Source organism: Dipodomys merriami, unplaced genomic scaffold, assembly GCF_024711535.1.
Source record: "Dipodomys merriami isolate MVZ:Mamm:240054 unplaced genomic scaffold, mDipMer1.0.p SCAF_1665, whole genome shotgun sequence".
In the NCBI taxonomy this organism is placed as follows: Eukaryota; Metazoa; Chordata; class Mammalia; order Rodentia; family Heteromyidae; genus Dipodomys; species Dipodomys merriami.
In genome coordinates this window covers 1-118,189 of record NW_027203010.1, presented here as the reverse complement: position 1 = coordinate 118,189, position 118,189 = coordinate 1, and the positions used below count along the sequence as shown (strand labels likewise).

General features: G+C 42.6%; 2 protein-coding genes across 2 annotated transcripts; one reads left to right on the top strand and one right to left on the bottom strand.

Moving 5' to 3' along the window:
• Window positions 1-39,077: 39,077 nt before the first annotated feature.
• On the top strand, window positions 39,078-70,643 carry LOC138828882 (ras-related protein Rab-1A). The gene is made up of 6 exons (XM_070024946.1): window positions 39,078-39,312; window positions 55,525-55,597; window positions 59,634-59,729; window positions 66,408-66,503; window positions 68,555-68,686; window positions 68,911-70,643. Exons 1-6 carry the CDS (start codon window positions 39,290-39,292, stop codon window positions 69,106-69,108), a joined length of 618 nt encoding a protein of 205 aa, XP_069881047.1. The 5' UTR covers window positions 39,078-39,289; the 3' UTR covers window positions 69,109-70,643.
• A 1,087-nt stretch (window positions 70,644-71,730) lies between these two features.
• On the bottom strand, window positions 71,731-98,020 carry LOC138828881 (centrosomal protein of 68 kDa-like). The gene is made up of 7 exons (XM_070024945.1): window positions 97,888-98,020; window positions 87,635-87,990; window positions 84,792-86,294; window positions 82,859-82,981; window positions 80,662-80,758; window positions 74,941-75,114; window positions 71,731-74,146 (listed from the first exon to the last, which is right to left on the bottom strand). The coding sequence occupies exons 2-6, from the start codon at window positions 87,944-87,946 to the stop codon at window positions 74,945-74,947; spliced, it is 2,205 nt and encodes a 734-aa protein (XP_069881046.1). The 5' UTR covers window positions 87,947-87,990; window positions 97,888-98,020; the 3' UTR covers window positions 71,731-74,146; window positions 74,941-74,944.
• Window positions 98,021-118,189: the final 20,169 nt, after the last annotated feature.

Below are 118,189 nucleotides of genomic sequence, written 5' to 3'. Positions count from 1 at the left end.
GCTCTCCACATTTAATAATTTAATAAGTTATGTGCAAATTCAGGCTGAGCTCAAGCTGATTATAGTTAAGTGTGATGATGTATTTTGGTCCTTGTTGAGGGAAAGTCCAAAATCAAATATGGTGCATTGTGAAAATGTGGGTAGTGGGAACAATAACAATTTTTGTTCAGTGAGCTCAATTTCTCCATCTCCTGGCTATTGTCAAAGAGTACTTTGCTCTCCAGGGAAGGTGGTGGGTTTTTGTTTTGTTTTGTTTTGTGCTGCTACTGGCACTGGAACTCAGCTTCATGCTTCACTTTTTTTTTTTTTCTCAATTCTGCACTCTACTATTCGAGCCATAGCTCCACATCTGGGTTTTTTGCTGGTTAATTGGAGATAAGAGTCTCATGGATTTTCCTGTCCAGGCTGACTTTGAACTTCAGATCTTAGCCTCCTGAGTAGCTAAGATTACAAGAGTGAACTTCCAGTGACTGGCTTAGTTCATTTTTGTGTGTGTGTGTGTCAGTTGTGGAGTTTGAACTCAAGGAAAGCTTCAGCTTTTTGGTGATTAACTGGAGATAAGAGTCTCATGGACTTTCCTACCCAAGCTGTCTTTGAGCTGTGATCCTCAGATCTCAGCCTCTGACTATCTAGGATTACAGGCATGAGCCGCCAGCACCTATACTTAGTTCATTCTTTATTCAGCCCTTTAGTGAGCATAAACCTCTGGTATTACGCTGGGGGTCAAGCTCATGGTTATGAAAGAGGCACTGAAATCCAATGCAAGCTGCCTTCCAGGCCAAGTTACCCTAACTGGATACTGCCCCTTCAAGTCTTCCTCTCCCTCATCTGAACCATACTAACATGAATTGAAGATAACATCACTTTCAATGTATGGCTTCTTCAATTCTCAGCATCTCCACTGCCTATGTTCTACCCAGAGAGCTTGTCTTATTCCATTTTCCCATCACTACAACCTTCCCTTCCCCACAGTACATTCCTCTGCTTATAGGGTACTTCTCAAAACATAATAATGCCAGCCACTTGTGGTGGTGCATACCTGTAATCCCAGTACTCAGGAGACAAAGGCAGAATGATCATGAGTTCAAGGCCAGAAGATCAAAGACAAAATAATGTGAAAACTAAAATGAAATGATGATACTGCATAGTCCATTCCCAATCTGATGTTTTCAGATAACTATGAGGGGTTAGGCAGGGTGGTTTACAGGATTGGAAATAGCAAGCAAAGGAGAGGTATGGGCAGCAAGGAAAAGATTCTCTCCTTCCAGTTCATGTTCTCTTAAGGGTGAAGAGGCAAAAATCCTACTATCTGAAGTCCAAATTGTGTTGTTCTTCTTGTTCCTTAAGTGACCTCAGCTGGGTCTTTTTACCCTCTCTGTCCTTATTTCCTTGTCCATGGGTGAAGGAATAGTCATTTCATAAGCTATTATAGAGAGAAATAAAGTAGCTAGCACAGATCAAGCCCTGGAACAGCAGCTGGCACATAACAAACGATTTGTGTTGAGAGGCTTCCCTCACAGTGACTGTCAGGATAGGCCTGTTCATGTCTCTCAGTTTCCCCTTCTGCAGCTCTATTCCTGATGGCTATAGATAGATAGTTCTTGGCTAAAGCACAGCATAAGAGATTACCAGAATTCCTTGTGACAATGGTTTAAGTTCATATGAAACAGGAAAAGGAAGCTTTTGTCCAAGAAACAGACCTGCAGAGGTTTCCTTGGCTTGACTATATAACCTCTGTCCTGACACAGAGTGTTTTCATGTTTCCTTTCCAAACTTCCTGACTTCATACTTGGCCTGGTGCTCCACCCTGCATACCAGAGCGCATTTCAATACTTGCTTTTTTTCCCCCCAACAAGATGCATCCCTTGGCAGCTCTCCTAGAAAGGAAAGCAGCTCATTTAAAAATAGAATCTTTTTTTCTTCAGTCTTGCAACACTTAGTGTATCAAGGGGAAAATAGTATATAGTCAGTTTTGCCTTCTCTCTGCTCCTCCTTCTCCTCTGGGTTTCTATTCTTCCTCTTTTATTCTGTCCCCACTCCCTCCCCCAGCCCCATGTTTTTAAATCTCTCCCTATGACTCAGAGTGGAACTGGTATTATCTTGGACTTGATATTGTTCTGAATCAAGTAGATGGAAATCTGGGAACACTAGTTTCTTTTTTGAACTTGATGCTTGGCTGAAAAATGAGACAAGGGAGATTCTCTGGCAAAGAACTGCAGGTGAAGAGCAAAGCCACTGATTCTGGTGAAGAGTTTCAAGAGACATCCTTGGAACAAATTAGCCCTTTAGTCATCATTCAGAAGCTCCCTACCAGTGGCCAGACCCCAGTTTCTCTGAAATTTAGGATGAAATGCATAATATGGCCCAAACATCTCCTTAGCCTTCAGTCCAGTATCTTTTTTGGGGGGGGTCCGGTCTTGGGGCCTGAACTCTGGGCCTGGGCGCTCTTCAGCTCAAGGCTAGCACTCTACCACTTGAGCCACAGCACCACTTCCGGCTTTTTTTTTCTGCTTATGTGGTACTGAGGAATCGAACCCAGAGCCTCATGCATGCAAGGCAAGCGCTGTACCACTGAGCCACCTTCCCAGCCCTGAGTCCAGTATCTTTTATCTCTGTGTTTCCAGCTCAAGTCAATGTCACTTGTTTTTATTATTTACTCCAGAGTGCTTGCCTAGTCTTAGTCCCACATATGACTTATTTTGTTGGTTGTTATTTTCTCAGTTATGTTCTGATATTCAGGAAGCTCAAGACTGGATGAGATATGCCTGATCACGAAGCAATCTCCAGTAAAAAACTGGTCTTTCAGAATTATACCCAAGGACTGGACACAGAGTGAGAATTTACTCTGAGGTTACAGACAGCCTGCTTATCTCAGTTGTAGAAAAAAGATATTTTAAAATTTTAACCACAGTTTGTGTAAGTAGGTGTGAGTAGCACTGTGTGTGTGTGTGTGTGTGTGTGTGTGTGTGTGTGCATGCGCGTGCACATGCTGGTCCTGGGGCTAGACCTCAGGTCTTTGGTCTGAGTTTTTTACTCAAGATTTGTGCTCTAACACTTGAGCCACAGCTTCACTTCTGTGTGTGTGTGTGTGTGTGTATGTGTGTGTGTGTGTGTGTGAACTGAGGGCCTGGTCACTGTCCCTAGCTTTTTTGCTCAAGACTAGTGCTCTGCCAGTTGAGTCACAACTCTGCTTCTGGCTTTTTTTTTTTTTGGGGGGGGGGGTCCAGTTGTGGGGCCTGAACTTTGGGCCTGGGCGCTGTCCTTCGGCTCTTCAGCTCAAGGCTAGTGTTCTATCACTTGAGTCACAGCACCACTTCCGGCTTTCTTCTTTTTGCTTATGTAGTGCTGAGGAATCGAACCCAGGGCCTCATGGGTGCAAGGCAAGCGCTCTACCATTGAGCCACCTTCCCAGCCCTGCTTCTGGCTTTTTGGTAGTTAATTGGAGATAAGATTCTTAGAGTTTCTGCCCAGGCTGGCTTTGAACTATGATCCTCAGATCTGAGCCTTCTGAGTAGCTAGGATTACAGGACTGTGCCACTGGCTAGCACTTTAAAAAAAAAAAAGGTTAGATTTATGATTTAAAAATTTTAAATTGTTATTTATCTTCTCAATTTATTAAATTAGCCACTGAGTTTTATTGATTGGTTTGAATTAGTTTTGGAAAAGGATTTTAAAAAACAAATTCAAACAGCAACATTATATGTTATATCTTCTTCATCCATTCTGTTTCTAGTGTATTAGGTTGTTCATTTCAAACAATCAAGGAGATTACTTGATCCTTTCACAATTTCCAGTTTTGTTTTGTATTTGCCTAGTATTTTTACACATACTAGGCAAGTACTCTACAACGGAACCACAGCCCAAGTGGTTTAAAGGAGACCAAAGAAAAAAAATAAACAATTTCTTCTACAAGTATAAAAGAAACTTTGAAGTTAGGACACTTGTATGAATATTTTTTCTTTCTCTATATATTTTGTTCAATTTTAGCAATCATAAGAAAACATCCATCAGCTTACCATTATGCTTACTCTATTGCTGTTTCTAGATTCTTCCACTTCCAGAGCTCTCTTCTTGGCCATGGTCACTATGCCCTCTGTCATTTCATGGCTTGCCACTCCATTCTGGAATAAAGAATGCACAAAATGCTTTCAACAAACAAAATAAGAGAAATGTAGAGCTAATATAGTAAAGTGTTAACAGTTGTTAAAAAAACACATACTAAATGCCTGTATATTTCTATATATTTGAAAAGTTCACTTTAGGGCAGGTATAGTGACATACATCTGTAGTCCCATCTCCTTGAGAGGCTGATCTAGTTCGAATAATAGAAGCCTCATAGTTTTGACGCTGTACTTTCTAGCTACTCGATGGGCTAAGAATGGGGGGCGGGGATCATGGTTCTAGGCCAAGCACAGGAAAAGTTTGAGAGTTCTCATTTTAAACAATAAAAAAGGACACAGTGGCATATGCCTGTCATCTCAGCTACACAGGAAGAATTGTAGAAGGACTCATCGGGAACTATGAACTAGGGTTCAGGTTGGCCTGGGCAAAAAGCAATATTGTACTAGAAAAGAAATACAAAATATAATACCCTACTTGAAAAAAGTAACAAAAACAAAAAGGCTAAAGGAATGGCTCAAGTGGTAGAGTACCTGCCTAGCAAGCAAAAGACCAAGAGTTCAAACCCCAGTAACACACACACACACGCACACACACACACACACACACACACACACACACACACACACACACACACACACACACACACACACACACACACACACTCAGAGGAGCCAGGTACCAGTAGCTCATGCTGATAATCCTCGCTACTCAGGAGGCTGAGATCTGAAAATTTCAGTCTGAAGTCATCACAGGCAGGAAAGTCTGTGGGATTCTTATTTCCAATTAAGAAAGCCAAGGGGGCTGTGGCTGAAGTGGTAAAGCACTAGCCTTGAGCACAAAAGCTCAGGGATAGTGCCCAGACCCTGAGAGCAAGCCCCAGGACCAGCACAAGGCAGAAAAGGCAGGGGGAATAGAAATAAATATTATAACTCCCAAATTATGTCTCCTGCCTCAGACCTCTGTCCTGAACTGCTTACCTAACAATCTGAATGTGAATCTCAAAATAATGAATTCCAAACTGAATTTCTCTGACCCCTTCCAAAGCCTGTTTCTTATTGATTCCCTACCTTTGATGATGACAATTCTTGGCCCAAAGCTTCAGTTTGATGATTCCTTTTCTTTTCCAGCCTATGTCTGATTTTCCAGAATATACAGAGACTATGATCACTTCTTATCACTGCCAATGTATTCCCTCATCTGAATCATTGACAACTTGGATCACTACCATAGTTTCCCAACTGTGCCTCTCTTTTTCTGCTTTGTCCTATTCAGTCCATTCTAAACAGATAAGTCAGACTTTGAAAAACCTTTTATTTTTATTTTTGTACATTTTTATTGTAAAAATACTGTACAGATGGGTTACAGTTACAAGAGCAAGGTAATGAGTACATTTCCTAATGAGCCTCCTCCTTTGTTTTTCCCCTATGCAAAACCTTTTATTAAAGGTTAAGTTGCTCAAAAGCAAAGTGGAAGGAGAAATCCTTCAACAGTCCTAGGTGTAGTGAGAGGAATCTCCCTCTAGTTTCCTCCTGCCTTCCTATGTTTCATTCACTCCAGCCTGTTACTGGAGTAAGCTAAGATGTTCCTGCTTTCCTAGGACTCTGTACCAGCTCCTACCTCTTCCTGGAATGTGTGTGTGTGTGTGTGTGTGTGTGTGTGTGTGTGTGTGTGTGTGTGTGTGTGTGTGTGTGTGTGTGTGTGTGTGTGTGTGTGTGTGTGTGTGTGTGTGTGTGTGTGTGTGTGTGTGTATGTACTGAACTCAGGGCCTGGGCGCTGTCCCTGAGCTTTTTTTTTTTTTTTTTTTTTTGCTCAAGGTTAGTACTCTACCACTTGAGCCACAGCTCCACTTCTACCTTTTTTTTTCCTGTCGGTCATGGGGCTTGAACTCTGGGCCTGTGCACTGTCCCTCAGCTTTTCAGCTCAAGGCTAATGCTCTACCACTTGAGCCACAGCGCCACTTCTGGCTTTTTCTATTTATGTGGTGCTGAGGAATCGAACCCAGGGCCTCATGCATGCAAGGCAAGCATTCTACCACTGAGCCACCTTCCCAGCCCTTCACTTCTACCTTTTTGGTGGTCATAGATAGGAGTCTCATGGACTTCCCTGACCTGGGAACTGTGATCCTCAGATCTCAGCCTCCTGGGTAACAAGGATTACAAGTATGAGTCACCAGTGCCTTGCTTCTTCTTGGAATGTTATTTTCCCAAACATTTCCATCTTTTTCAAGTATCTCTACCCCAAGATTTATTTTTATTTTTATTTTTTGGGGGTCTGGTTGTGGGCCTGAACTCTGGGCCTGGGCATGGTCCCTCAGCTCTTCAGCTCAAAGCTAGTGCTCTACCACTTGAGCCACAATGCCACTTCCGGCTTTTTTTTCTGCTTATGTGGTGCTGAGGAATTGAACCCAGGGCCTCATGCATGCAAGGCAAGCGCTCTACCACTGAGCCACCTTCCCATCCCCCCAAGATTTATTTTTGAAAACATTTATTTATTCATCTTTGAGATAGGGTATTGCATATTTCCTAGGATGACCTCTAATTTCTGAGCTCAAATGATCCTCCTGCCTCATCTGGCCTGGCTGCAAATCTTCTCTCAAGCCTATTTCTCAATAAAGCCTCCCTTCTGGATTGTGATTTTCCTCCTGGTACCCAGGGTCATCTAGCCTTGCTCTTACTTCCCAATAGTACTTACCACTTACTAACACACTACCTCATTTCCTCACACTTGAATGTCTGCTTGGTGAGGAACAAGGGTGTTTTGCTTTCTATTATTACTATGTCCCTCCATAGCGGCTAGCGCACCATAGGGTCTGGTAGGCAATCAATATCTGTGGGAAGAATTAACTGAATGGTCACATTTCAGTTGTATTTCTTCAACAAAAGAACCTATCATGGGCTTGGTACTGGTGCTTAAGCCTGTAATCCTAGCTACTCAGGAGGCTAATGCCTTAAAGTTTTTTATTTGAAGCCAGCCTGGGCAGAAAAAAAAGACCTTTATTTCCAATTAGCCAACAAAAATCTGGATTAGCACTGTGGTACAACTGGTAAGCATCAGGCATGAGCAAAAAAAAAAAAAAAAAAAAAGTGAAAGTACAAGGCCCAGTGTTCAAGCCTCCTTAACAGTACACACACACACACACACACACACACACACACACACACACACACACCACACACCACACACACACACACACACACACACACACACACAGAGGAACCTATCATGTGAACTTCAATAGGCTATAAAATTTAACTCAAACTCTTAAAAAGAGACCTCTGAGTTCTTTTCTTTCACTCTAGTTTCTTCCTTATTTTTTACTACAGTGGTACTTGGCAGTCTGTAAATGGCCTCCTTTATGAATGATTTCATTGTTCTCTTTATTCTGTGTGTGGCAAATCCTGAAACTCATCAGTTCAGATGTTTCATTGATTTCCCTTAGCACTTCCTTAAAAATGACTCAATTTATGAGAAACAGTGTGTGTTAAATCCAGTAAAGAATAATCTCAGGAATTGGTGCTATAGCTCCAGTGGTAGAGTGCTCGCCTTGAGCAGAAGAGCTCAGGGACATTGCCCAGGCCCAGAGTTCAAGCCCCATGACTGACAGAAACACACACACACACACACACACACACACACACACACACACACACACACACACATGCACAAAGAATAATCTCCATTTGTGCTAGGAACAGCAGTGTATGTACCAAGCTAGCCCTAGGCAAAAAGCTAACCCTACCTGAAAAATAAGTATAACAAAAATGTATTGGGATGTACTTCAAGTGGTAGAGCACCTGCCTAGCAAGCACAAGGCCATGAATTTAATACCCCCAGGACTGCTAAAAAAAATAACTAAATAAAATAAAAACAGTAATCCCAGCCAGGTGCTAATGGCTTACAACTGTAATCCTAGATACTCAGAAGGCTGAGATTTGAAGAGCCTAGTTCAAAGGCAGACCAGGCAGGAAAGTCAGTGAGATTCTTACCTCCAATTAACTACCAAAAAGTTGGAAGTGGAGCTGTGACTCAAATGGTGAAGTGCCAGCCCTAAGAGACAGCACCCAGTTCTTGAGTTCAATCTCCAGTACTGACAGGAAGAAGGAGAAGGAGGAGGAGGAGGTGGGGGGTGAGGGAAAGGCGAGAGGAGGGGAGGGGAGGGGAAGAGAAGGGAGCCAGAGCAGAGAAGGAAACAGAGGAAGAGGAGAAGGAGGAGGAATAGTCTTTACTTGATTGGCAAAATTTGAACAAGTATCTTGTGGAATATGAAGATGTACTTTTAGGCTGGCAATGTAGCTTAGTGTCCACAAGTCCTTATATTCAATTCCCAGTCCGCCAAACAAACAACCAAACAAAAAATAAAAACCTTTGATATCTACTATTAGTGCACTCATATCTATATATATATATTGCATATATATTCAAATGCAAGCCAACTTCTTCCAAAATATTGATACTCCAGATTTGTATGAAAAACTTAATTTCAATAACAAAATATATTTATCCTAACCTTTCTCGGCTAATTCCTAAATAGCAGGAGGGATATCATTGTGTCCAGGATGAGCTACCTAAAAAATGCCACACCATTCTTTTCTATAGTAATTCTGCTACTAAAAATAGTCTGCTTTAGAAGGCTCCTTTTTTTTCTAGCTTGACCATATTCATAGATATGTCAAATGCTTTCACACTCTCCAGATAAGTCTCATAGATGAAAACCCAATGGTTACTTAGCAGAATTAGTTGATTGGTGAATTCATAGAGAAAAAAACCCAGTTAATATTAAGAGAGTTTTGTTCCATATAGAAGATTTTATGTGTGCATGTGTGCCAGTCCTGAGACTTGAACTGAGGACCTGGATGCTGTCCCTGAGCTTTTGTGCTCAAGGCTAGCACTCTGCCACTTGAGCCATAGTTCTATTATGGGTTTTTGGTGATTAATAGAAGAGTCTCACCCACTTTCCTGCCTGAGCTGGCTTCAAATCATGATCTTCAGATCTTAGCCTCCTGAGAATTAAAGACATGAGTCATTGGTGCCTGGCTTCAAATAGAAGATTTTAAAAAGGTCTGACCCCTGAAAAAATTATAAAAATAGTGTGGCAAAGGGTATCTGAAACTTCTTTGAGTAAGTGTGTGTGTGTTACTGAGGATTAAACCCAGAACTTTATAGTTAATTTTATAGTTACCAAGCTTTATAAGCTACAAGCACTTTACCACTTGAACCTTGCCACCAGCCCTTCTTTGTATAATTTTTGCAGCTTTTCTGTAGGTTTGAAATTATCAGATAAAATTAGGCCCAACATAGTAATTCATGCATGTAATCCCTTTCCTTGGAAGCTAAGACAGGAGGATTCCAAGTTCCAAGCCAGCCTGGGCTTTATAATAAGTTCAAGTAGATAAACAAGGAGACACTGGGCTAAACAAATTAACCAGTTTTTAAAAGTCAGATGTATTTGGGCTAAGTATTGGGGAAAAAAGGTGTTGTCATATATAAAGCATTTAGTAGCTGTTGAGGATACAAACATGAATACCATATAGCTCGTGTCCACATACTGTATAGTTAGTTTATAGTCTAGAAGGAAGATATGGAAATAAATGTCTCAAGATAATAAAGAGTTTCTCAGCATTAACATGTGTGGGGATGTTAACCCCCACCTTGTATAACTGAAACCCAGGCTTCTCCATGTCAAGTTCCATGATGAAACCAGTGACTAGCGATCAGGACACCAAAACAAGTTGAAGCTAACAGTCCCCTCCCTCCATGCAGAACTTACAAAAGGAATTTTAAAAATAACCTGTTTTATAGTTCTTAGACTCATTAATCAGATCAAGAAAAGCTCACCCCCTGAGAGAGGAGAGCTGAAATACTCTTTTCTTAATGTCTTACCGCAGAACACTCCAAGGAGAGAGCTTGGAGAACCTTCACATGCATTACTACGTGTTAGGTTATCTGTAAATGGGAATCATTTTGTCTATTTCTTATCAATACAAATGCCTTCGATTACTTTTTTTTTTTTTTTTTTGCTTAATTGTTCTGGCTCAATCCTCCAGCACAATGTTGACTAGAACTGGTATAACTGGATATCCTTGTCTTCTTCATCTCACAGTGCTCTTTGAGAATGGAGTGTGGGGAGTTGGACATTTGATGTGTAAGCTTTCTTCCCCCTGTGAACCTTACTGGCTAAGATCCCCTGTCGTTGAGATGGATGAGGCATTTACCTGCAAAACTTTTTTTTTTTTTTGCATTATCTTTAGGTTTCTCTGCTCTGCCAGATTCCTTCCCCCATGGTTTCAGCTTTCAAAAATTGTACCACTGTTGTCTCTTCTTCCATTCTTCCTTTCCTTGTAGATTTAACCCTTTAAAAAGATCCCTTTACTTTGTAATACTGTTGTTCTAATGGGCAAAACTATCTGCTGTTTATAGCAGAAATGCTAGGGCTGAGATTAAGAGGTCTTCGTCATTGGTCTTTCTTTATTCTCTTTCAAGGCTAAAATTCTACCACTTGAGCCACAATTCCACTTATAGTTTTTTGGTGGTTAATTGGAGATAAGATAGTCTCACAGACTTTCTTGCCCAGTCTGGCTTTGAACTTCAAACCTCAGAGCTCAGCCTCCTGAGTAGCTAGGATTTCAGGCATTAGCCAACTGCACCAGGCTTCTCATTAGATCTTTCCCTTCCTTCCTTCCTTCCTTCCTTCCTTCCTTCCTTCCTTCCATTCCTTCCTTCCTTCCTTCCTTCCTTCCTTCTTCTCCTCCCTCCCTCCTTCCCTCCCTTCCTCCTCTCCCTCCTCCCCTCCCTCCTCTCCCTCCTCCTCCCTCCTCCTCCTCTTCTTCTTCTTTCTTCTTTCTTTCTTTCTTTCTTCTTTCTTCTTTCTTTCTTTCTTCTTGTCTTTCTTTCTTTCTTTCTTTCTTTCTTTCTTTCTTTCTTTCTTTCCTTCTTTCTTTCTTTCTTTCTTTCTTTCTTTCTTTCTTTCCTCTTCTTTCTTTCTTTCCTTCTTTCTTTCTTTCTTTCTTTCTTCTTTCTTTCTTTCTTTCTTTTCTTTCCTTCTTTCTCTTTTAGTTACTTAGTAACACCATGGGCATTTCCTAACAGCCCTGACTTGTGCTGTGGTGCACGCCTCCCTTCAGGACAATGTAGAGGAGTTTACAAGCTAGTGAATGTCACCAATGTAGTTTCTATCCTCACTATTTCTATGCTCGTTTGCTATTCTTTGTGGTGTATGTGTGTATGTGTATGAGTGTGTATTGGGGCTTGAACTCAGGGCCTAATGTTTTTGCTTACTTGCTTGTTTGCTCAAGGCTGGCACTCAAGGCACAGCTTCACTTCCAACTTTTTAGGGGTTAATTGGAGGTAAGAGTCTCATAAACTTGGGGTTGGGAAGGTGGCTCAGTGGTAGAGCACTTGCCTTGCATGCATGAGGCCCTGGGTTCGATTCCTCAGCACCACATAAGCAAAAAGAAAAGAAGCTGGAAGTGGCACTGTGGCTCAAGTGGTAGAATGCTAGCCTTGAGCTGAAGAGCTGAGGGACAGTGCCCATGCCCAGAGTTCAGGCCCCACGACTGGACCCCCCCCCCAAAAAAAGAGTCTCATAAACTTTCCTGCCTGGTCTGGCTTCAATCTGTGATCCTCAGATCTCAGCCTCCTGAGTACGTAGGATTACAGGTGTGAGCCACAAGTACCTGGATACATTTGATATTCTTTACCACTGAATAAACTGTAATTATAAAAACCACTTGAGAATTGGTGTGTATCACAACAGACAAAAAGTTTTTCTACCCTTCTATTTGGCTGGAAAGCTGAGCCACCAAGAAAACACTTAAAAAATTCTGTTTAGACTAGCCTTCCATGGTAGACTGGCAGGCTCTGATTTCATTGGTCTTAGGGCACAAGTTCCAAATCGTGGATGCTCGTGAAAATTAACTACAGAACTTAAAAACGTAATAACTGATCCCTAACCCTGGCTCTAGACCAATTACTTCACACTATCTGGGGATAGAGCACAGGCCAGCGATATTTTTTAACGCTCCCTGTGGATTTTCAAGTGTACCAGAAGTAAGAGCCATTACTTAGGGGGTGTCTTGGAGGGAAGTACTGTACTTGTCAGATGCTTTAGGGGCCTCCATGGAGCTTGTTAAGATACCTACCTACTCCTCTGGGTGTGGCTGAGCCAATGGGACCAACTCTGTCAGTCTGGAACAAAATGAAGAAACAACTCTATACACTTACTTTCCCTCTGAGAAAAATGTTTCACATATGCAAGTTTTTAAAAAGACTTATCTTCTGAGTGTAGCCAGGAATGTTTGAGAATTCATTGGAAAGCATTCGCACTACACTCAGCAGATATGTAATCGGTCCCTAGTCTGTTTTCCCAACTATAAAGAAAGAGGATAAAAATATCACACTCAAATAACAGCTTCTTACTGAAGTATGGCTCAGTGGCAAACTACTTGCCTAGCATGCGGTAGGTCATGGGTTTGATCCCTAACACTTAAAAAAATAGGAGTAATGATAATGTTACTAATAACTATAATGAAAAGCAGCTCTCTAGACTGTGTGTGTGTGTGTGTGTGTGTGTGTGTGTGTGTGTGTGTGTGTGTGTGTGCGCTGAGGTTCAAAGTCAGGGCCTGGGTGCTGTCCTTTAGCTTTTTCACTTAAAGGGGGCACTCTACCACTCTGGCTTTATGCTGGTTAATTGGAGATAATAGAGTCACAAACTTACCTGCCTAGACTGGCTTCAAATGGTGATCCTCAGCTCTCAGCCTCCCAGGATTATAGATATGACACATTGGTGCCCACAAAAGCTCCCTAGTTTTTAAATAACAAAAATAAAACTAAATAAGAGCCTATACTCAGTACTACTAAGATAAAAATTGCTACAGAAAAGCCAGTGGTATCTGAAAGGAGCGCAGCAAAGAATGGCCTTGAATAACAGTGCTTTATAAATTATAAGGTTCCCATAATTTTCTTTTTTCTTTTTTTTTTTTTTTTTTTTTGTCGGTCGTGGGGCTTGAACTCTGGGCCTGGGCGCTGTCCCTCAGCTCTTCAGCTCAAGGCAAGCGCTCTACCACTTGAGCTACAGCGCCACTTCCGGTTTTCTGGTGGTTTATTGGAGATAGGAGTCTCACGGTCTCTCCTGCCCGGGCTGGCTTTGAACCGCGATCCTCAGATCTCAGCCTCCTGAGTAGCTAGGATTACAGGCGTGAGCCACCAGCGCCCGGCTAGGTTCCCATAATTTTCTAAGTGTTGGGTTAGGGTGCAGATTCTGATGTAGCAGGTCATGCTTAGGCTCTGTATTTCTAATAAGCCCCCGGGAGATGCTAGCATGCCTGGTCCAGAGCAAAGAGCAAGGTATAAGATATGTAAGCCATGGCATCTGCCCTATCTAGCAACCCTGCCTCCTCTTCCTTAGTCTTTTATGCAGGACTTTTGTGATAAGCAGTGTGACAAGGACATCGAGGGGCCCAAAGTGGCTTCTGACCAAGGAGAGCTCATCCATAGGATTCAAACCATCACAGAACTTAAGGAGACTGTGGTCATTAGCAACCCAAGGCATGGTGGCACCCCCCAGCCCCCGCTCTTACCCATGTTTGGAACCCCTTGGTCTACAGTTGCTGCCTGTGGCCTATGCCTCCCCTTCATTTTTTACCACTAGCTGTGGTTTCAGGGTTCTCCTAGGTGTCAGATTCCAAGGACAATCCAGGAGCAAAAAGAACTTTCATCTTTCTCTGTTGTTGACAGTTCTCTCAAGGCCCCTCTTGAAGAACCCATCAAATTGCCTCTAGCTTTGATTAATGAACTCAATGGCTCACCCACCTTGTGGGTACTGGAATCCTTTCTCTCTCTTTCTGTTCATAACTCCTTAGCATTAAATCTCACCCCTTCCCTAGACTTCCTCTCCACATTCTCAGTTATATAATAAAAGCTGCTTTACACATAAATGCATTGATGCTAACTGATGTTGTTCTGGGAGGAAGAGTTCAGGTGCAAGAATGGTCTCTGCACTGTCTACTGTAGCCTTATGTTTTAAGCATTTAGATATTGATAACAATTCATGTCACATATGACAACTATTTTCCAACTTTTAATTAATTTTGGTACTGGGGATTGAATCTGAGGCCTTGCACATCCTAGTCAAGTGGTTTACCTTGAGCTACAATACCAGCCCTTTTAATTGTTTTCTTTAATTTTTGGTACTAGGGTCTGAACTCAGGGCCTTATACTTTCTGGGCAGGTGCTCTTAACAATTTAGCCATTCTGCAAGCTACTTTTTGCATTGGTTATTTTCAAAATAGAGTCATGCTTTCTGCTTGAGTCAGCCTGGACTGAATTCCTTTTCTCTGGGCTTCCCTTTGTCAGTGGGATGACAGGTGCATACCACTGTGCTCAGCCATTGTGCTTCTCCCATAGCTTAAGTTACAGACACACACCACTCCCTATCAGTGGTGAATTGAAATGGAGCTGTATGAATAATTATGCTTGTGCTGGCATGATTCTCTAATCTCTGAGGACCATGATTCTCTAATCTCTGCTTCCCAAACAGCAAAGTTTACAGGTTTGAGTGGCCTCATCTGGCTCCCTTGTTTGTTTGTTTGTTGCTTTTGCCAGTCCAGAGCTTGAACTCAGGGCCTGGGCACTATCCCTGAGGTTCTTTTGCTCAAGGCTAACACTGTACCACTTGAGCCATAGCACCACTTCCAGCTTTTTCTGTTTATGTGGTACTAAGGAATTGAACCCCAGGGCTTCATGCATGCTAGGCAAGCACTCTACCACTAAGCCACATCCTCAGTCCCTCCTTTGTTTTTTTGACATAGAGTCTCTGTATATAGATCTGAAACCCTTCATCCTCTTGCCTCAGATTCCTGAGTGGTGGGATTCATAGGTTTTACTACCACATCCTATGGTTTTTGACTCGTAATTTAACTGTTTAGTATTGAGTATAATTTTATATACAAATACTGTACCAGACACAGTCTTTTTTCTACAACCAACAGAACAAATCAATTCCACATTAATATTTATACATTTATATAATGAGAGTCTCACACAAGAAAGATACTGCTTCTACCTTGCATCCCCGGGGTATGAGAGAAACAACATGAATTTCCAGCTCTTAATGAGCTGAATTGTTTTGGAGGCTAATAAACTGAATTCAAGGTAGAAAATAGTAGAGAGGGCCAGGCCCTTCTCTAAATGTTAGAATAAGCTCCAGTTGGTTCTTGTGGGACCAACTGACCTTAGCAGTAGAATTTTAGGGAAGTGGTTAAATTGTCTGTAATGCTGTCAGTGAAACATCTGGAAAAACACTTCACCAAATTCCAAGGAATAGTGAGTGTGTCCAGGAGAATGATGTTCCCCACCCTCAAGTTCTGGAAATGGAACCTAAAGCCACATACCTGTTAGTCAAGCACTCTACCACTGAGCTACACCTCTAGCCCTGGGTTTGGTGAGATAAGGTTTTACTGTGCTGCTCATACTGGCCTCCAACTGACTATCCTTCTGCCTCTGCCATCAGAGTTCTAGAAGTTAGGTATGTTCACCATACCTGGCTTAAACAAATGGTTTTCAACTGGAGAACTCTCGGAAACATTTGGCCACATTGGGTCACACATTTGGCCATCACAACTAGAGGAGTAAGAGTTGCATTGAGAGTCTCTGCGGCAGGAGGCTGTTACAATGTGTAGGAAAGCTCCACAAGGAAGATGGTTCAAAGGTTAGAGGCATGTTAGCATGCCTAACATGCATGAGTCTCTGGATTCGTATCGCCAGCACTTTTGAAAAAATTGTTCAGTCCAAAATGTCAATAATACTCTAAACCAAATGAACAAATAGAAAAAACAATTGGTGCCAATCCAAAAGAATAGGTATTTGAAAACAGCTTTTGACAATAATGTTATTATTTCCAGGTCATTATAAAATATGCTCAGAAATATTAAATGTTGACAATGGGTCTCTAATAGTTTTTTTTAACTCCCTTCCTCTCCCCTTCTCTCATCCTCCCTTACCTCCATTTCCTTCTCATCCCATCCTCTTCCCTTCTTCTCATCTCATATCTTTTTCCTTCCTTCCTTCCTTCCTTCCTTCCTTCCTTCCTTCCTTGCTTCCTTCCTTCCTTCCTTGCTTCCTTCCTTCCTTCCTTCCTTCCTTCCTTCCTTCCTTCTTTCCTTCCTTCCTTCCTTCCTTCCTTCCGTTCTTTTTGTAGTGACATGAAGGAAATTGCTGTATTCAATTTGAAGAGACTGCATTAATGTGATAAAAACTGTAACAGTGGGAGGGATTTATGACTGAAAGTCAGGCAGCCTGGAACCAGCCTCTGTTACCTTGAAGTGGAGAATATTGACCTTGTGGTCACTGGTGGTTTCTCTAACCCTCCATTTCCTCCACTCACAGGTGGGCAGTGCCAATTTTCCTTGTGCCCTCTGCTCTGCTTTCCTAGGAGCTCACTGCTGATTGGTTTATGCCTCATTTGAAGCAGTAGATGTCCAAGACAAATATGTTATTATTACCACAGGAAGTAGACGTAGTGACTGTACTGTCATTGCAAAGAGTTTGGAAAGCTCATGTACAGTAACTGAAAATACTTCTGAAAAACATAATCAATCATATAAATGCAAGATCCTACGGAATGGGGGAGATGAAAATAATAAGCATGACAACCTTAATTATAAAAATCTAGAATCAGTGTAGTCATATCTGGGTTTAGGGTAAGATAATTTTTTTAATGCTAAGCCTTTGTACTGCCTTGACATTTGAGGGAAACAAAGGCCATTATGGCCTTGAACTTCATCTCAGAGTAGTTCAAATCATTTTTTGGTCACAGATTATGACACATAAGAAAAAAACAATCTTCTAAGTAATTGGGTCATCATGGCTCAGATCCCTGCCAGTTCTTTTGGGACAAGATTTAATCACTTCATAAATTGCATATGTTGATTGTGCCTCAATAATAATTGTCTGCACCTCATTAAGCTTCAGATACATGTTCTTCCATGAAACTCATTCCTTTTCTTGCTATCCTAATTAGACACATTGTCTTTGGAATTCTGCCTTGGGAAACAGGTACACTTTGCTCAGTTTAGGCAGGTGCCAGATGTCTCAAGAGCAGGGAGTTTATATGCTTATCAGTTTTCATAATCATGCAGTAGGTTAACCATGGGTGAGAGGCTTTCACCTTTTTTCTCAAGCCCAAGTGGTGGATATATTTTTAAAAGTTACTGAATAGGAAAAGTAGTAGCTTTCTTTCTGGGCTGCGACAATCTATCTCTCTATATAAAATACATGTTCTGAGTGCTAGAGATGTAGTTCAAGAGGAAAGTAGACAAGACCTTGGGTTCAATCCTCAGCATCAAACCAAACCCAAACCAAGAAAATTATCAAAAACACTTGAAATGCATTCACTTAGAATGAAATAACTGTGTGTGGTGTGTGTGTGTGTGTGTGTGTGTGTGTGTGTGTGTGTGTGTGTGTGTGTGTGTGTGTGTGTGTGTGTGTGTGCGCGCGCGCGCGCGCCAGTCCTAAGGCTTGAACTCAGGACCTGGGCACTGCCCCTGAACTTTCTTTGCTCAAGGATAGCACTTTACCACTTGAGCCACAGTTCCAGTTCTGTTTTTGTTAGTTAACTGGAAATTCCGCTCCCTTTTCCCCCTGTTGCGCCTTCATGGATTTTTCTGACTGGGCTGGCTTCAAAATGCTATCCTCAGATCTCAGCCTCCTGAGTAGCTAGAATTACAGGCAAGAGCCACTGGTGCCTGGTAAGACAACCTAATGTAGCAATGGAAAATAAACCATAGGAGATGAATGGATTTTTTTTAATATTAAAGAGTGTAATTCACAATTCTCACCTTTGGGGAGGAGGGACTAATACTGTACTCAGGTCCTATCCTCCTTATCCTCTTCAGATAGGACTCATTTCCACCCAGTCCTTACACAATATAAAAACATTCTGGGTAAAAGATGCTCGGCCCCTGTGTTTAGAGGGGAGGATCTTCTCTCTCTGAGACCTCCTCCATATTCCCATCTCCCACTGAATGAGTTGGTATGTCATCATCATTCTTGTATCAGAGGCCAATGAGGTTAGCTGAGCCAAAGGTGACTTTCCTTCTCCACTAGCTGCAAAGGAAGCAACACCATCTTAACCTCTTGGCTACTCTCCTGGTCTTTGGACCCTGCCTTACCCTGACCAACATGTGGAAGAGCCTCTCAAGGTTTTAGGGCTCCTCCAGGATGCAGCAGAGATTTAAGGAAGTATGTGTTGGTCAGAGGAAAAATTGAACAATTGCTTTTTTGTTTAATTAAAAAAATCTTGAAGGGGCTGGGAAGGTGGCTCAGTGGTAGAGTGCTTGCCTTGCATGCATGCACAAGGCCCTAGATTCAATTCCTCAGCACCACATAAGCAGAAAGAACTGGAAGTGGTGCTGTGGCTCAAGTGGTAGAGCGCTAGCCTTGAGCTGAAGAGCTGAGGGACAGCACCCAGGCCCAGAGTTCAGGCCCCACGACTGACAAACAAACAAACAAACTTGAAGCTCAGAATCAACAAGTGCTGATTTGATCTCTTCTCACCTGACCCCCAGATAGTTATTTGAATTTAAAGAACTAGCACAGGGGCTGGGAAGGTGGCTCAATGGTAGAGTGCTTGCCTTGCATGCATGAGGCCCTGGGTTCGATTCCTTAGCACCACATAAGCAGAAAAAGCTGAAAGTGGCACTATGGCTCAAGTGGTAGAGCACTAGCCTTGAGCTGAAGAGCTGAGGGACAGCACCCAGGCCTGGAGTTCAGGCCCACGACCGACAAAAAAAAAAAAAAAGAACTAGCACATTAAGTCCTCACTGTTCTCAGATATTTTCCTATATTCTCAGATGTCTTTATTTTCATGAAATTAGCAGGCATACTTGTCTCTGATTTTTGTCCTTATTTCTTCATTTTCACAGGTACTTAGGGTTGGGGGTAGAGTGCTTGTATAGTATTCATGAGACTCTGGGTTTAATCCTCAGAACTATCTCTACTAATGCATGAGGACTCTTGTTTTCCTAACACTAAACAACAACACAAACAAACAATCAAAAAAGCCTTGGAAAGACAAAATGCTTACTTAGCTCTCTATCTCTTCAATAGCAAAGTCACTCTTCCAGTCTCTCAGAAACAACCATTTAAGACTTTGACCCCTCCATCTTCCTCTCCACTCCTTCAGATGGCCAGGTCTTCTCAAAGAAGAGTATTAGCAATCAGATAACTTCTTCATCTTCTTTTTTTTTCTTCTTTTGGTCGGTTGTAGGGCTTGAACTCTGGGCCTGGGCACTGTCCCTGAGCTCTTCAGCTTAAGTCTAGAGCTCTACCACTTGAGCCACAGCACCACTTCCAGTTTCCTGGTGGTTAATTGGAGATAAGAGTACTATTCAATCTTTTTTTTTCTTCTTTTGGTTGGTTGTAGGGCTTGAATTCTGGGCCTGGGCACTGTCCCTGAGCTCTTCAGCTCAAGTCTAGAGCTCTACCACTTGAGCCACAGCGCCACATCCAGTTTTCTGGTGTTAATTGGAGATAAGAGTACTATTCAATCTTTTTTTTTTTTTTTTTTTGGTCGCTCATGGGGCTTGAACTCTGGGTCTGGGCACTATCCTTCAGCTCTTTAGCTCAAGGCGAGCTAAAGAAGTGGTGCCACAGTGCAACTTCTGCTTTTCTGAATGGTTTTTTGGAGATGACTTTCATGGACTTTCCTGCCCGGGCTGGCTTTGAACCATGGTTCTCAGATTTCAGCCTCCTGAGTAGCTAGGATTACAGGCATAAGTCACTGACACCTGGCAAGAGTACTATTCAGTCTTTAAAAATAACATCTCAAGCCGGGCACTGGTGGCTCACGCCTGTAATCCTAGCTACTCAGGAGGCTGAGATCTGAGGATCGAGGTTCAAAGCCAGCCCGGGCAAGAAAGACCGTGAGACTCCTATCTCCAATAAACCACCAGAAAACCGGAAGTGGTGCTGTAGCTCAAGTGGTAGAGCGCTCGCCTTGAGCTGAAGAGCTGAGGGACAGCGCCCAGGCCCAGAGTTCAAGCCCCAGGACCGACCACAAAAAAATAAAATAAAATAACATCTCAATACCACTTTTGCCTTAGTCATCTCTTTGACCCTTCCTTCTCAGCCAAACTTGTCCCCCAGAGCATTTGATACAATGAATCACACCATTTACTTTTTAAAAACCAGCTTTATTGAGGTACAATTCACATAGCACACATTTAGAGTGTATGACTTGGTGGTTGTTAGTGTCTTCACAGGTAGGTGATACTGTCACCACCGTTAATTTTAGATCATTTCCATCACTTCACAAGGAAACCCAATAGCCTTCAATTCTTATCATGTCCCTTTCTCTCATCCTCCTCCACTACTCCTAAGCAATTCTTTTTTTGTTTGTTTGTTTTGTTTTTGTTTTTGTTTTATTTTGTTTTTTGTTTTTGCCGGTCATGGGTCCTAAACTCTGGGCCTGGGCGCTGTCCCTCAGCTCTTCAGCTCAAGGCTAGTGCTCTACCACTGGAGCCACAGCGCCACTTCCGGCTTTTTCTGTTTATGTGGTGCTGAGGAATCGAACCCAGGGCCTGATGCTTGCAAGGCATGCACTCTACCGCTGAGCTACTTTCCCAGCCCCCCTAAGCAATTCTCAGTCTACTTTTAGTCTCTACAGAATAGCCTATTCTGGACTTTCATGACTAGAATCGTACATCATGTGGGCTTTTATGATTGGTTTCCTTCAATTAGCATATGTCCAAATTATAGCATTTATCAGATTTGCTTTTTTCCCTTTCTTTCTTTCTTTCTTTCTTTCTTTCTTTCTTTCTTTCTTTCTTTCTTTCTTTCTTTCTTTCTTTCTTTCTTTCTTTCCTTCCCTCCCTCCCTCCTTCCTTCCTTCCTTCTTTTCTTCCCTCTTTTCTTCCCTCTCCCTCCCTCCCCTCTCTCTTTTCCTTCTTTACTCCCTCCCTCCATCTCTCCTTCCTTCTCTTTCCCTCCCTCCTTTCCTTTATCCTCCCCTTCTCCTATTCTACTTCCTCCTCTTCTGTCTTCTGTTCTTTCTTTTCCTTCTCCTTTGTTGTCTGTTTTTGCAGATAGGGTCTCATTATGTAGCTTATGAACCTTCTGCCTGTGCCTTCTAAGATTATGCTGCGATTACAGGCACACACCACCACACTTGGCTATCTTCTCTTCTGTGCCTGGGAGCCTCACCCCCTCCCAGGCACGTGAGTTCTATCACCCTGCCCCCCCAGCCCTGTGTATACTTGAATAAAATTCAAGTAAATGAATTTACCATGTTTTGTATTAATATTCATCAGTTGATGAGTATTTGAGTTATTTCCATCTTTTGAGTATATTATGTACACGTTTTTTTTGTTTTGTTTTGTTTTGATTTTTGGGTCCGGTCGTGGGGCCTGAACTCTGGGCCTGGGCGCTGTCCCTCAGCTCTTCAGCTCAAGGCTAGTGCTCTACCACTTGAACCACAGCGCCACTTCTGGCTTTTTTCTTTTTGTTTATGTGGTGCTAAGGAATCGAACCCAGGGCCTCAGCCATGCAAGGCAAGCGCTCTACCACTGAGCCACCTTCCCAGCTCTTATGTACAAGTTTTTGTGTGGACATGTTTTCTTTTTTCTTGTCTACTCAGGAGTGCAACATCTGGATCTTATGGTAACTTTATGTTAAATTACTTAAGGAAGTGTCAGATTGTCTTGTAAAACAGCTTTACCAGTTTACTTAGCATCAATGCATGAAGGCCCCCATTTTTCTCAAATTACTGTCAATACATGTAATCATCTGACTTTTTCATTGTAACTATCATGATGTGCATAAAGAATATTTTATTGTAGCCAGGCAGTGGTGCTCATGCCTGTAACCCTACCTACTCAAGAAACTAAGATCTGAGGATTAGTTTGAAGCCAACCCAAGCAGAAAAGTTTATTTTTTGGGGGGGGGGTTCGGTCGTGGGGCCTGAACTCTGGGCCTGGGCGCTGTCCCTCAGCTCTTCAGCTCAAGGCTAGCGCTCTACTACTTGAGCCACAGGGCCACTTCCGGCCTTTTTTCTTTTTGCTTATGTGGTGCTGAGGAATCTAACCCAGGGCCTCATGCATGCAAGGCAAGTGCTCTACCACTGAGCCACCTTCCCAGCCCCAAGTTTATAAGTTTTTTTATCCCCACTTAACTACTGGAAAAAGCTGGAAGTGTAGTTATGGCTCAAGTGGTAAAGTGCTAGCCTTGAGCAAAAGAAGCTCAGGCATAGTGTCCTGTCCCTGAGTTCAAGCCCCAAGACTGGCATGCATGTGTGCACGCACCCACATACACATATGGTAGTGGGATTTGAAATCAGGGCCTCATGCTCTTGTTTGTCCCTACCACCCCCAAGACACAAGGCTGGTGTTTTATTACTTGAGCCGTACCCTGACTTCTGGCTTTTTGCTAGTTAATTGGAGTTAAGAGTCTCATGGATAACACAGCACTGGTGGCTCATGCCTGTAATCCCAGCTACTCAGGAGACTTGCGATCTGAGGAACCTGAGGATGGTGGTTGAAGCTAGCCTGGTTGGAGTCTGTGAGACTTTTATCTCCAATTAACCACCAAAAAGCCAGAGGTGGAGCTAAGTGTGTTAGAGCATGAATCTTTAGTGAATACACTAAGAGAGAGCACCCAGGCTCTAAGTTCAATCCCCATGACTAGCAAAAACAAAACAACAACAACAACAAAAACCAAGATTGTTAGGTGGGACTCGAGACACAAGTTGGTTAATGTGCTGCACGGCAATAAACAGAAACCTCAGGGTTTTTGGGTTTTTTTTGTTGTTGTTTTTTGTCCATCGTGGGGCTTGAACTCTGGGCCTAAGCTCAGTCCCTCAGCTCTTCAGCTCAAGGCTAGTGCTCTACCACTTGAGCTACAGCTCCATTTCCAGTTTTCTGGTGGTTTATTGGAGATAAGAGTTTCACGGACTTTCTTGCCCGGGCCGGCTTTGAACCGCAATCCTCAGATCTCAGCCCCCTGAGTAGCTAGGATTACAGGCATGAGCTACCGGCACCCGGCTTGTTGTTTTGTTTTTTGTGCTGGTACTGAGACTTGAATTTAGGGCCTGGGCACTATTCCTTAGCGTCTCACTTAAAGTTAGTACTCTGCCACTTAAGCCACAACACCACTTCTGGTTTTTGATGGTTAATTAATGATAAGAGTTTCATGGACTTTCCTACCCAGTGTTGGCTTTGAGTCACAATTCTTAGATCTCAGCCTCCTGTGTAGCTAGGGTTACAAGGCATGAGCCATGTGTGCCTGGATCATGCCAGCACTTGAGCACTAGTTGTCAAGTATTCAAGAACTTTGTAAGTCTTTCACTCAGTTTACCAATATATCAATTGATATTATAAAGGAAGAAAAAAAATCAAATCATTGCCATACAGAAAGCAAGCCATTCATTAACAAGGAGATTTATGGAGTCTCAGCTTTAAATAATAAAGAGCAAAGTGATTCAATGGTGCATTCTCCTTGACAACGGAATCATCCTTGATTAGGTCTGCTAAACAGTACTTCTGTATAACTCTGAAAGAACATGCATTCAGTAAGTATACAGTGGCATATGCCTGAACTAGCCAGAGAATTCACTCAGGTGGCTGGGCCTTAGGCTGTGTTGTAAGAGCTTGCCTCAGAAAACCAGGGGCTGGTCAGTTGGCCAGTGGCTCACAGTTATAATCCTAGCTACCCAAGAGTTTGAGATCTGAGTAAAAAAAGCTAAGCAAAGCTCAAGGCCCTGAGTTCAAGCCCCAGTACTGGGATAAAAACAACAAAAAAAAAGGATGCCAATTGTGCAACTACTTAATAATTTAAAAATGGATATAAAAAAGTATGCCAAATGTCAACAAGGAACATTACTTGGCTATAGCTCAATCTAGGCAATAAGCTGGTACTACCCACAAAAACTCTAAGAATGGTGCTGTTAGACCTCTCTGCTTCCTGCTTCATTCTCAGTAGAGGCACCAACAATCTTTTGTCCCGTGATATTTACTCAAGGACAACAGTGTCTCCCTCAAGGGGAAAAGGGAGGCTTGCTTGCTATTCAGTCTAATAAAGATAGTGTTGCACTTCTGGGCAAAGGTTGAATGTTAGATTTGCTTGCTGTCCATTGTACAAAACTGGAGTTTCCTGAGCTTGGAGTTTCTCTCTTGTGATGCACCCTCCCACATGTGAACGCATCACTTGGACCGCAGTGTGCCACCTGAAGAATGGGAGTGGGGAACCACTGTAGGAAAATGGGGCGTCTGGCTACTGCTATTGCTGTAAATGATAGACTGCCCTTTCTCAAGGAGATTCATTCATTGTGGTCAGTTTCCACAAAACTGTCACAGACTAGTGAGCCTGCAAGTCATCTGGATAAAATCTCAAACCTTTCACAGTTCAGTGTTGTTTTTTTTTTTAAATTCAGCACTGGGATTTGAATTCAAGTCTTTGCAGTTGCTAGGCAGAAGCTGTAACATTTGAGCCGTATTGCCAGTCCCCTCTACAGTTCTTGATATAAAGCATTTATTAAATTGTATTTTCAGTGTTTGGCAATTAGGAAGCGAATGTTTTAAGTATTTATCATCCAAATATAATTGGCTGTCATTTATGTATAAGTACCTTACAGTGTTTTAGTTATGAGTTAGAAAACTGATAGAAAATTCATTGGACATTTGTGGGTTTTATGTAATTGATTTTACTACCTCCCTCCCTCACAACACACACCATTTTTTTTTAAGGCACGAAGGATCAAATCCATGACTTTGTACATACTGGGTAAGTGGTCTACCACTGAGCTACGCCCTATATCCTTCACATTAAAATAGCCCCAAGTTTGAGTTTTCACATAAGAGTTTCTACTTTTCAGAAGAGCCTGCCAGATCTATATATTCTATCTGGTCTATTCTTTCTGGTATTTGGTTTTGGAAATACCTTAATTCACTTGCCTAGTGTAAGCTTAACATTATCAACAACCAACCTTCTTCCCAAAGACAAGAGTTATACACCTTTCTCTTTTGTATTCCTCTCATTTTTCCTATAAGGCTTGGCACAAGCTTCTGTTTAAATCTTATCTCGTGTCAGTACTGTAGGTTATACTTTCCAAAGGTTGCAGCAATGATGTCACCCACTTCACATGTAATGAGCAATGAGAACTTGTTACTCATTCAAGACTCCATAAATCCATCCCCCTTAGTTTTAGAAGGCCCTGGTACTACTCTGACCAATGGAATGGCAGAAGCACCATGAGGGAAATCCCAGGCATAACCTATTACTACCTTGCTAGCTTCAGCAACTTTCTTGGAATGCTTGCTCCTAGGCTGATTCCTCTCAGAATTCAGTTCAGGTTAGACAGAGAAGTCACATGTAGGTGTTCCTGTGCTCTTGACCAACACTCATTGTGGACTGCCAGGTAGGTGAGCTTGTCATGTCACACATCTGACCTCGTTGAACCCAGATGGCATAGAAACGCAATTGCAGGGCTGGGAAGGTGGCTCAGTGGTACAGCGCTTGTCTTGCATGCATGAGGCCCTGGGTTCGATTCCTCAGCACCACATAAGCAAAAAGAAAAAAGCCGGAAGTGGCGCTGTGGCTCAAGTGGTAGAGCGCTAGCCTTGAGCTGAAGAGCTGAGGGACAGCACCCAGGCCCAGAGTTCAGGCCCCACGACCAGACCCAAAACAAACAAACAAACCTAAGAAACGCAATTGCATGACAGATACAAAGCAAGAAGTGCTGCTGAATTCAGTCAACCTGAAAAGCCATGAGAAAAAAGAAATTGATCTTTTAAGCTATTTTATTTAGGGGTAGCTTGTTACAAGAATATGGAAAGTCAGAATGAAGAGATCCCTGAGTAAAGAATTTCTCTTGACTATGTAGTATTAAAACATTCTCATATACTTAGAATGCTTAAAGCAGAAGGAATTTTAAAAACAACAATACAAAATAAATTACATGAGGCAGACACTGGTGGCTCACACCTGTAATCCTAGCTATTCAGGAGGCTGAAATCTGAGGTTCAAAGTTAACCAGGGAAGAAAAATGTCTGTAAGACTTGTATGTACAGTTAACCAGCAAAAAAGATGTAAGGGGGGCTCAAGTGATAAAGCTATGGCCTTGAGTAAAAGGGCAAGCAAGTACTCAGGCCCTGAGTTCAAGCCCCAATACTGAAACAATTTTTTTAAGCACATAAATAAGTAAAACTATAATAATTCATTGTTTTAGGCTTAGGTCCTGCACTAGCTTCAACAGTGAGCTTAGCTAAAAAAATCGAAATGGCCCCAATCATGCTAAAGTTCCATCCACCAAAATGAAACTGAACTGTTTACCTGCCTTTTGAGAAATCAAGATTAGACAGCCAATTTCCTGAACAAGCTAGTTTAATTGGCATGTTTATGAAGTTCTCTGTACCTAATCCTTTTTCAAAGCTGTTAATGCTAACCAATTACTTATTTCACTATAGTCACAGTCCATGCCCTTGCCTTATAAGAAAAGTACATTCTTGCTGGGCTCTGGTGGCTTACACCTGTAATCCTACCTACTTAGGAGACTGAGATCAAAGCCAGCCCTGGCAGAAAAGTCCATGAGACTCTTATCTCCAATAAACCAAACCACTCAGAATACCAGAAGTGTCACTGTGGCTCAAGTTGTAGAGTGCTTACCTTGAGCTGAAGAGCTGAGGGACAGTGTTCAGGCCCAGAGTTCAAGCCTCATGACCAACAAAAAAAAATAAATTAATTAAATAAATCTATAAAGCATGACTTAAACCCAACCCAAATTCAGTTTAGGTTTTTGGTTTTTTTGTTTCTTCGCTTTGCTTGAACTCAGGGCTTGGGCACTGTCCCTGAGCTGTTTTAGCTCAAAGATAGTGGTACTCTGCCACTTTGAGCCACAGCTTTACTTCCTTAAACCCAAATTTAAAAAGAAAGTTATTTTACTCACTTCAAACATTGAAAGTAAATCTTTTTTTGTTGTTGTTGTTGTTCATGGGGTTTGAACTCTGGACCTGGGCTCTGTCCCTAAGCTCTTCAGCTCAAAACAATCATGCTACCACTTGAGCCACAGTGCCACTTCTAGTTTTCTGGTGGTTAATTGGAGATAGGAGTCTCATGGACTTTCCTGCCGGGCTGGCTTTGAACCATGATCATCAGATCCTCAGCCTCCTTAATAGCTAGGATTACAGGCATGAGCTACCAGCACCTGGCAATAACTTTTTTTTTTTTTTTTAATCAGTCGTGGGGCTTGAACTCAGCCTGAGCACTGTCCCTGAGCTCTTCAGCTCAAGGGAAACGCTCTACCACTTGAGCCACAGTGCCACTTCCGGCTTTTTCTGTTTATGTGGTGCTGAGGAATCGAACCCAGAGCCTCATTCATGCATGCAAGCCAAGCGCTCTACCACTGAGCCACCTGCCCAGCCCCAGTAACTCTTTTTTCTTAAACTTATCCGCTTTCTTTTCATCCTTTTGGCCACTGTCAGATCTCTAGATCAGACTCCAGAAAACCTGTTTGGCCACAAGTTTGAGCTCATGTAGGAGGATTTTCTGGAACTGGTTTTGCTATTGTTGGGCAACAATTTGAATCTGCTGCTATTAAAGTAGCTCAGCACGAAGGCACATTCTTCACCATCCTTATGGCTATCAATGTTGATCATGATTCTGGGACAAATCTTCTGATATCAAAGCATAAAGTGTTCTTTGTCTCAAAACTAATCACTCTGAAGCATAACAGAGGACAGTAATGCAACCTTCCCCCTATAAGGCTTCTCGTGTGTGTCTTCCCTCTCATTTCCTGTGTACACCCTTGCTCATTTTCCTAGTGCACAAAAATACTATGTTAATTCCTGCCACATTACCTTTGCACATGCTCTTTCATTCCTTCACTACCACCTCTCCATTTCTTCATTGCCAAACATCATTTTGCCTTGGTTCTAATATAGGTTCCTCAAAGATGCTTTTAACTGACCTATAGAACTAGAGGTGACCCAGACATTTTCTCTTATAGCATCTTCTATTTCTCCACAGCATACTTTTGTAATTGTAATTACATATCCTTGGTTGTGTAATTATTTCTTCTAAAGTACACAATTTTCATACAATTATGAGACCGTCTCCATGGCCTAACATATATTTAATATGACTCTATTCTACTACTACTTTCATTAGGATAACTGCTAGTCCAGGAAAATAATCAGGAAGATAAAAATTGTAAATAACTTTAATGGTGATTCCAGAAACTTCCAGGAAGACTCATCAGATGACAAGTTATATTTCAAGATTCTTTGAATACCTTGGTTCAAACTGCTTTATCTACCAATACTAAACTACATGTGATCCCATTCAAATGCTAACCAAGGCTTCTTTCTCTCCTCATTGAAAGACCCCACTTTATGCCAAACTTTTGAAGCTTAATAAATAGCCCAATTTTGCCTGTACCCACTCTGAGATGTGGCAAAATATGTTTAGATAATGTTCTATATTAACACATAAGCAATAAACTTTGTTTTAGCAGCATATTGCTTTGGAGGAGACTTTTTTTTTGCCTCTATCATGGTTTGAACTCATGGCCTCTGACTTGATCACTTTGCTTGCTTAGCTGGCCCTTTACCACTTGACCCATGCCCTCAGTCGGGCTTTATGTTAGTTATTTTTCAAATGGAGTCTGGACTTTCTTGCCCAAGCTGGCTTCTTCAAATTACGGTCCACCATATCTCAACCTTATGAGTAGCTAGGATTACAGGCATGTGTCACAGCTTCCCAGCTGGAAGAATTATTTTTGATGCTAATATCTAATCAATGTATATATTTAATAGTGTAGCATTGCTTTTCTTTCCTTTTTCTGAAAAACTATTATTGAACTCAGGATAGAAATCAATAATGCCTTACATCTGAGAAAATATTCATCACAGATCATTCTGTCTCATGAGAACTAACATTCCCCATGAAGCTATAAACCTGAATGGTGAGTAGATCAATGAATGATAGGGTAAAATTAGACTTTGCTGGAGAACCATACAGAAGTAAGAAGAAGAATGGGCTATTGTCTGAGGTGACCTATATAACGTAGGAGGTTTAGAAGGAGCTAGAAGAGGCTAGGAGGCAGAGACCTTGATATGGATGTGTGTGTCAGGGGCTTCATCATGGTGGGCTAGGATTTATGGCTGCTGTCCAAATAGTAGGTAAGGGGTCCTGCAACTGCCCATACCTGAAGGTCAATCTAAAGGGCTCCTGTTGGGTAGCTGTCCCAGAGAAGTGCCATCCCAAGGTAAGGGGGGGTATGGAGGCTGATTATTTACTGCTTTTGCTAAATGGGCCTAGTGTTGCCTAGGAAAGGAGCAAACTAAGCTATGGAGAGGGGAAGGAGTGTACCAAGCTATGGGAAGGGACTCATTTCGCTAACAATGAATATGCAAGAGACCAAAATGGATTTCATGGAGTATACAATGGCAATTCTTCCCAAAACTTTCTGGCTGAACCTTTTGTGGCAAAGTGAATTGGAAAAAAATCAACCACTTTCTCATCCTTCCACTTATCCAAATTCAGGAAACATCACCCAACTATACTAGATTTGGGGGGGCTTTTTTTGTGATGTTTTTACAATGCAGGGGATAGAATTCAGTGTCTTAGGCATGCTAGGCAAGTGCTCTGTCACTGAGCTGCAATTCCACCTTCTTACCCACACAGGATTTCCTATGGCACTCTCATATGTTCATATAGCTGCTTATCTGCTCCTGGGGCTTGAACTCAGGGTCTGGGCACTTTCCCTGGGAATTTTTTTGCTCAAGGCTAGTGCTCTACTTTTTCTTTTCTTTTCTTTTCTTTATTTTTTTTGTCGGTCGTGGGGCTTGAACTCTGGGCCTGAACACTGTCCCTCAGCTCTTCAGCTCAAGGCTAGTGCTCTCCCACTTGAGCTACAGCGCCCCTTCCAGTTTTCTGTGGTTTATTGGAGATAAGAGTTTTACGGACTTTCCTGCCCGGGCTGACTTTGAACCTCGATCCTCAGATCTCAGCCTCCTGAGTAGCTAGGATTACAGGCATGAGCCACCGGCACCTGGCTCTACTTCTTGAGTCACAGCTCTACTTCCAGCTTTTTGGGATTAATTGGAAATAGTCTCATGGAACTTCCTGACCAGGCTGGCTTCAATGGTGATCTTCAGACCTTAGCCTCCTGAGTAAGAATTACAGGCATGAGCCGCTGGCAACTGGCAGTATGTATGGTTTTGACATGTGGTATAGACCATATCAATGAATCTATGAATCAAATCAAGAGAAATTTCAATAACAAAAGTTTCAATCCCCTTGTGTGTGTTACACTGTTCAGTTGGTGAAAAGAGGCTCTCAGGCCCAAGTTATTGTTAGTTGTGTTTAAAACTGTTGTGTAATCTAAATTTTCTAAAGTATGCTTCTCCCAAAGCAAATGTTGCCCCCAAAGCAATATAGAAGATAATGTGCTTAATTTAAGTGATAAAACACTTTAGGCTTGTTGAAGGATGACAATGTCACTGTGCCCTTGTGGCTTATACATGTAATCCTAGCTACTCAGGAGGCTGAGATCTGAGAATCCTGTTTGGAAGCTTACCAGGGCAGAAAAGTCACTGGCACTCTTATCTCTAATTAACCACAAAAAAGCTGGAAGTAGACCTGTGGCTCAAGTAGTAAAGCACTAGCCCTGAGCCACAAGTGTAAGGACAGCACCCAGGCCTTGAGTTTAAGCCCTAAGGCCAGGAAAAAAAAAAATGATGGCAATGTCTAATGTCTTTAGGGAAGTCAGAGGCATTATGAGAAAATGAATCAATTCAATGAACCAATCAAATGAATTATCAATTAAAATGAATCAATCAAATGAATCAAATCAGTATTATACTAAATACTACGTATTTTGAACCTTCTCTGTTTTTCTTCAACAGCAGTCTCCTTAGAACAATATACCTACAGACTCCAAGGCTCTACAGTGTTGAAATTGAATTGAAAGAGTTCAGAAGACAGTTCAGAAGCCAGGCGCCGGTGGCTCACGCCTATAATTCTAGCTACTCAGGAGGCTGAGATCTGAGGATCGTGGTTCAAAGCTAGCCTGGGCAGGAAAGTTCCTGAGACTCTTATCTCCAATAAACTGCTAGAAAACCGGAAGTGGTGCTGTGGCTCAAGTGGTAGAGCGCTAGCCTTGAGCTAAAGAGCTCAAGGACAGCGCCCAAGCCCAGAGTTCAAGCCCCACAACCAACAACAACAACAACGAAAGACAGCTCAGAAAGATTGTTCTAGGTCAAAGTAGACAGGGAAAGCTTACAGGAAAGGATGCTATTAGAATTGGATCCTTAGTTCTGGGACTGAACACTAAACAGAAGATGACTGAAGCTTCTGGGAATTTTCAGAGCACTGTTGGAGGGGACCAGAAAGTAAATATTGACCAAAGTATTCCTCTTTTGGTTTTTATCTAGTGTGTTAAAAAGATGATTGGGTTTGATAAGGCAATTATCTCTCTTTCTTTCCAGGGGTTTGAGCATAGAATTTTAAAGGCAATGGAATATTGGCGTAGGAGTCAGAATTGATGGTTATTGCTCTTCTCCACAGGGCTTAGTTTTCTAGTCTAAAAAAAAATACCGAGTTCTATAGTCGACATTTTCCAACTCTCCATTCTGTGTGAACATTCTGTGACATTTTAGTGACACAGGTGCTTGCAGCCACCATCATGTTCTGCTCACGATGAGGATTGAGTGGAAAGGATGTAAAAGAGCAAGTCTGAATCCTGCTTTCCCTCCCTCTCTCCCTCGCTTTGGTTTTTGCTAGTTCCTTTAAGAGTCTCTTGGCCTTTGCTGCCCAGACTGGCTTCACACTGTTAACCTCAGCTCTCAGCTTTCTGGGTAACTAGGATTATAGTCATGAGCCACTAGTACTTGGTTGCAGCTGTTCTCCACTTCTGGGCTGCTGGGGCAACTGCTGATTCTGCAATTGCCTCCCGCAGCTACCAGTGTCCCTAGAGCTTACCAGGGACTTTCCTGCAGCATCCCAGAATGACAAAGGTGAGCCTGTCTCCCATAACTTTCTAGCTAAGTGTTAGGTTTTTAAAAAGAGGTAACCGAGTTAGAACAGCACCAGCACGCACGTGGTATTCAGATAAGGGGTAGGTTTATTCAGTAGACCTGCTTGGACCAGGCAAGGGTGGCACTCCATGTGGCTGGGAAAGGCCTGGGAATGAGAGAGAGCTGGGAAGAGAGGAAAGAGAGAGAAAAGAGCAGAGAGAGGGGTAAGAACAGTAGCACTCACGTGGTATTCAGGTAAGGGGTAGATCTGCTGGGACCAGGCAAGGTTGGCACTCCACGTGGCTGGGAAAGAGAGAGAGCAAGAGAGCAAGAAAAGAGCAGCAAGAGCTAGAAACGAACAGAGAGAGAAAAAAAGAGAGAGAGTCTGGGCCTGGGCTAGCCCTTATGTAGGGTATGGGTGGGGAAAGGTGTGGCCACATCAAATTCAGATGTGACATCAGCAGATGCAGATGTGACCTCTTCCAGGTGTCCCAGTTGCCTAGGTAACGCAGGTACTGGGTGGAGACTTTGCTGCGAGGAGGGTGGAGTCTGCTCGCCATCCAGGAGCGGACCTTACACTAAGTGCAACAGACCCACCATGCACACAAAGATTACTGTGTCAAGGGTAAACCCTGGTGCTCCGAGCACAGAACTGGCATGGTGTCAAAATTCTGCAGTTAATAGTGACGTGTGCCTACAAACTCTATCCCTACATACATTTCATTCCTCAACTCCTCAGAGAGCATCTGGGAACTCTGTTCCTTACACTTTAGTCAATAAAATCTTATTTGGATAGTATTGTTTTGCCTTTTGTGATATTATTTTTTAATCCCAAATAGAACAGAGGGGCCCTTGGGTGAGCTGGTGGTATTTAGAGTTGGTAACATTGAGAGCTCATAATACTGAAAGTTAACAATCAGGGCTGAGAGCTGATAACACTAAACTGAGCTTCACTTTGTCTTCCCATGATTTCTATCGAATTGAGCAAAAGAATCTTTCTGTCCGGTTGTCGGGCCTGACCTCTGGGCCTGGGCACTGTCCCTCATCTCTTCAGCTCAAGGCTAGTGCTCTACCACTGGAGCCACAGCACAACTTCTGGCTTTTTTTTTTTTTTTTTTTTTTTTTTGCTTATGTGGTGCTGAGGAATCGAACCCAGGGCCTCAAGCATGCAAGGCAAGCGCTCTACCACTGAGTCACCTTCCCAACCCCGAGCAAAAGAATCTTTTGATGGTAATTGTTTTTTTTTGTTGTTGTTGTTTTTGATTTTTTGGTTGTGGGGCTTGAATTCAGATCCTAAGTATTGTCCCTGAGCTTTTGCACTCAAGGCTAGCACTCTAGTGCTTTGAGCCACAGCACTACTTCCAGTTTTCTGGTGGGTAATTGGATATGAGTCTCATGGACTTTCCTGCTTTGGCTAGCTTAGAACTGTGATCTTCAAATCTCAGCCCCCTCAGTAACTAGGATTACAGGTGTGAGCAACCAGTGCCCAGGTAATTGGTCATTTTATGATTTTTTTGTGGGGGCGGGGAGAGGGAGGTTTCGATTTTGTTGTTATTTTACACAAATAGGGTATCTCTACATTCTGCAGGCAGGGTAAACTCACTATCCTTATGTCTCAGCCTGTCAAGTAGTTGGGATTACAGATGTTTAAGGTTTCTGTCTTGACAAAGACTCTCTCCTTGATCTAAACTGTAGTCAGTCCCTTTAATTTCTCTTCTCAAAGCCTCAAGTTTGATCTCTAAGAGCTGTAAAATCTAAGTACAAATGATTTGTTCCATCAATCTTCTCCCCACAAATGCATACATACCTATGTATAGACATTAACACACTAACTCAAGGATAACCTAGAATTAGGCTCTGATAAAATGCCTTCCCCAGCAAATCCCATATTGTTGGGAGCATTTCCTTCCTTCTAGCCCAAACAGGGTGACGGTCAGTCAGGCCACTCCCAAGCTAAATACACTTTCAAAAGCATGTGATTATGAACCCTTTTTCTTTCCTTTGAGATCTAAATCTCTTGCCTAGTACGTTTTCTTCAAGGACGTGAGAGCCTCTGTTTGAAACACAAACATTTGAAGAGATAATTCTTGCTCTCTCCCTCCCAGACTATTAGGCACCTAACTCTAACTTGCACCACTGGCTGTAGTCACAGAGGAAAAACCTTTGTTCTTCTTCGGGATAAGGAACAAACCCCAGATGGCCTAGTCATGAGAACTAATGCTCCTTAATTCCCCTCAAACCCTTTTCCCAGAACACAAGTCAGCCTTTAAAGTCTTCTGCTTAGCTTCCCTGAAGTTGAGTTCCTCTCACTGGCACCTGTGCCCTATTCAGTTATTCCTGAAGCCAATATATCCTCTTACCATATTAATTAGTGTCTGGCTTTGTTCATTTTTGACAGACTTCTGTTTTTGTTTGTTTAGTTTTATGCTGATTCAGCAAAATGATTTCTGGTTGTCCTTGTATTTTTATTTTTATTTTTTTTACACAAAGAGCAACTCTAACTACGACCTCAATCTACATAAAATGCAGTTTCCTTCTCTACGCCACTCCTTTACTCTTCTTAGATCCTCTCCTCCAGGGCTGGTAAATGGGATATATCTGGGTAATCTCTAGCCCCTCCCTTCCCCTTCAGATTCTATCTCTTTTCGGGAATTTGTCTGCCCATCCATTCTAGATGCAGTTGGCTTAGGTCTGGACACTTCAAGTTTGGCCTAAAGAAATCTAGTTTTTAATCAGTTTCCCTACCTTCAAGGCTCCACATAACTTCAAAGAACAAATAAAACATTGAGCTGACACCCTTAACCTTCCCTCCCTTTACAGGCTTCGGCTCTCCATTGTCTACTGAAAAGTTTTAGCAGGATTTGGGAGCTCCCTAGGCTCTCTCCCTATCTCCTGTCATCTGTGATTACCATCCCTTCAATTTATAAACTCCTTCTCTCTCATTTTTTGCCAATGATTAACATTTTAATCTTTTTCAGGGTCTAACTCAAATACTGCCTCCTTCATGAAAGGAACCCAATTGTTCTGAGTTGAAATTGTTTCCTACCTCTGTACTTTTACTTATTGTTATTTTTCATGTCTGCTTACAATGAAAGTATAATTTATATGCAATTAAGTGTCCCGTGTTATTTTGTATTTTACTTCTTGGTGTTTTGAAATAGCAAAGGCTGGCCTACAATTTCTTACGTAACCCAGGCTAACCTCAAACTTGTGATCCTCCTGCTTCTGTTCCTTAGTGGTGGGGTTAGAGGTATATCCCACCACTCCTGGCTTTAAATTACCTTTTTTTTTTTCTTTTTTGCCCTGGTTCTGGGGCTTGGACTCAGAGCCTTGAGCTCTGGTTTGGCTTTTTCTGCTTGTGGCTGGCACTAAACCACTTGGGCCAAGTTTCCAAATTTCTAGTTCTACATGTTTTCCTGGTTGACTGGGGATAAGTCTTGAGGATTTGTCTACCTGGCTTGACTTCAAATGGTGATCCTTAGATATCAGCCTTCTGAGTAGCTAGGAATACAAGTAAGTGTGAGCCATTAGCATCTGTCTTGTTACCCGTTTTTTGTTGTTTAGTACTGGGAGATTTTTTGTTTTTTCTTTTGGTGCTGCTTGGAATCAAACCCAAGTACTAGTAGTTTTGGCCAGCACTACAATACAGATATGGTATATTTCCACCAAATCAGAAAGTTTCTTTAAGTCTCAACAGACAGTTTTCTCTCATTCCTAGTTCCTAGCAATCACTGATCTGATTTCTGCCATTATACAGCTCATTTCATTTAAATTTATTTTTACATTTTCCCTATAGGTCTTGTCTATGTACTTATCTCTTCCATGCTGGATAGCAATTTCCTTGAAGAAAGAGCTGTAATCATCTTTGAATTGCTCAAAGATACTCAAGCACAAGTCCCAAATACATTTATTACATGACAAGTCATAAATACCTGAAAAAGGGAAAAGAGGAAAGGGGTGTAGGGGTGTGTGTGAAGAAAGCCGAAACAGCCAAACAGTCCTGGAAGAGGTGTGTTTTTCTTATTCTGTTGTTTTGTAGCCTCACATGACAGGGAGACACCCTACCACTAACCTCTCTAGCTCCCTGGAAGGGTTCTGATTCAACATTAGGGCAGCCAGTAGAACACGTGCTCTTTTAATACATCATTCTGAGTTTATTAATCTGAGGTACAAAAATAGCCATTCCTCAGCTGGGCACCTGTGTCTCATGCCTGTAACCTAAGCTACTCAGAAGTCTGTGATATGAGGATCCCAATTTGAAGATAGCCCAGGCTAGAAAGTCTGTCCCTTGAGACTCATATCTGATTAAAACTGAAAGTGAGGTGTGGCTCAAGTGGTAAAGCACTAGCCTTGAGCAAAAAAGCTCACGGACAGTGCTCAGGCTCTGAGTTCAAACCCCAGGACTGGCATTAAAAAAAAAAAAAAGGTAGCTTAGCCAGGCTCTAGCTCATCCCTGTAATCCTAGCTACTCGGGAGGCTGAGATCTGAGGATCATGGTTCAAAGCAAGCCAGGAAGGAAAGGCTGTGAAATTCTTACTCCAATAAACCACCAGAAAACCAGAAGTGGCACTGTGGCTAAAGTAGTACTAGCTTTGAGCTCAAGAGCTGAGGGAAAGCACTCCAGGTCCAGAGTTCAAGCCCCAAGGGCCCCCCCCACCAAAAAAAGTAGGTATTCTTAAATATCTGAACATGAAATATGTTAAAGTTTAAGTCAGCAAAAGTTGTTTAAGTATGATTTTAAGAGTTTAGGTCTGGGAAGGAAGTCTTAATGTAAATGACTCATGAGTTGCAGTAAGGGTAGGAAACATCTTCGCACCACTCCTAAGCTGAGCTGCATATTGCAACACCATAACTAAGATATGGAACTTTCTGTCTTTAGTTCATAGCAGCTACACTTAGCACTTGCAGCTGAGCGAAGGCAGAAAGTAGTTTAACATTTGCCAAGTGCCTCAAAGTCACTGGATGTCTAGTTTACATTGTTTTAATTATCACGATTCCCTCACAGGTTAAGAGTGATTAGTAGGCAATCCTTGTTGGGGAAGGAAAAACTTAAAGGAAGTTGAGAGGTATATGTCAAAGGGAAGGAGAGATTAAAACTTTTGTGGGCTCATGACAAGTTCTTGGGCCTTTTCTTATTTTTTGATGCCAGTTGTGGGGCTTGAACTCAGGGCCTGGACACTATCCTTGAGCTTTTGTGCTCAAGGCTAGTGCTCTACCATTTGAGCCACAGCTCCATTTCTGGCTTTTTGTGTGTGTGTGATTAATTGGAGAGAAAAGTCTTATGGACTTTCCAGGCTGGGCTGGCTGTGAATTGTAATCTTCAGATCTTAGCCTCCTGAGTAATTAGAGTTACAGGTATGAACCATCATGCCTGGCTTTCGTGGGCCCTTTTCTGATTTTTTTTTTAAAATTCTATGAACTTATAAGTAGGAAGTGTCAGGAGTTTTGGAGTTCAGCATATGGAATATTTCTGGTGCTCATTTATTTGTCCAGTCGGGTCCTTCTGGGGTGATGACCATATTCATTTCAGAAGTCAGATCTGTGTACAGTTTGATAAGGTTGTCAACTATGGCTCAAAAAACCAGTTTGGGATTAAGGGTGTAGTGAAAGGGTAGAACTAAGTTTTTTTTTTTTGCATATTTTAGTGTCAGTTATTTTAAGTGATTTTGCAATGTCTGGAGGATCATTTTCTGGGTTCTTAGAACAAGTTGGAAGCTAAACTTTGGACAATGTATTATACAATGCCCTTTGTAACTGAATAACCCAAGATAGTGTATTAAAGTTTAGTAGAGATTCAAATTCCTGAGTTGATTAATCAAGTTAAGACCTTAAGGTTAAAAAATGTTGCTGTCATTCCCAGTTGTGTGGGTGTCGTATTTTATAGTGAATTGCATGTTTTTATCCCTTACTACTTTCCAAATCTTGCAGAACAACTTAGAATTAAGTAATAACTAATCAATAGGGCACAATTTAACTTGAAGGCTACGACCAGGGCAGGAAGACTGCTTTAGGATGACTTCGGGCTGTGTTCTATCTATACACAGAATGTGGAGTCAGGAAACATTGTGGGGTCAGGCTGGATGTTCCTGTTTTAGAAACTTAGATCTGTCCGTGTGTGCAAATGGGCTGGGGTAGAGAAGAGATGGAAGCAGAGTCCATCTGGAGGCCACTGCAATTATTCAGGGTCTGGAAGAGAAATGGTAAGAAATCACCACAAAGGAAAACAGGAGTGTGTATGGCCCCACATCGGACAAGGATCCAACACAGAGGGTTTGGGTGAGAGGAAGAGAACCCAAGGTCAACTTCAGGCTGTCCAGACAGCCCGAGTGTTGGAGCAGAGGCCGCCTGACTCCCGCCGTCCTTCGCGTAGACGTCCTCACAGCAGCGGGAAGGCGCAGGCCGCAGCCCGGCCCAAGCCGCTCGGGAGGCAGGACCTGCCAGGCGAGTCCCCAGACCCCCTCCCTCCCAGCCTCCGCCAGTCCCTCCGGTGTCTGCCCCTCCTTCCTTCGGTCGCAGGGTCTCCCCTCACTCCCACCCTCCGAGGCCGCCGACACCGCCCTCCGCCCATCCCAACCCCCCTCCGATGCCCTCCCCCGCGGGCGCTGACTCGCCCTGCTGCCACGTCTCACTGATGACGTCACCGGGTCCGCTCCGCCTCAGCCAATCCGCCAGGGGGAGTCCGAGCGAAGTCCTAGCCAGCGAGTCAGCCGGGAGGGGAGCAGGGAGGGGCCAAGGGTGGGGAAGTAAGGGAGTAAGGGAATGGGGCGGGCGACAAGTTGTCAAGTACGCATGCGCCTCGGGCGCAGCGCCTGGCGGGAAACTGAGTGCGGACCGCCGCGCCGCACCTGGGTCCTCAGGGCGCACAGCAGCGCTCGCGCCTCTCTTTCCCGGCGTGCCGTGCGGCACGGCCGCCCTTTGGGCTGTGTAAAGGCCCCTTGGTCTGAGGCTTCCCTATTTCCTGGTTCGCCGGCGGCCATCTTGGGTGGAAGCGATAGCTGAGTGGCGGCGGCTGCTGATTGTGTTCTAAGGGGTCGGAGTCGGGAAGACGTTTGCTCTACCGGAACAGCCGATCTCATTCCTTTCTTTCGATTACCCGTGGCGCGGAGAGTCAGGGCGGCGGCTGCGGCAGCAAGGACGGCGGTGGCGGCGGCGGCAGCTGCAGTGACATGTCCAGCATGAATCCCGAATAGTGAGTGCCGGGCAGCCCCGGGCCCGCCGAGGGGCGAGGAGGGCTGGGGCGGCCGGGGGAGCGCGGGAGCGCCGGCACCGCAGAGGCCGGCGGCCGGGGCCCATTGTCTGGCGGCCGAGGGCGGCCGGGGGAGGGGTCGGGCCGGGCCGGGCCGGGCTGGGCGGCGGGGTGAGCCGCCCGGGGTCGGGCCGGGGCGGAGGAACTGTCTGCGGGGAGGGCGGGGGGAGGCCGGAGTCGGGCGGAGGGGCGGCGAGCTCGCCGGGAGGACTTGGCTTTGCCGGGAGGAGGGTGGGTGGGGAGCGCTCTGGCGGAGGGCACCGTCAGACCCTGCGTCCGCGCTCCGGCGAGCCTAGCTGTCAGCAGCGCTGGGTGGATCCGGCCTGGGCCTGTCCATCTCCAGCCGGGTGGACAAGCCCCCGGAGCCCTTGCACCCTGCCTGCCCGCTCTCAGGTAATATGGATGCTTTCGGAAACTGCGTGGGGCTGAGGAGAATGAGTCCATGGTGAGAAGCGATTTAAATGGCTCAGCTTCTTTTTTGAGTGAGAAGCCGTGTAAATGACTTAGTTTTCTTTGAGTGGTCTCCTCGAAGAGTTGTGGAACTCACCGATCCATTGCTTCTCTCCCTCCCCCCCACAACACCCTTGTTTCTGTGAGCTTGCTTTTTTTCTTTTTTAAAGGGCACCTAAGTCATTTGGTCTTCCGTAGGTCAACAGTAGCAACACCGACCACAACTAAGCCCGAGGCATATCTTTCTAATACTGTGAGAATACAGCAAGACTTTGCTGTCAAGTTGATAGAGAAACGAATGGGACCTATGATAGAACAGTAGGTTTTGTATTACCTGCTTGAATGTTTGCAGATAGGGAATGAGGTTCCATGACGTGTCATGAAAAGTTAATGCATTCCTTTTTCTTGCTGACTCAAGAAGTCACCAGAGCAGATGTGACACACCTGGCACTTATAAAAAAAATCGGTTTTGGGGCTTTGAACTCAGGGAGCTCTTTTGCTGTACCACTTTGAGCAACAACTCCACTTCCGGTTTTTAAGTGGTTCATTGGAAATAAGAGTCTCACAGAGACTTTTCTGCCTGGGCTGGCTTTGAACCGTGAGCCTCAGGTCTCAGCCTTCTGAGTGGGTAGGATTACAGGTGTGAGCCATCAGTGCTTAGCTATTACCTGGCACCTTTCATGGGAACTGGTGTTCACTTTACTTGGGAAGACTTTGTTGGGCTCTCTTCACTGTTATTAAAAAAGAATCCTCCTAAAGGTCGCATACATGAACAGTAAGTAATGAACAACCAGAGATGTAATTGATTCAGAAGCCTCTTTAGTGTCAGCTGCTGTTAGAAGGAGAAGGAAATTTTTTAAAAGCAGAAATTGGTGTTTTTCAAACGTTCAGTTTATTTGCTGCTTTGGTTAATGACAGCTAAACATTGTCCCCTAAAAGATCCATCCATCATCATTTTAACTGCCTGTCATGTGTGTGTCACATGGCTCTTGCAAAAATGCATTCTGATTTCAAGTTTTGTAATACTGTGGTTTGATCCTGAAGGGTCTCCTTTCTTTTTCACTAAACAGGAGCCATGACATTTAATAAAAATAGTGTACTTTAAGAAGTTGAGATTAGTGGTCTTAAAATAACATATTTGCTATGTTGGCAGTTAAAAAAATTTTTTTTAATCAAGGCCTCCGAGGACATTTGCACAGTTGAGCAAAGGTGGACAGAGCTACTTTATTGAGATTTGTGAACATTTGCTATTCAGGAGCTTCCCATATTTTCTACATATGTTTAATGCAGTAAAAAGATCTTGATTAACTAGTTGAACAGAAATTAGAAAAGTTATTCAAACTCTGAATTTGTTTCTCCATTTGTAAAATGGAGTATAGTATAGTAGGAGTCTTTCCTGCTAGAAATCATTTTCAAGTAAGTTGTTTTTAGCAGTGCTAGGATTTAGAAATGTGAACCTTAACTTAAAAGGGTTTTTGTTTGTTTGTTTGTTTGCTTGTTTTGTTAAATAGACCAGGTGGCATGTCCTCTTAACTCCTCTCTAGTGCTGATGTACTACCATGTCCCACCCAAGGAGCTTATAAATGTAATATATAGAAAATAAAATTTAAAAATGTGGAATACCAAAGATATAGCTCATTCCAGATGTTTAGCATAGATCAGAGCAATAAGATTTCAGAGGATGTAATGTGTTGTGGTTGGCTGTTGGGTTTTGAAAAGACACTTTTAACAGTTATTAGCAATTAATGTGGAGCAGCAGAAGGATTGAGAATGATTTTTCTTTTTCAAAGTTTTAGCAAAGATTTATGTTTTTCTAACATGATTAAAGTAGGGAGAAATAGAAAAAGAGCAACATTTCCTGCTTTCAGTGTGTGAAATGAAAGTTAAAGACTCTGAGGATAAGTCCAGTGTTTCAAAGCAAGTGTGGGTGGACAGAGAGTTTGTGTGATGTTATCTCTAACCACTAAAAAGCCAGAAGTGGAGCTGTAGCTCTAGCTGTAGTGGTAGAGTGCTAGCCTTCAGAGAAAAAAGCTAAGTCCCTAGACCCTGAGTTCAAGTCTTAGTATTCATTCCCTCTTCCTCCCTCCCTCCCCCCCCCTCTTTAGACAGTCCCTAGACCATGAGTTCAAGTCTTAGTATTCATTCATTCTCTCCCTACCTCCCTCTCTCCTTCCCTCTCTCTCTAACTCTCCCTCTATCCCCCCCTCTCTCTCCCTCCCTCTCCCTCTCTCTTTTCCCCCTCTCCCTCTTCCTCCCTCCCTCCCCTGATAATTTTTGGAGAGGGAGAAGAAAGAGGAATGGCAAGGATAGTGATTTTTAAGACTGCCAAATCATCTTTTTGAGGACTTTAGTGTACTAACTTCAACAGAAATCCAAAATCACTTGTCAGTATTTGGCCTACGATGTTGGCATTCTAGACTGTAATGAAATCTAAGAATTTAGGAAACTTTTGCATAAGTGTTAGTGAAAATTGCTTCAGTAGAGGTGACAGATATTTTTGTAGAGAATATCACAAAGGCAATCAACTTTTTAGAAATTTGCCCATAACAGTTTTTTCTTGTCTTTACTGAAGTTGGTTACCGTTGTAATTAGAGAAAATTTGGAAAATAGAGAATCAATAGAATTTTAGCACTCCAAATCCCATTTTCTTTAACATTCTGTTCTAAACATTAGAATCTTATGCTTTCTCTTAAATTAAAACTTTAAATAGAGACATTCCAGATTCCCAGATGTTTTAATAACTAATGAATAGTGCATATTAATATTTACAAGTAGGCCCCAGATGTTTCTTTACTTTCAAGTATCATTATAATACTAATAACAATACTACTACTGATAATAATGTAGTCTTTAGAGAAACAAGTATAAGTGCTCTAAATTTGGTAATGAAAATGGCATCTTGACAAAAGCTTGATTGTCTAGGATGAATAGGATTATAGCTTTATGTTGGTTGACCTATGATTACCTGTTGGTCAGTTTACTACTGAATACTCTTTATGATCCTTGTTAGCTTTTGGTTTAGCAGTGAGGAGAAAAAAATACATTAAAAAAACTGAACTTTAATTTATTCTTCTGAATGCTTCCTGTATTATTAGGCTGATTTGGGATTATCAGCCTTAAAGATTATCTTTAAGGTAGGATAATTGACTCATTTGTATTTTAGTTCCAGAAATACATTGGAAGTGTAAACTTTTTCAGGTAGTGTGGAGTTTGATCTCAGGGTTCAAACTACTTGAGCCAAGGTCCTAGTAGTATGATCCTAACTGGAAAAACAAGGAAATTGTCAAAGTTTTCATTTTTCTGGAGATCTGAAGTATGATTTAATTTTCTAAGGAGGTAGTAAGGCAGGCAGTGATTAACACAATACTTAAGAAGAAATACTTAACATTATTCTCATACCAGAACATTTTTTTATAAATCTATTTGCTTCTAGTGGATTTTTTTTTTGTTTGGTATCAAGAAAATTATTTTCACTGCTTTTGTCTTTGAACTAAGGATTGTGTTTAAAATGAAACGTAGGTACTTTTGAGTGTACCATTGAGCTACTGTAGAAGGTAATATAGTAGTATATTTGGGTCTTCTATAGTTATTTGGTGCAGAAAGATTTTTAAGTAATTTATGTTGGTTTTTGCTTTTCCTACTCTGTTCTTCCCAGTGCTAATGGCTTATTCCTGTAGAAGATTGAAGTTTGAAAACAACCTGGACAGGAAAATCTGTGAGACTCATCACCAGTATATCCACACACCAAAAAAAAAAAAACCAGAAGTGGAGCTGTGGCTCAAGTAGTAGAGTGCCAGCCTTGAGCAAAAAACCTAAGGGGCAGTGCCCAGGCCCCAGTTAGCAGTGCTAACTAAATAAATATGATTCCACAGTCTCAAAAATTTTTTTTTTTTTTTTTTTGGGGTCCGGTCGTGGGGCCTAGACCCTGGGCCTGATCACTGTCCCTCAGCTCTTCAGCTCAAGGCTAGCCCTCTACAACTTGAGCCACAGCACCACTTCCGGCTTTTTTCTTTTTGCTTATATGGTGCTGAGGAATCGAACCCAGGGTCTCAGGCATGCAAGGCAAGCGCTCTACCACTGAGCCACCTTCCCAGCCCCACAGTCTCAAAATTTTATCAGTCTTTCAAAGTTTGCTTTTCTGTAATGGGGTATTGAAAGAATATATGACCTTTCTCTTTTTGTCAAGTGTTGTTGCTTCAGTTTTTTTTTTTCCCCCCCTTAAAAGTATTAGAAAGTGCACCAGGCTCCAGTGCTCATACCTTTAATCCTAGCTACTCAGGATGCTGAGGATTGCAGTTCAAAGCCACCCTGGGCAGGAAAGTTTGTGAGATCCTTATCTTCAATGAACTACCAAAAAGCTGGAAGTAGAGCTATGGCTCAAGTGGTAGAGTGCTAACCTTGAGCAGAAAAGCTCAGAGATGGTGCCCAGGCCCTGAGTATAAGCATCAGCATGCACGCACATATTAGAAAGCAAGTTAATTAGTTATGTGTCTGTGACAGCATAATTTTATTAATAATACCATTTCTGGCTTTCATACTGTTTTTCTTTGAAATATAATTTTATTGTTATTAAGGTGCTGTACAGAGGAGTTACTGTTTCATAAGTCAGGTAAATGAGTACATTTCTTTTTGTTTGGGTTTTTTTTTTATTAACTGTATTTTTTTTGTCTTTTCTTTTTTGGTACTGGGGATCGAACCCAGGACGTTGCACTTGCTAGTAAAGTGCTTTGCCACTGAGCTACATCCCAGCCCCGTACATTTCTTTTTGAACCATGTCATCCCTTTGCTTTCCTCCTAAGTTTTTAAAATTAATTTTTAATTTTAATTAAAATTTTTTTTATATGTGAGCCACTGGCACTCACCTTAATTTTAATATTTTGAGGTGCTGGGTCAAAGCCAGAGCCAGTACTTGTCAGGAAACAGTGCTCTATCTCTTGAGTTATATACCAACCCCTAGCCTATCAACAGAACTTAAAGGAGAAAAGTGACTAGTAGTGTATACTCTGACTTTTAAAATGTCTTTAGAGCTACAGAAAATTAATATCTGTAGTTCTTCGGGTGATTTAAGTTTCTAGTGGCTGTATAGAATTGCCCATGAAATATATCTGAAGATTTTGTTTGTGTGAAAGTGATAATTGTTATAGGGAAACTTAAAGATAAGAATTGAAAAACAATTGGGGGGGGGGGCTGGATCCAGTGCCTTTCACATGTGTTCTGTCACTTGAGCTATGTCCTTAGACTTTACTATTGTTACCACTTTTTTTTTCTTTTCTTTTTTTTTTTGTCAGTGGTAAGCTTGAACTCAGGGCCTGGGCACTGTCCCTGAGCGCTTTTTTCTTTTTAAATTGTGAAAATACTGTACAGAGGGGTTACAATTACATGGGCAAGATAATGAGTACATTTCTTATCAAGCATTGTAGCCTCCTCCTTTGTTTCCCCTTCCCATCCCTTCCCATCCCCCCCCCCAAATCTCCCCCCCCACACCAAAGTTGTAAAGTTTGTTTTTGACATATCGACTTGTACATCTCATTGTTGCAGTGGGTCCACCTATATCCCTATTTAAGTGATTTGTTTTTTCCCTTCCCCTCCACAAATTATACCAACATCAAATACAGAGAAAAGCAGGGGTTATACTGTGGGGGGGAGGGACATTCAAAGCAACAAAGAAATAATCTTAATGAAAGAAAAAAAACATTTGAATACATATCTTCCCTGAGTGCTTTTTGCTCAAGGCTAGCACTCTACCACTTGAGCCAAAGCGCTACTTCTAGTTTTCTGGTGGTTAATTGAAGATAAAAGTTTCAAGGACTTTTCTGCCCTGACTGGCCTCAAACCATGATCCTCAGCTCTCAGCCTCCTGAGTAGCCAGGTTTAGAGGTATGAGACACCAGCACCTAGCACTTCGTTATATTCACATCCTATTAGCAGTCTTTTGACTGTGTATAAGTTCCTTTATGGGCAGTTTGACTATTTCACTATTTGTAGTTATAATGGTCATTTTGTTTTTTGTAGTAAAGACAATATACTTTTGCTAATATTTACTCTTGCCTCTTCTAATAAATGAAGATGTTTAGAGTAAAAAAGAAGTGCTTAAGTTTTTTTTTTTTTTTTTTTTTTTGTGCTGTTTGTAGGGCTTGAACTCAAGTCCTGTTCTCAAGACTTTCTCTAGTGCTTTCTCACTTGAGCCATAGCTCCATCTCTGGCTTTTTGGTAATTAGTTGGAGATTAAGTGTCTCATGGGCTTTGCAACCACGATCCTCAGATTTCTACCTCTTTAGTAACAAGGATTTCAGGTGTGAGCCATTACTGCCTAGTTAAGGTTTTTAGATTGAAAAAGAAAAAGCTTAAATAGTCAACTTTTAATGTCTCAAGATACAGGAAAATAAAAAAAGGGGGTGTATATCAGTTATTGAGGTATCTTAAATGTGTGGCTTATCAGTATTTTATTCTTTGTCCAAACTTCCCTTTGGAGTTTTAGTAGGAGATAGGGGCAGAACGTGCTCTACCTCCATCTGTTTTTTTCTCTAGAGGGAGAAATGAATAGTCAGACTGTTCTTTTGTTTCCCTTGTAGAGATTGCTCTTTGGTATCTGGAATAGAATTGAAGGGAGAAAAATGTTCATCTTACTCCTGCCCCCACCACTCTGGAAATATTTCTAATTTTTTCTTCCAAAACAAAGTATTTCTGAGAACCTGGAGAAGTTGTTTATTGGCTTGTTGGCTGACTGAAGCATGAAAAACACAGTGCAAGGAAGTAGGAATTTGATGTGATGCCTTGTGGCAGCAGATATCTGTAATTGTGGATATCTGTAATCACTGCATAAACCTTGTGGAGCAAAGTTAGGTAGAACCTGTCTCCAAAATGGTAGGGCTTGGATGTGATTCAGATCTCTTGTCTAGCAAGCCAGAGTTCCTGGGTTCAAACCCAGTTCTGAGAAGAAAAACTAGATTGGAAATGAAGATTTTGTGCGTCCTTTTGTGATTGGTTGGCTCAGATGGCCCACATATCCTGCCTTATTAATCCCAGATTGATAGGCTCCAGTTGTGCATGTATGTTGGCAGACTCTTAATTCTGATAAGTAATTTTGTTTGTGCATGTTTTTGCTCACAAAGGGAAACATCACAGTTTAATAAGAACGGTCACTGGAAAAAAAAGAAAAGAATGGTCACTGTTTGATATGTGTCTGCTATATGTGCCAGCTAGGGCATTTCATGAAGGATATTTTTGCAGTTTGTACTTCAAATTAGCTTTAAAAATAACCAAGTATATAATTGCGTTTTTCAAGAAGTATTATGGACTTAGAGAATATATTTTCCTCTGCCTAACAGTTGTATTTAAGTGGAATTATTCTTTGTCCTTTCTATTCAGTCTATATTTTCCATTTCTTTGATTTAGTACAGTTATTTGTAACCCATTTATAGGCATGTATAATAGGACATCTAAAATATATGCATGAATATGTACATATATACATACAATATATAGTATATTATATATGTATATAATGTACTATAATAGTGTATATACATACACATACATGTGTACATGTGTACATATGTATATATACACACACGTATGTGTATATATATATACATACACACATATATATACACACATATACACACACTATAATATTGAAGTGGTACTTGGACCTTGTGTATCCTAGTTAAGTGTTCTGCCAATGAGCTATCTTTCCATTTGAGTTTTAAAACGTTGGGGTTTTTTTGGGCCTGATTTTATTTTGATTATCTAGTCACCTCTTTCCAAAAAAAAATATATTGCGGGCTGGGAAGGTGGCTCAGTGGTAGAGTGCTTGCCTTGCATGCATGAGGCCCTGGGTTCGATTCCTCAGCACCACATAAGCAGAAAAAGTCGGAAATGGTGCTGTGGCTCAAGTGATAGAGTGCTAGCCTTGAGCTGAAGAGCTGAGGGGACAGTGCCCAGGCCCAGAGTTCAGGCTCCACTATGGACCAAAAAAAAAAAAAAAATTGCTCCATTCAAATATTTTCTATTTTTTTTCTTTTATATAAGTACTTGGGCTTGAACTCAGGGTCATGTACCGCAACTTAGATTTTTCACACAAGGCTGAGGCTTCTACTTGAGCCACAATGCTGCTTCTTTTTGCTGGTAACTTAGAGATAAGATTCTCCTAGATTTTTTTTCTGCCCTGGCTGGCTTCTAACCTGGTCAAATTCAGATCTCAGCCTCCTGAATAATTAAAGCATTAGCCACTAGTGCCTTGCTTCCAAATATTTCCAATTAAATTAAAAATATTTTTATTGCCGGGCGCTGGTGGCTCACGCCTGTAATCCTAGCTACTCAGGAGGCTGAGATCTGAGGATCGCGGTTCAAAGCCAGCCCGGGCAGGAGAGACCGTGAGACTCCTATCTCCAATAAACCACCAGAAAACCGGAAATGGCGCTGTAGCTCAAGTGGTAGAACGCTCGCCTTGAGCTGAAGAGCTGAGGGACAGCGCCCAGGCCCAGAGTTCAAGCCCCACGGCCGACAAAAAAAAAAAAAAAAAAAAAAATTTTATTGTTATTAAGAAGTTGATATACAGTGGGCTTACAGTTTCATAAGTACTATAATGAGTACATTTTTTTTGGACAGTGTCACTTCTTTCTGTTATTCTAGTTTTTCCTTCCTGTCCTCACCCACAAGTTATATATAGTCCATTTTCAACATAATGTCTAGTAAGTACTACTGCTGCATTTGTTTACCCTTTGTCTCTCATTTATATGCCCCCTTGCCCTCCCAAAGACAAACAAAACAACAAAGAAAAAAAATCTTGTTTCCATTTTCTGGAGTTCATTTTGATAAATACTATTTTATATGATCAGAGCACATAGACATTGTGTTTCTCCCCTAATAGTATCCTCCTTGGTCTCACTTTGTGTAAAAGCCTAGAATCCTATATAATTTTAACAAAGAAAAATTTTTACTCCTCTGTACACCACCTTTATTATAATAAAATTATATTTAACCCCCGCATCTTCCTGTGCTTGTGTGTACAAACACACATACACACACACACACACACACACACGACACACACAGAATACTTTACCTAGGATAATGATAGCTAGGCAAGCATTCTACCACTGAGCTATAGCTTCAAACACATTTTTGTTTATTTTGTTATTTTCAGTTATAAAACATGAACTATGCTACAGGTGCTTACAACTTGGAAAATATTGTTTTATGTGTGCTGCTGAAGTGAGCTTGTACAAAGTAGTTAAAATAACAGATACTCTAACATAATAGAACAGTTACTACAAATCAATGTGCTTGATATTAATTTTTGCTATGCACAAGATTGAACCCAGGGCGTTGTTAATACTAGGGAAGTGCTCTCCCACTGTGCTATATCCCTAGGTAACAAGTTAACTCTTGTGTTTTGTTTTGTTTTTTGTCGGTCGTGAGGCTTGAACTCTGGGCCTGGGTGCTGTCCCTCAGCTCTTCAGCTCAAGGCCAGTGCTCTACCACTTGAGCCACAGTGCCACTTCTGGTTTTTCCTGCTTATGTGGTGCTGAGGAATCGAACCCAGGGCCTCATGCATTCAGTGGAAGCACTCTACCTTCCCAGTCTCCCACTTTTTTATTTTTATTTATTTATTTATTTTTTGGGTCTGGTTGTGGGGCCTGAACTCTGGGCCTGGGCGCTGTCCCTCAGCTCTTCAGCTCAAGGCTAGTGCTCTATCACTTGAGCCACAGCACCACTTCCGGCTTTTTTTTCCCTGCTTATGTGGTGCTGGGGAATCAAACCCAGGGCCTCAGGCATGCAAGACAAGCGGTCTACCGCTGAGCCACCTTCCCATGTTAAGAAGGGTTTAAACACATGTTAAGAAGGGGTTTGTGAACTGGACATAGTGGCAGATACCTGTGATCACAGCCTTTTGGGTGGCTTAGGCAGGATTATAAGTTCCAAGGCAGCCTGGGAAATTTAGGGAGACCCTGTGCCCACTCCCCCCCAAAATATTTTAAGTCCTGATAAGGGAGACCCTGTGCCCACTCCCCCCCAAAATATTTTAAGTCCTGATAATTTAAATTCTGAAGGGTTGAAGTAATTTGTATGCATTCTTATTTCTGTCGATTTGACTGCCTTGTATATTTATATTTGGGGCCATGTAATTCATGAATTCTTTCTGTGAATAAAAAGCAAATGAAGGGCTAGGAAGATGGCTCAGTGGTAGAGTGCTTTCCTTGCATGCATGAGGCCCTGGGTTCGATTCCCCAGCACCACATAAGCAAAAGAAAAAAAGCTGGAAGTGGCGCTGTGGCTCAAGTGGTAGAGCGCTAACTTTGAGCTGAAGAGCTGAGGGACAGAGCCCAGGCCCAGAGTTTAAGCCCCACGACCGGACGCCCCCCCCCCCCAAAAAAAAAAAAAAAAAAGCAAATGAAGTAGAGAACTGACTTCTCTTGTAGATGATATGCTTGGAGACCTTGGTACTATTTAGTGTGTTGCCAGGCTTTGGGAGCTATGGCTGGTTTAATTTTTTTTTTGTCAGTCGTGGGGCTTGAACTCTGGGCCTGGGCGCTGTCCCTGTGCTCTTCAGCTCAAGGCCAGCTCTCTATTGCTTGAGCCACAGCGCCACTTCCAGTTTACTAGTGGTTATTGGAGATGAGAGTCTCACAGATTTTCCTGCCTGGGCTGACTTTGCACCACAATCCTCAGATCTCAGCCTCCTGTGTAGCTAGGATTACAGGCACGGCGCCCAGCTGGGCTGGTTTAATTATATACTTGGATCTATTAGAGGCAAATTTGAAACTTTGACTTCAGATAAAATCCTGCTAGCTTTTGTTACTACTCATCCTCTGAACAGAAGCTTTGGGTAATAATGTTTAATTTTTATATCTAAAATAATTTTAGTTTTTAAGTTACCTCTTGCTTCAAAAGGAGGAAGAAGAAGTAATTGCCACAGTGCTCCTTTAATGTACCAGGCACTGTGATAGATGTTTTGGAGAAATCGTCTAATTCTGTTAAACCTAATTAGGTATTAGTCAGTGCAGTCATTTTTTAAAAAAATTGTTATGATAAAGGTGATATACAGAGGGATTACAATTACATAAGTAAGGTAATGACTTTTGGACAATGTCACCCCTTCCCTTGCTCTCTCCCAGTTTTTCCTTCCCATTCCTGCCCACAAGTTATATAGTTCATTTTCAACATAGTGTCTAGTGAATACCACTGCTGCATTTGTTCACCTTTGTCCCTCCATTTCTGGACCCCTTGTTATCTTCCCAGAGACAGATAAACAAGTCAAAAAGAAAGAAAATAAAAACAGCAACAAAATAAAAACCTTGTTTCCAGTTCCTGGAAAATAAAAAAAAAAAAATTTTTTTTTGGTCGACCGTGGGGCTTGAACTCTGGGCTTGGGCGCTGTTCCTCAGCTCTTCAGCTCAAGGCAAGTGCTCTACTGCTTGAGCCACAGCGCCACTTCCAGTTTTCTAGTGGCTTATTGGAGATAAGAGTCTCATGGATGCCCATGTAATTGTAACCCCTGTGAACAGTATTTTCACAATAAAAAAAAAAGAGTCTCATGGACTTAACTGCCCAGACTTTCCTGATGATCCTCAGATCTCAGCCTCCTGAGTAGCTAGGATTACAGGCATGAGCCACTGGTGCCTGGCTTGGAAAATCAAGTTTTTTAGCATACAAATTTTGTTAGCAGGTAGCAACAATAGGAGGCAATTTCTTTGTGCTACACACACGCACACACAAACGCACGCACACACACCCCATTCAAACTCACTTTTGTCACTCAATCTTACTAGTTCAGCCACAGCTCTGCTCCTGGCTGTTTGATGGTCAATTATAGACTTTTGCAGCTGGCTCTGAACCATGGTCCTCACATCTTAGCTTTTTAGCCTCTTGTAGCTTGGATTACAGGTGTGAGCCACTGGTACCCAGCTTGTACAGGTTAGTTTTGAAATGGTTTTTCCCCCCTCCCTGAGCATTTGACTAGACCATGATCTCACTGTTGTGTTTGACTACATCTAGCTTCTTCCTTTAAGACTTGAATCTCAAAGGTTAGCCAGGAACCATGATCCTCTGGATCTCAGCCTGCCACATAACCAGTATGACAAGTTCATATTATCATACTCTATTAGTTGAGAGGGGAGGCTTGTGTATGCCTGGCTTGACTTTGAACTGTAAGTTCCTGTCCATCCTCTCTCCTAGCTAGGATTACAGGTATGAACATGTTTTGTTGTTGTTGTTTTTTCCTCTTCCATTTTCTTAAACATTTAAAAAATATGTATTGTGAACATAACAGTCTCAGGGTTTTAGAATTGAGTGGCAATTCAGAAACAAGTCTATTTATCTCTGCCGCTTCATATTTTAGTTAGTTTAATAATTTAATCATGAAAAGTATTTATTCAAGTAGAATTTTGAAACTGGTAACTTTTTAAAGAGTATTGTTCCATGATCGAATGATAATGACTTTTTTTAAAGGCATTGGAAATGTTAATGCTTACATGTCAAAAAGACATAAGTATACCTATCTATGTACACCAGTGAAGTCAAGATTATATTCAGATAATAATGGCAATAAAACTAAACAGAAACAAGTACTCTCGGATGGCCTTTCATGGATCTGGTATAGAATGTATAATTCATTTTTTTCATATTGGCTGAGTGAAACACCCACAAGTGCAGAATACCTTGTTCTTCAAATTATATCTTTAATGACTTTTTTGGGAGATAAGTTAGTGATCACCCTGACTCAGCCTCTTGGCTCCTAGACGCTATAATGGTTTTGAATAATAAATTATTAGAAATTTATAATGTTCCAAAATAGTATATGTTGCATTTGTAAAAATTTAAAAGTATAGTCACTGGTAAATGATTAAAGAATGAATTTCTTTAGTCATAATATAATTTTTAACACAATTAAGAAACATTTTTTTCCTTATAATTTCCTTATAATTGCTCTGAAATAAAGTAGAGAAGTTGCTCTTTCAGGTAATGATACCTCAGGCATCTTCTGTGGCCCAGTTCACCCCTTTATTGTAATAGGGTCTACTACCTATTCAGAGGATGTTTTTTTGTGTGTAAACCTATAGAATCTCAAACTAGGAAGGATGTTAATTTAGTTCATTTTTAGCTTCAATTGGTCCCCTTTTCCCACTACTGGAGTTTATGTGCTAAGCAAGTACTGTACCACTGAGTCTATATCCCTCTTCTTCCTCTGATTTCCTTGACTACTATTTATTTCATTCTGTGATCTGTTTTGCTGCTGGATAGTATTTAGATATATTTTTATTTTTATTTGTTTTCTGGTACTGGTCTTTGGACTTGAACTTAGGGCCTGGGCACTGTCCCTGAGTTTTTAGACGTAAGGCTGAAGTGCTATACCTCTTTGAGCCACAATGCCATTTCTTGCTTTTTGGTAGTTAATTGGAGATAAAAGTCTCACAGACTTTCCTGCTCAGGCTGGTTGAGATTCTTAGATCTTAGCCTCCTGAGTAGCTAGGAATATAAATGTGAGCCATGGATGCTAGGCTACTATGATAATTTGGTAAAGTATAAAAGATATTTAGTGTACTGCACACTATGTATGTAATCACCTTTTATGAATAAACCTACATAATTTATATTACCAGAAATAATAATTTCTTTATTTTTTTTTGTTGGTCGTGGGGCCTGAACTCTGGGCCTGAGCACTGTCCCTCAGCAATTCTGTTCAAGGCTAGTGTCCTACCACTTGAGCCAAAGCACCACTTCCAGCTTTTTCTGCTTTTGTGGTGCTGAGGAATCGAACCCAGGGCCTCATGCATGCAAGGCAAGCACTCTACCACTGAGCCACCTTCCCAGCCCCCAGAAACTTGTAAGAATTTTATTACTGTGAATTGTATGAAGGAGTTCATTGTTGTATTTCCTTACTTAGATATAATGTACTTTCATAAAAATCACCCTTCTTTTTTTTAATCCTCTGTCCTTTCTCATTCTCCTTCTTTTAATAGTTTGTTTCATTATGTTATTTTTTGTGTCGATTTTGGGGCTTGAACTAAGGGCCTGAGTGCTGTCCCTGTGCTTCTTTGCTCAAGGCTGGTGCTCTGAACTATAGTTCCACTCCCAGCTTTTTGGTAGTTTATTGTTTGGAGTTAGAAATTTCATGGGCTTTCCTGCTCATGCTGGCTTTGAACCATGATCTTCAGCTCTTAGTCTGCTGAGTAGCTAGGATTATAGGCTTGAGCCACTGATGCCCAGCTCATTATGGTAGATTTGTTTTGGTAAGTTTTTTTCTCTGGTCATGGGGCTTGAACTGGGCCTGGGTTCTGTCCCTGAAGTTTTTTTGCCCAAGGCTAGTGCTTTACCATTGAGCTACAGCACTACTTGTGGTTTTTGGGTGGTTAATTGGAGATAAGAGTCTTATATGGACTCTGTTTCTTGCCCAGGCTGGCTTTGAACCTTCACTCAGATCTCAGCCCCCTGAATAGCTAGGATTATAGGATGAGCCACCAGCACCAGGCTCATTATTGTTAGTTTTATACATGTATATAGAATACTTCACTCATTCACTCCTTTCCCTATCACCATGCCCTCCCCTCCCCCATTGTTTCCTACTACTGTACAATCAGAGCATATATCACTATCATCATTACTATCATTATTACTTTTGATTTACATCTTGCTTACATATAATCTAATTGGAATCTAAATTGTAACTTGCATTTGAATTTCAGCTTTAAGTAGATAACACTTGGAAACTAAATCATAAAAGAATTGAAAATCATATATGCCTTCTTAAAAAAACTGCAAATTCTTTTTGCTGTTACTATTATTTTTACTGTGCATTAAAAGAACATACAGAATTGAACAAACTAAGGGAGAATCTTTGAGGGATTTCTCTGGAGACTATGGGCAGATAGTCCATTGTCTTCCGATCCATGAAGAAATTCTTGGAAAAGGTTTTTGGATTAGTCCTGGCAGTTCACCAGGGCCTAGTGCTGAATGTTTTTAGAGAGTACTTTAGTAATACAAGCTTAGAATGGTAATAAGATTTTAGCATTGATTTTAGGTTTGTAATGCATCATATTTATAATCCCAAGCTTCCGGAAATTTAGTTATCTTTTTTTAAGGAGAAAATTGTAGCTGAATGACAAGAAAGGATTGCAAAAGGCTCCTTCAATTGGACGAGTGCTATATGTAAACATTTGTTTTTGAGATTGAAGGAGAGGCTTATAGTATAGGCTGGAACAATAGTATGTGAACTTTCTATATTCTGTGCTATGGAGAACTCATATGTCTCTTGAACTCTTCCAGAATGAGTATCACTTACTTTTCCTTTACTTGGAAGGGGAAGTTCACTCATTTCAGAGATCATAGGTGGCATTGCCTAACTTTTTTTTTTTTTTTAGATCAACAGTAAGTTTATTTGAAAGTCAAAGGAAATAGTGAGGCCTTCAGAGAGGGACCTCAAAGAAGAGTCCAGTGGAGTCCTCTCCTAGGGCATTTTTATAGTTTGGGGGTCCTTATCTCCTCCCCTTGGAGTTGTGCTGATTGCATGATGGCTTTTGCAATCACTGCCTATCAAAAGAGCTTCTGTTGGTTTTAATTTTGCTTCTGTGAAGCCATGCATGAGCTTCTCAGGACCTACAGTCTTCAGAGAGAGCTGTTACTCTTAGCTATGTATTTGTTTTTACAGAACTTAAACTTGGAATATACTTTTTTCTTAATGTGTTTTTCTTTTTCTTTTTACAGTGATTATTTATTCAAGTTACTTCTGATTGGCGACTCTGGGGTTGGAAAGTCTTGCCTCCTTCTTAGGTTTGCAGTAAGTTGAAATTATAATGTTTTCATAATTAATGACATGCTTAATAATACAATCAGTGCTGTATGTTTTCCAGGGAAACAGAAAGCTAAATTTTATTGAGAATAAATTTTCTAGAATATGGGGCTGGGGATGTGGCTTAGTGGGTAGAGTGCTTGCCTAGCATGCATGTAGCCTTGGATTCCATTCCTCAGTACCACATAAAAAAAGTTGGAAGTGGTGCTGTGGTTCAAGTGGTAGAGTGCTAGCCTTGAACAAGAGAGGCTCGAACAGTACTCAGGCCCTGAGTTCAAGCCCCAGTACTGGCTCAAAAAAAAAAAAATCTAGAATATATCCCCAGTGATTTCTTGGAACTATTAGATGTTGTTATTAATAAATTCAGCTGGGCATCAGTGGCTTCATACTTATAATCCTAGCTACTCAGAAGGATGAGATCTGAGGATCATGATTCAAAGTCAGCTTGAGGAAAAGTATGAGCTATGTCATTAACTAGCATAAAGCTAAAAGTTGAGGTGTGGTTCAAATAGTAGAATGCCACCTTTGAATGAAAAAGCCAAGTGAGAGCATGAGGCCCTGAAGACCCAGTACCAGCACAAAAAAAAAAGAAAAGAAAAGAAAAGAAAGAAAAATATTAATCTGGGTGTGGTAGTACATGCTTGTAAGCCCATCGTCTAGAAGATATATCAGGAGGATCTCAAGCTGGAGACCAATATGGGTTACTCAGTGCCACCCTATCTCCTCTCTTCCTCCCCATAAAATATTCACTGAGGTGTAGTTATAAAGTATAATATTCTATAGATGTCAAGTAATAATTCATTCTAAATATTTGTAATGAGGGAGGGGAAGTAGTTGGCCTGTATTGAAAGAGACATGAAACAAATTTTAAGCTAGATTTTGGTAGAATAAAAAGATAGGTCCTGCTGTAGATTTCATTGTACAACCTAGTGTTCTATTTGCTGAAACTGACAGATGACTTGTGGCATAATATAATTCACAATCTCATTAGTCTTCAAATTTGCCATGGTTCCCTTCTCACTGTGTAGGTAGGTCATTGGTTCCAACTATGGATCAGAATCTTGGGGAGTTAACAGTATCCTCTTAGGTGCATTAGGTCAGATCTATTATTCTAATAGTAATGGACATTAGTGATTACAAGTAAATTATTTACTGTGGTGATGAGATGAACGCAGAGCCTTACCTGTTCTGTAACACTGACCACATAACACTGACCACACTCCCAGATCACAAGTAGTTAGGAGTAATATTAAGAAGACATTTTCCTTTTTCATTGTGTTGGTATTTATCTGATAGTACAGATGCAATGATGTCTAAAACTTTCATTGGTATTTTGGAATATCCTTAAGGAATGCTGATATTCAGAGTGCTCACAGTCATGGTGTTCTTCAGATCTGTGCACTCAACCCACACTTTTTTTTTTTTTTTTTTTTTTAAGGATGACCTTCACAAAACAATAAACATTGTTTACTTAAAAACACTTTGAGGGCTCGGGAGGTGGCTCAGTGGTAGAGTGTTTGCCTTGCATGCATGAGGCCCTGGGTTTGATTCTCCAGCACCACATACGCAGAAAAAAAAAGCCGGAAGTGGCCCTGTGGCTCAAGTGGTAGAGCGCTAGCCTTGAGCTGAAGAGCTGAGGGACAGTGCCCAGGCCCAGAGTTCAGGCCCACGACCGGACCCCCCTCCAAAAAAAAAACCCAAAAAAACTTTGATACTTGAGCAGTCTTTAAAAATACTATGTGAAGCACAAATTAACATAGGGAAGAATTTGACTTTATTTGTAATTAAAGGACTTGGGTGTCACTTAATTTTTATTAAATCTGGGTAGGGCCTGAGATATTTTGTGTTTAAAAGGAAATCCTTCTAAGGATACCGATTAATGCAAATCAGAGATTTTCAGTACTAGCTACACAGTAAAACAACCCAGGAAGTATTGTGTGTGTGTGTGTGTGTGTGTGTGTGTGTGTGTGTAGGTGTGTAAAGGTGTGTACAATGAAGATTAAACTCAGAGCTTCTTGATCTTGCTTAGCTTTTTTTTTTTTTTTCCTCTCATGGCTGGCACTCTACCACTTTTTTTTTTTTTTTTTCCCTGGGTCTGGTCCTGGGGCCTGAACTCTGGGCCTGGGTGCTGTCCCTCAGCTCTTCAGCTCAAGGCTAGCGCTCTACCACTTGAGCCACAGCGCCACTTCCGGCTTTTTTTCTTTTTGTTTATGTGGTGCTGAGGAATCGAACCCAGGGCCTCAGGCATGCAAGGCAAGCACTCTACCACTGAGCCACCTCCCCAGCCCCGGCACTCTACCACTTGAGCCACACCTCTTACCTGGCAGAATGCTGATGAATTGGAAATAGTCTTTAGAGCTTTTCCACTTGGTCTGGCTTTGAACCATTATCCTCCTATCTCAGCTTTCTGAGTAGCTGGAATACAGGCGCGAGCCACTGGCACCAAGCCCAGGAAGTTATATTAAAATACGGATGCCAGTACCTCTGATTAGAGTTACTGTGAGCAGAGTGATAATCAAGAATATATTAATAAACTGAACATAGAGAGATGACTCTTCTAACTCTTCAACTAAGGAGTTGAAGTTGCTTGGGTGTTCAATAATGCAACAAATTGCAAAATATCTTCTTACCTAATAAGGGTGAACACTTTTGTCAAACTGCATTCATTGTTTCAAAACTCTGTGTGTGTGTGTGTGTGTGTGTGTGTGTGTGTGTGTAATTTGACTCAGAGATTCTAGATATACATAAATACAAACATATAAGGATTAAGTCAGCATAGTAACCTAGGCACTTGAAGCCCTCCAATCACAAATTGTACAGTTTTTTAAATGATCTTTGTTTTAATCTCATGTATGTGTCATATTCTCCTTTCTCTTCACAAGAGTTTGTAACACAGGTCTCAAACATGTCATTTCCCTGATATATCTGATATGTGCTTCAATATACAGCCCCCCCTTTTTTTGTCAGTCGTGGGGCTTGAACTTTGGGCCTGGGCACTGTCCCTCAGCTCTTCAGCTCAAGGCTAGCACTCTACCACTTGAGCCATAGCACCACTTCTGGCTTTTTTCTGCTTATGTGGTACTGAGGAATCAAACCCAGAGTCTCATGCATGCAAGGCAAGCACTCTACCACTGAGCCACCTTCCCAGCCTTAAAAGTATGAATCTTAATTGCACTATATTCAAGTAGCAAATCATAATGCAGTACAATGGACTTAACAAAACATCTGTGGGAAGAAGGCTTGAGGGCATGCATGGCTCAAGTGATAGAGTTGTGTAGCAAGTATGAGACCTAGGCGCACTTCCCAGTATTGCAAATAGAACAGAACAAAATAATGTAAGCAGAGCAAAAAGAAATTTGTTGAAGAAGAGTGAATTGATCACTGCTTTGGATAGTTGTGAATAAGAATTGCAGTTAGAAAATTTATGTTGGACATAGGGACCACGTTTGAAGTTATAGCGTGCAGGAGGCTGCAGCAAGCAGGAGGATTATTTGAGTCTAGGACTTTGAGATCAGTCTCATATATAAAAAATTCTGTAGCCTTTGAAAACTATAAAAGTTTCTAAATGATAATTTGCGAATTGATATGTATGAAAAGAATAGTGAGGGCTGGGAAGGTGGCTCAATGGTAGAGCGCTTGCCTTGCATGCATGAGGCCCTGAGTTCAATTCCTCAGCACCACATAAACAAAAATAAAAAAGCTGGAAGTGGCACTGTGGCTCAAGTGGTAGAGCGCTAGCCTTGAGCTGAAGAGCTGAGGGACAGTGCCCAGGCCCAGAGTTCAGGCCCCCACGACCTGACAAAAAAAGAAAAGAAAAGAATAGTGATTGGATAAAACTGAAAGAAAGAAAAGTTGTTAACCAGTGCTTTGTAAGCAGAACATGAAGTCCTGAGTGTGACTATGTGATTTATTAACATCTTATAAACAGATTATAGGTAAAAGCAAAAATTCTAAATTTAAGTAAAAAATTTTAGTTGTATTCTTTTGAACATTAATTTTCTTCATTAACTTTTTTCCTCTTCAGGATGATACATATACAGAAAGCTACATCAGCACAATTGGTGTGGATTTCAAAATAAGAACTATAGAGTTAGATGGCAAAACAATCAAGCTTCAAATAGTAAGTAGTTTTTAGTTGGAAATTATTTTTGTAAATTTAGAATGTATTTTACATATATTTAATATGCTAACAGAATAGAATGTTATCGTAAGAATCATGTATATATTGTAGAGGGATATCAGTTGCTTTAGCTAAAAAGAATTTTCTAGCTAATCTTCATTGTAATTAATTCCTTTCTCCTTCCCTTTTGTTATGTTGAGATTGTACCCAGATTGTCTTGAATGCTAAGCATCCATTTTACAGCTGAGCTATACTCCCAACTCTCCATTTAAATTTGTGTTTATAAAACAGTTCATTCTGGCCATGCCTGGTGGCCCATGCCTGTAATCCTAGCTACTCAGTAGGCTGAGATCTCAGGATCACAGTTCAAAGCCAGTCCTGGCAAGGAACATCCGTGACTCATCTCCAATAAACCACTCAGAAAGCCAGAAATGGTCCTGTGGCTCAAGTGGTAGAGCGCTAGCCTTAAGCTGAAGAGCTGAGGGACAGTGCTCACCCAGGCCCAGAGTTCAAACCCCACGACCACAAAACCCAGTTCAGTGGAGGTCTAAGTTCAAGTTTACCTTGTGTTACAAATCAAAGTGCTAATGTGCATTTTGTTTGTCATTTACCCTGCTGAGAGCTATAGAAGATTAAATAAAACCTAGGAGAGGCTCTTTATACGTGGTTTAGTTGAAGGCAAGTATTTACTTAGTTGTGCTGTATGATTTTTTTTTTTTTTTTTTTTTGTGGTGGGGGGAGGTAGGGCCGGTCGTGGGCCTGAACTCTGGGCCTGGGCGCTGTCCCTCAGCTCTTCAGCTCAAGCCTAGCGCTCTACCACTTGAGCCACAGGGCCACTTCTGGCTTTTTTTTCCCCTGCTTATGTGGTGCTGAGGAATCGAACCCAGGGCCTCATGCATGCAAAGCAAGCGCTCTACCACTGAGCCACCTTCCCAGCCCTGTGCTGTATGATTTTTTTGTTGTTTTTGTTTTCTGGTTCTGATGCCTGAACTCAGGGCCCAGATGCTATCTGTAAGCTTTTTTGCTCAAGGTTATCGCTCTACCACTTGAGCCACTACTCACAGCTCTACTTCTGGCTTTTGCTTTGGACTGTGATCCTTAGGTCTCAGACTCCTGAGTAGATAGGATTATAGGCATAACTATTGGCACTAGGCTCTTTTGTTTTTCTTTTTTTCTTTCAGATGATATGTTCCATCTCTAGGAAGAAGAATTTTGTTGGAAGTAAACTTAAGTTTTTTAATTTTTTTTTTTTGGGGGGGTCCGGTCGTGGGGCCTGAACTCTGGGCCTGGGCGCTGTCCCTCAGCTCTTCAGCTCAAGGCTAGTAATCTACCACTTGAGCCACAGCGCCACTTCTGGCTTTTTTTTTCCTGCTTATGTGGTGCTGAGGAATCGAACCCAGGGCCTCAGGCATGTCAGGCAAGCACTCTACCACTGAGCCACCTTCCCAGCCTCAAACCTAAGTTTTTTAATGTGTTCATTTTACTCAGAAAATGGATACTGAGGAATCTTTATTCCCGTATCCTGTATAGGGAGCCGCAAACGTTCTGTTAATTCTGTTACACTAAAATACATTCTTGCTAGAACTTCAAAATAAGGAGAGTGGATGAAGTTTAATGATTTGGATAAGTTACTGATAGATCCAAGTGATATGCACTGTTGGGTTCCTCTGCCATGCTTGCCTTTCTCACCTTTCTTACATTCCCAATGCACAATTAAAGTAGGTTATTCAGGCACTCTGTAACCAACTTGAGTCACACCTTCAGTTCTGAATTGTTGAGTTATATATCTTTAACATGTGTCTAGATATTACCATTGTAGACTTACTTATGGTCTTTAAGAAAATAAGTATTTTTTATTTTTAATTTTTTATTACATGGGCAAGATAATGAGTATATTTCTTATCAAGCATTGTAGCCTCCTCCTTTGTTTCCCCTTCCCATCCCTTCCCATCCTCCCCCCACCCCCAGAAAATAAGTATTTTTTAGAGTAGTCAATTTTATGAGGTAATACAGAAAATTAGAAACTTTTCTTTTTATGAAACTATTAGGGCACTGAGGTGGAAAGGGTCCTGAATTCAGGATGAGGAGAGTTAGATTTATTTTCTTGGTTTTGATAGTTCTTTTTTTAAAAAATATAATTTTGTTATTATTAAAGTATACAGAGGGGTTACCAATTCACAAGTCAGATAATGAGTACAGTTCTTTTTGGATAATGTCAGCTCTTCTGGTATTTACTTTTTAAGAGAATCATGCAGTTTACTTACTTTACCCTTTTCCTTGAGACTCAGCTCCTCTCTAAAATGAATGTGATGATATCTGAACTTAGTGCTTCATAACATAGCTGTGAGAGTTACTTTGCACAGTATGTACAACATTGTATGTGAGAGCTCTTTGTGAACTTTTGGGCAGTATATTGATACCAATGATGTCTAGTTGAATGAATGTTTTTGTTTTTGTTTTTGGTCCGGTCGTGGGGCCTGAATTCTGGGCCTGGGCGCTGTCCCTCAGCTCTTCAGCTCAAGGCTAGCACTCTACCACTTGAGCCACAGCACCACTTCCGGCTTTTTTCTTTTTGCTTGTGTGGTGCTGAGGAATCGAACCCAGGGCCTATTGCATGCAAGGCAAGCGTTCTACCACTGAGCCACCTTCTCAGCCCCTGAGTGAGTGTTTGATAGGGTATTGTTTTTGTTCCTTGAGCACAAAAGTTCAGGGACAGCATCCAGGCCCTGAGTTCAAGCTCCAGGAGTCTCTCAGCGTGCACGTGTGTGTGTGTGTGTGTGTGTGTGTGTGTGTGTGTGTGTGTGTGTGTGTGTGTGTGTGTGTGTGTGTGTGTGTGTGTGTGTGTGTGTGTGTGTGTGTGTGTGTGTGTGTATGTGCACACGGGCGCGCACCGTGTGCACACGGGTGCGTACACCATACACACACAACAAAACTTTCAAGTTTGTTTGCTCCAGTTGCCATAACCAAATACCACTGGATGTATGTCTTGTACAACAGAAATTAAGTTTTCACAAAGAGACTGGAAGTTCAGTATCAAGGTGCTGCCAAAGATGAGTTTTATGCTGAGATTTTTATTTATCTCTTGGCTTGTAGATGGCCACTGTTAGTTTTTTTCTTTTTTTTGTCTAGTATTTAAGGGAGGAAAGATTTATCATGAAGGGTGTGGTAGAGCCAACAGTTCACATCATGCTAGTCAGAAGTTAATTTTTTACGTTGAGCTGAAGCATTTTCTTTCTTTTTTTTTTTTTTTGGTCCGGTTGTGGGCCTGGACCTGGGTGCTGTCCCTCAGTTCTTCAGCACAAGGCTAGCGCTCTACCACTTGAGCCACAGCGCCACTTCTGGCTTTTTTTTCCTGCTTATGTGGTGCAGAGGAATCGAACCCAGGGCCTCAGGCATGTCAGGCAAGCACTCTACCACTGAGCCACCTTCCCAGCCCAGCAGTTTCCTCTTGACTTCTGATATTCTTCTGGTTTTTGGATCTGCTTGAATTGGGTTAATTCTTTCTGTTGCCCTTTGAATCAATTTTTATCAAACCTTTTCTGCATCTCTGAAGTTTGTTAGTTGCTTCTTTCTGGAAGCATGTTTTTAAAAACTTTTTGCAATTTGGTTATTTACATTTTTTTTTTTTTTTTTTTTTTGGTCCGGTCATGGGGCCTGATCTCTGGGCCTGGGCGCTGTCCCTCAGCTCTTCAGCTCAAGGCTAGTGCTCTACCATTTGAGCCACAGCACCACTTCCGGCTTTTTTCTTTTTGCTTATGTGGTGCTGAGGAATCGAACTCAGGGCCTCAGGCATGCAAGGCAAGTGCTCTACCACTGAGCCACCTTCCCAGCCCCTATTTAAATATTTTTTGTAAAATGTTTCTAAAATATATAACACATGAGGTAAGTATAAAATACAGCCTACAAGATAAATCCTCTCTTCATTTGGCTTTGAATTGCTTTCTTTTAAAAATTCTCTCTTTTGGACTTCAGGAATATGCTTCTCAGTGTTGACTGAAAGATAAAAAATCCAAAGTTTGCACTTGCTTTCTTAATAAATAGCCATATTACTTACTAGTTTGAGTCTTATGATTTTGGTTTGCTTGTTAATTTACAAAGGAAGGAGGTTTTACTTTGTACTTCTTTGATGTTTTTAATATTTAAATGAAAAGTTTACTTTTTAACCTTCTTACTCTGCATTCTTCTTAGCTGCATTTATCCCTCCCAAATATTTTAAGTCTTTCACAATCGTGTCTCTTTCAGTTTATATTTTAATTATCTTTTCAAGCTTTCTTGTATCTTTATCAAAGTCTTTCTGTATCTTTATCAAAGTCTTTGATTTAGTATATACTAGGGCAACATAGAGTCTAGCCTCTTTCTGTGATGCGTTATTCATTCCTGAAACATTTGTAAAAATGCCCATATTACACCAAGCATCCAGATAGCCATAGCTATTAACCTCCCCCCCTCCCCTCCCCTCGGTGTGTGTGTGTGTGTGTGTGTGTGTATGTGTATGCGTGTGCACGCACGTGACAGTCCTGGGGCTTGAACTCAGGACCAGGGTTCTTACCCTTAGATTTTTACTCAAGGATAGTTAGTGCTCTAGAGCTACAGCTCTACTTCTGTCCCTCCACCCCCTTTTAATTGAAGATTAGAATATCATGGACTTTCTGTCTGAACTGACTTTGAAGCTCAATCCTCAGATCTCAGCACCTCCTAAGTATCTATGAGGGGTAATTAGAAAATTATATATGAAGTGTAATACAGTTACAAAAGGAGGTATTAGTATTATTGGGATAGTGAGTCAGGAAAGTTTTTAGAATGGCAGAGACATCAGAAATTTTGCTCCTTAACTGCTATTTCTTACTATTGTTGGATACAAGTACATATTAATGTTTAGTCAAAACATTTTTTTCCTGGCTGGGAAGTTGGCTCAGTGGTAAAGCGCTTGCCTTGCATGCCTGAGGCCCTGGGTTTGATTCCTCAGCACCACATAAGCAAAAAGAAAAAAGCCGGAAGTGGCGCTGTGGCTCAAGTGGTAGGGCACTAGCCTTGAGCTGAAGAGCTGAGGGACAGTGCTCAGGCCCAGAGTTCAGGCCCCACAACTGGACCAAAAACAAAAAAAAAAACAAAAAAAACCCATTTTTTTCCTTTTCTTTTGCTCTCTGTGTAAGGGGTCCTTTGGTAGGGAAGAGAAGCAAATTGGTTTTTCATTAAATAACTTTATAGTCCAGGGACATGCTAAGCATTTTATAACATTAGTTAAAAGGTGAAAAATATCTAGGATTTATAGTTGGAACCAAAAAATGAGTACATGGTTCCCTAGTGTTAAGCTCTGGAACAAGAAGCGTACATTTAAGACCCGTTGGAGACTCCGAGATCAAGTTACTCTAAGGATGTCATGAAAGACTTTGAGACTCCTTACTGATGATAGTCTTCTGAAATCTCAGGCAAAACCAGTCTTTGGACAAAACCAGAAATGAAACTTTGCTGATTTGTCTGGTTTTAAAAACTATGTAATGGTTAACCTTTTAGAGTATTTTTTCCACTTTTATTTTTGTTTTTTTGGTGTTGGTCGTGGGGCTTGAACTCTGGGCCTGGGCACTGTCCCTGAGCTCTTCAGCTTAAGCCTAGTGCTCTACCACTTGAGCCACAGTGCCACTTCTGGTTTTTTTCTTTTTGCTTATGTGGTGCTGAGGAATCGAACTCAGGGCCTCATGCATGCAAGGCAAGCACTCTACCACTGAGCCACCTTCCCAGCCCTTTAGGGCTATTTTTTTTTTTTTTTCCAGTCATGGGGCTTGAACTCTGGGCCTGGGCACTGTCCCTCAGCTCTTCAGCTCAAGGCGAGCGCTCTACCACTTGAGCTACAGCGCCACTTCCGGTTTTCTGGTGGTTTATTGGAGATAGGAGTCTCACGGTCTCTCCTGCCCGGGCTGGCTTTGAACCGAGATCCTCAGATCTCAGCCTCCTGAGTAGCTAGGATTACAGGCGTGAGCCACCAGCGCCCAGCTTTTTAGGGCTATTTTTTATAACAGATGCAATTAATGCTCGAACACCAAGGATCTTAATGGTGAAAAAGTAGGTTAGAGGTTTGACTCTAATTATTTGACCCTAATTTATTCTTTGTTCAGACACCTGGTATTGCTATCACACTGCTTGAGCAGTTGGGTCCAGAGATTTTAGAACCCCTCCTCTCCCCATTACTAAATTTTAAGATATTACGTGGGTATCCATCAATTTTAGGATGTGTCCATCCTTGACATGGTTATTTTTCTTTGTAAACACATTTCATTAGGTTCTTAAGGGTAATGTGTTTAAAGCACACAGTCTTTGAATCAAGCTATTCATTAACAGGCTGTTTGTCTCTTAATTCTAGACTGTTTTCCATGCCTCATTTCCCTTGCCTATCCTGTCTCATTTACACTCATGAGAGTAGCATGTTGCTGACATCTATAGGGAACATGAAAAGCATGACTTAGTTTCTCCTCTCAAAGAGCTCATAATTTTGATAGTATCACCAGCTAAATTTTTAGCATTATCTTCCCTGGACTTACTGGTATTTGACAGTTACTATGTAATTTAATAATGTGAACATTAAGAGTTAGTTTCTAATTCCAGTCCTGATAACTATAGAAACTAGACTTTTCTTCCTCAACTCTGTATTTTAATGGAATTGTATGCTTTGTTTTCAAATAGTGGGACACAGCAGGCCAAGAAAGATTTCGAACAATCACTTCCAGCTATTACAGAGGAGCCCATGGCATCATCGTAGTGTATGATGTGACAGATCAGGTAAGTTCTTGTGCATTACAGTGATGAAGCCAGAAGTTACTCTGATAAATTTCAGGTTCTTTTATTTTTATATGAGCCACCACTATTACTTGGCAGAAAAAACATAAAAATTTAGTTTCCAGCTAGGCACCTGATGGTTTATACATGTAATCCTTGATACTTGGGGGGCTGAGATTGCAGTTTGAAGACAGCCTGGGCAGGAAAGTCCATGAGACTCTTACCTCTAGTTAACCACCAAAAAGCCAGAAGTGGCTCTGTGGCTCAAGTCCTAGCCTCAAGCAATAAAGTTCAGGGACAGTGCCCAGGCTGTTGAGTTCAAGCACCATGATGAGCAACAAAATTTTCCTTTCCAGGGGCTGGGAAGGTGGCTCAGTGGTAGAGCGCTTGCCTTGCATGCTCAAGGCCCTGGGTTCGATTCCTCAGCACCACGTAAGCAAAAAGAAAAAGCCGGAAGTGGAGCTGTGGCTCAAGTGGTAGAGCGCTAGCCTTGAGCTGAAGAGCTCAGGGACAGCGCCCAGGCCCAGAGTTCAAGGCTCCATGACCGGACCCAAAAAAAAAAAAAAAAAAAATTTTCCTTTCCTTTAGTAAATAGAAAATTTAGTAATTTTACATTTGTTTTCAAAGACATGGTTGTCATCAATATCAACTAAATAAATAAGCAAAAAGAACAAATAGGAAATGTGGGTTTTCCTGTCCTTTTAAATATGAACAGGAATTTGTCTGGTAATTAGCATCTTCCTCTTGGAATTTCCAAAAGTGATATTAGAGGATTCTGCCAATGGAGAATATATGGTTTAGAAATAAAATTTGTGCAGAATATTCTCTAGAAGAGTATTAGGAAGAGTAAGTGAAGATAAGCTATTGAGAAGAGGTAGGAAAATATATAGAGAATATAGGGTGGAAGAGAATGTGGGCCAAGGGTTTAAAACTGTTTTGTTGGTCAGAAATGTAACAGATTTCAGGCTTCACAGGTTTCAGACATTTAATAGACCTTTTTTAATTTTCAGAAAATTAAATGAAAAATAGAATTTATTTTTCTTGTAGCAAATGTTAAATCTCATATATGAAATCAAAGCTAATTATGAAATACATTTAGATTCAAAATTAGAAGCATTGGGTGGGTGATTTACTACCCTTTTGTTGGGTGTGGGGCCTGAACTCTGGGCCTGGGCACTGTCCTTCAGCTCTTCAGCTCGTGCTCTACCACTTGAGCGACAGCACCACTTCCAGCTTTTTCTGCTTATGTGGTCCTGAGGAATCGAACCCAGGGCCTCATGCATGCAAGGCAAGCACTCTACAACTGAGCCACCTTCCCAGCCCCCTGTGATTTTTAAAGCAGGGAATGATAGCTGGGCATAGTGTCATGTCTGTAGTGCTAGTTACTTGGGAGGCTGAATCAGGAAGACCTCTTCAGCCCAGTTTGATATGAGCCTGAGTAACATTCTCCTTCTCCCAATACAAGTTAACTTTCAGAAAATGTCAACCAATAACCATGAAATTAGATAAAAGAAAATTTTTCTCTTATGTAACTAGAAAAAAAATAAATTTGACGTGTTCAATAATAACACTTAAGCTATATTATTTATAAACCAAAATTCTACCAAGTTTTCTAGGTCTTAAAGTATATTTAAATTGCATATCTTAAAATCAAGACTTTTTTCTTTTTCGTGGCACTGGGGCTTGAAATCAGAGCTGGGTACTATCCTTTTGCTTTTTCATTCAAGGCTGACACTATCTCTTGAGTTACAGCTCCACTTCTGGCTTTTTGGTAGTTAGAGATAAGTCATACAGATGTCTGCCCTGGTTAGCTTTGATCCATGATTCTCCTATTGTAGCCTTCTTAATAGCTATGATTACAGGGGTAAGCCAGCCTCTGACTCTTTGGCATTAATATTAAGCTATTTTCCTCTGATATTACAAAATCAGTTTGTGCTATAATTATTTCGTAGCTGAAGTTGCCTCACTCGCTCTTTGCTTCTGTTTATTACTTGATCCATAGAGCATTTGTGTCCAGAACTGTATTATTATTCTTAAAAATGTCTCCCTTTTAGGAGTCATTCAATAATGTCAAACAGTGGCTTCAAGAAATAGATCGTTATGCCAGTGAGAACGTCAACAAGTTGTTGGTAGGGAACAAGTGTGACCTGACCACTAAGAAAGTAGTAGACTACACAACAGCAAAGGTAGGTTGAAAGTCTGATTTTTCAGTCTGAATTTTGATTAGGGTATGGAGTCATACGATGGCCACAAACTGTCTTTTTAAAATATGTGTACTTGGAAAACTCTTAAAGTTTGTGTAGTGTCTGGATCCAGTGAATTTAGTCCTCCTTCATACCCATTTCAAATGGCAGAAATGGACTAAATGCAAATCATTTCCCAATATTCATTATTTTTACCATTCTCCTAGGAATTTGCTGATTCCCTTGGAATCCCATTTTTGGAAACCAGTGCTAAGAATGCAACGAATGTAGAACAGTCTTTCATGACGATGGCAGCAGAGATTAAAAAGCGAATGGGCCCTGGAGCAACAGCTGGCGGTGCAGAGAAGTCCAATGTTAAAATTCAGAGCACTCCAGTGAAGCAGTCAGGTGGAGGTTGCTGCTAAAATTTGCCTCCATCTTTTTCTCACAGCAATGAATTCACAATCTGAACCCAAGTGAAAAAACAAATTGCCTGAATTGTACTGTATGTAGCTGCACTACAACAGATTCTTACCGTCTCCACAAAGGTCAGAGATTGTAAATGGTCAATACTGACTTTTTTTTTATTCCCTTGACTCAAGACAGCTAACTTCATTTTCAGAACTGTTTTAAACCTTTGTGTGCTGGTTTATAAAATAATGTGTGTAATCCTTGTTGCTTTCCTGATACCAGACTGTTTCCCGTGGTTGGTTAGAATATATTTTGTTTCGATGTTTATATTGGCATGTTTAGATGTCAGGTTTAGTCTTCTGAAGATGAAGTTCAGCCATTTTGTATCAAACAGCACAACCAGTGTCTGTCACTTTCCATGCATAAAGTTTAGTGAGATGTTCTATGTAAGATCTGATTTGCTAGTTCTTCCTTGTAGAGTTATAAATGGAAAGATTACACTATCTGATTAATAGTTTCTTCATACTCTGCATATAATTTGTGGCTGCAGATATTGTAATTTGTTGCACACTATGTAACAAAACAACTGAAGATATGTTTAATAAATATTGTACTTATTGGAAGTATATCAAACTGTATGGTGATAAGTATTGTTTTAATTCTCATGGTTAAAGGGAAATAGAGCCTTGCATTATAATCAAAACAACTATTGTGTGCAACCAAGGCACTGTAGATGTACTGGATGCTGTGCTTTCTAGATAACAGACCTGATAAATAACCCAGGGGGAGCCTTCTGTGCTGTGTAAGGACTTAACCAATTATAGTGGTTCAAGGAGCCCAAGTTGTGTGAAAAACAAGTTTATGGTTACCATCTCTGATCCTCCATTGGCTTCGCTGACCAACATGTCTTTAATTCATCTGCAGTAGAGTTGGAGAGCAGCACACCCTTCCTAACGCAAATGAGCAGGTGAATGTGTGCTGATGTTTGTTCCATGCTCTGAGTCAGATGTCAACTATTTCATCTTTCACAGTTGTGTATAACTCATGTTGGGAGAGTTTAACCATTGAAGTAGAAAGCAGGAAACTTGATTACCCTAAAAATTAACTGAAAACATGATTGCTAGATGGGAATGATGAGAGAAATATATTTACTACAGTGAAATTTTTGCATGTGCAAAAATTCTGTTAAATAGGAACTTCAAATCTAGGGTCTTTATTTTTACTGTGGAAACAGGACATTTTGCCCACATTAGCATTTTAAGGAACAGAGATTAAGGTTTGTTTCCTTAGATATGTAGCAGCCAAAACATTCTTCAATGGGGGCTTAAGATGTGGCTGTTGGCAACACATCTTACTATGGGGTCTTTAGATTAAGTTAAAAAAAAAAAAAGCCAAAAATTACAAGTTTCTTTATTTTTCACGCAACAGGCAACTGAAATACATGGTACAAAAATAAGTGGTAAGATTATTGTAAAATGAAATGGACAGAATATTCAATTTAATTTTCCATCTATGAGAATTTCACAATAAAATCATAGTTTACTTTGTATTATAGACGTGCTTGTTGGATCTATTCATCCTTACATAAAGTAAGTGAAAAATTCCTAAAGATAACAGTTATTTGGGTGAATATCTTTAATGTTTTAAAAGGTTTTGCTATGGTTTTTGTCTTAATACAGTATAATGGAAGAAAGAGCTCAGAACTGTTTTCTAAAATATAGGTAAATGATACAAAAAAATATTAGACAGTGTGATACCATGGACTTTAGTTTTATACAGCAAGAGTTCAACTGGTCTGATCTGCTTTGCTTGATTCTTGCTTTGGTGAGTTACAAAGAAAATACATGAATTTAACATTAATGTATTTACAGGCATTTGGAAAATTCGTGTTCTTTGCTCCATGATAGTCTCAACCACAACTTAGTAACGTTTCACTGTTGGCTTTTTGGAAAAAATATATTCCAGGGGCTGGGAAGGTGGCTCAGTGGTAGAGCACTTGCCTTGCATGCCTGAGGCCCTGGGTTCGATTCCTCAGCACCACATAAGCAAAAAGCAAAAAGCCGGAAGTGGCGCTGTGGCTCGTGGTAGAGCGCTAGCTTTGAGCTGAAGAGCTGAGGGACAGCGCTCAGGCCCAGAGTTCAGGCCCCACGACCGGACCCAAAAAAAAAAAAAAAAAAAAAAAAAAAAAAAATATATATATATATATATATATATATATATATATATATATATTCCAATTTCTAGCACAATTTCCAAGTACAAACATTCCAAGGCTACTTACTAGGGGCTTTTAAATTAACCTTTTCACTTGTCATGTTTTAAGTGGCTAACATAAAGTAACTTTCCTAATGAAGCATTTTCTAAGTGGCAAACTCTGGGAAATCCTTATAGAATGGTAACTGTAATATGGTGTGACCAGCAACATTCTGTGTTTTGGCCTTAGATAAAAATCCTCTTTAGCACATAGATTTGATGTTCCAGCCTATCTTGTACTGTTTTTTTGTCAACCATTTTTTGTTCCCATTTGTAAGTTTCTTTTTTTTTTTTTTTTTTTTTTGAGTCCGGTCGTGGGGCCTGAACTCTGGGCCTGGGCGCTGTCCCTCAGCTCTTCAGCTCAAGGCTAGCGCTCTACCACTTGAGCCACAGCGCCACTTCCGGCTTTTTTCTTTTTGCTTATGTGGTGCTGAGGAATCGAACCCTGGGCCTCTGGCATGCAAGGCAAGCGCTCTACCACTGAGCCACCTTCCCAGCCCCCCCCATTTGTAAGTTTCAAAACTTTTATTACAGTACTATTACTATATTGTAAAAGCAATATTACAGTAGTATTATAGTACTATCACTATAGTTTACTAGTACTGTAAGTCTCTCATGGTTGGAGTAGAGGCCATGAATCCACAAGAACCCAGTCTTGAAACTGCCAACCTAGTCTATTTTTATCACCATGGATACGGAATTTTAAGGGATACTAACAAGCCTGGCTATGTATGCTCATGGAAATACAGCTGGCAACTATCTTCCTGGGTGGAAAAAAATTCAGTTGAGTCGGTACTCCTATATAGCATTCATAGCCAGGTTCAGAGTTAGCAACCTTTGTATTTCAAAGATGAACAAACCCAATAAAGTACCACTTTTTAAAGTTTTAGTAAGGATTTATTTAAACATAACAGGGATAAAGCCAGGAGAAACAAACAAGAAACAAATGGGAGCTGAAGATTTTGCTAGTACCACTTTCTTAGGAAAGCCAGTATTTGAAAATAGTCTGAAAAGTCTTAACAGAAATTTCACTGCTGAAGCTAATTTATCCACCTAATGGGAGCAACACATTCTGCATTCACTTGGCCCGTTTTAAAAATCCTTACATGGACAAATGCAGACTGATTTTTATGTCTGCCACATGTTAGTGTGTATGGGTTTATTTCTGATGGGCTGTGCTTATAAAGTCAACAGGCATGTTCCAATTTTTTTTTTTAATTTTTTTTAAAATTTATTTTTATTTTTTGGGTCCGGTCGTGGGGCCTGATCTCTGGGCCTGGGCGCTGTCTGTCCCTCAGCTCTTGGGCATAAGGATAGCGCTCTAGCACTTGAGCCACAGCACCACTTCTGGCTTTTTTCTTTTTGCTTATGTGGTGCTGAGGAATCGAACCCAGGGCCTCATGCATGCAAGGCAAGCGCTCTACCACTGAGCCACCTTCCCAGCCTGCATGTTCCAGTTTATAGTCACAAAAGGTGAATGTAAATTTTTTTTCCCACTCGTTCCCACTCGTTAAAATGTTTTACATATATTGATGTTTATTTGCTAGCAAAGTGTCTTTCAGAGATGGCAGTCACAAAGTGGTTTAATTCTGATTGTGCCCCTAGACATGGTAAACCTCTCAAGTCACACAGTAACAGCAGGCACATGAAATACTGTATTTTGTGTTGCTGCTATTGAGTAGCTAATTATTAAATAATATAACAGCTATTTTTCTAAAGAAGATAAAGTCTTAAAACTTACAAAAATCTCACTTAATTGGGCTTTAGATCCTATTTTTAATGCACTGTGTTTCTGTCTTTGATATTCAAAGACATCCCTCCCCAAGAACTTTAAAGTGCTTTTTTTTTGCAGTCTTCAATTACTACCAATAACTGCTAGATGTATATATTTTTTAATATCTAATGGATGCTTTAAATGGTTCATCTAATGTGATTTTTTCCCCCTGACTTACGTTAGCTCTTGAGCAACAAAGAATTTCTTTTTTTCTGTCATGAACCTATCTATTCCTTTCTTTAACTTTGGGCAAGTCTTCCAAAGGAGAGTAGGAATGAAGAGATGAATCATCCCAGAGATTCCTTACACTCATTAGCCCCACAGACATACTAAAGCACAGTGGCAGGTCTCTTCCAACTCCCTGACTTTTTTCTTTTTTTTTTTTTTTTTAGATATTATTTAAACACAAAGGTGAAAAACTAAATCCTGAAGATAGCAAAAGATGTTATGCCCCAAATATTCTTTAGGTGTTCTTTCATATGCTCCATCTCTTCTGCAGATTAAAGGTTATGTTCTCTTCTGATTGTTATGCTGTTCTATTCAAAGCAGAATTCACAAACCTGTCTCCCTTTCATAAAGACCTAAGGTTTCACTCTTAGGGCTTCCCTCCTCTCTTGGACTCCCTCCCTTCTATTCATTCCTGAGAATATCTAGTAAGGTGAACTTTCTTAGACCAGCCTTCAGTAAATGCTCTCAGCAAGTGGAATAGTTTAAGAACAATTGTCTCCAATTTTTTACAGAATAGAGGGGAAAGCAAGATCCTGTCTTATTAAATTTTATATATAAAAAAAAATAGCAAAGCCACATGCTTTTGGTAGAGAAGCACCAAAAGGAAAACCTTAGTTTGGGAAAGATTCATTATAAATAAAAATCATTCAATAGCCCTTGCTTCAGAGAAGAGAAAGGGATTTTTAAAGCTGACACATTAGTTTTCCCCTTGCCAATTATTATTGGCTCTTGCAAGGACTTCTTGAATGTTTTCTTCCCAAAGCCAATTTTTGGCTTTTTCACCTGAAAGTTGACACCTGAAAGACAAACATGCATTTGTTGCAGAGGAAGAAATGGCAACAGCAATCAACACCAATTTTAGATCTACTTAAATTGTTTTAATGGAAATACAAGGATTCCTTGGTCTTGACAAACCTACAGTGAACTCTCACCTAGAAAATCTGAGTCAGACATTATAAACATTTTGCTGAAGGAGAAAGTACAGTATTATGGACTGGTGGTGGGCAGTGGCACTTCTATCCCTTAGTCCCTTTCCTGTCTTTCTGTTTGACTTTCTGAGGGTATAAGAAAAAAGCTGTGTGATATGTTAAGTCTCAAAGATGTTATCTGTATTTGTTCCCTGGCTCTTTGGGGAAGGAAGTGGTACAGGAAATGTGCAGAGAAGGGGGGCAGGGAGAGTTGGCATTAACTGCATTTCTGCCATCATTTGTGCTGTCAGACATACAGAGAATAGCCGCCAACAAGCTGGGTGAGGAGAGCCTGACGGACAGGCAACCTGATCACAGCCCCACACATGAAAGTGTGCACATGAAAGCACAAGTAAAGTTTTGCTGCTAATTGTGGGTAGTGGTAGTAGAGGTGAAGAGGATGCAGTAGAAATGGGAGTGTGTGTTTGCAGAGGTAAAACCAAGTAATGAAGGCACCAAAGTGAGTTTTTATAATCAACCTTCCTGGCAATTTTCAGTAGTATGGGCAGACCCTCTCCAGCTTCCCTTGGTTCAACATGCTTCTAAAAAGTAACTTATAGAAATAGAAGGCGCTTTATGCCCTAATCACTGGAAGGCAGATGGTCTTGGGTTTCTCAACTTACCATGTTAAACCCCTTCACATGGCCGTTCCTTTGCTGCCACTGGCTTATTGTCAGGGATGAGAGTACATCCAGCCAGCATGTCCAGAGATGTTAAGATAGAGTCATAAAGGTGATCTGCATGGCTTTCCAGCTCATCAGACTGCTTTGAAATCCTCCCAAGGACATCCTTTAAAACTAAAAAAAGTTACAAAAAGGTACAGCTTTCAGTTCAAAATTATGACTCTAGATTCCAGTATCATTTTTGTTTTAAGAGGCTAAAGTTGCACTAGAAAACCAATGTTACAAACTTCTTTTTTTTCTTTTTCTTTTTTTTTTTTGCTGGTCCTGGAGCTTGAACTCAGGGCCTGGGCACTGTCTTTGAGCCCTCTCTGTTCAAGGCTAGCACTCTACCCCTTGAGCCACAGTGCGACTTCCAACCTTTTCTGTTTATGTGCTACTGAGGAATAGAAGCAGGACTTCATGCATGTTAGGCAAGCACTCTACCACTAAGCCACATTCCTACCCCAAAACTTGTTTTGATGACACTAGGATTTCAACTGATGGCGACTGCTGGAGTCATGCTCCCAGCTCTTTTGCTTGTTACTTTTTTTCCAAGTAGAATCTCAGAACTTTTTGCCTGGGGTCAGCCTTAAGACTGTGGTCCTCATACCTATATTTCCTATGTAGCTAGTTACCAACTTCTGATAAGGCTCTAAGAATAATCCATTGGTTCCACTTTGGGATCACATGAATGATAGTAAGGCCATACCATAGTTGTCAGGTATTATCTGCCAGTATGAGATGAGATAGGGCACACTTAACTCCTACTGTTAGGTGTAAGGCTCAAATTATGCTCAGAATCCCTGCCACCAGGGATTGTAATGTCTGTAGGCTAGGGGAGCTGACATCACACAAGTGGTCTGGACCCCCTTCTGTGGGTTCTATATGCACACTAAAAATGATGTGAGAACAGGCTAAGAACCCTCCTGTAGTACCAGAAAGTTCATGTGAGTTAGAGTGCTCTTAGACAGCAGGCTTGCTTTTTTAAAGACTTTTGTTAAACTAACAAAGGCTGCCTTATTCCTGGTGCCTTTATCAGCTGTTTTAACACACTCTAGTTTCCTGCCACAGCTACAACATCTGCCAACAAAAGAAGGGAAAGGGGAAGCTGTGGATCTGCCGATAATGCTGACTAGATGGGTGCAAGGAGAAGCAACACTGGGTTGTTGAGATCAGCCCCGAGGAAGCCACATCAGCCATCAGGACAAAGTTCTGTCCTGACAGCTCAAGAGAGCTGGCCTGGCAGAAGAATGTAGTCCAAGAACACAGTGAAGCTTTGCCATCCAGGAGGCTTGGCTAGGCTTGGTGTTGTCAGGGGAATTACGTGGACCTTTTTCATTTGGACTTTGGCTATAGGGGCCAAGAGAAGATGGACTTAGGAAGCAGAATGAAATAACAACTGTTCACAATGACTTTTGTGTTTTATATTCAAATATATTCATAGTCATCTGACCCATATAATAAGGATTTATAGTGCAAGACAGAACTGTTAGCCTGTACTGTGGGCCAACTGTGTGCCAAAATGTGAAGAAACGCGGAGAAGGAGTTGGAGGGCAAATAGGCATGTCACGTAGCATAGAACAAAGCAGCTCCGAAGAAGCCTATGGAGTACATACTGGCTCTCCTCTTGTAGGACACTACTCCTGGAGGAACAAAGTGTGAAGTGTCAGGAGGAACTTGTGATTTTTCCAACAACAGCTAAGTGTTCTGATGATTCCAGGCAGAAGACAGGAGAGGCCTCTGTACCTCTGAAAGCCTGTCTGGCCAGCACCCCGCCTCCCTCAATTCCTTTGTGCAGGGCAAAGTGTAATGTTATTACTGGTTAGGCTCTGAAGAGTATTACTGGATTCATTTTAAGGTCAAAATTGTAACTTTGAAGAGGCCTCCTATTATACGTGGCTTCTGAGCAAAGAGGGTTCTTGGATTTGAGCTCTTCCTTCTTGATACCAATAGCAGTGGGGAGCCAAAGGCTATGTGTGACAAATTCCCCACTCAGTGAGAGAAGGGTAATAATAGTTACCTAAGCTGGGCCCTAGTGGCTCAATCTATAATCCTAGCTGCTACTCAGGAGACTGAGATCTGAGGATTGCAGTTTTGTTGTTGGTTGTGGGGCAACTCTGGGCCTGGGCGTTGTCCCTGAGCTCTTTAGCTCAAGGCTGGCACTCTATTGCTTGAGGCACAGTGTCACTTCCAGTTTTCTGAGTGGTTTATTGGAGATACAACTGTCACGGCTCTGGCTTTGAACCGTGATCCTCAGATGTCAGTCTCCTAGTAGCTAGGATTACAGGCTTGTTAAGCCACCAGTATCCCACTGTCCATGAGATTCCTATCTCCAACTAACCACCAGAAAACCGGAGGTGGTGCTGTGGCTCAAGTGATAGTGTTTGCCTTCAGCTGAAGTGCTGAGGGGTAACACTCAGGCCCAGTATTCAAGGCCCACGACCGGCAAAAGAAAAAAGAAAAAGATTATTAATAGTTATCTATTTCACAGAACTAGGATTAATGAAAAAAAAAAAAGGCTGATATGCTAACTTCTTCAGCCAAATGCTAGTGCAGTTAGGAGTTTAGCATACTGAATTTCTTCTTCTTTTTTTTTGGGTCCGGTCGTGGGGCCTAAACTCTGGGCCTGGGCACTGTCCCTCAGCTCTTCAGCTCAAGGCTAGCACTCTACCACTTGAGCCACAGCGCCACTTCCAGCTTTTGTTTTTTTTTTTTTTGCTTATGTGGTGCTGGGGAATCGAACCCAGGGCCTCAGGCATGCAAGGCAAGCGCTCTACCACTGAGCCAACTTCCCAGCCCAGCATACTGAATTTCTGTCCCAACATAAAACTTGAAAATCCTAGTGCAGAGAACATGAGGGGGAAAACAAAGGCCTCTGGAGGGCAGCGGACTGTAAAAGGCATACATAATTCACATGAGACAGTTACTCCCCTGCTAAAAATCCTTCACTGTTGCTTTCAATCAAACTCTTGTATGGCCAGGTGCCAGTAGCTCACTGAACCACTCAAAAGCTGGGAGTGGTGCTATGGCTTAGGTGGTAGACACAGCCCAGGCCCTGAGTTCAAGCCCCACAACTGACCAAAACCCAAAAAACAACCCTGTATAGATATTCACAACATCTTTCAGAGCACAACTGGCAATGTCTAGAAACCCTTCAACCCTTTGGGTTGTCACAACTATGACTGTGGGGATATGAGGGTTTCTTACTGGCATCTAATGGGGCCATGGGTATAATCAAACTGCCATACATTTAACAAGAACTACACATCCTTGTATGGCAGTGGTGGCTGGGCTGAAACACCTTGTTCCTTTTTCTTCTTCCTAGTACTTAACCCATGTACCCATCCATCACTGTTATGGAAAGCGCCTTCTCACTGCCTTTCAAGTCCTCCCCATATCATCACTTAGCAGTGCTTACACTGTTGGACAGCAGCATAATCCCACCTCATTCCATAACTGTGAGGTATAATAGAACCGAGCTCCTTAAGCACTAGCTAAACCAACCTTACAGGACATCAGGGGCTGCTGTTGGGCTGTTAAAGCTGCTGTTAAAGCTGTTCATTGCTTTTGCTTTAACCTTACCTTGTCATAGCATACCTTCCCCAATAGGAACCATGTTGAACATAGTCCTTTGGCACCTGGCACTTTAGTCATAGACTAGTTTGTTATTTTTTTTCTTAAATTGGGAATCCATCCTGCAAAATGGCCTGAGTTTGGTACAGGGTAGCCCTGTCCCCTTCAGTTTTACTTCATCAGGCCTTTTTTGATCAATAGGATGCTTTTCTAAAATTCTGTCCCAAAGTAGAAACACAAAGCAGATAAACATATTTCAACCTGTGCAAAGACAGGGGTCCCCTGAGGGCTGTCCAGTGAGTATCCCAGCCACAAATGAGGACTGCTGTCTTACTGCCAAGATTCCCACCACAACTGTCCAGGAAGAAAACAAGAGTTATTACAGGCATGGCTTGGTGACTAATGATGGGCTTAAATTTTTATGCTTGCAACTGTCCCATAGATTATCCACTGGACTTGAGGGATGGGTTCAGGAGGGGACAATGTGGATTCCTAGTATGCTGCTGAAAGGATTAAGCCCTGGTTAGGTTCAAAACCATAGGTATCCCCAGCTGGGCTGGGGATACACAGAGCTCTGGTAGGGAACGTGCCTAGCATGTACAGACCCCTGGGTTCAACCCCTGACACCCCAGCACATAATATTGGAATAGGAGAAAGAACCCAGAAATCCACACATCTATGGTCAACTGACTTGACAAAGGCAGCATGAACATGCACTGGAGAAAAGAAAACCTGAAATAAATGGGGTTGAGAAAACTGGATCTTCAGTAGAAGAAAATGGGGAATGCTTCAGGACATTGCTCTCAACAAAAATACTTTCCATATGCAACAAAATCAGTAATTGACAAAATGGAAGTACTCAAATTGAAACTCCTGCACAGCAACAGAACAGCAGCAGCAAACGGGGGAAGATATAAACTGTTGATCCAAAAAAGGATTAAATCTGATGATATAGAATAAATCCAAACAATGACAGGAAAAACCCAAAAAAGTCTGAATAAAAAAACAGGCAAATGATTTGAGCAGGTATTTCTCCAAAGAAGATATAAAACTGGCCAAGACATGGAAAAACTATTTAAAATTATTAATCTTGAGGGAAATATGTATCAAAGTCAGACATTTCATTCCAGCTGCATGACTAATATGCAAAACATGAAAAATAAAGTCATAGTGAGGATGCTGAGAAAGGGAAACTCTTACACTGTTGGTGGGAATGTAAACAACTATATGGAAACAGAATGGAGGTTTCTTAAAAAAACTTAGAAATATTATTGCTATTTGACCCAGCATCATTAGTAGATAGCCAAGGAAAGAGAAATGAATATGGTATTTGTACTCCTGTATTTATTGATAGCAAAGATATAGGAGCAATCTAGTCTGATGATAAACAATGAAAATTTGACTGTGAAGTATGGAATCCTGTCATTTGCAACATGGACAGAACTAAAAGACATGTTAAGTAAAATAAGTCAGGCAAAGAAAAACATTCTATGTGTTGTTACACATGGAAGCTAAAAAGTTGATTTGACAGATGTGTGAGGGGTGATGAAAACGGAAGTTAATGGAGGAGTAACTTTTTTGTTTGTTTTTTTTTTGGTGTGGTGCTATGGATCAAACCTAGACCACTGAGTTATACTTAGCTCAACTTTTAATCTACAGCCCAGAAGGATATGATGATGGTAATAATTATTTGTATGTTTCCAAATACTGGTAGAAAGGACTGTGAAGAAGCCAGGTACCTGTGGCTCAGACCTTTAATCCTAGCTACTCAGGAGGCTGAGATCTGAGGATTGCAGTCTGAAGCCAGCCCAGGCAGGAAAGGCTATATGAGACTCTCCAATAAACTACTCAAAAAAAGCCAAAGTGGCACTATGGCTCAAGTGGTAGAGTGCTAGCCTTGAGGACAAAGAGGCTCGGGAACAGTGCTGAGTTCAAGCCCCAGGACCATCAAAATAAAGGACCATGAAGGTTCCCAACACAAAGTTTTTAAGCTAATTACTCTGGTCTGGTCATCACATGCTGTACACATTAAGATGCCACAGTGGACCCCCATACCATGTACAGTTATGTTCCAATCAAAGTATATTAAAAAGCCTGTAGGCATCTCACCTGGGGTGTTATCCAACAGGCACTGAAGAAGAATTTCACCCTTCTGCAAGACATTCTCCGTCAAGGATTGATGTTCATCTACATCTTTTTTAAATTGCTTAAGATGTATCCAGGAAAAGAAAAGAAAACAGCGTCATTACTATTGTTTTGTAAATGTCAAGTAATGTGAAGGTTAGCTTATTCTTATAGAGGATACACATCAGATGATCCGTAGAACTCCTCAAATAGGGTATTGGTTTAACTTTGGCTGCTTTAAGCCTAGTGGAGTTTTTTTGATTGTTGTTCAGTTTGACAACTGCCCTTTTCCCCAGCAGAGGCTGGCTTAGGAGCAGCCCAGCTTGGAGTTGAAAATTCCTTTTTATGCCCCACCTTTGGGGTTGTCCTTTACTCAGAGGTATGGATTGCCAAAATAAATTATACTCTAGTGGAACAGACCTGATAGGTGAAAACCACAAGTAATCTGCTCTTAAGAGTGGCCACAAGGGATGGGCGGACTTCAGTCTCTCATCTGTCCTTAGAAATTCCACCAAGCCCTGTAATATTGATTCTGTTCTTCCCTTTGCTCCTAAGAAGTGAGGGAACAGTGCTCAGTGCTTAACATTTTGAGTTTGATTTTATGATTGGGTTTTACAGTTTTCCTGCATTCAGTCTTATTTTTATTTTCAGGTACTCTAGTTTAGATGCTACTTCAACTCCACTGTTAAGACACTGAGTACGTATATTCGAAAGAAGTTGCAGCTGAATCTGTTAGCTCACACTTGCTTATATCAGGTCTTGACCTAAGCAAGAGTCAGTAGCTCATACATATGCATGAACAGCATACCTCTCTGTGTGGTCACCAACTATGTCAGTGAGGTCTAGGCCTCACTGGATGTGCAGGAGCAACTCCTGTTCAGATGCTAACTCTAGCCACAAAGCAAGATGGCTGATTCTGGATGGCATGTATATTGAGTCACAGAAGAAGGTATAAAGGATGAAATGGAGAATCTGGAGTTAGTTTATTTGCATTTCCTGTGCCAAGAAAAGCCACTGAAAAATCTTAACAGGGCAACTTCTGTTGTGTGGAATTGGCCCTTGGGCATGCAGAGACTGGTCCTGAACAGGGTGCAAGTGCATGTACACACAGGGTTTGCAGAGGACCCCCAACCGTCTTCCTCCCCTTCCTCAGACTCACACTGGGGGAGGAACTCACAGCAACCTCTCCAAAAGGAGCAAACAGCATTCCTACTAGGGAGGAGCAGTTGGTCTTCTGGCCCGAGCCCAAGATTTTTAATTGGTTCCAAAATGGGAAACATAGGCCCTCTTTTCAGGAAGGGTGTAGTCCAGGGAGACTCGGAGTGTGGGGGGGGGGGGGCAGAAAAAGTACTGGCTCATACATATAAATCACACTCTTTTCTGAAGACTGGATCTGGTTACAATGTAGAAATTAAAAAACACTGTCCTAGAAAACCCATTCCAAACTAGCATCAGGCCCAGACTCCAAAAACTCCTCTGCTCCTCAGAAAGAGGTTACAAAGACTTGCCCTGCCAGACTTTGTAGAAATCAGCCAAGGTTAATAACTATTTTCATGGGTGCTAACTGCTTGACTTACTGTCCAATTCAATATACTGAATCTAGGATCAAGTTAACCCAAACCCATAAAAGAGGTGTTTAGAAAAACAATAACAGAATCTTTATTAAAAGGAGGTGAAAAATTCCAAACACAAACCCAAGCCTCTCCCTCACACAACAAAGCAAAATGATGTCAGGTTTTGGTTTAAATGTGCTCCATTGTATACCCTGGGAACAATTTCAGCTCAAATTGTCAAACACCAGCAGTATCCAACAGAACTTTTATTTGTATTGCTCAGTGTTTCAGTGGACAATGGGATAGCAACTCAGCACTGGACTGTAGTTAATACATCTGAAAAGTTCCGATCTTTAATTTTACTTAAGATATTCATAAGTAACTAGTGGCTCTATGATTATAACTCAGGTCTAAAATCATAATTCCTGAGACATTTGAAAAATTATAATGTAAATCACTAGTTTTGATTCACTATATTAATTTAAAAAGGGCCTCTGATCAGATTTCAGGTAAAAACAATTGAACTACAACATTCTAGGAATCTGTTATTTGAGATTTTATTTTCCAGTGATTAATTTAGCCACCATTCTGTGAGTGAACAAACCAAAAACCAGGACCATGTTAATTACCCGGTATAGCTGCAGAGAAGACTTGAGCTCGGTAAGACTGGACCTTGGTGGAGTTTCAAGGTCAGCAACATCTGGGACATTATACAGCCAGCGGATCAGCTCTTCAAGCTGACAGCAAAACATCTGAGGAGACAAATAAGACGTGGTATCACTGACCAAACTGCTGCGCATATTATCAGAAAGCTAAGAATACCAAAAGGATTCCAGCAGATATACTTTTCCAGAGTTTTCCCTTGGGGATACTAGTCTGTCTTACTCCTAACACATAATCCTATAAAGCCAAGCCTCCCCCAACTAGGTTAATGAAAAGCCCCAGGTGGCTCCAACTCCCCTGAGCCCAATGAGGCACCCAAAATGACAAGTTTAGAACATTAGCTCCACGGGTGGAGTGGAGCTGGGAAGGAACACAAGAAACAAACCAGAAGAGGCAGACATGCCATGGAAACCAATTCTTGTATCACCAACATTGCCAACCATCAGGAAACATTAAACACAAAATAAATGACTAAAGCTGGGCACTGGTGGCTCACGCCTGTAATCCGAGCTACTAAGGAGGCTGGGATCTGAGGATCAAGGCTCAAAGCCAGCCCGGGCAGGAAAGACTGTGAAACTATCAGAAAACTGGAAGTGGTGCTGTGGCTCAAGTGGTAGAGCGCTAACCTTGAGCTGAAGAGCTGAGGGACAGTGCTCAGGCCCAGAGTTCAAGCCCCACGACCAACAAACAAAACAAACAAAAAGACTAAATCAAGACTAATTTCAATCAAAGTTGATAACAACTTTACTTCATGGTATTTGTATCTTTTATCATAAAAGAATGGTGTGTAATAATGTTGGTCTTATATACAATGTCACTTTTTTGCCACAGCACCACTTCCGGCTTTTTTCTTTTTGCTTATGTGGTGCTGAGGAATCGAACCCAGGGCCTCATAAATGCAAGGCAAGCGCTCTACCACTGAGCCACCTTCCCAGCCCGACAATGTCACTTCTTAACAAGCCAATGTCCTCTCTGAATGCTAAGATACTTTCTTCAGTAGCATGGGGCCTTCAAGCCATCAGCCAGGCAACAGTGTGAATTCCTGCAGCTCAGAAGGAAGGTAGGGCAATGGGACAGAGGTCAGGCACACTCCTGAACCCTCATTCAGTGTCAGGGATGGTACAAAATCCTGACAACCAACGATTCCAATCTATACAACATCCCTAAGAGGCAGAGCTACACCTTAAATTAACAAATTCAATACATCAAGCCAAAATTCCAGAAGCAAACCCAATCTGGCAACTCAATTCCAGCTAATTTTATCTCTAGATAACTAATAGGTAGCCCACAAAAGATGTTTTGGTGGGTCAGAAAGTCTAGTGTTTTCATGCACACTTTCCAGTTACATCACTGGCAAATGAAGCTCTTGAGAAGTGCTGTAGTGGAGAGAGCCACTTTTAACAGCCCGGTGTTTCCTGAAGGCTTCTACACATACACTACCCTCAGGTGGGCAGTAGCCAGGGCTAGTGGTTAAAGCTCAGGCTCTACAGAATCCACCTGTGCTGACTGATGCTAGCTGAAGTAGTAAGTTACTTACGCTATCTTTTTCCTCCTAACAGACAGGGAATAGCACAGTGCTCGACAGAACAAAAAGTGCTCAGTCAACATCAGCCAGTCACACAGTGCTGAGAGCAGACTGTGGGAAGAAGAGAGGCAAAGTCTCTCCATTCTGAGTCTTTTTTTTGGGTCCAGTCGTGGGGCCTGAACTCTGGGCATGGGCACTGTCCCTCAGCTCTTCAGCTCAAGGCTAGTGCTCTACCACTTGAGCCACAGCGCCACTTGCAGGTTTTTTCTTCTTGCTTATGCGGTGCTGAGGAATCGAACCCAGGGCCTCATGCATGCAAAGCAAGCGCTCTACCACTGAGCCACCTTCCCAGCCCCTCCATTCTGAGTCTTTACCTGCACACACTGCACCAGCGAGGCTTTCTCTTGCTCTTCAGATGTCCTGGGAAGCTGCCCTCCAACATCTGTGTCTGAGAATGGCCACCTGTCTGACATGGCCTGCAATGAGGCATGTGTCTTCAGCAGTCCAGAGGAGACTCTAAGGGCCTGGTTGCTCATTAGACTGCCCCTCCCTGTAGAGTCCTGGTTGTGGACAATGGAGCGCAAGACACCAGGGTTCTGGCACTCAGGGATACCAGACCCTTGGAAGGCAGATCCATAAGGAAGCTGGCTTCGGCTGGAGTCCGATGGGGGAGAAGCAGGCCCACCACTGTCTGATACTTCTAGAGAACTCTGTCTCTTGGCAGCCCCAGTGGGCAGGGTCACCAAGGTGGGAAACGCACTTAAGTAGGAAACCAAACTAGAAACCTGTGTCAGCCTAGCAGGCAAGGCAAGATATTCATCATCACTCTCTACTTCCTCTTCTGACTTCCATCCAGACTCTTTGCAAGCAGGGTGGCGGACACTCTGACTGGCTCTCTTCTCCCTCTCTGGCTTGGATGAGGGCTGCCCTCTGTCTCTTGTGTTCAGCTGGGGAGAGCCCACTTCCAGGTGCTTGTCCACAGGTAGACAGTTCTTTGCACCTCTCAGAGCTGCAGCTCTGCTCTCCCACAGAGCATCCCTATTGCATGGGGTTCTAGGTGTTGATGCAAGCTGGTTCCAAGAAGCCAGGCCCATGCTGTCTTGCTTCTGGGATATTCTAGAGGGCCATTGCTTAAGGCTTGACTCTCTGGGGCCAGAAAATGGCAGAGCAGGTGCCTCTGCTGCTAAGTAATTAGGGGAGGCATTAGTAGGTGACTTGAGGGTGCTTGCTGGGGAGACAGAGAAGCTGTCCAGGTCTACACCTGAGTCTTGTAGCACATGGCTGTCAAGTTGCTTTGGGAGGTGAGGCCCAGGCCTCAGTGGGTAAGTATAGTCCAGCAGGTCTTCGTATTCTTTATTTGGATTCCAAAGTGGGGAGTGGCGGTCAGGAGAAGGAGGCAGGGAATCTGGCAGTACACAGGCCCAGTATTCGGCCTGGAAGGAGAGTTGCCTCCTGCCCTGGCCAACAGCATCATTCCCAGAGGCTACAGGCTGTGACCACTGAAACTGAGATCCTGGCACCACTACAGAGGGGCCTCCCTGGGGCACAACCAGCTCCAGGGAGGCAACCTTGGCAAAGGAGCCACTTTGAGGATCCACCTTGTCTTGGTGACCTTGGAGACTGCTGCCTGTGGAGGAGGCAGAGACACTTCTGCTGGAGAAGTGAGGGGCGCTCGGGCTCGCCATGGACTTCCACCGTGACAGAGGAGGAAAACCTGAGAGGGGAGGCTGCTGGCTAAGGCCCAGCACCCAGGGCAAATCAACTGGGGATGGATCTTCTTCGGTATCAGCATCATGTCCTGAGCAAAGAGCTGTGGTTTGGGGGACATTTACATTCTGAGGTAGCTCCTGAGAGACAGAAAGCTTGGTTTCCTCCACCTGCGATAATGAAAGGGAGAAAAGGAATTCAGGCAACAACATCCAAATCAACATCTCAAAACTTTTCCTAGTGGGCCCCAGTGTAATTCAGGGCAAGTCTCTTAACAAAACGCCTGGATCAGACAATGGCCAGCACTGAGACTCATCATGCCCCTGAAGTCCCCCTCAATGTAAGCCCCAGACTCCAGGACCTTCTTCTACAGATGGTTTATAAGGGCACACAATTCAGGTCTATAACACTGGGACTGAAAATAACCAACTCTCCACTGAGACAGGTAAAACTGTCAGTCACTGTTACTAACAAGAGATCCACCAGGCCCCACCCTGCTTGGCTCACATGCCAGTGCTAACTCAACAGAGGCAAAATGAGTCACCTCAGTCTCTCCATTCTGAATTCTTAATCTATCCGAGACTGGCAGGGCGACAGAGAGATTAAGGAACCAGAGACCTGATGTTCCCTCCCAACTGCCACCCCCTCCAGGCCACATAGAATAGAAACAGCAACAGCACCACTTCTTTAGGACTGCATGATTTACTGAGCTCATCCAGCAAAGCATATTAAGAGCCCAACACCGGAAAACATGATACCAGTGTAAGCACACACACTTTGTTGAGGCAGCCCACTTCTAGGCTGTCTGATTGGCTTCCAGCCTGGCCAAGTCTGACTCAAAGGTGCCAGAGCCCCCCACACCCTTGCTCTCATGCTCAGAGCTTCCACACAGGATGAGTACACAGGAGCCAAGGTCACAGGGACTAAAAGCAAAGTCATCTCTAGGAAAGGCCTTGAAAAACAGAACACGATACAATGGGACAGATCATTCTGGTCATCTACAATTATGAGAGTTGGAAAGATTCAGTGACTTGCCTATAGTCTCAGAACTTGTAGCAATCACTGCCTCATGTGACGCCCACTATGGGGAAGAGACTGCCCTGCACAGTGTATAGTCTAGAAGATCCAGGAAATTCTCCATAGCCAGGGACAGTGCTCTGCTACGGGGCTGCAAGGTCAAGTTTCAGAGTCTTCACAAGCCTACAGCCCCCCTCCTTTCCCAAGTCTCCTCAGAAGTCACCAAAGCCTTTACATCACCAAGTCAGAAGCGGGATGGTGCTCCCCTTGTAGAGAGTCTAGCCTTTTGGACCATGGTCTCCTGAAGAACAGGAGATACCATAGACAGACTCCCTTCCCCCCTCAACCCCAACTGGCCCCAAGGCACAACTTTCTCAATTCCCCACCCCGCATAGTGGCTGGGGAAGGATGTAAGATGGTGAGGAAATGCTAGCACACACACACTCAAAGGATGGCAGTAGTCGACCATAGTCCCAACTCTTGTAGTACCTACCTGGCTTCCCACAGAGGGTAAAAGGTCTCCAGTCCCCATGCTGCCAGGAGGAAGCAGGCTGCCAAGGGCAGGCTTACACCTGTTCACCACTGGCTCTCTGTTGGCCCGTGGCAGGTAAGTTCCAGGGACACTGCCAGCCTCAGCTCCCCATTCAGAGGAGGCAGGCCCTCCACCAGCTTCCAGGTGTGGGGGCCGCTCTGGCTGAGGGCCTTGGGGTGGCAGCTCTCGCTCCCTGCAGCTCAGCCTCCCATGAGACTGGGCCTTCGTGTCCACAGATGCCTCCACCTCTGTGTCTTCTTCACCTAGTGCCATTGGGCTTGTCCTTAGGTCAGGGCTTGCTTGAAACCTTCAGCTCCCTACAGGAGAAGAGAAAAACATAGACTTTTAACATCTGTTTCCAAGTAACCTTAGTGATGAAAGCAAGTATTTATGGCCAAATAAAAATTTAGAAAAGGTGATTATTTGGCCTCCTTAGCCCAAACCCTTCCAAAAGGGGATGTGTGCCATTTTGTCCTCTGCTTTTCCAGTGGCATACCATCCCACGATAGGGTTAGTACAGGTGTGACCTCAAAGGCTTGGTTTACTTGCCACACAATAGAAGCCAATGGGTAGAGAGACAAAGCAGTAGTAGACAACGTCTGAACACCTAGCTGATCAGAAGATGGAGGGCGTCCTAAAGAGCTATCTTGCCAGGCTGACTTGGGGCCCATTTACATAGGAGATGGGTGATCTCAGACTGGTGGGCAACTTACAGATGAACTGATCCTAATCACCAAGTCATGAAACGCTTTTCAGTTCTGTAATCTCAGAACAAATACAAGTATTTCCTCCTGCTCTTCCTGTCGGCCCCCTGCAGCTTCTGACATTACTTAATGGAAAACCCTCATGGCAAGGAAAGAAAGCATATTGCATATTTCATATGGTTACAGTAGAAGGCCAAGGTTAAGTAAGGTAAAATAGGAAGTCAGCTGCCTCAACACTCATCCTTCACAGGTCTAATTCAGAGCCAAGCTTGGGTCCTGCCTAAGATACTTCTTCATGTAGTCCCAGGGACCCAAGCTCAGTAGGGAAGAGATCCATCTGAGTTCTCCCTGTGAGCAGCCCTGTAGTGGTTCTGTTGTCGCAACAGCCTGATGGCAAATGGCTAGAACCTGGCCTCTCTCCTTCCTGCTCTAGAGGACAGCAAGTCAGGACATGCCTGTGCCTCCAACAGGCCTAAGAAGTATTTTTCTCACAATGCTTGAGTCTGCCTGGCAGAGGAGGCAGATCCTTTCAGAACACTGAACCATAAGTAGGCTGTGAACCAGGTGGTCTCATTCCAAGCATGGTTAGTGACTCAAGAGAAATCAGTGCCCTTCTTCGGGCTAGCTTGGCTTATGTTGCCAATGGTAGCTGAGCGAAGCCATGGAAAGGGCTATGGAAAGCCAGGTGGATTTCACAAGAGTGAGTTCATAGGGAAGAAGGGGAGAAAGCTGCACAGGCACAGAGTACAGGGCAAATATGCAAAGAAGGAAAAGAAGAGCTGTATCTGTGAGTAGGAAGAGCTCCAGGACAACAGAGGGAGGCCATCTTCGGCATAATCAGCTAGCCAAGGCTGCTGTAGGCACTGAAGGAAGGAAAGCTAGGCCAAGAAACAGGAGGAAAACCAGCTTAGAGGACTTAGAAGGGAATGTGAGGAGCTGTGAGCACCCAAGATGTCAGCAGCCACCTGCAGTATCGCTGGGCCAACCTCAAAGCTCAGACTTGCACAGAAATAGCTTCATTTCTTCAGAGAACAGAGGAGAGGCATAGAAAAGGAGGCAGTGGGGGAACCTGTCAGGGAGGGGGTGGTATTGCAGGCTTATCCTGCTTCCTGCTCAGCTTTAATTCCAGGAAATGCAATCTGATGGGCTCAGCCTATGCTGAGACCACTCCTTAGCAAATACATGAGTCCTACCCTGCCTGGCCAGGGCACAACCAAAAGTGGCCGGATTCCTAATTTAAAGCACGTACTGTACATGTATCCTCATTTCACTCTCACCATTCTCACAACCACACGTGCAGGAGCTGGTTGGGGGGGGAATACACACACACACACACACACAGACACACACACAGACACACACAGACACACACACACAGACACACAGACACACAGACACAGACACACAGACACACACACACACACACACACACACACACACACACACACACACACACACACACACACACACACACACACACACACACGGGGGTTGGGGGGGGGGGAGTGTGTCGGCTGTGGGGCTTGAATTCTGGGCCTGGGTGCTGTCCCTGAGCATTTCAGCTCAAGGTGAGCGCTCTACCACTTGCGCCACAGTGCTATTTCTGTTTTTCTGGTGTTAATAGATTAGAGTCTCGCAGACTTTCCTGCCCAGGCTATCTTTGAACTGTGATCCTCAGATCTCAGCCTCCCAAGTAGCTAGGATTACAGAAGTGAGCCACTGACACCCGGCCAGAAAATAAGTTTTTGATAGGTAATTCATGGCTCAGGTTTAAAACAAATTTGTAGACTCAAGTCTCCCTCTGCCCTAGTCTCGTTCTTCCATAAAGTAAGCTGGTAGGGGCAGAACACTCCTGACAATGTCTGGCGCTACAGTACCCAGTGCCAGCTGTTAGTGTTGTGGGGGCATTGCCACAATCAGTGTTAACAGGTTATCTTACAAGCATGGAACAAAGAAGCCATATAGAAGGGGAAACAGCAACAAGCTTTTCACATAAATCCGGCAATATATATACTACTAGATACTGCCATAAGCACATGTAAGCAGTATTAGTTTCTGCTTCCCAAGATGAAACATGAGTATCTACTTTTATCTTCTTCTTTTTTTGGGGGGGGGGGTCCAGTCATGGGGCGTGAACTCTGGGCCTGGGCACTGTCCCTCAGCTCTTCAGCTCAAGGCTAGCACTCTACCACCTGAGCCACAGCGCCACTTCCGGCTTTTTTTCTTTTTGCTTATGTGGTGCTGAGGAATCGAACCCAGGGCCTCATGCATGCAAGGCAAGCGCTCTACCACTGAGCCACCTTCCCAGCCCTATCTACTTTTATCTTCTAACCACCTTTTACTTAAAGGTAGCCAAGCAGTGCAGGACATGCTGTTCAAAACCTTTTTATTGTTTTTGGTGGAACTGGGGTCTGAACTCAAGGCCTTGTACTTGCTAGGCAAGCACTCTTATCATTTGAGTCATACCTCTAGGCACTCTCTCCCCAGCCCCCTCCCCGGCTTTTTTTGTCCGTTGTGGGGCTTGAACTTTGAGCCTGGGTGCCATCCCTGAGCTCTTCAGCTCAAGGCGAGCACTCTACCACTTCAGCCACAGTGCCACTTCCAGTTTTCTGGTGGTTAATTGGAGATGAGTCTCCCAGACTTTCCTGTCCAGGCTGGCTTTTTTTTTTTTTTTTTTTTTTTGGTCGGTCGTGGGGCTTGAACTCTGGGCTTGGGCGCTGTCCTTGTGCTCTTCAGCTCAAGGTGAGTGCTTAAGCCACAGCACCACTTCTGGTTTTCTAGCGGTTTATTGGAGATAAGAGTCTCACGAACTTTCCTGCCTAGGCTGGCTTTGAACCGAGATCCTCAGATCTCAGCCTCCTAAGTAGCTAGGATTACAGGCGTGAGTGAGCCACTGATGCCTGGCTTCCAGGCTGGCTTTGAACTGCAAACCTCAGATCTCAGCCTCCTGAATAGCTCGGATTATAGACGCGAGACACTGGCGCTCCACTCTAGCCCTATTTTATATCTAGTCACCTCCTACTTTTTAGAACTCCAGCTTTAGTGTTGTTCCCCCCTCACCACTACCCCCCTCCCCTCCCCCAGCAATGTTGACATGTCTTGTAACACCAGCCTCAGACCATGATCTTCCTGCCTGTGTCTCTAGCATAGCACGGACTATAGTTGTGTGCCCCACATCTGACTAGTGTATTCTTTTTTGTTGCTGCTCAGTGATACAAGGAGGCACTCAGTTTCACTGCACTAATCCTGTGTTAATGGGTATCTGAATTATTTCCAATCTTTTGCAACGACAACTAATGGTATGATTAGTTGCATATGTGTTAGATATCCATAGCATAATCAGCCAGAACTCATGCAGCCAGTGGCCTCTGGATGCTATCAGTGTGCATTTGCACCCCAGAGGCAGGGCCACTTACCCTCGCTTCAGAAGGAAACCCTACGTTGGGTTGATTCCAGCACCCAAGCACCCAACTAGGGACCAAGTGACAATAGAGAGAAAAACACACAAAGTAAAAGAGAAAGAAGACTGAAGAGACAAACAAGATTGACTATGTCCTGCTGACACAGATTTTCATGGAGTCACATCATCACCTAGTGGCCCCTTTAAGAAACTGCACATGGAGACATTTACCGGTGAGCTGTGGGTCCAAGCTGGAGAAACTACCTACCAAGTCCCAATTATGACTTTCTACTCTGCTTCTAAAAACTCAGTAGAGCCAGAGCTGCCCTGTCCTGCTAATCAGTAGATGGCTGGAATAAGATGAAACTGGGCAAGTGGTTGCATGTATGCAAATCATTTAATAAAGCTTTTTTGTTTCTGGACCTCATTTATTCAAAAAGCAGGTATCCATCCACTTATCCAGGTGTAAACTGTTCAGAAGACACTTCCAAGGTCTAATCTGAATGAGATTAACAGTGTATGAAGCTCTGAAGAGTCATGGAAGTGGACTTCTAAAGAGAGAATATGGTAGTTCTCCCAGTCTGGAAAAGGAGGCTTTTGACAATTTTACTTTTAACCTGCTTTATAAACTGTGTTTTACACCCTGCATGATACAGTTTATGCATGGCAACTAAGGCAGATACAGGTGAAAAAATAAATCCAAGTCTTTGCCAATGTCTTCTAAACTGTACGTAACATGCTACTAAATCAACAGAAGGAAGAAATGAAGGATAGAGATAATCCAGGAAAAAATCCTTGGCGCAGCAACTGTTAACCAAGTCCACCTGTGTATGATTCTAGACCTTTCACACCGTTCCTCTAACCCTCTGGGAACAGGGTGCAGTTGAGTGTTTTGTATAGATCCTCCCATGAGAGGAATGACATCCCATTCAGAGCAGCCTATCTGATTGCACACAGATGAACACAGTCAACTGTGCTGGACCAGTACTGCCTCCTATGTCATCTGTTCTAATGCATCTTCTGATGTGGGCTTCAGTGTTCTCAGGTCACACCTTCCAGGGTTCCTGGACACTAGCAGCTCTACAATGGGGCAGAGGCCTCATAAGAGTACCAGGAAGTTAAACTGACAGAAGACATGGGAAAATAGACACTGAACAATGAATCCCACTTTGCTGCACATACAAGAAATGTCCTGTTGTTGTCCAAACCAAGTGAGTCCATACACACTTCAGGATAAACCAGGGACCATCTGGGCTTGCTGTTAAATTTCTCCACTAGCTCCCAAGACCTGAAGAGGCTATGTGACCCACCAGATATAATTAGGAGGGATAGAAGCCTGGCTTACTTACTCTTGCCCCACAGGAAAAATATACTCAGCAGCAGGTATGTGGTAACTCCACTGGACATTTGCCCCTTCTCTATCCACTGTATCACCCTTGGGCAGCTGTCTAGCTTCTGCCTACTCACTCCTGGCTAGAGTAGAGGAAGGAGGACTGGGAATTTGGGGAGGAGCGTTAGTCCATTTGTGACTAAAGCATTCAAATGATGAAGAATGGACTAAGGAGTAACTGTCCTCTGTGCAGTCAGTGACTCCCAGGATTCTTTACTCATGGAATCATCTTATTCATCTCAACTGTGCCTCACAGGTTCCAGTCCAGCAAGGGCTGCCCCTCCACGCAAGCTTACAGAGGGCCACCTGTGCTGGTGAAGATGTCACATGTTGTTCCACCGAGTAGGCGCTACCATTTTTGTGACCAAACTGTGGATCTTGTCTTCACAGGAGCCTCAGGTATCCAGATAAATGCCATGAATACACAGCGGCAGAAAGTAGTAAGGCAGACAAAGCGGCTCTGTATGCTGCTCATCCCTCAAGAGCACAAACACGGAAGCCAGGCTAGAGGAGACAGTGGCATTCAGCAGTGCAGGTTGCTGCATGTTTCTAGGGGCACTAGATTTGTGGGAGAAAGAATTTTCATGTTAGAGGCCAGACCAGATGTGGCTGCAGAAGGTTCCTGGAGCCCCAGGACTGGAGCCTCCAGACTGGCTTAAAATCCTTTCCTGCTGATGAAATCAAAGCACAGAAAAGGAAACAGGTGCAAAGCTACTTCCTGAGGCTTGGAAATGAACCAAAGCCTAGTGTGCCCCTGCCCGCCCCTTGGGCTGCTTCTTTAAAATTTTCACAAAGTCTATAGAATGAAGGAGCACCCTCCTGCCCCCAGGCCATGGGCTCCTGTGAAACCCCCACTCCCACCCCAACAGTGTCACCCTGTTGTCAAGGGTCTGCACACAGCTTCGGGACATGCATCGGCCACATCTTTGAGGAGCTGGACTGAGTTCCCAGCCACCCCTCTGCCCGACAGCCTACAGGCTGTCCCCAGCCAACAAAGCACAAAGGCCAGGATGCTGAGGATCAAACACGGTTTAAGTGTTTTTTTGTTTTTTTTTTTTAAAGTTTCTCCACCAAACAGCAAAGCTAAAAGTAGCTTTCCTATAACACAAAGCTGTATGGAGACCACAGGGTCATAGCTCCTAGGCAGTGCTTCAACTGGACTGAAGGTTCTCTGGGAGGCTATCAGAATACACATGCAAGGACAGCTAAGAATCTTATGGTTTGCCACTAGATAATATTAAAAATGCACTTATAGTACATAGCACCATTTTTGGAGAACCTATGGGAGATAATTCTCCAGTCTCCTTAACCAAAACAGCCGTTTCTACTGAGCAGCTAGTTTTTACTTTAAATATAGTAACCAAACTAATACAAATTTTTCCTCTTGGTTCCATGGTGGTATACATCTATAATTCTAGCACTTGAGAGATTAGGATTCAGAGTTTGAGGCTAGCCTGGGAAACTTAGTATTTAAATACTATAAGAAAACAATGTGGAGATGTAGCTCAGTAGTACAGTACATGTTTAGCATGCACAAGGCCCTAGGTTTCATCCCCGTACCAAAAATAAATGACATAATAAGCCTATTTATCATTACTTTAAAAAATTAAATGTAGAAGGAATCTATCACATTTAATGGGGTGTAGTGTGACTCTAGAAATGCAAGACAAAATCAATATCTTTAAAGAAACAGACAAAAGAAAATGTAGATGTTTTGCTAAGTATTTGATTTATTCAAAAGTGTGATCTAAGCCACAATGGTGCCGCATGTCTCTAATTGGCACACTCAGATGATTACTAGCTTGAGGCCAGTAACTAAGTCTAATAGTGAGTCTAATAACTGAGAAAAGGAAATAAAGTGTGATCTAACAGCACCACAGCACTTCAGAGCCTGTTGAGGATGCAGACGTTGGTACACCCAAGAGCCTTGGAATCTGAACCTGCAATCTTAGCCATATCGTATTTCCAGATGACTGGCCGGAGTTTCAGAAACTACCTGATTGGAGGGCTTGGGGCATGGCTCAAGCAGTAGAGCACTTGCCTAACAAGTACATGGCCTCGAGTTCGAACCCCAAACTATCAAAATAACAACAATTACAATAACACAAATACCTGGTAAGTAGAACTGTTTCAGCACAACTATGACAAATTTATAACTATTCACTGACCACTTGTCACTACAGGCACACAAGGGAAGTTATTGCTTTTATAAGATACCTGAAAAAGCTTGCACCTTGTGAGGCTTGGTGTATTTGGTGGCCATTTTAAATGGCTAATTGCAAAATGTCACAGCTGAAAGGGAATCCCCAAAATAACAGTATTCCATTGAAAGGACTCAAGATTCATTCTGGCAGTGTTAAAAACTGAATGGGATCCCTGAATTTCTCCTGTGGCTTACTAGTGAAGAGAGGGAAAGGAAATTGTTTTGGAGACTTCACATAATATAGAGAGGCAGACAGGTCAAGGGGGCTTACAGCTGGAAGGAAATACATGCTTCTCCCTATTTCCTGTAACCAGAAGTAGCACAAGTACACCAGGCACTGAGGCTGCAACCCCAGGTCTTACATCTAACAGAGAGCTCTAAAGCCAACACTTTTCACAAGTCTGTGAGTGACTTTAAAGATAGGAGACAGTTTTTCCATGAGAATAGATTCAGTTACATAAAGAAAAAAGCCAAAGTTCACTGCCACAAGCTCAGCTTTTCTCTAAAGTTTTTTCTTTCTCCTGCCTCCCAAAGACTTCTTGTCAGACACAACCAGGCTCCATCAGTTTCTCTCCTCTGCTGTTACATGATCATTCAAGTAACTGATCACAATAAGAGTACATAAAGCATGATGCTTCAAGTTCAAGTGTGGTAGTGTACAACTGAAATCCCAGCACTTAGACTGGACTACATAGAGAGACCTTGTCTCAAACAACAACAACAACAAAACCACCCACATAAAATCCCACTGTAAAACTTGGACAAATTGTTCTGTGTCACCTAATGGTCTTTTTAATTGGTGGTAAAACTAGTAGCATGAATGAATCTTTTTACTGGGAGGAGACAAATCAGAAAATGTTTCAGAAATCAGAGAGGTTTTGTTTTCTTTTTTAAAGCAGGGAACAGGTACAGCCCCAAAGTCAAAAGACCCTGAAAGGTGAAACACTATCCAGATATTTAAAGCTTTTCAAGTATCTGACTATTTTTATCCCCAGCTTTATTTATTTATTTTTGCCAGTTCTGGAGCTTGAACTCAGGGTCTGGGCACTGTCCCTGAGCTGTTCTGCTTGAGGCTCGAGCGCTACCATTTGAGCCACAGCTCCACTTCCAGCTTTTTTGTTGATTAATTAGATAACAGAGTCTCCCCAATTTTCTTGCCCAGGCTGGCTTCAAACTACAATCCTGAGATCTCAGCTTCCTAAATAGCTAGATTACAGGCATGAGGGTGGTGCGTGGCTATCCAGGGCATTTTATACCAGTATCTTATAAAATTCCTCCTGACCCATAAAATAGGCTCTATCACTATTCTCCTTCTCCCTTTTTTGTGGTGCTACAGGCTGAAGCCAGGCCATTTTACAAATGTGACAACCGAGGTACAGGTAAGTAACAACCATTTACAGACCTGGCACAGGTCACATCTGATTGGGCTCAGCCTGATCTCAGCTGCCTCTTTAAACTATAAGAACAAGCCCAACAAGTTAAAAGGCATAAAAGTTCTTCATTTGCCAAGCTTTTGGTTACACTGGTGTTTTTGTTTTCTTTTGGCTTCCTTCCCTCCCAAAGCCTTCCACCAACTAGGGGTTGGGGAAGCCACACAGCTGGATGGATGAAAACTGAGACTACAAAAGGCAGCCCACAGGTGGGGCACTGATGATCAGTTATGGGGTGGGGAAAAACTCTTTTAAAAATACTTTCTAGAACACAGGAAACTTAAGTGATGCTCTTTAATAGACTGAATTGACCCAGATGGCGGGAAGGGGAATGGAGCTGGCAAAGAGGTGAAAAGCGAGGGCTTGTGTTTTATTCCAACCAAATCCAAGGCAAACGAACCCAATATCCTCTGTCGAGGTCTGAGGGGTGTTGGGGTGCAGTGCATTCCCAGGGGGATCCAATCGGCCCGGGGACGGGCAAGTTTCCGCCCTTTTTTTTTTTTTTTAAATCACAAACAATACCCTGAACCCAATCTAGTCATCCTGAGGGGCCTCATCGGGTTCTGGGCACGCGCCTCAGGGCTGAGAGGAAACGGAGAGCAATGACAGTTGGAAATGGTAGGAAAAAGAAGAAAAAAAAAGTGAGACATTTTGCTTTCCTTTCTTCGCGGCGTCCGTGGTGCCCAGAAGGCGTCGTTCGCCGCGTTTTCCATTGAGATTTTCACCCCGATCGGAGGGCGGGCTAACAGCACACACCCGGCCGAGGCCGCGAGGGGCCCGAACCCCCGGTCCCGCGGGGGGCCGCACGCAGCGCGCCTGCGCGGCTGCCAGACGCCTGAACACGCGCTCGCTCCGCAGGCCCCCGCGGGTCGTTCCCGGGCCGTCCCCGGCACACACAGCCCACGCCTCGGCTCCGTCACGCAGGCAAGATGGAGGCCCGCAGGGAGCCTCCTTTGTGCCCTCCCGTCCCCGGGGCCTCACGGACCGTCCTGGAGCAGCTGCGGGGCAGAGGGGCCCGAGCCGTGCGCGTGGGAGCGGTCAGGGCCCCAGCGCCCCGACACACACGCGCGGGTCGCTTTCTACCTACCCCACCTAGAGACTCGAGACTCCGCGGGTCCGGAGCGACCCCAGCAGCCCCATGCGGCGGGCCAAGTCGGGGGCGGCGCGGGGCAGGGGGGGAATGAAGGGGAAGAAGTCCTGGAGTACAAACGCCGACCTCCCGCCGGCGCCCAGAACGCGTGGGGCGGGGTCGGGCTGCGACCACGCCTTCGACCCGCCCTTCTCCCGCCTCACGCGCCGGCGAACCTCAGTAGCCAATCCCAGCTCTCAGCGAGGAAGATCCACCAATAGATAGCCAGTTTCTGCGCGGAGTCCCCCGCCTCCTTGCGTCGTTCTGACCTATGAGAGGCTGCGTCTTCCCAGTCCTCGGCCTTCGGTGCTCGAGGCTCTAGCTCCCAGCCGTGCGAGGAGTTGGGGCGTGGGAGGGCGCGTCCTCCCGGCGCTGGCGCGGGGCTGGCGCGGGCGAGTCGCGTGTTCCCTCACTGACGTTGCTCCGAGGCTCGCTGAGGTGGTGCAGCTGGTGCTGCGTCTGTGCGCACCGCCTGGCGGAGGTGACGGGTCGGAGCCGGTGCGCCGCCGGACGAGCGCCCCAGCCTGGGGATTGGGACTGCCGGAGAGGGCGGGCCGGACTCCGGCGGGCTCCGGTAGGGATGCAGAGTTGTGGATGAGAGAACCGGGAGCCGCGCAGCTCTCGGTCGCGGGTTCTGAGGAGAAGTCGGAGCCGCGAAGCCCATCTGTCTCCTGCCCTTCGGCGGCCGGTGTGCGCGGGGAGGTCGGACCCTCTTCTCTCCGTTTTCTCGGTCACTTCCGGCAGTCTCGCCTCCAGACCGTGACCCTTCCCCTCTCCCCCCTCCTCACACCGGCTGTGAGCAGGGGTCAGACGCCAGGCTGAGTCACAGCGGGTCATGCTTGTGTCTGTCTGCCCAGTGTCGGTAACTTCACAAGCGGTGCCGGTTGTGTGGCCCTGAATTTAAATTGTTGCTTGATAGTCGTGAGCCGATAGGCAAACACGTTTAGTCCGTTATGAAATAACCGAGGGTACTAGGGTTTGAACTCAGGGCCTCACACTTATTAGGGTTGCTTGAGCCACGCCTCCAGCCTGGCTTTTTGCTGCTTATTTTGGACATAAGAGTTTATAGCTTTACTGCTGGATCCTTCAGATCCCAGGCTCCTGAGTAGCTAGGGTTATAGACATGAGCTACCTGGCCCAGCTTAGAGTGTGTGTGTGTGTGTGTGTGTGTGTGTGTGTGTGTGTGTGTATGTGTGTGTGTCAGAGAGAGAGACAGACAGACAGCCCTCAGTGGGGTTTTAATTCCTGGATTTGTGATGTCCCTGAGCCTTTTTGCTCAAGCCCAGCACTCTTAACCTCTCGAGCCACATCTCCACTTCCAGTTTTTTGCTGGCTAATTGAAACTGATTTCTCTCAGGACTGTCCTGCCTCTGCTGGCCTGCCCTGACTGGTTACGAACTGTGATCCTCAGTTCTCAGCCTCCTGGGTAGCTAGATTTACAGGTGGAAGCCACTGGTGTTTGGCTTTTATTCTATTTGTAATCACTAATATTAATATAGAAAGGGTTAAAATAGCTCTGTTGGACTCAGAAAGACTTGCTGAAGGCAAGCACAGAGAACTGATAGAGATGCAAAGATATGGTAGGAAGAATGAAATGTGTACAGAGGAAACTGATTGGGAGTATGAGGTGAAAATGAGCCGCCCAGGTTTTGCTGTCTTGTGGTCTTTAGCTCAGAGGCACAGTTCTGGAGTTAGGAAGTAAGGCTGCTGGTAGATCATACAAATATACTGTGAGGTCAAAGAGATTTCCACAGGCAAGGAAGAGAATAAAGCTAGAAAAGTCAAGGGCAGTTCCTGTAAGGTTTATTCAATCATTTTCATGAGAACTTAGGGAATTTTTATTTGCAACTAACTGAATTGGATTTGCTAATCGTATGGTGTCAGATTTTGTAAGTTTGCGTGTATGTACAACCCTCAGACTTCTGGTTTAACATTCACATTTTTTTCAACTTGCAGCATCTATTTTTTAATTAACTAATTTATTTATGTCAGTCATGGGGCTTGAACTCTGGGCCTAGGCACTATCCCTCAGCTCTTCAAGGCGAGCACTCTACCACTGAGCCACAGCGCCTCCTGAGTAGCTAACATTACAGGCGTCAGCCACCGATGTCTGGCTTTTAAAATGTTTTTTTTTTTAATTTTTAAAATTGTTATTATAAAGGTGATGTACAGAGGAATTAGTTACATAATTCAGGCAAAGTGTACATTTCTTTTTGGGCACTGTCACCTTTTCTCTCCCAAGTTCATTTTTTGTTTCATTATTGAGATTAAATGATTACATAAATTTCACAGTATTGTGAGATAGTGATACTTACCTGGTCTCACACACACATTTGAACCTTCACTAGGTGAATTGTCATTATCACAGTCTATAAAGCTATGAACTCTACAAACTTTGACAATACACAATTTTTTGCCAAATTGGGTGATATGTATATTTCTTCCCTTTTGCTTAGTGTAAACTGTTCCCTTTTTTCCAATTATTCCCTCCTTCCCATCGCTGCCCTTGAGTTGCTTAGTTCACTTTCATCAATGTGTAGTGCAGCTGATGGGCTAACATTCACATTTTAAGACATTGTTGAGTAAACTTACCGAGTTAGGGCAACATTTTGAGCTAAAGATATGGGATCTCCCATCTCTCTAACAAAAACAAAAGACCATTCCCCTTTTCCCTTCCTCCAGCAGCTAGCAAGCTAGTTTTATTATTTCAGGGGAGTTATGTGGCAGGCTGAAAGTAGAAGTATTCTGCAAAACACCTTGCTTTCTTGCTTTGTCTGCAAAAGCCTAATCCCCTTCAGTTACCTTTGTCCGTTTGGAAAGAGTAGGAAAGCCTAGGCAGGCATTGGTGGACCGGACCTGTGCTAATGTATGTCTTCATACTAGGGGAGGGCCTTGGGCGCAGAGTTCTGCATCAGCTGGGGCCTGATACTTGCTTTCTGACAATACCTCCAAGGTGGCCATGTCTTAGAAACTGCTGTGAGGATTCCCAGGATCTAGTGTAAGAGCTGAGGGAACCAGATCAATTAGTCTGGGAAGTAATCATTTATGACCTATATAACAGCAAGATCTTCTAGGAATCCTCCCAAGGACAGACTGAGGTAGAAGTGCTTTGTGTGTGTGTGTGTGTGTGTGTGTGTGTGTGTGTGTGTGTGTGTGTGCACACACACGTGCTGGTCTTGGGGCTTGAACTTAGGACTAGAAACTTTCCATGAGCTTTTTTGTTCAAGGCTAGCACTCTACCACGTGAACTTCAGCTCCACTTCTGGCTTGTTGATAGTTCATTGGCGATAAGAATCTCCCAGATTTTTCCCTACCCAGGCTGGCTTCGAACTGTGATCCTCAGATGTCCTACCTGAGTAGCTCCTGAGTAGCTAGGATTACAAGCATGAGCCACCAGCACCCAGCTAGAAATGCTCTTGTTTGGCAGTTGAAATTAAGTTGAAATACTGATTTAAAGATTTATTCCATAATGGGATTGTTTTCATAAGATGTAGAAGGTGGATTTCCTGCAACAGGGGGCCTAGGGACTTGATGCCACCTGCAGGAGCTCTGGGACCAGAGAAAGACTCTTCTCCCAGGAGAAAGACTATGCCCATCTGTGCACTGCCAGGCTTTTGTTCCTTTCTCTAAGTTGTGACACTGCTAGGAGCAACACAGAGACAGATTGAGAATTTCTTTCTCCTCATTTAAAAATTTTTTTGGTCCAAACTTGTAAATTCATGTTTTCATTTCTTTTTTGGGGGGGTACGGTCGTGGGCCTGAACTCTGGGCCTGGGCGCTGTCCCTCAGCTATTCAGCTCAAGGCTAGCACTCTACCACTTGAGCCACAGCACCACTTCCGGCTTTTTTCTTTTTGTGCTTATGTGGTGCTGAGGGATCGAACCCAGGGCCTCAGGCATGCAAGGCAAGTGCTCTACCACTGAGCCACCTTCCCAGCCCCTCATGTTTCCATGTCTGTTATCTCCCTTTCCTCTTAAAGGAGGCAAGTGTTCAGATCCACTGTCAGGCTTTATGGCCAAGCCTCTAATAAATAACAGAGTTGTTTGACCATGAAGGCATGGTATCTGATGACAATTTTTTTAATTATTTTATTTTATTTGTGAACATACTGTACAGAGGGGTTACAATAACATGGGCAGGATAATGAGTACATTTCTTACCAAGCATTGCAGCCTCCTCCTTTGGTTTAACCTTCACATCCCTTCCCAGCCTTCCCCCTCCCCCCCAATCCCAATCCTTCTCCTTCCCCCCCTTCCCCCCCCCCCCCGAACCGATGTTGTAAAGCTCATTTTGGACATGACAATTTGTACTTCTCATTGTTGCATCAGGTCCACCTGTATCCTTAAACAACTGGTTTTTCCCCCTCTCCTCCACAAGTTATACTGACATCAAATATAGTGAAAGCAGGGGTTATACTGTGGGGGAGACAATTTTTTCTTAATGTGACACTCTCAGAATTTCATTCCTGGCTAGCTGTCTCTGGATTGCTTAGGGGAAACTTTGTTTCTCTATGTGGGGAAAGAAAACAAAAATTGAAAATTTGAAAACCAAATTTATTTTCTCAGGTAAATGATAAAACTCTTGCTGGTTGTACATGATAGGACTTGTTCTTTTATTTTTCTTGTTGTTTGTGGCCTTTTAATCAGTCTACCATGGGGCTTAGAACCTTTGCTTGACAAAGAAAATCCAGGGGTGTATGTGTGTTTGGTGTTTTTAGTGGCAGAGAAGACATTAAGAAGCTTAAAATATGAAAAAGACAAAAAACGCCCTAGAAGTGTAGCTTTTCTCTATAATCACAGCAGAGATTGGGAAAATGATTGTTTAAGGCCAGAGGGTCCAAAAGTTAGCAAGATCCCCATCTCAACCAACAAGCTCATATGGTTGCTCACACCTGTCATTCCACCTATGTGGGAGGCCTTAGGAAGAAGGATGGAGATCTGAGGCCAGCCTCTGGCAAAAATAGAAGACCCTATCTGAAAAAAGAAAAAACAAAGACTTAAGTAACTGTCCTCTTGCCTAGCAAGCTCAGACTCTGAGTTTAAGCCTCAGGACTGGCACCAAAAAGATACAAACGGACGAAAACCTAGTCGGGTGCCAGTGGCTCATACCTGTAATCCTAGCTACTCAGGAGGCTGAGATCTGAGGATTGTGGTTCAAAGCCAGTCCAGTCCAGGTAGGAAAGTCCATGAGGCTCTTATCTCTAATTTACTGCCAAAAATAAGCTTGTTGATTGAGATGGGGATCTTACTAACTTTTGGACCCTCTGGCCTTAAACAATAATTTTCCCAATTTCTGCTGTGATTATAGAGAAAAGCTAGGGCGTGTTTTGTCTTTTTTATATTTTAAGCTTCTTCTTTTTTTTTTTTTTTTTGGTTCTGGTCATGGGGCCTGAACTCTGGGCCTGCGCACTGTCCCTTAGCTCTTCAGCTCAAGGCTAGTGCTCTACCACTTGAGCCACAGCACCACTTCTGGCTTTTTTTCTTTTTGCTTATGTAATGCTGAGGAATCGAACCCAGGGCCTCATGCATGCAAGGCAAGCACTCTACCACTGAGCCACCTTCCCAGCCCTATTTTAAGCTTCTTAATGTCTTCTCTGACACTAAAAATACCAAACACACACACACACACCTGAATTTTCTTTGTCAAGCAAAGGTTCTAAGCCCCATGGTAGACTGACTAAAAGGCCACAAACAACAAGAAAAATGAAAGAACAAGTCCTATCATGTACAAGCAGCGTTCTACCACTTGAGCCACAGCACCACTTCCAGTTTTCTGAGTGGTTTATTGGAGATAAGAGTCTCATGGACGTTCCTGCCCAGGCTGGCTTTGAACCATGATCCTCAGATCTCAGCCTCCTGAGTAAGCTTGGATTACAGGTGTGAGCCACCAGTGCCCAGCTTTTATGGGTTTTTGCCTGGATGTCCCGCACAAAGGCCAAGAGGTTATCCAGGATGTGCTCTTCATAAGCTGGACCTCCTTTTTTTTTTTTTTAAAGGTTTATAATTTATAAGGAAAGCCAGTGCTCCTGCTGTCCTTGGTGGTAGGACCATGGAGGACACTGATGCAGTTTTCTAGTATGACCACAAGATGGAGTCCTTAGAGAGCTACTTAGACTGGTGATTAGCTTGGGAGTGTTTTGTTTATCTGCAAAATAAGGGACCTCACACTTGTTAGGCTGGTGCTCTGCCACTTGAGCTACAATGCCAGTTTATTGGCACAAACGTACATATGCAGTTCAGTCTGGCTTTGAACTCATGATTCTCTTGCCTCAGGCTCCCAAGTGTTGAGGTTTAAAGTGAGTACTGCTAGCAACTTTTAGTTTTTAAAATCTTATCCCTTGTGGGAGGAAAAGTTAGTAGCTCTCCTTTATCAACATTAAACTCAGTAAACCTCATTTTTTAAAAATTACTTTTAAGTAAAAAGAGCTCATCATTAGCTATTCAGGAGGCGGAGATCTAAAGATGACAATTCGAAGTTAGCCCAGGCAGTAAAGTTCATGAGACTCTTATCTCTAATTTACCACCAAAAAGCCAGAAGTGGAGCTGTGCCTCAAGTGGTAGAGTGCTGGCCTTGAGCATAAAAGCTCAGCTGTAGTGCCCAGGCCCTGAGTCAAGCCCCAGGACCAGCACACACACACACTCTCTCTCTCTCTCCTCTCTCTCTCTTCTCTCTCTCTCTCTCTCTCTCTCTCTCTCTCTCTCTCTCTCTCTCTCTCTCTCTCTCTCTCTCTCTCTCTCTCTCTCCCTCCCTCTCCCTCTCTCTCCATATAACATTTCCACACAGGTTTCTGCTGGTGAGAATACACTGTTTAAGCCAGGTCCTGGTGGCTCATGCCTATAATCCTGAGATCTGAGGATCACATTTTAAAGCCAGCACAGGAGTCCCTTGAGACTCTTATCTCCAATTAACCACCAGAAATCTGGAAGTGATGCTGTAACTCAAGTGTCAGAGTGCTAACCTTGAGTGAAAGGAGTTTAGGGACAGTGCCCAGGCCCAGAGTTCAAGGCCTAGGACTGGCAACAAATAACAATAACAAAAACAAAATGCATTACTTTAAATCAGAGACTCAATTTATCCTCTCATAGGTCAATCCTAAGTAACCAGAAGTCCAAACATGAGTTTACATCTCCCTTGTTCAAGGGCCTGCTATGAGCGGTGGGGTGAGGAAAGTGTAATTTCTTTTTGATCCAGCTCCACCCCAACTTTTAACTTGGCTTTCGGACCTCTCAGGGCTGTAGGCTGGGAGATGGGAGAGGTCCAGGAGCATTTTTACCTGATGGCGCCTTAGTAAGATGGCTTCCTGTTCCTCCAGGCTTGGAGATGTTAAAAGTTGATTTTCTCATAATGTTCTCTTTTGAGCTCCCTGCTGATTCCTCCTGAGACCCTTTGACTTGTAGTCCGGCTGTTTCTGTGCTTTCTCCACATATCTAAGCAGTTCAGCCTGTTCTCAACCAAGATTTCATTGCTTCTCTAGATGGTCTTATTGGTAGTTGGCTAAGACAACTCCATTATTTATATTTCTACCACCTGACCTTTCTAGATGTGGCTTGAATTGGGTCTGTGGCACACTCATCTGATTCCCCATGAACCTGGAGCCTATCCTGAACAAGTGAAAGCCACTCTTCCCTGCTCTCGATGTCGCTCATGAGCCTAACCCTTGCCTCTGCATTTCCTGAGTAAGGGCAGGATTCCCATCTGCTTCCCCCCATCCCCAGAACTATAGATCTTGATAGTTCCCCAGGGGCTCTGGGTGAACCCCTTCTAAAGCAAATTCTAACTAGGGTGCAAGGCTGAGGAACAGGCTCCAACAGCAAATCCACATCTTAGAAATAAAGTAATTCTGAAACCAGTTAAAATTTGTAGAGCTTATTCATTATTTTTGATGGCCATAGGGCTTAAACTCAGGGCCTAGGTGCCATTCCTAAGCTCTTTTTTGCTCAAGGGTACCATACTACCACTTTGAATCATAACACCACTTCCAGTATTTGAGGGGTTAATTGGAGATAAAAGTCTCATGGGAGCTTTTCTGCTCAGGCTGGCTTCAAACCATGATCCTCAGATCTCAGCCTCCTAAGTAGCTAGGATTAAAGGCATTGTGAGCCACTAGTGCTTGGCTTGTAATTTATTTGAGCCAAAACACAGTTCACAAATTGGGCCCTTTCTGACACCTAGAGCAGATTTTAAGAATTTCTACCAAAAACAGACAACATCTGTAGACAAATGAAAGTGAGACACTGAGGACATCTTTAATTGGCTATAACCTAGAGAGCCAGTCAGAGGTTACAGCTTAGCTAGTTCATTGCTTACAGCCTAATCAGTTCACTGCAGCCAGCTAAGTTCAGTTTACTGGATTAAATGCTATGTTGGTTTGTACAGGTGTTCAAATTCAGTCTGCATGCACAGTTTCCTACAAAATTGTAATACCCTTTCCACTTAGCCTGAGAAAAGGTGGACCCTATCCCACTCCGTCCACTAAGAATGTAAGGAGACAGAAATCAATTATTTTTTTAATTTATTATTAGGGGCTGGGGAGGTGGCTCAGTGGTAGAGTGGTTGCCTTGCATGCATGAGGCCCTAGGTTCGATTCCTCAGCACCACATAAGCAGAAAAAGGCGGAAGTGGGGCTGAGGCTCAAGTGGTAGAGCGCTAGTGTACAGCTGAAGAGCTGAGAGACAGCACCCAGGCCCAGAGTTCAGGCCCCATGACCGACCAAAAAAAAAATTATTGTTAAGTACTTGTATAAAGAAGTTCACAGTTCCAGGGCTGGGAAGGTGGCTCAGTGGTAGAGCGCTTGCCTTGCATGCATGAGGACCTGGGTTCGATTCCTTAGCATCACATAAGCAAAAAGAAAAAAAGCCGGAAGTGGTGCTGTGGCTCAAGTGGTAGAGCACTAGCCTTGAGCTGAAGAGCTGAGGGACAGTGCCCAGGCTCAGAGTTCAGGCCCCACGACCGGACCCCCCCCCCCCAAAAAAAAAAAAAAAGTTCACAGTTCCATAAGTCAAGTTAGAAGTACAATACACCCTGATCAATATCACCCCTTCGATGTTCCCCTCCATTATTCCCCCTCCCATCCCTACCCTGAAATTATTTTTTTCATAATGAGCATTGAGTACTGACAGAAAATGACATGAACTAGAAACACTCATCTCCCTGCTTGACATCCACATCTTGAAAAATGCCAGAGCTGCCCTTGCTTCAGATTTTACTGACTCATCTTCCCATCCTCTCTCCCTCCCTCCCCACGCATGCCCTGTGGCTGTACAAGAGATAACCTGTGAATTTAGGGTCATACTGTGTTGACAAGATGCTGCTGAAGCCCCCTTTCCTGGAACTCAAGATGAGATTGCGTCTCCTCTCCATCTCTGCTCAGAGCTCCTTCCTTTGTTCCCATCCTGTCCCCCCCATGACAAACTCCCCCAGACCCCTGATCCCCCTGACTTTACTCTCTGTGCCTAACAAAAAGAGACATTAATTGTAAGGGAATTGTGCCGTTTCTTCTCTAGCTGGACTGAAGAATGGTTGCCCTTCTCAGGGTGAATCCACTAGACCTGTTGGCCTATGAGTTTCTTTCTGCCCTTAATATTTCCTAACATTTGGTGCTGAAACCTGGAACTCAAAACCCAGAGCTAACTATTTCCTTATATTTGGTCCCGAAAGCCAGGACTGAAACTACTTCCTAACAAATACAATGACTGCATTTGCTCCCCCTTTTTCCTTCCAAGAAACCAATTATTTTAACTCAGGATTTGACATAAAGAATGGCTATCTACACACTGAAGAACTGAAAAGGCCAAAAGAGAACCAGCCCTTGAGGGAAGTCAAGGCATCCCCATGGTGAGGGAACAGCAGAGCTGGAACTGCTTCAATGTGGGGCTTTTCTCTGGTCTACAGAGCTAACACAGGCCTCTGCTCACATGACTAGGCCAGATCAGTGACAGGTAGAAAACTCAATTGAAATCTGCTGCTGTGACAACGATGGGTTCTGTCGAAGAGCAGCAGTGTTGTTAAGGTCATGGTGACATGAGCAGGAAGCAGACAGGAAGGAGAAAGCCCTTCTCCCACGAATCCTGTCACCTCCCTCACCAGAAGCAATGTTGGCAAGGAAGAAATGTGGTTTGTGGGGTTCCCACCCCATGGAAGGTGTGTCTGAAGTGGAGAAACCATAGTTTAAGGATGAGCAGTACCTTTCCCTTTTTGTGACCGTCCTTCTCCTCCTGAGTGCTGGGACTATTACAGGTGTCCTTGCTGCACCCAGCTGTCCTTTATTTCTCCAGGGAGACTCTTACTTCCAGTTAACCACTAAAAAGCCAGAAGTTGAGTCCTGGCTCAAATTGTAGCCTTCAGCAAAAAAAAAAAAAAGCTCAGGGACAGTGCCCAGGCCTTGAGTTTAAGCCCCAGTATTGGCACAGAGAGGGAAAGAGAAACTGCCTTGTTTGTTTTTTCATTTCTTGGCAGAACTAGGGCTGAACTCAGGGCCTGATCTGCTTGAGCCATACCTGCAGTCCCAGATGGGAAATTTGTCTGATTTGTTGAAGTATGGCATGATGGGGTAGGGAAGCGGAGGTAAAAGGAGAGAATAGGATAACTCCTCAGTTGCTGGCCTGAAAACTGAGTTGTGATAAGAAAGGGTAGTGGATGAGGTCAGTTGCCAGCAAATTCCAACCAGAGTCTGAGTAGCTTCGTCGGGTCGGTGCCTACCTCGTCCATTCGCTAAGATGGGGAGGCATACAGGAATGAGTGTGCTAGTCTTGACTAAAATTGTTAACAGTCAAAGGAGAAAATAAGCATGTAAGTGATTGAATACAAAGCATATAAGGCCTGTGATAAATGCCTCATTCCAGCACACTAGCCATTCCTTCTTTCTAGAACTGTTCCATATTGCCCTGGAGTAAGAGCCAGTCACCATTTATGACAGAATTGCTGTTTAAAAAAAGAAAGAAAACAAAACAACAGCAATGGAAAAAAAATGTATAATCCTGAGATGACTTGTATGACATGATGCCTGCTTTGGTTTTTCTTTCTTGTTCCTTATTTCTTGTTCTTTTGGAGACAGAATTCCACTATTTAGCCCAAGTTAGCCTCAAACTTGATATCCTCCTGCTTCAAGTTCCCAAGTGCTGAGATTACAGGTGTGTGCTACCACACCTGACTTGCCTGGCTTTGATTTCTCATTTAATCTGTTACCCTATCATTCTCATACTTTATATAGCCACCCCATACTACAATAGCTTTTAAAAAATAGTTTCAAGCTGGGTGCTGGTGGCTCATGCCTGTAATCCTAGCTACTCAGGAGCCTGAGATCTGAGGATCTTGGTTCAAAGCCAGACCAGATAGGAAAGTCTATGGGTCTCTTATCTCTACTTAACTACCAGAAAACTGGATGTGGTGCTTTGGCTCAAAGTGGTAGAGCACTAGCCTTGAGCAAAAGAGCCCAGGGAAAGGACCTAGGCCTGAGTTCAAGCCCCATGCCTGACAAAAATGTTTTAAATTACTTTATGTGTCTATTTAAAATTTGTTCCTGCTTGATAAGCCATCTGCATCCATGGAAATTTCTCCATGAAGCTCTGTGAACAGACAGAATATCTGAGACACTGATGTCTATTAATTTACTAGTGTAAATTATATTCCTAGATGTATGTCTTAACTGGAGATAAAGAAGTATTTGAAAAATGAAGAAATAAAATTTATATTCATTTCTTCTGTCTTAAAAGATTATTCACTGCTTTTCAGTTCAGTGACTTTGGACAAATTAATTAGCTTTCAATTTCCTGTTAGTCAAATGGCAATTATAACAATTCTGACCTCACTTGGTTCTGAGGATTAAATGGGATAATCTGTGTAAACTACTTTGCACAGTGCATGGCACGTGGTAAATCAAACCTCAGTCACAGTTCTACACATTATCTACACAAAAAGACATGAAGACTATCTGTAAATACAATCATGGAGTTATCTCCAAGCTATAGTGTGAAAAAAAATCAAAGTCCAAAAGAGCATATAGCATATGCAACCATACTTTAAAAAATACATGCATACGCTTACTTTTTTTTCTTTCTGCCGATCGTGGGGGCCTGGGTGTTACCCCTGAGCTCTTTTGCTCAAGGCTAGCGCTCTACCAGTTTGAGCCCCAGCACTACTTCCTGTTGCTTGGACTCTCCTGTCCAGGCTGGCTTCCAACTGTAATCTTCAGATCTCATCCTCCTGAGTAACTAGGATTATAGGCGTGAGCCACCAGCGCTGGGCTCAGCTTTCCTTTTTTTTTTTTTAAGTTAAAGCAGAACTAGAGCTTGAACTCAAGACTTCATACTTACTAGGTAGGTTCTCTACCACAATACACTTTTACAAACCAAATTATCATATTTTTGGTAGCAGAATTGTGCTGTGATCATTGGGTACGGTAGAATGCTAAAGCAATAAATCTGTTGTTACCAGAGGCAATGAAATCCAGAATTCCTGTTGTGAGAGAATACAGATATGTATAGAAGACAGAAAAGCACAAGTACCCTGTAGTCCTAGCTACTCAAGAGGCTAACATCTTAGGATGGCTATTTGAAACCAGCTGAGGAGGAAAAGTCTGAGACTCCAATCTCCAGTTAACCACCACAACTTGAGTTGTGACTCAAATGGTAGAGCACTAGCCCTGAGTAAAAACTAAAGCTAAGGGACAGTGCCCAAAGCCTTGAGTTGAAGCCTCAGTATAGGTACAGAAACAAAAACCATCATCATCAACAACAAGTAAAAACCCTACAGCCCAAATTTTGTTTGGAAATCTTAGTGCAAATTCAGAATGCATCTCTTGGCTCTTTCTATGGAAAGAAACAATGGCCACACCTATACCTTCTAGATCATGATCTCAATAACTATTTCCTATTAGAAAACAAAAACAGAAGTCCTTGAGGGAAAAATTCATTGAGTCATTACTGAACAAAAATTATATGACGTGAACCTGGAAGATCTTGTCAGATTAGAGATGGAAGCTTTCAAAGATGCCGGGGGTTGTGCCAGAAGGATTTGGGAGCCAACCTGAAAGCCTCTCCTGGGCTGGAGACTGGATGATTCCAGCATCAATAAGGATAAAAACTGCAAGGGATTCAGTAAAACACATCAAGTATATTTAAATCTAAAAGAAAATGTTGGAGGATGCTAGGAAGAAAACTTGGCTGGGAAGGTGGCTCAGTCGTAGAGTGCTTGCCTTGCCTGCATGAGGCCCTGGGTTCGATTCCTCAGCACCACATAAGCAGGAGAAGTTGGAAGTGGCGCTGTAGCTCAAGTGGTAGAGCGCTAGCCTTGAGATGAAGAGCTGAGGGACAGTGGCCAGGACCAGAATCCAGGCCCTACAACCAACAAAAAACCCTAACCAAACAAAAAAACTTATTTGGAAAACTGGTAGATGAACCATACAACTAGATACAAATAGGAAATGGTGAATGGTGTTTTCTCTTTAAGGACTGATGATACTAGACTATCTCTCTTATAACCATATAAGTATTATGGGACCTAGGTGTTGGTCATAATAGACTACCACGCACAAAGCACTTCCTGCTGGAAGAACACATCACTACACATGTAGTGTTGCAAAAAACAGTGAACCTGAACCTAAAGGAGCCTTTGGTTATAATCAGCAATTTATTGGAATCTGAAGGAGAAAAGAGAGAGCAGCTATAATTGGCACAATCTAGACTGTGAGGGATTCTCTAGGCCAAATGCCCTGCTGAATTCAATAAAAAAATTATTTTTGGAATTTTTATTTTTTGTTTTGTTTTATTTTTTGTTTTGGCCAGTCATGGAGCCTGAACTCTAGGCCTGGGTGCTGTCCCTCACCTCTTCAGCTCAAAGCTAGTGCTCTACCACTCAAGCCATAGCTCCACTTCTGGCTTTTTCTGCTTATGTGGTGCTGAGGAATTGAACCCAAGGCCTCATGCATGCAAGGCAAGCGCTCTACCACTGAGCCACCTTCCCAGCCCTCAATAAAAATTTTTTAAAGGGCTTGATGATTTAGGAAATGTATAGCTTAATTGCAGATCTGGATTTTTTTTTTTGAGGCAGAGTCTCTTTTTTGAGACAAGGATAGCCTTAAGCTTGAGATATTCCTGCCGTATCCTTGGATATGCTGTGATTATAGACACCATGCATAGTTCGGATTCTGATTTTTTTCCCCAATTTATTCCAAATGCCATAGTCTTCTCAGCTTTTCTCATATATTCCCTCTAGGTTCTGATTCTTATGAAAAGTTTTAACTTATCACATCCAAAATAATCCAGGTTTCCCCGCCTCTTTGGTGATGGGATTTCTTACTTTCCCGGCTAGTTTCAAACTCCTGAACTCAAGTCATTCTCCCACCTCAGCTTCTGCAGTGCTGGAGCATAGATACATGCCACTGAGTTGGCTTAAACTGAAATTTTCATAACTTAAGGTTTTAAACTTCTTAAGGAAGTGGAAATTTGAACTCAGAATATGTTTGATTATATTCAATAAGAATCATTACTTTTTAGATATAAAAACTTGGGAGCTTATATATATATATATATTTTTTTTTTCTGGTTGTGGGGCTTGAACTCAGGGCCTGGGCATTGTCCCTGAGTTCTTTTGCTCAAGAACAGCACCACTTCTGGTTTTTGAGTGGTTAATTGGAGATAAGAGTGTCACAGTAACTTTTCTGCCTGGGCTGGCTTCAAATTGCAGTCCTCAGATCTCAGCCTCCTGGATAGCTAGGATTACAGGTGTAAGCCCCAGTGGAGCCCTCCCCCCTTCTTTTCTTTTTTAAAGAGTTCTTAGCAGTTAAAATGTATAGTAAAATAATTATGGACAAAATTATACGATAGATGGCAGATGAAATTTGTTTCAAAATAATGCAACAGGTGATAGGAGTGGTATTATACACCTATCATCCCAGTACTGGGGAAGCTGGGCAGGAAGATTGTGAGTCTGAAGCTAGTCTGGGCTACATAGACTATGACTAGAACTTTCAGACACATTTACATAGCATTCTATTCTTTTCTTTTTGGTCTGTTGTAGGGCTTGAACTCAGGGTCTGGATGCTGTCCCTGAGCTCTTTTGCTCAAGGCTAATGCTCTACCACTTTAAGTCATAGCATCACTTCCAGTTTTCTGGTGATTAATTGAAGATAAGAGTCTCATGGATTTTCCTGCCCAGGCTGGCTTTGAACCATGATTCTTAGATTTTAGCCTCCTGAGTAGCTAGGATTACAGGTATAAGACACCAGCATCCAGCTGTTCTTATGGAAATTAAAATCTAGATTTAAGTAATAATTCAGACAACTAAAAAATGTCCCCTTAGCGGGGCATTGGTGGCTCATACCTATAACCCTAGGTACTTAGGAGGCTGAGATCTGAGGATCACGGTTCAAAGCCAGCCGGGCAGGAAAGTCCCTGAGACTCTTACCTCCAATAAACCACTAGAAAACCGGAAGTGGTACTGTGGCTCAAGTGGTAGAGCGCTTGCCTTGAGCTGAAGAGCTGAGGGACAGCACCCAAGCCCAGAGTTGAAGCCCCACGACTGACAAAAAAAAAAAAAAGTCCCCTTTAAGTTAGATGCTAATTGTTTTTCTATAATGTCTTATGTCATTGATTGCCATAAGAAATTAAGTTGCTAACGTCTTCACTTTTTTTTTTCTTTTTAAAAATTTTATGAAGCCTCAGACACTGTCCTGGCTGTAATCTAGCCAAGAAGACTATTTAATTATCTGGTATTACTACTTCTCATTCAGAACCTCAGAGACTTCATTCTCTTCTAGATGGAGAGCTTCTGTTTCCTCCTTTGTTGCTGCAGTCAGCCTGTCTGGTCCCCAGCTTGCTCCTGGAATTGTTCTTCCACTCTGCTTTCCCTTTTTTTGCTCATCGCAGGTGACAAACAGGATGTCCTTTTAGGCTGTGCACAGCAAGCATCCAATAACCACTTACTGAATTAGATCAAACCAGGGAAGACTGGGTGGCTGCCAGAGGAAAGCGAATAATTAAACTTGTTAAATCATTAACCTTAATTTTAGACACATCCCTTAAGCTCTTGAGTGTGGTTTGGGAATTCATACCTGAGTTCCAAATGGTTGAAGTTGTCAGGAATCCAGCTGCTAAATAGAAGTAAGGTTCTATTATATATTAAAGTGTATGTTTGCAAGCATGAATAATTGTGGCCAATTTGTACAGCAGGAAGAATAAAAGTAGCAAATTGATAAAGGAATCCTGTTTTCACATCTATAATAAAGAAGAGCCCTTATAGATGTTACTGTGTAAATATTGTCTTTGAAATTTGATGTTATTTGTTGAAATTCAATTTTTTTTTTGGGGGGGTCCAGTCGTGGGGCCTGAACTCTGGGCCTGAGTGCTGTCCCTCAGCTCTTCAGCTCAAGGCTAGCACTCTACTACTTGAGCCACAGCGCCACTTCTAGCGTTTTTCTTTTTGCTTATGTGGTGCTGAGGAATCAAACCCAGGGCCTCAGGCATGCAAGGCAAACGCTCTACCACTGAGCCAACTTCCCAGCCCGAAATTCAATTTTTTTAAAAAGAAAAACTATTTTGTCTAAAACAAGAATTACATAAGTTGCATGAAAGCAAAAAATCTTCATTTCATTGTGTTAAACTGTGTTAGCTATTAAATATCACTAAGCTTTATGAGACACATTTTAAGGTATCTGTAGTAGTCATCTCAAACCCAAATATAGTTTTGCTTAGGCACAAAGCCTTGGAGTCATCGTAGAGACATGTTGGTCTCATCTCATATCCAATTCATGCACAAATCCAGTTCTACGTTCCACATCTACCCAGAATCCATCTCACTGCCTCCACTGCTGTGCCCCAACCCAGGCCCTCCACTGTGTATCAACCTCTCATCTCCTGCCCTGCTTCCACCACTGTCTGATCTCTCCAGGAGCTGGAGGGAGTATTTACAGAAGACAGTCAAATCCTATTGTCTTGGTCTCCTTATCTGCATGTCCTGGCTCTGGCCTACCTCTCAGAACTCATTTCTTCCATTCTACCATTTTTCTCCAATCACATAGAACTTCTTGCTTCCCTTTAAACACAATAAATATGTGTTGAATGAAATACAGTAGTTGCTAAGTAAGTAAATTATATACTAATCATAATCAGTTAAAATTAGTATAGGTGGTTTTGCTCGCCCAGTGGTTCTCAATCTTGGTATCAGAATCATGTAGAAAGTTTGTTAAAACTCAGATGGGCCAGGTGTTAGTGGCTCACACCTATAATCTTGATTACTCAGGATGCAGATATCTGAGGATTGTGGTTCAAAGCCAGCCTGAGCAGAAAAGTCTGTGAGATCTCAAACTAACCAGCAAAAAAATCCAGAAGCAGAGTTGTGGTTTAAGTGGCAAAGCACCTTGAGTGAAAAAGCTTAGGGATAGCACCCAGAGCCTGAGTTCAAGCTCCAGGACTGGCACAAAAACCAAACAAACAAACACCCCTCAGATGGTTGAGTCTTGCTTCTAGCGTGTTTGATTCAATAGGTCTGGGGTATGACATAGGCATGTACTTCAGTTGGATGATTGTAGCTTGGAAACCTAATTGGACATTCTAAGCAAAATATTGGCAACTTTTGGCCTACTGTTCTGTTCCTGTGTGTGAGTGAAAAAATTATAGTAGACCCCATTCTCAGGGGATATGTTTCAAGGTCCCCAATGGATGCCTGAAACTACAGATAGTACTAATCCCACACTTACTGGTTGTTCCTTATCTATACTTGCTAATGTTTTTCTTTTTCAAAAACTTTAGGGGCTGGTAAGGTGGCTCAGTGGTAGAGTGCTTGCCTTGAGCTGAAGAGCTGAGGGACAGTGCCCAGGCCCAGAGTTCAGACCCCATGACTGGCCAAAAAAAAAAAAAAAATTGTCCGGGTGCTGGTGGTTCACGCCTGTAATCCTAGCTACTCAGGAGGCTGAGATCTGAGGATCACAGTCCAAAGCCAGCCAGGGCAGGAAAGTCTGTGAGACTCTTATCTCCAATAAGCTACCAGAAAACTGGAAGTGGCACTGTGGCTCAAGTGGTAAGAGTGTTTGCCTTGAGCTGAAGAACTGAGGGACAGCGCCCAGGCCCAGAGTTCTAGCCCATGATGGGCAAAAAAAAAAAAAAAAAAGAATAAAAAATTTTAAATTGTTGTTATAAAGGTGATGTATAGCAGGATAAAAAATTTACAAATTAGATATGATGTTCATAACTAATAAAATGAATAAGTAGGGGCTGGGAAGGTGGCTCAGTGGTAGAGCGCTTGCCTTGCATGCCTGAGGCCCTGGGTTTGATTCCTCAGCACCACATAAGCAGAAATAAAAAAAGCCGGAAGTGGTGCTGTGGCTAAAGTGGTAGAGCACTAGCCTTGAGCTGAAGAGCTGAGGGACAGCGCCCAAGCCCAGAGTTCAGGCCCCAGGACCGGACCCAAAAAAAAAAAAAAAAAAAAAAAGAACTATCACAATATACTAATATAAAAAATTTTTAAACTTACATATTAGCCAGGATTGGTGGCACATGTCAATAATCCCAACCCTTGGCAAGCTGAGATACGATCACAAATTTGAGGCCATCCTGGGGTATATAGTGAAGCCCTTTATTTCTTGAGATTGTTTTTGTTTTTTGCCAGTCCTGGGGCTTGATCTCAGGGCCTGGGCACTGTCCCTGAGCTTCTTTTGCTGAAGGTTAGTACTCTACAACTTGAGCCACAGTGCCACTTCTGGCGTTTTCTGTTTCTGTAGTACTGAAGAATCGAACCCAGGGCTTCATGCATTCTGGGCAAGCACTCTACCATGAAGCCACATTCCCAGCCCAAAGCCCTTTAGATCTAAAAATTTCCATTTAGTATTTTTTGGGGTAGCGATTGATCATGATAACTATGATAACTGGAACGTAGGAGAGAAAAATCATGGGTAAGTGGGTGTTGCTAGTGTCCTAAGCAGAGGACTGCTTTTACACAGGGTCGCAACAAAACAGGTCTGACAACTTCCCCTAAATACAAAAGGGAAAAGTAAGTGTGAAAGGAAAGAGCAGGAAAGGAAGTGATCAGAACGAGGGGACTAGCATCCTCAGCTTATTTTGGGAGTGAGGATTGGCTAACAAGACCTCCAAGATTATAGTAGGAATGTGGCATGATTCAGGTAGTCTTGGTCAACTATACTCTAGCTGATCATTATCTCAGCATTGATTGAGCCAAGGCTTGTCATAAGAAAGTCACAGTTACACAGACTGGGTGCCAGAGGGGTAATTTTCAACACTGGTCACAAGATGTTTATTTATTAGACCTGTAGTTCCTGCAATCCGAGGTGACTGTAGGAGAATGACTCAGAAAGGACAATTCAGGATGAAGGCTGAGATATTAAGCCTTTCATTCTGTTTTGAATGATTCATTGGGCATCTGTAGACCCAGGTGAAGAGACAGTGCTTATAGCAAAATAGCTTCTTCATTCTTCTTCTAGAGGGACTTTTATAATTGCAGAATATCCCAGGACCTTTTCTTTTCTTTTTGACATTTAGCCACAGGGTGGCTCTATAACTCTAGAAATTATTCCACTGCCCCCTAATTAAAGCATCGTTTGTTATTTGGAGAGGTTTCAAGGCATTTCTTTTTAAAGAAAATTACAAGACCAGCAGTTTGTTGTCCACACCAGGTCAGCTGCTGCAAGGAACATACTGGTGTTTTTCTCAGCAGCATGCACTGTTGGAAGTTACTACTGTTACTCCAGTTGGAAATGACACCTGAAAGCAGATTTGTAAGCATAGGTATTATATCAGAGTTGGGACACAGTGGTATATGCCAGTATCACAGTTATGTGGAGGCTGAGGCAAGAGGATAGAAAATTCAAGGCCAGCCTGGGTTACATAGTGAGACCTCATCTCAAAACAGACTGGAAAACAGATGGACAAAAATCTCCCAAAAGGCTGAGGATGTAGCTCAGTGGTAAAGCATTTGCTTAGTATACCTATGGCCTTAGGTCCACTCCCCAGTGCTACAAAAAATAGCAAAGTCATATGTCAAAGAAAGATGTCTTTTTAACCACCCAAAAGGGAATCATACTCAGTCATGAGCCCATTTCATCTTGTAGGCTGTTTATCAGCCAGAGGGTTTCCTGCACCCTACCTGACTGCTGATTTTCACCTTCATTTTCCACTTTTCTTCTCCAGTTCTTTGGAGGAATTCATATTGGCCTGACATTGCCTGACATGTGTTCTTAATACTTCATTTCCTTCTTCCTTCCCTCCTTTCTTTTTTCCTTTCTTTTTCTTTCTTTCCTTTTTCTTTTCTTCAT

Coding starts and splice junctions, on each gene's coding strand:
- LOC138828882 (XM_070024946.1), top strand. CDS start 39,290: ATGTCCAGCATGAATCCCGAATA. Junction 39,313..55,524: donor TCCAGCATGAATCCCGAATA/GTGAGTGCCGGG, acceptor TTCTTTTTACAG/TGATTATTTATTCAAGTTAC. Junction 66,504..68,554: donor TGTATGATGTGACAGATCAG/GTAAGTTCTTGT, acceptor TCTCCCTTTTAG/GAGTCATTCAATAATGTCAA.
- LOC138828881 (XM_070024945.1), bottom strand. CDS start 87,946: ATGGCACTAGGTGAAGAAGACACAGAGGTGGAGGCATCTGTGGACACG. Junction 86,295..87,634: donor TACCCTCTGTGGGAAGCCAG/GTAGGTACTACA, acceptor TCATTATCGCAG/GTGGAGGAAACCAAGCTTTC. Junction 82,982..84,791: donor CGCTGGTGCAGTGTGTGCAG/GTAAAGACTCAG, acceptor TTGTCTCCTCAG/ATGTTTTGCTGTCAGCTTGA.